This window comes from Phaethon aethereus (genome assembly GCF_964289735.1).
Source record: "Phaethon aethereus genome assembly, chromosome: 2".
Lineage (NCBI taxonomy): Eukaryota > Metazoa > Chordata > Aves > Phaethontiformes > Phaethontidae > Phaethon > Phaethon aethereus.
The window spans coordinates 169,183,574-169,327,197 of NC_138582.1; the positions used below are offsets into that span (position 1 = coordinate 169,183,574).

At 46.3% G+C, this 143,624-nt stretch overlaps 1 protein-coding gene across 1 annotated transcript; it reads left to right on the forward strand.

Moving 5' to 3' along the window:
• The first annotated feature begins 7,626 nt into the window (after positions 1 to 7,626).
• WNT9A (Wnt family member 9A) lies at positions 7,627 to 65,336 on the forward strand. The gene is made up of 4 exons (XM_082014935.1): positions 7,627 to 8,041; positions 46,215 to 46,474; positions 50,550 to 50,812; positions 64,196 to 65,336. The coding sequence occupies exons 1-4, from the start codon at positions 7,947 to 7,949 to the stop codon at positions 64,667 to 64,669; spliced, it is 1,092 nt and encodes a 363-aa protein (XP_081871061.1). The 5' UTR covers positions 7,627 to 7,946; the 3' UTR covers positions 64,670 to 65,336.
• The last annotated feature ends 78,288 nt before the right edge of the window (positions 65,337 to 143,624 follow it).

Here is a 143,624-nt window from a genome sequence, read left to right on the forward strand (position 1 = left end):
CCTCACTCTCTACATTTTTTTTCCTTTTTCTCCTTTCCCTTTCTTCGCACATTATCATAACTCTCCTCTCCCCTCTCAGGGCCTGTGTATGTCCTTCAGTTAAGTGGTTTAATATATGTTCAAGGTCTAAGACCCGTGACTTGGGCGTATCCCTGGTCATTGCCATCAGTCCCTAAAATACAGAGGCAAGGTGGGTGACCTTAAAGATAGAGGAATAGGTTACCCCAAGGCACCTGTCACCCTAAGGATGAGGTAAACAAGAGGTCCTACAGGAGCAGAGCTAATGAGGTCTCCTATAGATCTGCAGATGGCATCCTGACATCTACCCTCGCAGTAACCCTTTCATCACCTTCAGCTCCCCTAATGCCTACCCCCACACATGCACAACCTCAATTTCTCAATTTCCCAATTTACCTCCTCCAGTTGCTCCCCTACCACCTCCAGTATCTCCCCAGTCCAGCTATGAGCAGCACGGCTGGGGGCTGCTTCAGGGCTGGCACCACGTTAGTGGTGTTGATCAGTTCAAAGGAGCTGCTGAGCTCACACAGGGGCCTCTCCCTCTACCGTGCACCAGTTCAGGTCTCTCTCTTCTGTCTGATTTTTCTAAGGAAGCAAACTGTTACCAAAAGCCCTCAAATAATGGCAAATCACTGTGTTTTACAGTACGGGCTCAGGCAGAATGTGAAAAGGGACTCTGCTTCCTTGGCACTATTCCTTCAGACCTAAAAAATACCTCCTGCAGCTCTGTCTAACAAAAACACGTTCATTCCTAGCATGCCTGATTGTCATAAAGACAATAAGGACCTTATTTTGCCCTGGGACTAATTGCATTAAAAATCATTCTGGCCCAGATTATAAAGTCCCCAATTCTCTACAAAATCACCAGGAGAAAGGTGTCCGTGTAAAGGACAACCTGTCTGGGTTTAGTCAGGGGGGTTATTTTGACAATACTCATGTACTTAAGAAGAAAAACCTTTGCAAGTGCAGGAGAGACATGCAAGGGAGCAGGAGGTAAAATATCTAATTTTAGGTCATTTTAAAATAATTTTGCCAGCTCTTGGGAGCATCGGTGAAAAAAGATGTCCTTTGCTGCCAGAGGGAAATGATTGGACCTTAAGAGAAGCATTTACTGAGCTTTCCATGAGTGGGACATTTTATAATTTCGATTTTTTAAAGATGGAGAGCAATTAAGAAGTAAAAAGTTTGAAAACATTTTGTTTCACACACACACATACAATAACAGCAAGCCCTGAGTGTTGGGGGACCCCTGATGGTGCTTTCCTGTGGTTCAAGCCCATCACAACTATTTGGGGGAGTCCCACTGAGTCACCCTCCGCTCTCCACCTCTCTGCAAGGCCCCGTCACCTGAAGGGCAGCATCCCTGCCTGCCCCTGGGCGTGACCTGCTCCTGGGTTCGTTTCATTGATGGATGCATCGTTCTTCACCACCATGGGGACTCTGTAGTCCAGGGGTCCAGACCCCCCACCTAAATGGGAGACATATCTGCTGCTGCAGCCTGTTGATCTTGGGTTGGACTGCCCTAATTTGGATCTGCAAGCCTACGCAGATGTTGGGTTATCACTGTCATTGCACATCACTCCAAAGACCAGGGGCAACTGTAACAGGGCAGCAGCAGCTCCTGTGGGTCAAGGTTTGCACAGTGTGCCTTGCGACGGAGGAGTCCTTGCAAAGGACGCAAAGGGTAGAGCAGCGGCAAGCGTCTCCACCTGCGTAGGATGCTTGTATGCCTCTTGGGGGACGTCTGTGCAGCCACCTTGAGCTTACTTGATTCAAATAGGTGATGAACTGGGTCCTGCCTTCAGCTTAACTTGCAAGCAACAGCCTCTTAAATTAGAGGGAAAGATGTGAGTGCTCCTAAAGATCACCCCTTGCTCTTCTTGCATGAGATACAATTCTTGGAGGGGCCTTAGGAAAGCTGAAAAGTTTCCTTTCTCCTTTCTCTTGGTGGCATAACAGGAGAGCAGAGTGCCTACTGATCACTCTTAAAAAAAAAGAAAATAAAGGAGCTGCTCCTTGCTCCTGCAGGAATGGGGGCTGGACTAGATGACCTCCTGAGGCCCCTTGTAAACATATTTTATGAGATTGCCAGATTATACCGAGAGCTGGCAACGCTCAGAAAGGATCTGCGTGAGCCTGTTACCGTGGGCCAGGAGTAAGGTGCTTGCTAATGCTTAATAAGATTTAGCTGCTGTGTAACAGATGCCTATTGGGACTCGTTGCTTAAGTCTCTCTCGAAGTATTTTAATATGGGTCCTGTAATCAGTTAAGAGAGGGGATCTTTGATGGGAGTGAGGTTTAGGGAAACCTATGGCTTGTTGAGATTTGGTGCAAGGGGCCCTGCGAGGGGTCAGTCCCGCGGCAGCTTGGTGCCCTGGCCTGATTCTGATTCTGTGCTCATCAGTTTGCCTCATTTTGGGGTAGACTTATAGAAAAATGAGTAAAGAACTCAACGTGTGTAGCCCAATGAGCTATGGCTCCAAGTCCGGCAGGGTCCCCATAGATCTCAGAGGACAAAGCTGGTGGCCCCCCATCTCCTGCAACTGGGGGACGCCCAGCCTTACCATGTCCCTGCATCCAGCTCTGCCCTGGATGGAAAGTAGGGTGGGGGGCTCCACAACGGAAGACTGCTTGTGGACCATCATGGCATGGCAGGCTCTCATTTGCTTTTTGCCTTCAATAACGCTGAAGTAATGGATGCAGCTGGCTTCAGTGCCTTTGCTTCACCTGGAAAGTGTGGAGACACAGGGCGGGAGGGGGCACGGGGGTGATCAGGACCGTACTGCTCCTTCACTGCAGTGATTTGTGCTATCCGGAGCCCTGGGGAAGCAGGGATGCTCTCAGCCTGGCTCTCAGCAGCCTGGCTGAAATCAACAGGCACATTTTGACCACATCTCTACCCCTCAAAACCATTGGTCCTGGCTGGAGGGCTGAGTGCTGATGTGAGGGAGGGAAGGGATGGAAGTAGAACACAACAGCACGTTGCCTGAAGCTCAGAGCTGTCCCTGGGGTGACTCCAACTGCAGTCAAGCCTGATGGAAAAGAAGCAAGGATCTGGCTTTGAGCCCGCGTGTGATCACTCGGAGCGAGGAAACACCCTGGAAGTCCACATGACAGCAAAAAAAAGCACAACTGGAAATGGAGGCGGTGGCAGCAGAGGGGACTTGCATGGTGTGATCCCTGAGACGGTGGAAGAAACGACATCCCGTGGGCAGCCGGCTTTCCCGGGTCTTGTCTGTTATTTCAGACTGCATCCGGAGGGCAGATAAATGCCAGGCCCACTTCTAATTAAGGAAACTGAGGAAGGGAAATGTGGGTGGCTCATCTTGGAGGCGATTTGTTGGGAGGAAACGCAGCTGAAGGCGTCTCAGCTATCCCGGGCTCAGCCTCGATACCCAGCCCAGACCGAGCCTGGTGAGGTCCCCACCTCTTGCTGTCTCGCTCGAGTTACTCCGATCTGGGAGCCAGTGCCAAGTATCTGGTGGGGAACCCATGCAGGACTGGCAGCGAGGGATGAACGAGATGACCTCATGGGTATTTTCCTTCCCTCTCGCACTCCTATGACTCAACCGCCCCGCTGAGCTGGAGTCGCTGCCCCGGAGAGGTTGGGTTCCTGCAGCAGGACCTCGGTGAGCTGGTCAAAGTCCTGGCCCCTCTAACGGAGCCTGGCTCTGTGCTGCGGAGAAAAGCACCTGGAGCAAAGCCACAGAGAAGGAAGGGGAACCCTGAGCAAAAGAGGCACTTTATTTCCTGCAAAAGCCGTAACAGGGGTGGTGGTGAGGGCTCCTCTGGGGCCACGCAGGCAGGCTGAGCCCTGGGCACCGCTCAAGAGCTGAGTCATGGAGAAGGAAAACTTGAAGTCACCCTCCAGATCCCTCTGTAGTCTTAACATGCCTGGGAAGAGCCTGAGCGGCCGCAGCAGCCTTGTGCTCTCTGAGGATGTCCCGTTGGCTATGATCGCTGGCTGTCACGGGTTGGTGTCACCCGTGGGACTGGCAGGCAGGGCTTGCCCCAGCAGCGGGTGCAGGATGCTGGGACCCTTTGCAGGATGCCAGGTCCTTTGCTGAGATCCTCACAGGTCGCTCCCCCCACTGCCTGGCACACAGGAACATGGCACAGAAGCACAACAGTGGGTTTGGGGTTGGGGGCAGGATGCAGGTTTTCCGCTGATGCCAAAGCAGAGGCAGGTCCGGTGACAACAGCTCTGGGGCTCCTTGCCCAGCATTAGCATTGCACCCTGGCATCTTCTTTCGATCCTAAAGAAGACGGTATGGCGCTGGCAGCATCACCGTTCCCTGGCGTGGTTGTGGCCCTTTGAAATCATTGCTTGAAACGCCGAACTCCTTGGCTGCTTGGCTGCCTCACCCTGGCTATGGCGTGTCCCCTTCCTCCTGGGTATGAAGCACCCTGCTGAAAAACACCCACTTAAAAAAAGCAAGCAGACGCCAGCACGTCCGCGCTGCCCACGCCAGCACAGCACTGCGCCGATGTGGCACTGCCCTCTGCTGTCGGTGGCTATGGGGACACGCGCCAAGGCGAGTAGAAACACCCAGCTTTTGTGTCACCCTGGGGACTGCTGAACGAGCTGGAAAGCCGCAGAGCTGCCCCCGGAGGATGCTGTGCCCGGGGCTGGTGCATGGTTCCCCGGGCACGACCAGCAGCATCCGCAGCCAGCAAAGCCCTGGAGGAGTCAGCACCCGCTTGGGCTTCCCTTTTCCCCCGGCTGAAAGCAGAAGTGGTGACTATTTTTGGTGCTGTCTCACTTTGGAAAGAGCGGCTCACGCCCCAGAGCATCACCCTCGCTACGGCACCTTGCTCTGGGCAGAGGAAATGAGTAAGGGCGAGGGTCGTGCTGCCTTTCCGTGACCCAGCCCCGGCTGCGTGCCCCAGACCTCTGCCTCGGCACTGCCTGGCGTAACCGGAGTTTCCTTCCACGTGCTGGGCACACCAGCTTCTAGGGGATGTGCCTGAAGAATGACTCTTAAGCTGTCTTTTCCAGCAGAGAAACACTCAGGCAAAGCCTCCCGGTGATATATATATATAAAACGTTGCTTGTCCTTCCATCCACCCACAGCCCTTTATTGTCTTTTCTCAAGCTGGAAGAGCTCTGGTGGGACGATGAGGACACCCAACACGACCCCAGAGCTGGTCTCCATCTCCCAAACTCTCCTCGATGAAACGCCTCTAGATGGGGCTTTAATGCAATATTGCTGCCGGCCTCTGCCGGGCTGCGATCGCCCGCGGAGCCCGGGGGCTGCTCACCTTCCCACGGCCGCGGGGGCACACGGGGCCGTGGCACAGTGCTGCTTCACCCCAACCATCGGGATAAGGGAACCGAGATATTCGCAGACCCTGGTGAATCACACGGATTTGAGGAAGCCGTTTGCTGAATTGGATTTGACGCCGTCCCCCGCCCCCCAGCGCGTTTCAGCCCCCACCCCAAGGGGTGCTGAGCTGCGGTGGGACCCCCAAACCCCACGCGAATGCGGAAAGCTTTGCATTTAGCGTTTTCCACAGGTCTGTTTTGCAAAGGTTCGGTCAGGGACCGGGCTGGGCTGTTTTACACGTTAAAAATTAATGCAGCTTTCCTCTCTGCACCCCCCCCCCCCGCTTTTATTCCGAAAAGAACCCGAATAGTTTGTGCAGCGCTAGGAAGGCTGGAAATGCCCAAGTACGTGGCCAGTTGTGAGAAGGGCTTCACTGAGCTCCCAGCGTCGCTCCAAGGGCTATTCCAGGACAAAAGGGTCATCCCCATTAAGCCACCCCCGCGCAGCCCCTGAACCGGTCTGTCCTCAGTCCGTTGGGGCCGGGAGCACGGACAGGCCCACCACCGCTACCCGAGGGTCTCGCTGTCTCGTCACGCACCCAGCTGTCACCCGCTGGCACGGCTCTGCCGAGCCGAACATCTCAAACCCCTGGGGATGGCGGCTTTGGAGACGAGAGTCCGGTGCCAAGTACCCACGTGTCCTCCTGTCCCCGCGGGGACACGGGCGGTTCAGCAGCGTGACACACGCACACGCGCTCAGGAGGGAAACCTTTTTGTTCGTGGGGGGCAGCGGGTGCAGAAATTACCTTGAGGATGACGACAAGAGTGACGTCCAGCGACCTGGAACAACGCTGCCAGCAAGCACCGTCCGAAGGGCTGACATTTAGGGCATTAACTACTCCCCATCCGGAGTGCTGGTCGTCCTGCCCGTGCACTGGGGTCTCTGCGCTCCCCCCCACCGCCCCAGCGATCACCGGGGTGCATCGCTCTTGCGCAGAGCTGGGAGTGTGTGCACGGGAGTGTGCCACGCCTGTGCCTTTCCGCGTCCAGCCTTTGCACAACTGACCAACTCTTGCGTGCCGGATCCGCCCTTGCCCGCCTCGCCTCTGCGTGGCTGTCTGGCCTTTAAAAGACCGACCGGCACGTCTCGCCCTCGGACAACTGTCCGGTCCTTGCACAACTACTTAGTTCCTGCATGATGGATCATCGTCACCCTCAGCGCTCGCACGCCTAGTCGTTGCACACCCGGCCCTCGCGTGATCCCACACGGCCGATCAGCCCTTGCACGTCCAACCCTTGCATGCCCAGCACTGGCACTGCAACCCAGCCCTGCCGCAGCTGCCCAGCCCTTGCACGCCTGGCCCTTGCACGGCTGCCTAGCCATAGCATGTCCAGCCCCTGCACACCCACCCCTAGCTCAGTGGCCCATCCTTGGCACACTTGCATGGCTGCCCCGTGTTGGCACATCCAGCTCTTGCACACTCAAGCCCTGTACGAGTGCCTGGCCCTAGCACAGCTGCCCAGACCTTGCACATCTGGCGCTTGCACAGCTGCCCATCTCCTGGCACATCCAGCCCTTGCACGAGTGCCCTGCATTAGCACTCCCAGACCTTGCACACACAATCCTTGCACGACCGCTTAGCCCTTGCACAGCTGTCCAGATGTGGAAAATCCACACCTTGCACAACTGCCCGATCCTTGCACAGCTGCCCAGCCCTGCCACATTCAGCCCTGGCACGTCTCTCCTGCCCTGGCATGTCCAGCCCTTGCATGCCCAGCACTAGCACTGCCACCCCTTGCACGTCTGGCCCTTGCACAACTGTCCCTCCCTGCAACATCCATCCAGCCCTCGCGTGACTGCCCAGCCCTTGCAGTGCTGCCCAGATGTGGCACATCGAGCCCTTGCACAACTGCTCAACCCTTGCACAGCTGCCCATCTCTGGCACATCCAGGCCTTGCACACTCAGTCCTTGCACAACTGCCCGACTCTTGCACAGCTGCCCATCTCTGGCACATCCAGCCCTTGCACACCAAGTCCTTGCACACCTGCCAGACCCTTGCAGAGCTGCCCCTCCCTGGCACACCCAGACCTTGCACACCGAGCCTTGCACATCCACACCTTGCACAACTGCCCGACCCTTGCACAGCAGCCCATCTCTGGCACATCCAGCCCTTGCACACTCAGTCCTTGCACAACTGCCCGACCCTTGCACAGCAGCCCATCTCTGGCACATCCAGCCCTTGCACACTCAGTCCTTGCACAACTGCCCGACCCTTGCACAGCAGCCCATCCATGGCACACCCAGCCCTTGCACACCCAGCCCCTTCCTGCCCGGCCGTGCCACACACCCAGTCCTTGCACACCCCTCCCCTGCACACCCCCCCCTCCCCGTCCCGCCCCGCCGCTCCGCTCCTCCCTCCTCCCCCCGCGCCGCTCCTCGCGCCCTCCCTCCACCAGCGCCCGCCTCCCGGGGGCGTGTCCACAGCGCGTCCCGCCCCGCCCCTCGCCGCAGCCCCGCCCCTCCCGCCGGTCCCGCCCCGGCCCCGCCCCGCCGCCGGCCGGGCGCTCGCCGCCGGCCGGGCTATAAGAGGCGGCGCGGGCGGCGGGGCCGCAGCGGGCGCGGCGGGGGAACGAGATGAGCAGCGCCGGCGCCGCTGCAAGATGCTGGATGGACACGTCCTGCTGGGATGGCTCTCCTCCTGCGCGCTCCTAGGGCTGCTCGCCTGCGCCCCGCGGCCCTCCGCCGCCTACTTCGGGTAGGTGCCCCCGCGCCCCCGCTCCTCCTCTTTAACTTTTACTTTAGCTGCGGGTTTTTGGTTGGGTTTTTTTGTTTGTTTGTATTTTTTTTGCAAAAGTGGTTTTGCGCCTTGTCCGTGTCCCGTCTGAGGTGGGGGATGCTGCCCGGTGGCCTCCGTCACCCGCTGGGTGCGGACATCCCAGCCGCCGCAGGAGAAGGGTACGGGGAGGGGCAGCCCCGTACCCGCCTCTCTCTCCCTTCCCATCCCGCCGGGACACCCTAATCCCCCCGGCCTGCCGCGGCCGGGCTCTACGGGAGCTGCAGGTCGCAGCCTGCGGGGGCTGCCGGTGCTTTTCCTGGGGGTCGCAGGCAGAAGCTGGTGAGGGCGAGTGAGCGTTTCGTTCCGCCCTTCCCCGGCGGGCTGGGCGGCGGTGGCCCGCACGGAGGGGACCCGCAGTGGGGTGGCCGGGGAGCTCAGCGCCAGGTGCGTGCCGTAACCCCCCACCAGCATGAGGCCAGCCCCGAAGAAAAACTTTTTTCCCCCCAACTTGAGCCCATGCTTCAGGCACCGGCTGCTGGCAAGTGGCTCCCAACTTCACCCCGGCGCCGTTGTTACTCGGTTTTTGTGGGGCTTTTTTTTGGGGGGGGGTATACATGCTACCGTCCCCAGACTGGGACGGTGCAGCCGAGGGTCCCCTCCGGGCTGGGCGCGGAGGGGTGCGGGGCGGCCGCATCCCGCGGGGCTCACCTGTGCGCGGTGCGGGGGCGCGGCCGGCAGGGGGCGCTACCGGCCCGGGCCGCGCCGCGCAGGTGGATCCCGCTCCCTCCCACCGCCCCCCCGGGCCCCCTTATCTCCCTCTTTTTTGGGGCGGGAGGGGCTGAGTTGGAGGAGCCAAATAAATACGCTCGCCCCCTCTCTTTAACTCCTCCGTAACCGCAGCCGCGTTGCGAAGCTTCAGCCCGCAGCAAAGGGTCTGCTGGCTCTTCCTCTGCGCAAGCCCCCCTTTACTTTTGGGGTGTCAGTGTCTTATCGCCCTTTGTCTGTCTCTCTTTTTTTAAAATATTTTTCCCAAAATGCGGTTTGGTTTGCGAGGGGAGTGGGATGCGAGCACCTGGTTAAGAGGTTTCAGCGCGAGTTTATTCAAGAGTGATGGGTCTTGCTTCTTTTTGGGATGTTGTGTTGTGGCCGCTGGTAGGAGCCACTGGACCAGCCCTGGAGAATGTTTTAGCAGTCTTGAGGTTCCCCCCCTCTTTCCAGTAAAACAGATCCTGGTGTTGAGGCTTGTCCATTGCTTGTGGTCTGGCAAAGTTTTCCAAACAGTGCTACTTACATCTTCTGTTTCCAACTCAAGAACCAGTTAACTTCCTGCTGCTGGGGCTGGTTTGTTGACGAAAGAGCCTGTCCTGTGTGTGCAGGTTTTGAGGAAAAGCCCTCTTTCTCCCCCAGCAGCACACAGAGGGCTGTACCGAGCCCGTTAGCTCGTGCGTCTGCCGAAGACCACCGGCACTGTACAGTTGTTCTGTGCCGCAGGGACTGACAGGGCTTGTAAGGAGCTTGGCTGTAACTCTCCCCGTAATCCGTGCGGTGCTGGTATCCGCCGTAGTGTGGCAGGTAACTCATTCCAGTCGCTTGCTTCTGGGATTTCTCTTCTGGCCTCGTGTGGCTGGTGTAGATTTTAACTTAAGAACGACCACGTTGAGCCAAGGGAAGTGTGCTGCTAGGTCTGTCCCGACCGCTTTGGCTTATTCTCTCTGTCTCGCTACAGCTGCTGTTTCTGATTTGAGACTCCCTCTCTGGCAATAAGGAGGGGTGAGGAGATGCTGCCAGATGTGCACCCAGCCAGATGTGTGCTCCAAGCGCTCTGGGGCTGCTGCGGTGCGCAGTGAAGTTTGCTTATGCAAAGCATCCTGCTCTCCGGTTAGAGCCGCAGCGAAGGAGCAGCATCTGCTGCTAATCTCCTCTTTGTTCTTCCAAGAGGCCTAAAGCGGAGATTGCACTTGCTGAGCTGCTGGGGACATGGGGGAATAATCAGTGCTGAGGTCTGGGGTCCCCTCTAATCCCCAGCGATATGTGATCTAACAAGTGCGTGTGGAAGAGCTGAGCCCTTCTTGCTGTGGGCTTCTGTATGTTGATAAGCAAAGAAAGTCTTGCCTGGTACAAGCTGTATGTTCCTGCAGAGCCCTCAGTGCCTCTGCAAGGGCCTTGTGGAGGCTGGTATTAGCCCTTCTTGCTATGCCTAGAAAAGTAGCCACATGCCTGGAGGAACTGCTCCGGGTGAGGAAGCCTATCCATTTATTCTAATCTTTCCTAAAAACCTAGAGACATCAGCCCTCATCACCTGTGGGGCTGAGCTGAAATGCTGAAATGGGCTTAGCTAATGCCAGCACCCTTTCTAGGCAGGGGAAGGGACACTCCTTCCAGGTCCAAGGCATCAAAGCCACCATGACACCTTTTGGTGGCCTGCTAGACCCTCTGCACCCCCAAACGTCCCCACCGGAGGAGGTGGTGAGGTGCAGAGCGCAGTGGGCGGCTGTGTTAAATGGATGTCATGCTGAAGCTGCAGCTTTGCCCCATCCTGCAGGCTGGTGGGGGATAGGGACAGCTGTGGATGATCCCTTCCCCCTGCTCCCCCCCTCCCCAATGTCTTATTTCAGGGAAAGAATTCGGTGTCTCCAAATGTGTGGCCTCGTGGGGAATTAGTGCATGGGGACAGAAATCGGGCATGGTTACATGATAATAAGATTGTGTCAGCATGTAGTTATGTCCATGTCTGCCGCGCAGGGGCAGCTAGCGAGCGGGAGGGGATGCTGGGCTGGGAAGGCCATGGCTGGAGGCTGCTGCTCCGCTCTATGCCTGGCTCTGGTGTCTTAGAGGGACGCATAAGCAGCCAGAAAGGATGAATGCCCTCTGGAAGTAGAGCTTGGTGTAGGTGCGAGATAAGCGTTGGTGCAGATGGGGCCCTTGCTGCTGTCCTGCTCCGTCCCCAGCTGCCTGGTTAGGACATGCGCCGAAGGTAATGGTCCACTGTCTGGGGCGAGGGGAGGGACAGGCTTGTCCCTTGCCAAGGGTTACGCTGGCAGCCTCAATGCTGCTCCCGGGGTGTCGCTCGCCTGGAGCCAGGAGAGGAGGTGCCAGCTTGACCTGGAGCAGGTACACAGCGAAGGCAGGACCTGAAGCGATGCCGCTGTGCAGCAGCGAGCAGAGCTGAGCCCCTGCAGGCACTTGCTCGGGAGGGGTTTGTTAGCCCTAATAACTGAGGCAGCTGAAAAGGGGCTGGCTTCAGGCTTGTGGTGATGCTACAGCTCCTAAGCCTTGTCTGATATCAGACTTCTTGATGTTGGAGAGGAGAAAGCATGCCTGCACCACTGAGCAGGACCCGGTGGCTTGCAGCAGGTTTAGAGCTGCCCGTCAGGATGCCTGAGGATGAAGGCTGCATTTTAGAGTAGGACTGTGTTTAGGAGGTGGTTACTGGCTGAGCCCATACCAGAGGGGGGAGCATTGCCTTGAGATAAGCGTCAGCTGAGCCCGGCTCGGTGAGATGTGCTGGCTGTTGTAAGGCTGAGCCTGCTTTGAAGTTCAGCCATCCCCTCTGCAGCTGGGCTGTCTGGAAACTAATTTGCACTGTATTACAACTGGCTGATGGGGGTAGCTTGGAGCAGCCCCAGGCTGCCGCGATCCCTGAGAAAGCATTGCATTTCACTTCCCTCTCTGCTGTTCTTGTCCTTTATGAGCTCTGGGTGTGGATACCTCCCCTCCATCCCTTTCCCCTCTCAGAAGTGGCTATGGGGTGGTGGAAATGCCGTAGCGGCATCTGGGAATCGAGATGGGTCTCACACTACTGGGCTTTGGAAGTGGCAGATGGTGGGATGAGCCGCGCTGGGGTGACGGGCTGGTCGATCCCAGTCCTGCTGTGCCCTGGTGCTAGCGGGAAGGCAAACTGGCTCGTAGGTGCCCGCTGCTTTCCTGAGCTGCCTGGTCCGTGGCTCCAGGGTTGCAGCCTGTGCTGGCCACAAAGCAAATGCCCTCCTTTTCTTTCTGGGCATTCTGACTTAGTTTGCCTGGGTTTTGATGCACTCCCTCTTTTCTTGCTGGAAGAAGTGTTGGTTTCTGCAGCTTGGGGCTTGCTCTGCTGTCTTCCAGCAGGAGCAGAGCAGCTCTGCCCTGCTGCAAACACTTGTCAGGACAGCAGTGAAGTTACAAGAGGCTTATGCTTACATAGTGTTTGTATTGACAGATTGCAATGTTCGTCAACGTAACTGATCTGTACGCTGCATGCAGGCAACAGGAACCCTTAAATGCCTGTGTGGGGGAGAGGGAGGGAGGGGAAGCATAGCTTGCCCTAATTTACCAACACATCGCTAGTGAGAGCAGGTTCCTTACTGCACGGCAGGGTTTTTGGTGTGGGAAGTGCCATATATTTTTGTTCCCGTTGGCAGGTGCAGAATAGGTACCCAGCTAAGCTTTAGGTGCTGCTGGGGTAGAAATATTATGTGCCCTGCAATTCAGGCTGTGGTTCTGCTAAAATTACTTGGAAAAGATCTCAACGTTGGACTTAAAGGGGTGTTTAGGGGTTGCGAGCACCCTGGTGGGGCTGGGAGCATGAGTTTCTGAACTGTCACTACAAGTGTGTGGCATCAGCTTGAATGTCATCTCCAGTCAAAGGAAGCCTGCTGGCGCTGGCAGGCTCTGCTGCCTGTTTTTTCCAGCCTGTGGGATACGTTAGGTGCTAACGTAGCTGTTGCGTATCAAGAATTTCGGTACCTGTCACTTGATGGTAGTGTGGGGCCACACACTCACGTTTGCAGCTTCGGTCGAAGGCGTGTGAACTTCCCGGGAAGCTGTTGCGTAGCCAGGCCACAGCGTGTTGGCTTTCCAGACGCGCCGGTCGTCTCTGGCGTGTGTGAGATGGAGCAGCTGGTGCTCAGCGCAACCCAAAAAAACAAAACCTGGCGGCGGGTGGCGAGGGAGGAATGCGGCACGCAGGCAAACACAGCTGGAGCGTAAGGAGGCAGCTCCTGGGGCTGGGAGGGTGGCTTTGCCATCCCACCCTGTGGTCTGTTTTTTCTAGATGGTGGTGCTGGGTTTGAAGGTGCTGGGTTTCTGGTTTTCCTTGGAATTGGAAGGGTGTGCCCGGCTGTTCTTTTTTCCCCGCTCCTGTTGAGCTGGGTGAATTGTCACGTAGACGCTGATCGGTCTGAGTCCTGACTGGCTGCCCTCCCAAAGTTGGCCTCTCTGGGTCAATTCAAAGCAGTGTTTAACCTCCTTTCCCTTGCGAAGGGGAATCCCCTGCCCAGAAGAAGCATTTGCTTTGTAGATGCTTGAAGGCAACATTGGATTTGATGAAGGGCCTTAAGGGTGGTGACAAACCCAGGAGCATTTGGAAAAGAACTGTGCATGCAGCTAAGGTCCACCAGCCCAGCATCTTCAGCCCTGGGGTCCCAGATCTGTCCCAAATCAGTCTGGGAAGTACCTGAAAGCTCCTTCCACCTGCAGTGTACTTGGAAGATGGAGCAAAACTTCATTCAGACAGGAATTAGTAGGTCTTGGACTCATGTATGGGACTGGCTGTGTTGCTTTGAGACTTGGGAAGCACTACCTCGTGCCTCAGTTTCCCCTACTTGGAAAGGCATTGGGGCCACTTCTCTCTGAACTCAACTTATTAATGGGAAGCCTGGTGTGCCTGTGATACTTTTTTTTGGCAGGGGTCACCAGTACTACAGATGACTCCTTAGGGGGAGAAGATGGCTTATTAGGAGATTAAGTGTATACTTGGCACAGCAGGAGGCCCGTGACTTTCTTTAGTGTGACTGGTGATGCAGAATGAGAGACCAGGAATCTATAGGACTCTGGTCTCCTGGTGAAAGGCCTGGTCAATGATTAACTTGTGTTCTGGAAGCTGCTAACAACAATAAAAGGGAGACCAGCCCCACAACTGCAACACAAAAAGCCCATGAGTGTTTAATAATTAAAGGCCTTGTGCTTTATCGCAGGGTAATGAGAATTGCCTTAAGGCTTATTGAGTGGTAGGTAATTGAATTGGGTTGTGGGATTGGGAAGGGGGAGGGTTAGATGGAAGGTCTGGAAGACTGCACGGAGAAGTCAATGTGATGCTCCGTAGTTTGAATCTTTCTGACCAGACTGGGTTTTGTCAGTCTTTGCTGCTTTCTTCATTTTTTTTGTCTGCTTAATCCACTGTGCTTGCAGACTTGGTGTAATGGCTTCCTGGAGAAGATGTTCCTGTCCCAGGGATGCTCCATTCCTTAATCTAGGGAGATGCTGACAGTGTTTTTATTCCTGGTGTTTTCATCAGTGAAATATTGGTGTTTAAAGGCTCCTTGAGATATTTTTGGAAGAACCAAGTTAGAAGACAATGCTGAAGTAAGCTCTCTGTATTCACAGAGAAATGTGAGGAGCCAGAGAAGGTACTGAACCAGTGAGCATCACCAGTGCCTCCACTGCATGAGGTGGTTTCTACTTGCAGAGCTGACTAGAGCTGCACAGGTGTGGTGGGAAAGCTCAGCTCAGAATAGCTGAAGGCCAGACGTGCCTGCTCTGTTTCTCTCATGTCCCTGTGCATAGCTGCTTTCTAAGAGGGACTTCGTTTGGAATGGGGTTTTGAAGCTTTGTTTAGAGACCAGGGAGTTGCTCCATTGGAATATCCCTGTGGGGCAGGTGGTCTTGAACATGGTCAGCCACCAGAGGCGTAAGGACTTCTGCTGCCAGAAGCCCCATACAGATTCTCTGCTCTAGTTTCATAGAGCAATGTGGCACCTTCAGGGCTTGGGCTTTTTGGTCACTCAAGTTCTGTAGAATAGAAATGGGTCAACTCTTATCCTAATGTTTGCTGTCTGAGGCATTTGAGAGGAGAAGGCTCAATGCATTCAAACGGTCTTGGTCTGGTGTATGTGAAGTCTGCCTCTGCCTAACTGTGCAGCTACAGCTACCTGCTGGAGAAAGCACTCTTGGGTGGGGTGGCGCTTGCTTAATTCATACTAAAAGCCAATGTTAGACACAAACTTCGTTACCCCAAGTTCCCTGACTGTTCAGGTAGCAACCTGCCAGCTTCCCAGTGCTTCCCTGAGGGTGTGGGTTGAAGCTGTCCAAGAAGTCTCATGTACCTGGCTTTCCAGACTGCAAACCATGCTGAGCTTCTGGCTTCCTCCATAATGAAGCAGCCTTTCTCTCTGCAGCCAAAAAAGCTCTAGAGGCTTGTGGCATGTTAATGCAATTGGTTTCTCAATCTGAGCAGCCCTCAAGCAGAGGTCCTGTTGCTTGCACTGTTAAATGCTGATGTGGGGCTCCTGCTCCTCCTGCGGAATGTGGCTGCTGGTCCTGGACCAGCACACGGTCTGGCTGCAGGCAGGAGAGGTAGGATATGTTTTCCTGCCTTACTTGACCCAGAGCTGGGGAGCCAACTCAACTTGAGTAGGAGCTAGAAATTATAATGATGCTGGGTGGAAAGGGTTAACCCTTTAGAAGCTGTTTTTATGTCTAGTCTAAAATTTTTCCTCTTCCCCTGTTTTCAACTGTGCTTTTTAAGGTTCCCTCAGATTGTGGCTGTAAGTGCTAATGAGTCTTATCTCTTCAGATACTTTCATAAAATACACTTACGAAGTTTATCAGCTCGGTAAGCTTTACATTTTATTGTAATGAGTGTTTGCACTGTGCTAAGTGGAACAGGGAGTATTTTGACTACATGGATAAACATAGCAGTTACAGGATTTGGTTTAGCTGATAGAAAAATCTGTTCTGACTTTTTTCCCTTAGCTGTTGCAGAGAACTATTTCAAATGGATCAAGCGGCTCCTGTGTGTGCGCTATGTGGTCTTCCAGTCTGCTTGTGACCTTAAATCATTCTTCTATAAGGTGTGGGGAGTATTTTGTTAATTCAGTTGCTGAAGGATTTTTTTGGGGGAGGGGGGTTAAACTCAAACTCTTCCTTTGAAAAGAACACAGAGCAAAACAGCTCATCTATACAGCTGCTGTAGAACATGCAAACTCAACAGTATCTGACATTAATGCTGAGTCTGTGCTGGCTTGGAAGGTAGCATGGAGTGTGCAGTTCGTGTTGATGGCATGTCAGGCTGTATGAGAGTTGGCATGAATCTTATGAGCAGATTCATTTGGCCTAGCTCATTAAAACAGCATTAATTGGATAGCCAGATGCTTGTGCAGTTTGGGAAACAACCAGCTTGCTCTGATTTCTGCATTTGCTGTGCACTTGATGGACAAGTTTCACAATTGTAGCAGAAGTTTCCTTTCTTGGAAAAACTGCTCTGAGTCTTCCAGAGGCTGAAGTAGCATAACTGGCCATTTACTGTGCATAGTAGGAGGTAGCTGCTTGTGGTGTGGAGCAACATGGGATTTCCCCTAGATGTGAATGAAGTACTAAGATGCCCATAGGAATATCTGAGCTTAGCTTAAAAACCCTGTCAAATGGCCATGTCTAGCTAAGGCAGTACTGGGAGGAATGGGCAGAGGTTTAGCCAGAGCCTTGGGGTCTGCCTTTGGGAAACCTCTCTGAAACCAAGCTGTAGAGCAGGTTCCCAAAGCAAGTAGGATCAAGCAACTGTTGCTTTCAAGGCCAAGTCTTTGTGGAAGAGGTCAGCTGATGAGAAGTAATCCAAGAGATGATGGAAGCTAATAATTTTTTCCTCCATCTTTAGGGGCCAGCAAAATTAACAATTTCATATGAGATACACAAGGGTGTCTTGAGTCTGACCCCTGGGTGATGCCTTCATGTGTAACATGCAGGTAGGTGAGACAGGCTGCCAAGATGAATTACTTTGAACAGAAGCCATGGCTTGACACTGGGTTTCCAGCTTCTGTATCTTAAGCACCTCCTAAAGCCTTCTGAAAAGGAATTGGTCATGACTCTGCTCCAAAAGCATCAGTGCTGCGAGATGAACATTTACTGAGGTGGGCTCACCCATGTCTTCAAGAATATCTGCTCTAACTTCCAAAGTAAGCTATTACTCTTCAAATTCTACCTTCAGAAAGTGCTTTATGTTCCCTGCTGTCATCCATCAGCTGTATGTGATGGCTTCCCCAGCTCTGCACGTGGGAGTGTGCTGTGTGCTGCCGCAGCACGTGCAGGAGCGTGCTGGTGCTCGCTGACCCCTCCGTAGGCTTGGCTGGAGGGGCTGCAGGGTCACCAAGTGCTCATGTGAGAGGAGCGCCCATCCGCTGAGCTCTGGCGTGTGCAGCCTGGCAGGTTGCGCTCATGACTTGCTCTGATCTTTGTAGACTTCCCCACCTGATTGCTTAAAAGAAGCTGCCCAGGGGCATTGCTATGCCCGGGTCCTTGTGGTTTGCCTACAGCTAATTCCTGGTGTAGTTCTTGCTGTGTGGAGCCCTGCTAAGGTGGCTGCATTGGCTGACTCTCACTATTATGGTGAGCTCAGACCTCAAATATCCTCAATGTAAGGTAATCACAGAATCACTAGGTTGGAAAGGACCTTCAAGATCATCAAGTCCAACCATTAATCCAGCACTACCATGTCCCCTAAACCATGTCCTGAAGCGCCACATCCACATGTTTTTTGAACACTTCCAGAGATGGCGACTCCACCACCTCCCTGGGCAGCCTGTTCCAATGCCTGACCACTCTCTCAGTGAAGAAATTTTAGTCTTCTCTGTGTTGATTTTTTTTAAGATTGGTGATCTCATGCTTGGTATGGCAACAAAAAGCCAGGCAGCCCTGGGGGGGCATAACTGCACTTCTGTTGGAGTTTGCAGCTGAAGACTGTCTGTGAAGCTGGTTCTGCATGTTGCAGAGGACATCTCGTGGGGCTTTCCAGCTCCACCTTTTAGGATTACTGTTGTCAACTTCAGAGAGAAAGGTGTTTACTAAGGTGAAGTATTCGATCTCCCAGGTGCTGAGATAGTGTTCCTTGGCTGTGCCTGAAGCTGAGCTTATAGGGGCTTCATTTTACCCTGGTGACCAACACAATGCTTCACTCTGAATCGGTGCTAAAACCTCAGTAGCTGACTGCTGGTAGGGTGTGTGTGTTTGGGGACCTATCCTGCTTGGTCTTAACACTGAAGCTCCTGCCACTGCCTTCAGGAAGGTTAGATGCCTTGTTGGCAGGAGGTCTGCCAGCTTGTTTCCCAGGTGGCTTGCTTCTCCCAAATCTTGCTTTGACTTCAGTGTCTCCTGATTCCCATGGAAAACCAGTCAGTCCTGTCTCTTGTGACTGCAGAGCCTCTTCTAAGGCAGTGCCTTTTGGCATTGGGGAGTGTGGGTGGGGGCACATCAGGCAAAGCACTGCAAAATACTCAGGCAAGCAAAGAAAATGTGCTTCCACTTGAGTTCAGCATGGGAAGGCCACTGTGTATTTTGGTGTTCCTCAGTTTCTTTACATCCTTCTGCTCTCTAGCCTCAAGCACAAGTATCCCAACCCACCTAGGTCTGAGGAGGCCTGGGTACCTCCTTCGGTAGTCTCAAAAGAGACTTCTAGTATCCCCCCCTCAGGTATGGAAGCATCTGTACCCCACTGCCCTGGGGCATGTCACAGCACTACATGCCCATGCCTCTTGCAGCAGCACTGCTTGTAGAGCTGAGCTTCTCCGTTGTATAGAACCAGCTTTGGTCTTGCTCAGGTGTGAGTTACAATGTGAATGAATGAGTTGTGACATGTGCTATAACATCAAAGTGTCTGGGAGCCCGATTCAGCTTGGGATGGGTTATTCACCTGGGAGCCAGGGTGGCTGGTGGGACTGGGTACCTGGGAGTGATTGCACTGGGGATGAGAATCCAGCTTGGGCAAATCCTTTTGGGCTGGCTCCAGTGGTGTTGGCTTACAGGGACCTCTCCCAGTGCAATCAATGAGTCTGCTGGACCTTGCCCAGCTCAGGGACATGGAGTTCAGCCTACAGCTCTGCTGCAAGCCCTGCTGTGCTACAGCTCTCCTGCCCATCTCCTCTGACAAGAAACCCTATCCTGGAGCCCAAACCCCTCTGGGGACAGTTCACAAGAACTGATACTTTACTGTAAAGAACTGACTTGTTTTCCTTAATCTTGACAAAATTCTTTTCTAGCCCTAATCCTCTTCCAGCGTAAGGTGAGATCTTGAAATATCTGGCAAACTTGTAGCATGGCTCTCTTTCTGTGACTGTGAGCCTCTCTGTAATCAAAGGTGAGGGGGGGTAGGGATGTTTGCAGCCCCTGCCAAAGATAAATCTCCTGCTGGGAGCTAGCAGGGAGCTATTTCCCAGTCTGTGGTTAGCAAGTTGATCTGACAGGCCAGAGGTGAAACAGCCACTTGAGATGAATTACAGGGTCTAACCAAAGATCCAACACTTCCTCTGGCTCATTAGCACAGCTGTGTTGCATCCCTGGTGACTATTTCTATCTTCTGGCTTGTCCCATGTTGACTCTGGAAATCCAGAGGCTTAGCATGAGTTTGAAGAGAGGACTGAATCTGAAGAGCTGCTCTTGAGAGACTGAACTGGACTAAGCAAGGCTTTGAGCAGTCCCTGTGGTCAGTGTTACAAGTCATAATCTCCATCCTGATTTTTGGAGCTGATGCCAATGTGTTTATAGGCAGAGACCTGTCTCTGTAAGGTGCAGGACAGATATTGGGCCAAAGAGATGGCATTTGGAGGGGAGTGGGACCAGGCATAAACCTGCATTTTTCTCCTGGGCTTGCAGAGACATCAACAGCCATGCAGAAACAAATCTCACTTGATGCAGTGGAGATGCCTTAAAACTAAGTGCAGTTTGTCTCTGGGGAAGCTCGTGGTCCCAGTCTTCCCCAGTGCACAGACTGGATTCTCTGTGGGCTGTCCCAGAGGCTGCCTTGCAGGAGGTACCAGGGTAAGAGAAGGGCATCCTCCCGCAGCACTGCATCCCTTGAGGCACTTGCTTGGGCTGCCGCAAGGCTCATGGAAAATCTGAGAGCTGGAGCTGGTACTGGGCAGGGGGGGAGGTGAGCTTGAAGGCTTGGCCTTTTCCGAGTCAGAGTTTGGGACTGCAGCAGGCTCTGCCCCTGTTACGTGGTGACACTGGCCGTACTTTCACTGTGTCCCGTAGCAGCCGGCTGGCGTTGGATGCTCTCCCTTCCACACCATGCTGTAGGCAGAGGTGGGTGGTCACTCCACCTGCTCCCAGGGGCTGACTGCTCCAGCATGGAGTGTGGTACGAGGCTGGTGAGCTGCTCTCAGGGATGCTGTGGTTCTGCTGTTGTGCAGATCAGCAGCACAGGGCCAGAGACAGGAGCTGTTGGGTAGCCTTGCCCAAACAGATGCTCTTGCATGGGGCTATTTACTCTGTTACCAGAGCTCTTTGGAGCCCTCCTTTCAAGTGCTTCCAGTTGAAGTGGCTCTAGAGCTGGTGTCTGATCTGTCTGGATGTGTTCAGAGGCCAGGAGTCAGTCTTACCATGTTGCTCCATGGGGATGAAGGGAGCAGATTGCCAGGCATCCCTTTGGCATTGGGCATGTTCATTAAGCTCAGAGCACTTCAGCTTGTAAAACAGCTGTTTTCAGGGGGGTAGAGCTGTGACCTGTGTTGAGGACTTGGTGCACATCCTTTGGCTTTTCTCGGTACCCTCAAGGGCTGTTAGATTATAAACCAGGTCTGAAAGCATCTTCTGTAGGTGCCTGATGAAGCAAGATCCCTCTGGGATTGGAGTTACTGCGCCTGCTGCAGCAGTAAAGGGGGTTCAAAGACAAACGTATGGGCAGATGTACTGATGGCTTAGCGATCTCTGGAATGCAAGTGAGCAGGAAACCCCTAGCTTCATCCTGCAAGATCTGACTGCAAAACAAGCTTCACTTTAGGGGTGCGGTGGTGCACCTTTCCCAGAGCCTTGCTGGGAGATGCATGGCTGGATTTTCAGTGCGGCTGCTGCCCTTGCGTAAAGCACCAGCCACGCATTGCTCTCGCTGCTGTCAGCTGCCCAAGTGCCTCTGTTTATGTATCTAAAACTTGAAGGCTGGAGAAGGAAGAAACCTGACCAGTGCAATGGAAACCTTCAGTTCCCCGCGGTCCCAGGAGGAGAAGAGTAGCTTCAGGCTGGAGCTAGGAATGAACTTCATTTGTACACTGCCTCGCCTCTCCAGGAGGATCAGCCAGGAAAAATATCAACAGTTCCATTAAAAAGTCTGCTGGTTTGCTACAGTAGTGGAATAAACATACCTGTAGGCATAACGGCCTGAACCGCACAGGAAACATTAACTAGAATGAACACACGCAGACTTGCTCCCTCTCCCCCAGTATATCTACCAGATAAAAAACACTGTGCCTCCATGGTAATGTGTAAATCAAACAGCAGCTGGAGGGATTATTCTTAGCTGAGGAACTGGCTTGGATCAGAGGGGCTTGGTGCGTTCCTAGAAAGGCAAAACCTGTGCCGTGCCTGCTCTGTGCTGCTGCTTGGTGCAGTAGAAATTGGGGCAGGATGGGGCTCGGGGTGGTGGGTTGCCCTCTCTTGGATTTCTGTTACTCATTCTTAGTGACCCTTTCTCTATTTCTGTGGGAACTGTGTGCAGCTGAACTGGTTTTGCTCTAAACAGTTGAGGCCAGTTGAAAAGCTGGGGTGGAAACCAGTAGGAAGTGGGTAGCACCCTGGGAGCTTGCAGAAGAGTGGGGTGGGTGTAATAGCATGAAAAGGGGAAACCAACCACTGCCACCATTACTGCGTGGTGGAGATGGTCCCCTCAGTTGCTGCTGAGCCCCCAGTACCTCTCTGGGACTGGGGAGTGCAGACCTGCAAACTTGCATTACATATTTCGGTGAGGGGATGTGAGCTCCAAGCATGGCTTGAATGCGAGCTGCTGCCAGCACTTGTTGGACCAGCAACCTGGTCCCTGAGTTGCCCGTAAAAACAGCTTCCCTCTTGGCCATACCCAGCACATATGGTATGTACAGAAAATACATGTGGAAAATGACTTTGGTTGCAACCAGATGGCACCTGTCAAGCACAAGTAGACATTTCTATTAGTGTTCTTATTTGAGTGTCTTGGACCACTCCCAGTCTCTGCATAGCAAGACAGCCCTGCTGTAGCTGTTCTCCCAGAGCAGCCCCAGAGGCAGATTGATGTGATTATTTCATGTTAGAGACAGTCCCTGTGCTCCCCAGGCCTTGTCCCCACAGCCACTTAGCACAACTAATCTGAACTGACTTTTAAAGTGGATTAGTTCAATTACTTTTAACTAGCCCTGGTGGAAACACTCTCCTTGGGGATTAAAGATCCTTAATTCACTTTAACATACTTGATTTCAATGCAAATCAGGCTAAACTGAATTAAGGGCACTTTAGAGCCTTGTGCGGAGGCAGTCCTTCAAAACTGGTGTGGTTTAACCACCCCACTTTGCATTCCTGTGCTCAATTCACTCCAGTTAGCATTGCTGAAGTGTCCCCTTACAGATGACTAACATAGGCAGCCTCGCAGATATAAAGCTGCAAACACTTTGCCTAGGCTAATGTGTGAACTGGCTCCTGTGTCTGCTTAAAATCACCCAGTTGAGGTGTTTTAGAGGCGTTTGCTCTCCTTTGCTTTCCGCTTTTTTTTCCCTCTTCCACATCTTGCTTTTTCAGTTCTTCAAACTTCAAAACTCTTTGCTTTTTCACTTAAAAATGCAGGGCAGCAAGTCACACCAGTTTTTCTCTGCTGTCCTTAGCTCACTGGATGAAATGGGAGTACTTCAACTGTGCACTTGTCCTCTTAGCTCAGTGATTTAACTCTCCAGTTGAAGACAAGCTGTGGTTGTGAGAGAGTGGCTTCTGTTTCCCTGAGGCTTGAGTGAGAAATAGTCATTATGCCTGTGATGCCCTGGGCAAGTGGGTGGGATAATTCTTGCCTTGGGGAGAGTTGGGCAGGACAGGGGTTTTCTTCAGTGTGTTAAGTGTCAGATGATGCGTGTGGTGGGGAGAAGAGGGGAATCCTCATGGCACTGAGTGAGGGGAAGAGCCCTGAGCAGGGGAGGAAAACTATCACACCATAACTTTTTCCTTCATACAGACCTTAAATGTTTTGGCTCTGCTTTGTGAAAGGGAGAGGAGGTAGCACTGACCCTCTCTGCAGATGAGGTTCTCAATCCCATTGCCTGTATCCTTGCGGTCCATTAACCAATTTAGTACCATCCTGACACTGACCCCTTGGGTTTTACATGAGGTCCCTGTTTTGCTGCTCTGGGCCCAAATTTAATCCATGCTGAGTGGCTGCCAGCAGCCTGGGGAGGGGATGGCTATTTGCCACCTTTCACAGGGCTGGTGGCTGAGGAAAGGAAGGGTTAAATCCACTGACTGAAGCGAGTGCAGACATTGCTCTTGGTACTGCTGCTTCAGCCTGCCAGAACGACGGTTTATTTTGCCAATAGCCCTGTGTAATGTCACTCTCCCCTCCTTGCATCTCCCCCTGCTTATGATATTTCGGCTCCTCTACTTAGTTTAGCATCACTTATGAAAGAGGTGAGCAGTTTGGGTGGTCACGGGAGCAGCTGGTGGCTATATGAGCCTTTTCTTTTTGGGGGCAGAACAAACTTTTAGTTTCTTCGGCTTGGGTTTTTCATGGCTCTCCAAGTGCCCCGGTGCCCCGCAGGCTGCGGAGGAGGGAACAGGCATCGCGCACGAGCGGGACGTGGATGCCGCTGCCCTGCCGTGCCGGTGCTGTGAGACCTCTCTGCTGCGATGCTGCGGCTCTGAAATCCCCCAAGGACCCACTGTGCTGCCGTGCAAAGCCTGCGTCTCGTGCCTGGGGATGGTGGAGGAGAGGCACGCCCGGAGCTGCCAGCGGTCCCTTTCTAACCTGGTGTTGGGAGGTGTTATGGGTCTGTTGGGTTTTATTTCAGGGAGGAGAGGTGGAAGGACACAGCAGCCTACCGTGGCTGGCTTATAAAATGGGTCTGGAAAGACCCTTATTTGCAAGTGTCTGAACAATCCCTGGTAGATGTTTTCCCATACTGACTTTTGAAATGCTTAATGGAAGATGCCCTGCTGTGAGACTGGTGGCTTTCACCAGGGCTTCACTTCCTAGTGATAAAGGTTTTTCTCTAACAGGTGGTAGAAATTTATCTGGCTGAACCATAAGCTGATTTCATTTTATTTTCTTACCACCAAGGAACTCCTTCCCTCTCTGTAGCAGCTTGTGCATGGTGGCTGAAGAACATCATCATATTGCTCTTCAGTCTCTGGTCTTCTTCAGGCTTGGTCATAAGGTGGACCCAAATAATGACAACATGGATGTTTGCTGATGTAGTCATGCATTAAATTTGGTTTCTCTGGTTAAATCTTCTGGAGAAGTAATGTAAATCAGTGGCCAGGTCCTGGGAGGGTTTTTTTTCTTATTCTTTCTCCAAGAATACCCTCAAAGGAATACTCAAAGTATTCTTCAACAGTATGGGGGGGGGAAACAATTCTATAAAGTTCTTATATCCTTAGGTTTTTAATTCTCAGTGAGTCAAAGGGCTTGGCTTTGGTGGCAAGACCTAAGGGTCTTAGAGCCACAAGGTGTTGGTGTTTCCTTCTTTAAGATGTGAGGCCATTAACCTCAGCTCTAGCATCTTTTAGGATTTTCTGGGGGCTATTGCCCAGGCTATATCCCCAGGCAGCCCTGAAAGCAGTATTCTCCTGGACCTGAGGGCTGTGGTGCAAGTTGACAAATGGAGAAGAAGGCTGGGTGAGATGCACTGCGGATTCCCTGCCTAGTTGCAGGTTGTGCAGAGGCTTGGGATTGTTTTTTTCCAAAAGTTTTTCCAAAAGAGAAAACAATGTATAAAGAATTGGTTTGACTCCATTTAAGTGGTGGTTAAAGGCAATGTGAAGTATACAGCTAACACTACTCCCCAGCAAGGGTGTGCAGCAGGAAACACATCTAAAGCTGTTACTTGGTTGAATGTGGCCACATTTAGGTTAACTGTTACAGCTTCCAATAAATGGTGACCAAGAATAAGAATGGATATCCATGGCATAATGTGTAACGTTGGCCAGCAGGACAAGGGATATGACTGTCCCCCTGTACTCGGCACCGATGAGGCCACACCTCAAATACTGTGTTCAGTTTTGGGCCCCTCACTACAAGAAAGACCTTGAGGTGCTAGAATGTGCCCAAGGAAGGGCAATGAAGCTGGTGAAGGGTCTAGAGCACAAGTCTGATGAGGAGCAGCTGAGGAAACTGGGGTGGTTTAGTCTGAAGAAAAGGAGTCTCAGAGGAGACCTTATCGCTCTCTACAAGTACCTGAAAGGAGGTTGTAGTGAGGTGGGGGTTGGTCTCTTCTTGCAAGGAACAAGCAAAGAGACAAGAGCAAACAGCCTCAAGTGTGCCAGGGAGGTTTAGATTGGATATCAGGACAAACTTCTTCACCCAATGGGTTGTCAGGCATTGGAAGAGGCTGTGCAGAGAAGTGGTTGAGTCACCATCCCTGGGGGTATTTAACAGATTTGTAGATGTGGCACTTCGGGATGTGATTTAGTGGTGGACTTGGCAGTGCTAGGTTAAGGGTTGGAGTCAATGATCTGAAAGGTCCTTTTTCAACCTGAGTGAGTCTATGAGTCTGTATCAATGGAGCACACATCACTTCTTGTGTTAGCAGCCAACTTGTAGCTTCACTCCTGAGAACACCAAGGTCTTGCTGGAAGATGTTTCACCTAGGTGCACATTTTTACTTGGGGATGATACTGTCTTTCAACCTCATGATTTATGAAGAAGTATTGTTAATACATCACAGAATCATTAAGGTTGGCAAAGACCTTTAAGATCGAGTCCAACCATCCACCCAACACCACCATGCCCACTAAACCATGTCCTGAAGTGCCATGTCCACATGTTTTAAATGGTGACTCCACCACCTCCCTGGGCAGCCTGTTCCAATTTCCCCTAACACCCAATCTAAACCTCCCCTGGTGCAACTTGAGGCAGTTTCCTCTTGTCCTATTGCTTGTTACTTGGGAGAAGAGACCAACCCCCACGTCACCACAACCCCCTTTCAGGTAGTTGTAGAGAGTGATGAGGTCTCCCCTCAGCCTCCTCTTCTCCAGATTGAACAACCCCAGTTCCCTCAGCTAGTCATAAGACTTGTGCTCCAGACCCCTCACCAGCTTTGAGTTGCTGGAGCGTGTCCAGAGAAGGGCAATGCCCTTGTCGTGAGGGACCCAACACTGAACACAGGATTCGAGGTGCAGCCTCACCAGTGCCGAGTACAGGGGCACGATCACTTCCCTACTCCTGCTGGCCACACTATTGCTGATACAGGCCAGGACGCTGTTGGCCTTCTTGGCCACCTGGCCACACTGCTGGCTCATGTTCAGCCGGCTGTCAACCAGCACCCCCAGGTCCTTCTCTGCTGGGCAGCTCTCCAGCCACTCCTCCCCAAGCCTGTAGCGTTGCCTGGGGTTGCTGCATCCTGCCAAACTGTGCCATCTGCAAAACCTCCTCCTCTCCTAGGGATGCCTGGACAAGCCTGGGGGGACCTTTCTGGTATAGGTCTTTGAAGGCCTCTATGTTGAGGCTGTGCTTGTACAAAGTAGGCTTTTCAGTAGAAGGCAACAAATAAGGCTGCAGGTGCTGGGAGAAGAGGTACCCCAATAGAAAAGAGGCCAGCTCCCCTGAGGACATGCCATCCCTCTGTGCAACAGCTTGGAGCTGGGGATCTGTATTAGCCAATTAGTCTCCTGCCTCTGCCTCAGGGGTGTCACCCTTACTCAAAGCTTGTGACCAAAAGACCTCAGACTTCAGTGATTGAAGGCAGCTGGCATTTGATTGGGTTTGTAACCGTCCTCTAAAGCAGGGAGGCTAATGAGCTGCCATTGAAGTGGGAACTGCCCACATCAAAGAGCAACCCAGTGTGGCTTTCCTTCCTGTGGGGCTCCTCAGTGTGGTGGCAGGGAGCTCCAGGGCTACTCCTGTAAGGAGTCAGGAGTGCTGGAAACCAAAATGCAAGACCTGCATAGACCTACGAGCTGCAGTTTTGGACCCAAATGAAATAATTCTGCTTGAGATGTGGCGGCTTCTGTTATGCATTGCTATGACCATTGGACAGAATAGTAAAGGAGCTGCTGGAGCTGGCCCTTAAAATGGGTTTTCAGTAGGTGGAAGAAATCTGGCAACACCTGAACTTGGGTTCTCCTTCCTGTGAGCCTGTAGGCTGAGGAATACTGGCCTGTGATATTCATGGGGTCTGTGGGATTTCCTTGCTTTTTTTAGGCTGTGTACGTTCACCCCTTCTTTTTATTCCTGCAACTTGTCCATAGGGTTGGAAAGTACCTGCTGTTGAAGGTACCCAACTTCCATCTACACACTTGAAGTAAACAATGTCAAAACGGGGAGTAATGGATCAAGTGAGTTATTGGTGCAAGGGTTTTATGGCTTTTTGTGTTTTCAGGTTCGTAAGTACAAACATCAAGCTGAATGCTTGTTGTAGTCAAGTGGTGACTGGGAGGAGGGCTGTGTGGAGGAGCTGAACAGAATTAAATTTAGAGTAGTATCTAGGCTGCTACCATGTCCTGTCTCTGGCTCCGAGGACTGGTTTACAGGGTACCCAAAGGATAGATTTCTTTGCAGACTAAGCTCTTGTCCAGTTAGATGGTGATGCCACCCCTGTACTTACAAATGTACCTATAACAGAAAGATGGTGTTCTCTTAAAATCACTGAAAACTCTTAAAATCAATAAAAATCTCTGTAGGATTTTTATACATCCTGCTTAATGGGTTCAGACTGGAACATTTCTTGATCTTTTGCTGCCTTGTTTTCAGCAGCCTCTGGACACCCTGTGGGCTGTTGCATTTAGATGCCAGTATAACTTGGTAAGGATTTGTCCTTTTTAATGGTTTCTTTCTCACCTCACTTCTTAAAGCTGCTCTAATTCCATATTGCCCTAATTGTGATATGCAAATTTTAAAAGGAAAATCGCAGCCAATGTATTTTAAGATTCTTATGGGCAAGCAGCCCCCTGCTTAATGTGATAAATTTGGACAGCTTTTCTCACTAAGGGAAATAAAAAAGCCTTCCCAATCAAGAAAATTATGTAAGCAAATCCGATGAGTGTGCTCTAAAATTAAACCTCCCTTGCAAGCTCTGGGGCCTTCACCGTGAAACCAATGAAGATTATTTTGGGGAGGCTGTAAAGCCTTGTCAGGGGAGTGTCCAGTGGTGTCCTGAAATTCTCTCCTCCTGTTGATCCACTTCCCCAGTTGCTGGGATCAAATGTGTAGGAACATAAAACTGTCAGGGATCACCCCTGCCCAGGACCAGCTCCCCATCATCCTCCATGAGCCACAATAGGAATTGAGCCCAAAACTTCACAGGAGCATCGACTAACTTGTCCCCTGCCCTCATGCAACTCCTGTCACAGTTCACAGAATCATTAAGGCTGGAAAAGACCTTTAAGATCATCAAGTCCAACCATCAACCCAACACCACCCTGCCCACTAAACCATGTCCTGAAGTGTCACATCCACAGGTTTTTTGAACACCTTCAGGGATGGTGACTCCACCACCTCCCTGGGCAGCATCCTACTCCAAGGCATGACTCTCTAGCTCAGTTGTAGCTTGATGTAGCTTTGCTGTGGTGACGCAAAACAATGTCTCACCTGTAACCAGCGACGTCTGGTGTGATCTTCCAAACCCTGGAGTTTGCAGGCTGTGCTATGTGCACTCTGCAAACAATAATTATTCTAGGATGAGGGTGACAAACTGAGTTAGGCTTTTACTTGTTTTCTTGTCATAAGCCCTTTTACTTTTTACTTGTTTTCTTGTCATAAGGTCTTCCTCACTCCACATGCATTGTGAGGAATGCTCTTTTCTTGCTGCTGTGTCTTCATCCTTCCTCCTGTTTTATTAGCTAAACTCTTTTCCACTTTGCAGTCATGCAAAGCATGTTTTTCTGTGGTAGATGGCCAAAGCTGCTTTGGAGACCTATGTTCCCATGCTGCAAGCTGTGTTTGGAAAAGGTCAGTGTATCCTCCAGGGATCTGAGTGTCTTCATGAGGCTTACCCATGGGGACACTGGTGCCAAACTCCCTTCCAGTTTGGGGTGGGAAAAGGGACGACCCTTGTCTCTGCATGTGGTTGCTAGCACAGTATCTCCAGCCCCAGGGGGAGTTAATTGACCGCCTTCTCATCATTCGTGCTGAGGTGACTTTGGGCAGTTGATAGACTGGGGTGCTTTTACGGGGTTTGTGGTGCTTCTGCCTGAAGCCGTATATAAATACGTGGAAAGTCTTAGCAAGGAGCACCTCTCACATTATGCTCTTAGTTCTTGTTATGCTCAGTAGATCTGTCAACTCAGCTGCACAAGGTATTTCATTCTGGGGAAAACTTCTTCTAATCTTGTTTTACTTTTATTTGCAGACTGATGACAGGTTTCTAGCAAACATACAAAGCATTTCTTAGCGTTGCTATCCTTTTCCCGTTGCCTGAGTCGCTTGCTCTCTTTCTTGGCCCTTGATCCTCCTGAGCTCTCGCAGCTAGGAGACACTGAAATCACAAATGTGCAAAATACAAGGTGGATAAACATCTTAATCTCGCAGATACTTCAGTCTAAATGTTTTCTGAGGCCTTCCTTCAAGAAGGATTAGCCAGTAACGGCGTCTGAAAGGTCGTAGCCTTTCTTCGACCTGCTTTGCTGCTCAAGATGCTAAACGTGTGTGAAAGCTTCAGCAAAAGGCCTGAGATGCCATCGCTGTTCTCTAAGGCTCCCGGGAGCATCTGTGTGTCCTCTTGGGCTTTGGACATTCATCTTGGAGCTCTGCCTGCCTGTATTAGCCATTGTGATAGCGTTGCCTCGAGCGCCCAAATGTGACATCTATCAACTGGCATTTTGGCTGCTCTAAGTGTAAGATTTTTCCAGTGTAGGTTTATATCTGTTTTTTTCTCTCAAGTGTGTGCATATTACTGTTATGATTTATTTTCAGGCTGTAACTTTGGTTTTATCACTTGAAATACTTTGGAAACTTGCAGGGCTTTTTTAATTAGTTGCAAGCCCGCTTTAACTTGGAGGAAAATTCCAGTGTGAAGAATGCTTTTGATTAACAAAAAAATTATGTTATAGAGCTCTGGTAGAAATGTTTCCTCTTATCTTTGTGTTATTTGGGTCTTACTTTTCTCCCTGAAGCTGCTGTTTGCTTTGATAAAGTTGACTTCGCTTCTTGACAGCTCCAGAATAGATCAGAGTTTGTTATTGAAACGTCAGGACTATCAACATGGATATCCTTCAGCAGAAAGCTGGGTGGGAAATCATGAGCCTAGGAAACTTGTCCTGAGTACTTGCTTAAACTCTCTGACACAGGGTGGAAGAAATGAATATAAATAGTTTTTGATGATAAGTTAGAGCAATAGTTGTGTGCTAGGATGAATTATTCTTGCTCCCTTCTGTCCCGAGACTGGCTAGTTAGCCTGTAACAACAAAAAAAGTGAGTGTCTCCTGGTTGTTCCTTTACTATAAAATAAAATGTCTTTCCCTGATTTTAGTTTCAGTATTGCTTGAGCTGCGTATGGAAGTTATATGCTGTTGGGGCACTTTCAACCACTGCTATTTTGGGGCTGGAGAGGGGTAAACTTAGAGGGATTCCTTTCTTCACCACTGAGAAAACAAACGTCACTCTAGGGATCATGGTGAAGAGAAAGCTGGCAACGTAAGTGAGATCCTGCCACTCTTGTTCCTGTGGTTCAGCCTGCAGAATTGCAAGTGTAACCCATGCTCACGGGGTTTCAAGGAAGTGAGGTGTGAGACTTGTGGGTTAGCATCCCTTGGGGATGGAGGTCAGGGGATGCTGGATGCCTCTGTAACCTCAGGGCGGGCTGGAGGGAGCTGGGGAGGTCGGTGGAAAGCTTGGCAGAAGGTACATGCTCTTGCAGGGATGACATGAAGGATGCGGGTGGGACAGTTTTCTTGACCTGGGGCCAACTGGAAAGTCTCAAGCACAGATGAAGAAAGGGGAAGGGGAATGTGATACCGTCTACCAGGGAAGGACGTAAAACCTAAGAGAAGGACGTAGCCAAGTTTTGTTGCAGCGCTATAGGGTTTCAGCTGCTTCAGCAATGCTGTTTTGCAGTGATTTGCTTCAAGTGCTGGGGATTCCAGTTCAGGTTTGTAGGAGAGGCTGAGGAGTTACCTCATCTCGGTGTATGTACCCGTTTAAGTTTAAACTTCCTTGAATCTCCTAATTATTTCCCTTCAGCTTCTGTTCATACCCTTTCTTTCAAATGTGCTTTGCTGCAGGATTCAAAGGAAAATAACTCACGCTAAACTGGAGTGCAAGCGGGGTACAGTTGGTGGTTCAGCCAGCTTTTAACTTCTTTTGCCCGGACTTCTGCCTTCCGCATATTATTTAGCGTTGAGTGGACAGCTCAACAACAAATGAGCTCAACAACTCTGGTCCTGCTTCTCCTGTACAGTGAGAAAACCTGTTGGGGAGACTTATTCATAGGCAAGTTGTTTCATTTCTTGGAACTTAAGTCTGTATTCTTGCTGCAGCACCACTACTCACAGTTGTTGAGATTTCACTGTATAGCTGAGCACCTTTGTGACACTTGGAAATGAAGTTAGGTTCTGCTGACTTTTATTTTTTTAAGGTTTTTAGCCCATAGGGTCTAATTCTGACAGATTCAGTGTAGTTGTGCCCTGTGTCATCCTGGGGATGATGACTACGTCTCCAGACCCACTGAAAGAGGTGGGATGTGGGAATTGTAAAACAAGCCCACGTACATTTTGAAGACAGATGGAAACTCCATTTCAGGCTGGAGCTGCTCTGGTTGTGAGTAGCTTTAATGAGCATCTGTTGATGGAGTAGTCCGGGAAGGGGGTTGTCAGTGTTCTTTATTACTGGTCATGTTAGGATATGAAGGGCTAAGCTGAAAAGGAAGATAAAGGTTGTTCATGAAGACCTACAGCAATGCTTATGGAATATGCCCAATGTGCTTTTTAATTTTTCTTTTCCTGTTTGTAGTATTTCCATATCAGACAAATTCCACATCAAGCATTGTTGGAAATACCTTTATTTGATTATACGTGCCACAGGGTTTTCCTGAGGTATATAACCCCCCAGGTATAAGCTGGAGTCCGTGGAATTTGCTTGTCCCTTGTAGTGTTGAACATCGTTTCTGGCAAATTGATGTGAAAACTGAGCATAACCACTGAAGTGCATCTGCAAGTGAATCCAGCAGCAGTGTGATTTAATGCCAACACCTACAGCATCTGGAGATACTTTTTAGTACATGATTACTGCTCATTTAAGGCTTCACAGTTTAATTTGGGAAGCTCCAGAGGTGAGCTCTATGCATAACCCGAATCATCGCCTTTGTGCATGCACACGGCAATGGAATTTTGTTTCCTGATTGCATGCAAGTTTTGTTCTGCAAAATCCTTGCCTCTTTCAGTGAATGGGCAACTACTAAATATTCCTCTTTACCATTCTCATTAACCGCATGGCCCCAAGGCTCATTTAGAACATGTTATCCATGTTCTATACTCAACGGAAAAGACATTTGGTTCCTCATGGGTGTTTTTAAGATTCTGCCTGAGATACAGAGCTCAAAGAGAAAGCTATCAAGAGTCCACTTATCTACAGCATCCCTTCTGATGCTGAAAGTCAGCTTTCTTTTTATTACGTCTGAGTGGTTAGAATTATTATAGGTCATCCCATGTTTAGTTGTCATCCCTAGGGAAACACAAAGACTCAGTACCTGGAAAATGGGGCATGCTAATGACTTGTGAGTGACTGTAAAAGCTGTGTGACTGAATTTGCTCTGTATCGTGGTGCTGCTAGAATAGACTTTAATTCCCCAACATGATATTCATTAAGTCATAGCTTGCGCTTGCCATGGTCCCCTGTCTCCTTTCCATCTAGTTGTCCTGAGGGAGTGAAGACAAGATGGAAATCTGGAAGAGACTATCTTGTGCAGTGCTCCTTTGCAGAATGTGATCATGTAACCTTTTTAGATAGAATTGATCTTCTAATGCATACACAATTATGCTGATGTTTCCTGGCCTCTGCAAGTCACTTGTATATAAAAATTTTGTTCTTTTTACTACTTCCCCTTCTAGTTCTCAAAGGAGTTCACAAGGAATAATTTAGATACAAAACTTTCAAATCTCTTGTTCATCTTTCACAGATGGACTCCAAAGCATTCTGAATTCTAGAGGAACTTAGGGATATAGATCATAATTATTTCAAATGAGATGTCAGGTAAATGCCTTCACGAATCTGGGGAAAAACTGATGATCCAGCCCTTGACTGGGAGATGGATCATGCATTCTTAGAACACACAAACAACTTATTCTGTAAGACAGCATCAACTTGCGTCATTCTTGTAGAGTTAAGTGTAGAAAATGCACTAACTGGTTTTTGTTCTTCCCTGTTGGTTTTTCCCAAACATGTAGATTAATGGGACATCTCTCAGTTGGAGCTTCTGACCTCGCTATAGTTTCTTAGTCAGCTGAAACCTTACGCTTTTCATTCAGCTGTAACTTGATAATCTTTCTAAAGGAAAAGATTCAAATCCTGCACTGTAGTTTTGTTGAAGAGAGCGGACCCAATCTAAGGAATAAAACTATTAAGACAAAGGGAAATGGGAAGTGTGTTCGGTTTTCCTCAAGTTCTTTGGCACTGTGTGCTGTATTAGATAACATGGCCACTCTCTTCCCCTTCAGTCCTTGGAAATGGCCATTATGACGTATTGAAATGGCATATTCAATGTTACATGGTAGCATTTTTATAGATACCTTACTGCTGTTCAGGAGGTGAAGGTAGGGCATCGTGGTAGTGTGCACCCACAGAGCTCACGGCTTGTCTCCACGGCATTTTTGGGTAACCAATGATTTAAGGATTGTCTTTCTGATCTGCTTGTTTTGCTAGCTGTTGGGGGGTGGCTTAGGAAATGGGAACTTGCACAAATTGGTTGACGGTGTTTTGGATGATGTTTGCGTGCTGGGATAACTCTAAGCCTGTGGATCCTCTTCCTGTGAGACCATTTTTCCTCAAGATGCCTTCTAGCATGTTTCCTTGCACTTTTTGCTTAAAATTGAAAATCTTCTTCCCTCTAGATGTCTGCAGGCGCTGGGAAAGAGTGGTATAGAGGTTGGCATGGGAATAACATTGTGTAACTCTGCATTTGTTGGGACTTCCTTGTTAAGCATGAGCAACTTGCAAATCAAATGGATTCCTCACCTGGTTTGGTACTTCTGAGGTCATATTTTCAGGCAGTGGTTGTAATTTGAAGCCTGCTCTGAGCTTCTTGGAATTGAGCTGAAATAGTCCCAGCTTCATGAAGCGTATGTCTCATGGAGTTGGGAAACAGTTCTCTGCTAAATGACTGTGGACACAGCTGTGGCATCCCACAATGCTGCATCTTTATGTCCAGTCCTAAAGTGAGGCTCTATCCCCCCAAAAGTAACTTGAAATCTGTCAAAATGCGGTGAAGAACAGCTTTCACATTCGGTGCAGATTGGGCTGGCAAGGTGCAGCGTGACATAATACGTCTTTGCCCTCTAATCTTTTACCCCTTCCAACATCCAGGCACACAAGAGCCGATTCAATTCTTAATCTGAGTGTAACGAAACCACCTCGTGGTTTCTGTATTTGAGTTGATCTAAATTGGGATGGCAGGAGTTCTTGAATCCAACAGCTTTAGGCTATTTTAGGTGGTGAAAATCTGCCATTGGCACTATGGAAGTCTTTTATAAGTAACAAGCTAATTATGTAAAATGCACACTGTCCACTTGTTAAGATCTTCTTAGTTTCATAATCTAATCAGAATTTGCCATGTATAATACTTGGCTTGTTGTCCTCCCCCCTGCCTTTTTAATGCAACTTAGTTGGATGGATGGATGATCAATACAGGAAGGAAATGCTTTCCTTAATGCTGGTTGGTTGTGTTGCACATACCTTTTAAATACAATGCATAAAGGATTTTTCTTTTAATTACTGGGTGTAAATGCATTGCTTTAAAGATTGGTGACATGCAGTCCTGCCTGCTCAGTAGCACTCATAGAATAAAGCTTTGGGTCTCCCTGGGCTGTAGTATTTTGGTTAATAAAAGATGTATGTGCTTAAGTCACCAAGTGTTCTGAGGGTATTCACCTGAAGTGTTGGCAAAAGTAGGTCTGGCTGAGGTGCTTGCCAATGTTCTGTAGTCCAGTCACCTTCAAAAGGTAAGTGAGGGTCCTGCCAGTAGCACAGGTCTGTTAAAGACCTCTTGGCTATCAATATTAACTTATTCATCAACTGTGATTAGCTACTGCTATAGCATCTGCCTCCCTTCCACAAAACTGTGCATGGATTCAGTCATTTGAGGAAGGGTTGCACCATCCCTATAATGGTGTGGGACCTGGACCTTTCTTGATGGTGGTGAATGGACATGGGGAGATTGATGGTTGATGTTCATGTTGTTTGTTCTTTCCCTCTTCCTCTTGCTGGGACAAATTGTGGTGTGAAGGAGCGGTGTTTTGGGGTGCTGGGGAGATCAAGGAAAAGAGAGCAATGTTGTTCAGTGGATGGTGGTGGGGGAAAGACCGTGCAGTGCCCTTACGTTTGGAGCAGAAGACAGTAAGCCTTGCAGTGTTGGCTGGCTTCACGGGAACCTGTTCTAGGATACATCAGTGAGAACATTGTCTCCCGCACTGGTGGTTTATCCCTACCCGATGAGTTTGAAACCTTGGCCAGAGCTAGTTTGCTTAGCTGGAGATCTGACCGTTGAAGTTTCTTCTGAGGCTTGTAAAACCTCAGGACTGCAAAGCTTCTTCAGAAAGACATTCACGGGATGACCTTTATGCAAGAGCCTTTGAGTATCCTCCTGTTGAGTTTTGTAAGGAACCAGCCTCTATGTTCACTGTTCATTCCCATAGTCTCTGTTGGGGCTCAGAACAGGGATAGACTTCTGCCATCCCATCACCATGATGTCTCTCATGCATCCTGCTCTCTCCAGTGCCCAGAAAGCTTGTTTTTTCACCTGTTTAGTTTTTAAACCTGCCACAAGGATAATATGACATTAGAGTGGAAAAGCTATCGCTGCTGTGCAGGGGAGGAATTGCAGAGCTGTAAACTGCTCCCAAAATAGATCAGATGATGTGTCAAACCGCCCAACCATCTAAATACTCCACAAGCTGACCTCCGTGCGATATAAAATAGGGGCTGGGTAAAATGTTTTGAGGGGAGGGGTAGGTGAAATCCCTCTTCTGCCTGAATCCACATGCTTTTTTCTGGAAGTTGTCATTTGTCCAGAAGTTGATTAGGAGCCAGTCCCCGCTCACAGTTGGGACCTCCAGGTCCTGAATATAAAAGCTGGGCCTGGGGAAGGAGGAGGAAGCTCATTCTCCACAATTTTTTTTCTGTCCCAGTGAACAACTCGAGGAGCTCTTTGCATTCGCTCTGTTTCCCTCCAAGGTTCGACCCCCCGCCCCAGCTTCTGAGATTTGTCTTGTCTGGAGCGTTAACCTTTATTTTCCGTTCCGCCGCTGCGCTGTGTGAGCGTGTTTGCGCACAGGGATATCTGCAGGCAGCGCTGGCTACGAGGAGTTTCTTCCCTGGCTGCCGGTCTCTGTGGTCTGGGCAAGGGCCGCTACGGAGCTGCAGCATCTGCCGGGAACAGAGCGGGCAGTGTTCGGGAGGGACACGGCTCGTCCGCCAGCCGGGACCGGGAGGGGGAGAGGAACACGCCAAGTCCTGCCGTGCGATGTGCGCCGTGGAGCTCTGAAGCCTTTATCTCCCGAATTCAACAGAAGGGGCTGGCTGAGGTGTTAGGGAGACAAATGGGCGATTCATTACCGAGTCAGATGCGTTCCCTGGCAGGGGTGGGTGGGAGAGACTGACACTAACACATGGCTGGCCGCGCCGGCGCCGTGCGAGGCATGCCCACGTCCCCGTGGGTGGGAGGCTTGCTGGGGACGTGGCAGGATCGCTGCTGGGACCGCGGAGGTGGGGTGGCCGAAAGCGAGCGCGGAAGCGATAGCCTCTCCGAGGAAAGAGCGGGGTGCCCTGGATGTACGAGTCCATCAACATGGTGTCGCAGTCGTGTGCTTGACGCTGTTGGGTTGGTTCTTGCTGTCGTCCAAAGGGTTGGAGAGTGCAGGTGGGTTAAGTGCCGCAGCCAACGCAAGGTCCTGCAGCGAGTCTTACAGGCACCTGTCTTGGCGCTGAGAACGTAACTGCCGTGTGGGGTCAAACCAAAGGCTGCTTCTTCAGTTGGGCGCGGACATCTGGGGAAGCCGAGGAGAAATGGGACAAGCGATGTGTGTCCTGCTCGCTCCTGGTACCTCCGTCGTGTAGAGGCTTCCCGAGCCAGAGGCTGCCTTCAAACCCTCATGTTTCACCACCCAGCCGGGTGAACCTCCCTTTCCTGAATTTTTCTAATCCCTTTTGGAATCTGTTCATAGTTTGGGGCTTCACAACATCTGGTGGCAATGAGCCTTGCAGCTTAATGATGCACTGTTCTGGAAAAAAGCTCCATTTTTGGAGTGTTTAGCTTTTATTTTTTTTAATGCTGTGACTGGCCTGACTCAAAAGGTCTGATCCCTGCGCTGCCCTGAGCAAAGTGCTCCCTGCGGAGCCCCCAGCCTTGGGCAGACCTGCAGGACTTAGGCTTCATGTCAGTAGCTTGAGCTGGAGGGAGCCAGAAGGATGGACGGGAGGTGTTTTGGGAGCTGGAACTGCCCTTGTGAAGGAATGCCCTTACCCCATGAGTGATGCTGTCCAATGCCGCCTTTGTAAACCTGCTGGAATAAACACAAAGCAGCAGCAGTGCAAAAAGCACAACAAACAAACACCTATTTGGGTTTTTTTGGTCCTCTCTGTTTAGATTTTAAACGCTAAATATCTTTTGCTACGTGCAGCTCTCCCCAGACAAGGGAAGCTACTGAGAAAGACCATGAACTTGGGTTTTCTTTGCTTGGAACAGAAAACCAAAACTATTGCTGCAGGTTTATAGCACAGATGACTTTGTATCTTTTAGGAGTTTAGGAGTTCAGGCTTCATGGTAGGAGCAGATGTAACAGTCGGCAAGAAAATCATGCCATTGAGCACCTGACCCATTTCCTTTGGTCTGCTGTCTTTAAAATCCACTATAAATTCTTTTCCTGTGTTCCTTTGTGTGATCCATTATATCTGTGGTCTTCTCCTGGTCCTCAATCCCACCAAAAACTATTGAAAAGCAAGGTGGGGGGGATGGTTATGTACATCTTTTCTAAGTGTCACTTAGAAATGCCCCTTGTTGTTTACGTCACGGAGAGCTGCTAGGCCCAATTCTAGATTAAAATGAACTACTCTAATCCCATGCCAGGGATGGAGCCGAGCTGTTTTTTTTAACTGCAGCAGGGATCTGAGATCCTGGGTTGGCAGGAATTTCAGCAGTGTAAAAAAACCACAAACAAACAACCCCCCCCCCCCGAAATCCCCCCCCAAAAAACTGAACAAAAAAACCCCTGCAACACACCCCCCAAAAAAAAAAGAAAACACCAACCAAAACAACTTCCCTCCAAAAAAACCCCCACAACAATCAAACAGAACCCCAACTTTGTGGTAGTTCTGTCTTCCTGCTGCAAGGGTGGCGTGTCTGGGTGTGCATGGGTGCATCTCTCACCAGTTCATCCTATCATGGAAAATACTCTGAAAACCTCTTTCCTCCCTCTACACCACATCGAGCTAAACTGGGTAAAACAAACCTTTAATTTTCTTCTCCGGGCTTATTTCTTCATCTTCTTTTCATCACATTGCCCCCCACTTAACTGCCTCCCTGTACCGAAACTCGCAGCTACCCGTTGCCTACGGTCTAGTGGGGCTCATGCCAAAAAAAACGTTGTTAAGCTAAAAAAAATTAAATAAAAATAAGCAGTGGCTGGGATAAGGAGCAGTGGTGGGTCGTGGGGTGGGGGTCCAGGAACTGCCCAGCTGGGGAGGGGTTGCTGGCGCGGGGGTGATTCCTGGCACAGGCTGCCAAGGGCAAAGCTAATGCCGTCTTAAATCGGGAGCGAAAGCCCCTGTTGCAGCCTGGCCCGTGCATTCCACTGGCACCACGGTTCACCGGCCGGTTTTAAGTTGGGTTGCAAATCCTTTGTAAATCTTGCTGACTGCCGTTTCATTCTTGAGAGGATGAGGGGGTGAGGAAACAACCTTCCCCTCCTCTTCTCCCTCCTCCCCGCCTCCTTTCTCCACCTCTGCTCACTTACGGACAAAATGGGTTGTTCCAGTGGAATTTGGTTGCTGGCAGCTCTTGGGGCCAAGCCACCTGGGACCTCCCAGCCAAGGGCAGCTGATAGCTATTGAGTAGTAAAAACTGGACACCCCCTCCTCAGAAATCCAGCCGTGTTTTCTAAAGCTGGTTTGGTGCTGGGGACCGTTCAGCACAAGCCACGGGAATTGCAATGGAGCGTTGCAAATGCCTGTACGGCTGGTCCTGATATTTGCCTTCTCCTTGTATTGTTGCCATGCTGGTGAATCTTAATGCTGCAGCTGAGGCTCTTGCCTAAAATAAAAATGTCTTTTGCTCTGATGGACTGGAAACTTCCTGAATAAGGTTTGTTGTGAGGGTGGAAAGGAGGAGAGGTAGTTCAGCCTCGTGGTTCAGGCACACCAGCAAGGGCTGAAGGACCTAAGTTTGATTCCTTCCTCTGCTGTGGGGTTTCTCTGTGACTGCTCGTGTCCTCGTTCCAGAAGGGAAGGCAATGCTTCCTTACTTCAGTGGAGTGCTATTAGCTGTAACTCATCACCTGTGCAGGTCTTCTGCCTTGCATGAGTGGGAAACGCTGCAGCAGCTTGAAGTATTGGCTTGCGGGGCTTCTGATTGCCACAGCGCAAAATAGCTATTCCTCATGGTACCTTGGTCCCATAAGGTCCTATGCAGGAATGTACCGTGAGGAGAACATCTCCAGCCCTCCACATCTGAACTAAGTCACATATTCCCTCTTCATTCACCAAAATATTTTTTCTTCGGTTTCTAAATTTTGCCCTCATATGCTATGTGCCAGACTTTTTTGGTAACTTGCGCAGGAGAAGTTGAGGGCATGTTTTGGCAGGAAATTGCATGGAAGCTTAGTTATACATGCAACAACCATCCTGTACCTGGGAGGCAACCATCTGTGTCTTGCCCCATTCACAGAAAAATCCCTTCTGAGCTGACGTTACAACTCTTTTGTAAAGGTGGTGGGGTCCAGCTCTCTTAACATGGGACAGCTGGCCTGGGGAGATTTCATTTGCCTGGACCACTGTGCTCAGCAGCCTGGGAGAAGTCCTCTGATTTCTGTGTGAACTTCAGCTAAGGCTAAAATGGGAAATGTGGGCATAAATTATCTCTGTGGTAACACCTGGGCTTGAAAAGAGCTTCATGATTTGGAAGCATTCAGGAAAGTGGTGCTGGAAAAGGAAGAGCTGGAGATTTGCACCAGATTTGTCACTACTTTTTGCTGGTTGCTGGAAATGACTCTTGATAGGATGCTAAGAGTCTAGCAGGTATGTACAGCAGGATCCTTGCATGTGCAGTCCTGCATCTCCTTGCCCAAGGTGCTCAGAGAAGAGGCCCCAGAGGAAACCACTGCATAAATCTATTCAGGCAGAGGAGTGACTGAAGACAAGCTTGAATGACTGAAGCCTACAAGAATATGCACTTCTGTCTCCTTAAAAAAAAAAAATCTGCTTAAGCATGCTTCATCAGGAGTCTGATCGATACTGATGCTTCTTTCCCTGGTAAATGGGAACTACTGGGTTGGAAATTCCCCCATGCCATAGCTTTTCTCCTCTCTATCCTCCTAATTCCCACCACTCAGAAGCAGATCCAAGGACTTGAAGGCATTTCCCTCTGAAACACATGCTCTCTGTTGGAGCATGAGCATAGGGTATGGCTTGTTTCCACCTGCATGCAGTGAGATTGCAAGGTCCTATTGCTCCTACCATGTGTTGGTGGAAGTGTGTAACGTTGTAGTGGTTTCTGTGGTAGGGGCTGTTACTTGTTTCTTTGCAATTAGAAGGTGCAACTGAGATTTGGGCGCTATTGACTGAGGAAGACCACATCTGAGGGGTTGCCACCTAAAGAAAAGCTCTGTGTGTGTGTACAATGCTGTTGAGAGGAAAATAAGGATCAAAATAGCGATTGGGACATAATCGTGACGAGAATAACTGCATTTGTTACTTGAATTTCCAAATGTTGTTGTGCTTTGTTTGATGGTCTCCACCAGCAAGACATTGTTTATGGAGAGCAAAAAAGAGGTGAGCATAAAGCAGAGAGTTGGTTGGGAATGACCTTGAAGGAAAAGAACTAGCATGTGCCTAAGGGGCAGTGGTCTGTGGATGATGACAAGGGGAGGAAGCCTTGCGAAGTGCCAGGATAGACAGAGTTTTAACAAAGCTGGTTTTGATTTCTAGCTGGAGTGTAGGGGGTCTAGATCTGTCCTGTAAAGCCCTGGATGGTCTACATTTTCTCAGCCTGGAAGAGGCACTTTTCCTCCTGTCACCTTCTTTGACCCTCACAATGTCACAGTACCATGCCAGAGAGATTGATGGAAAACTTATACCAAGGAAAGGTTGAGCTAGAAGTGAATAACTCTAATGGAGCAATCTTCATGAAAGGACTTAACACTTGCTGAGATGGCAGGATATTGTGGAAGCCAAGAAATCCTTGCTGAGGTTTAGAGAATACCTTGCATCATTTTTTTGTATGGACTTAAGGGGATGTGGGATATTTTTCCATTAGCCAAAGTAGGAAACATTTGGCTCTGTAGCTCAGAGAATGGTAGGGGATTTTGAAAATAGCACGTGTGGCTTTGGATTTTATGGTCTAAGTGAGGCAGCAATAGACATGAGTGCCTGAATGCTGGGGTCAGCAATGCATCTTGGAGGAAAAAATACCTAGTTCTGACTTTGAGGGGTAGAAAGAAAATAGACAACTAATTTAGTAGCAAAGAGGAGAAAACCTCCTTTGATCCCAAATGATTTGGGAGTCCACTAATGCTTCTGGCAGCTCTGGGAAGAGCAGAACTGAGGTTGGTGAACACTTTTCAGACGGTTTCCTCCAAAGGACGTTGAGTTAGTGTGAGCACAATGGTGGCATTTGTACCTGTGAACACTTAAAAACCAAACAACATGGTGCGGAATGAGATAGTTTATTCTTGAATGGTCAACTCTCGCTCCAAATATCAAGTCGTCATCACTCACCATGGAATTCAGAGTTTTCTTGGACTTTGGCTTCTTATACTTCAAATAGCAATTAGCCTTTGTGGGATGGGGGATGACACCATGGTAAATCAATTTAGGAAAGCTTCTTCACAATGTGGGAGCGTGGTGGGAGAGGGAGGGCGACTGGAGGTTGTTGGATGCAAAAAATAATAATACAGGCCTGGTGTCTAGGATAACTCAGTGCAACTCCTTGAGTTGTGGAGTCATGAATTTAGGTATTGCAGTGAAGAAGGTTAGTGTTCAAGTTGCCAACTTTTCCAAAACTTTTAAAAATTATTAAAATGAAAGGAAAGAAGTGGTGGAAAGAGAAGAAAAAGGGTTGAAAGAGTAGCAATACTGCAGGAAAACATTCACGTAAAAATTAAAAATAGAATCAATTTGTTCGTTGTACAGATGTACCAAAGATAAATCTCCCAACAGAAGGAAGCGCCGGGATAGGAATGCAATATTTCAGCAGGCCTGTCATTTCAGGCAGGTATAACAGAGGCATTTCCTTGCAGGAAAGCAGCTTGCCTTGGCTCGCATCTCTGGCACTTGCAAAGGAAACGCTTGAGTGTGTCAAAAGCGAGAGTGCACTTACAGACCTATGCAGGTGCCTTACTTCTGCCTCATCCTCCTCAAATTCTCATCAGGAAAATCCACGTTAAACAAGGGAAGATACAGGCACACTGATGAAAATGAGCTGATGAGAGTCGTAAAAACTCTTGACTTCTGAGATGAGCTGAAGGCAGGACCCACCTGGAACTGCCTGTCTGGCAGCGCAGTAATTCCATGGTGCTACAGATAAAACTTGGCTACGCAGCTACCAGTGTGACTTGTGCAGTGGCCGGGGCTGTGTTTTGGTTCTCTCCCAAGCCTGGGTGATTGGAGTCTGAACTCCAGGAGAGCAAAGTGATTAGCAACATTTGACATGAAGTTCACAACCAAGGCAACTGGGTGCCACCAGCAGTGTATGTGCAAACCAGGTAGGTCTTGCTATTTACATCTGGCGGTAGTAAACCTTCTGGCGGCTTGGCTTCAAACTGGGGACAGATTGAACGGGAAGGAGAATAGCCCAAATGATGTTGCGAAGGTTCCTCTCAGCTAGGTGGGCATGGCACTGGGCAACCAGGTACTTCCTGAGGTCTGGATGGTGCGAGTGTGTCTCTCGGAGCAGAAGTCAGACAAGGTGCACAGAAGTTTAGGTCAAAGTCTGAAGCAGAAGCAGTTTCTTGACTTTGTAGATTCATATTGCTCTCAGAGGCCGGAGATAATTTCCGGAGAGTTAAAGCTTACTGGGTTGGGTGCAATGAGCTGGTTGGTCTCTCTTCGGGTTCCAAGTGGGCAAACACACCTTCAGCTCACACTCAGCCCCCTCGATCCAAAATAACACAATTGCACAGAGTGCTGGCTGGCAGTTTAATCGTAACAGTTGTGGAACGGGTGTGTATAAAATAAAAACACCCCCTCTTCCCAAAAACTTTCCTTGGAAGGAACAGCTCGGTCTTTGTGAGGAGCTGAGAAAGCATCCGACTGACACCGTTGCCTTACAGGACCTCACTCAGCCTTAGGTTGCATAAAAGGGCTTTATAGGATTATAAAGGTTCCATGCAGCGGCAGCTCCACGGCAGCGTTTCAGGTGGGGGCACCGGCTCTCCCTGGCTCCGCCTCTGCTTGTTCATTATTGATGCCACGTTCTGGAAAGTGCCACCTCACCCCTCTTCCCGGGGCCGCGGCATCGGTCCCCCCCGCTGATGTGGGCACGCATCCAGCGCCGGGGGGGAACCGCGTGCGCTGCCTTCGCCCGTGGAAGTCTTCACCTGGAAGAGCTTCGTTGCTTTCTGGACAGGAAAAGTGCCTTCCCCTAAATTTACTCCTTGTCTTGTTCTGGAGATGCTCTCCTAACTCACTGGCTTCGCCCCGATTCAGGCTGGCATGAAATCATCAATCGATCTGCAGAAATCTTGGTGGTAGGATCAGCTTCTGCATCGCTCCTCACTGTGATAGCCATCTGCTACATGATACTTGGAGCTTGTGTTTTCCAGAACACTTAGCTGAACAGTACCTGCTCAGTGGGAAAGGTAAATTAGGGAGGGGGAGCTGTAGAAAATGCTTTTATGCCTCCCTCCCTCTTCTTCGCCAGCTGAGGATATCTCTTGCGCCGACTGTGAAAGGTTGCAGGGGTGAACCTTCAGAGCAGAAGTATTGATGAAGGCCAGGAGTGAATGTCCTGGAGATTTTGTTACAAGTCTTTACTCCTGTGAAGCTCAGACCAAGCCACCTTTCTCACGGTGGAGCCTGCTCAGAGCTCTGGTTAACGAGGCACCGGGGCTGGGTGATGCCCCATCTCTTTGGCAGAGCAGTTGAGACCAAGTCCACAGTCTGCCCCAGCTGAGACAGAGGAAAAATGTAAGGGTTAACCTTTGTCAGTGCTTCAGATGGAGCTTTCTGTTTGGCCTTTTGGATGTTTTTATCATTTTGGGGGAGCAGGTTTTGGTGGGGGGGAAAGCATTTTTGGGAAATTTGCACTGGGTTATACTAGTTTTCCATGTTTCCCACAAATCACTCTGACTTTTCATGTTTATTGTTGCAGGGTTTTTTTGGAAATCCTAATAGTTTTGAAGGTAATGGAAGGAGAACATTTCCCTGCCCCTCTCTTTTCTCTTAAAAATCCAACCCCCAGACCCAGCCATTTTTTTTTTCCTCCCTCCTTTAGACATCTGATGTTAAATCACCTTGTGAAACCATCAGTAAGGATTGGATCTGTGCCAGATGCTGTGGCTCCAGTCAGGATTTTGTGCCCCTGGTGGAAGGAGGTTTGGGAGTTAAAACATCCTAGCTGTTTGCCCTTGGGGACCGCGCTCCTGGCGGGATGCGTCCCACCGATTAGAGAGAAATCCTCGTTAAAAAAAGAAACCACAAATCACTGCTGCTGCAGGACAGGCAGGGTTTTAAAGGGTTCCCAGGATCCATCTGTGTTCAGCGAAGGGGGTGAGTGTGTGCTCCCCTCCTGCGCCCATCGCCCCATCTCCCCCGGTGGTCCTGCAGCGATGGAGACGTCCCAGCCTCTGCCCCATCCCCACGCCCGCCTGTGCAGGACTGCACCGTCCCAGCACGTTTTCGATTCTAGCTTGAAACGATTCTTCCTTTTTGGCTGGGGAAACGTGTCTTCAGGTCCTTCGAAACCCTGCATAGTGATTCCCATTGACTGCGTGGACTGGCACCCGGCCGGAAAAGGGCAGAGCCAGGAGAGTGGGGTGCGGGCAGCCTGGCCAACAAACCGCTCATGAGCCCAGCAGATGTTTCTGCAGCCTCGCTGTTCCCCGGGGCCGATGCCAGCCTGGTCCTTTTCCAGCAGCTCGTCACTTGACACCGGGAACAGTACGCTGGCTCCTTTTGTTGCACATTGTACGAGTCAAGGACCTTGTGCCTGGAGAAGGCAGGGGAGGGGAGAAGGCAATGGGACAAGTTTCTTCAGGTCACTTTTTTTTAGGTTTTGAGCTTGTTCTGCCTTGTAAAAGCTTTTGGCAGTATTGCCTGGAAAGTGTATCCTGCTCTCAAGCCTCAGGCTGTGGCTTGCTAGGTTTTATGTCAGGATCTCTTCTGCTGAGGGGCAGGGTGGTTGTACGTGCTTTCTTGGTGTGTCTTTTGGTCTGGTGGGACGAATCACCCTCTATCCCTTCCCAAGCCAGTTCTGGCTCTGCTTGATGTGCTAAAATGATTTTTTTTTTTGTTTATGCACAGAGGAGTGACTGTAGTGCTCTTGTATTTTTGCTAGTTTCCCAAGTTCATGCAGTTAGGTACCTTCAATTATTTCTTTCCTATTTCAGTTTTCAACGCAGTTCTGTGGTGGAGATTGCCAAGGTCTTATGTCCAAACAAGCTCTGTGAGAGCTAATGGAGACCATAAATCCAAATATTGCTTCTTAACCTTCTTCTCTTCTTCCTACCTTGCACACACACTGCAGTGAGCCTCCGTGTAAAATCACTCCTTGCCCAGACATCAGCAAGTCCACATGGGTGCTCAGCCAGGGAGAACCTGGTCCCACCATGGCCCTCACTTCTACCGTGGTCTGTATTTCTCTCCTCACTGCTGTGCCCCTCTGTTCCCCCGCAGGCTGACTGGGAACGAACCCCTGACCATCCTCCCTCTGACCTCAGAAATGGAGGAAGCTGCCGTCAAAGCCCACTACAAAGTCTGTGACCGCCTGAAGCTGGAGAAGAAGCAGCGCAGGATGTGCCGGCGGGACCCCGGCGTGGCCGAGACCCTGATGGAGGCAATCAGCATGAGCGCACTGGAGTGCCAGTACCAGTTTCGCTTCGAGCGCTGGAACTGCACCCTGGAGGGTCGCTACCGGGCCAGCTTGCTAAAGAGAGGTGAGCTGAGCGGTGGGTCTTAGTCAGGGATGCTCACACCCCCTGCACCCATTGGTGAAACCCTGTCCCAGGTCACCCAGAGAGGTGGTGGATGCCCCATCCCTGGGAACATCCCAGGTCAGGCTGGACGGGGCTCTGAGCAACCTGCTCTGGTTGAAGATGTCCCTGGTCACTGCAGGGGTGGGACTAGATGGGCTTGAAAGGTCCCTTCCCACCCAAACTATTCTGTGATTCTTCTATGATTGGCTTCCCTGGAATTTTGCAGAGTGGTCACTGGTGTGTCCTTGGCCAGTGCGCTGTGGGTCACCACCTCCCCAGAGGTCCAAGAAGAGCTTGTAGAGGTAAAGGCAAAGCTGGGCTCAGCTCATCCATGAAGGCACACAGCAAGCAAAGGATGTGCTGTATGGCAGTAATTTATGTGCTTGTACGAGTGAAGGAATCCCTGTCCACCTCCCACTGCTGGCCATGGCTGCTCTCCTTGGAGGCTGGAGATGTCTCCTGCATGTGTCTGCAGCCAGTAGCTACAGTCGCTCCTCGCTTCTGCTGAAAGTCGAGCTGTTGCTGGAGTGGAAGGTGTTGAAATTCCTGAAGCTGTTCCCTCTTTTTTTTAAATATATTTTCCTATTTATGTCAACCTTTTGGGAAAGAAATTGAGCAAATGTCTTGTTAAGGGAAATAAGGCAAAAAGGACTGTTTTGTGCTGTCCTGTTAGCGGGGGCAAGGGGAGCCCTATCATAGTGCAGGGCAAAACAGGCAAAATCTGTGTGTCCTGTTACCGTGCTACCCAGGGAAGAGCTCCCTGGATGTGACTGGTGAGTAATTCCCACACCCCTTCCCAAGCAGCTCAGGTGAGTAAAATCCAGTTCTTATTTCTGGGCTACAGCTAACAGTGCAGCAGGACCATTTTACAGATAGCTTGCATGGGTCTCGAAGGCTTTCGTGACTTCCAGAAAATCCCACACCTAGAAACCCAGGGTCTGATGTGCTCAAAGATAAGGGCAGAGGTTTGCAAAATGCCCTCCCTCGCTAATTAGTGAGAAGAAGTAATTCAGAAGTGCTAGGGCTTAACGAACGCGCTGTCACTGACTGCGGTGGAAACAAGGAAAGTCCTTATGAAACCCAAGAGGTCCAGCCAGAGCTGCAAGACGTTTAAAAATATCCCCGCATGCCGGAGGAGTCCCTGGGTTAGTGGCACCTTGGGGAAGCCAAGCACTTTCCCATGCTGACACCTGGAGGCCACAGCTTGTTCCTTCAGATGTGCCTGTCCCCGTGGGCAGCCCTTGGCAAGGGCTATCTCAAAGCAGCCTGAAGTTGAGCTGCCTTAAAACACCATCGAGAACCCCTAGCCCTTGTCAGGACCCCGCGTGATAAATGGTAGCTTTGAGGGTTGCAAGGCTCTGCTTGCTGTCTCATTCTCCCATGTTTTATGCCCCTGCAACATCTCTGCCCTCCACCGATGCTGTAAATCCTGCAGACGTTCTTCCCGCAGGATAACACACTGCCCTGTAAATCTTTCTCCTCCTCTCCGGGAGCTGCTGGTTCCTGGTTCAGCGTTGCGGCAAGCGATAGCCCAGGGCAAAGGGGCACATGTATCACTCGCTAAGACACAGCTATTCAAATACATCGGTGTGGGCTTGCTTCCTCTCCTCCAGGACCATTGCAGCCTCTTAAGGAGAGGGGGGGGTGGGAAAAAAAGGCAAAACCCCCCACATTTTGCTTAAGAAAAATTTCTTTCTCCGTTTTTACACTTGGTCACCAGAACAGCCTGGCTGCTGCTTTGCAGCTTGGGCTGATGCAGCCCATTTCTTAAAATAACGGGGGATTGTTTAAGGGACTTGTTATCCTCTTTGGATACTCGCGAACAATTTTGGAAATGGCTGAAACTGGATAGCCACGGACGGCGGGCTGTCGATGCACTGGGGGTTAGAATGCCTGCATTGATTTAAAGCTCATTATCTCGTTACAAAATATCTCGGTGCAATCAAATAGTGCATGGTGGAGATGGCTTTAAGTCTGGCCAGAGCCAAGAGTCTTGGACATGGACTTGCTCGGAAGTCACCTGAGCTGTCTGTGGGCTGGATGATACCCATGCTGATGGGCACCGGGAGTTTGTGAGGCTTTTGGTGATGGAGAATGGGAGGAGTTGAGCTGAAGCTGATGAGGAGATTGATGGACGGGGAGAACCTGGCAAATGAACCATTCTTTCTGGCTTTCTATCAAACCCAGTATGCATTGTGGTTTCACGGCACTGACTTTCTGCTGAGATTTCACAATTGCTCTGAATTCAGTGCCTCAAACCAGGAGGCCTTCAAGCTGGTTGTGGATCTGGACTATCTACTAAATTTAACCACGTCCGGGCTGTTTTCTGCTAACTGCAGTGTCTCAGACTCTCAGAGAAGAGTTTGCATGTCCCATTCCACTGAGGACCTTCTCTTAGCACACTGCTACCTTGCCACTTCATAGCACAAGTAATAGCAGTAGCAAGAGGCAAACTCTGTAACTCAGGAGCACAGAGGCTTGGGAGCATCTCTTTCTAGTAGTGGCATCCCTCTGACAGCTGTGTGAGCTGTCTGACCTAGGGTGTAACCTAGAAAAAGCTGAACTAGCCTACAAAAGATGAAAGCTTCTTAGAAGGCATTTTCTACACAGAGGATTTTGGTGGTCTGCATTCCCACGAGTTTTTTCTGTATGAATTAAGTAAAGAATTCTCCCACCACTCCCAAAGAGAGGTTTGCAATGCTGAGAGTGTTTCTGGAGTGCTGGAGAACATGGTCTAAGTTCAGGGAGAAAACAAAGAGGAAAAAAAAAAAGAAACAAATTTGGTTTCTCAACCCTGACCACTCTTCATGGTGTCTCTAGCAAGTGTGGAGTTGAGCCCTTTTTATTTTAACCTTTCTTCCAGTAAGGGAAAAGCTCCTGCTCTTCTTTTCCAGGTGAGCAGTAGAGCAGTCAGACAATTGTCACCACAACCTGGTTTGAATTGGCCCCCTTGGGAGGACCAAGCCTCAGTCTTCTGGACTGGATTTTCATCTATGTTCTGCCGAAGTTCATCATCGCGCACCTTGGAGTGCTTTGGGAAGGCAAGCTCTGAGGATGGGCCAGGGTAGCACCCCATGAGCTTGCTTGGACTACCATGAAACTCCCAAGGAACAGTTCCAAAAATGACCTGGCAGTGTCTCTGCATGTCCTTGGTTGACACACCAGCTTACAGATATATCCACTACTGTCACCATCCACTTGTGTTATTTTTGAGTGGGGGATTTCTTGAGTCAGATCCAAAGCTGTTCTGGAATTGCATCTCAAATATGCAGTTGTTTATGGCTTCCACAGCCAGAGAATGAGGAGCTATAAATACTGGCATGTTTGCTTTTTATTTCTGTCTTTTATCATTTGGATTGAAATCATGGGTGTCTCTGGGCCTCAGTTTACCTACTGGGAGGAGCGGATGCTGTTGCATCCCTGCAGGTGGGTGTGGAGGTGTAAAGGGCTGTGCATGAAAAGTTTCAGGTGTAAACTGTTTTTTGAGGCAATTGAGTGAGGTTCTCTGTGTGGTTGACAGGGTGGCTACTGTGTACTTCCCAGTCCTCAGGTGCCTTTAGTTAACAGTTTTGTTGGACTGGAGTAGGACCCAGTGCTTTTCTTTTTTTCAGGGGGAGAGGGAATAACAAGGAGCCTTCATGGTTTCTACCCCAACCACCAGCCTGGAAGTCTGTGCTAGGTTCCTGCTATTTGGTGGCCCCATGGTAGCAGTATTGCTGTACCATGATGACAGTACCTCCGTAGCCTGTCCAGCTCTTGCTCACCTCTTTGTGTTCAGTCAGAGACTGTCTGCAGAGTGACAGCCACAGAGCTGGCCAGATTTGATTTGCATTCTTGAATCTTGGCTCGTGTCACCTCTATCCATCATTCCTTGCTCTCCACTGTGCCCTCTCCATCACTGATGCGTGTAGAGCTCTGTGTGCTTTGACATTGCTCAAACTCTTCTCACAATGGGTTTTGCCTTGATTTCCTCATTTTTTCTTAACTTTTGCTCCAGCTGCAATTAAAGCCGCCACCTCCTCTCTTAAATCTCCAGGTTTTAAGGAGACTGCCTTCTTGTACGCTATCTCCTCTGCGGGGCTGACGCACGCCATGGCCAAGGCATGCAGCGCAGGGCGGATGGAGCGTTGCACCTGTGATGAGGCCCCCGACCTGGAGAACCGTGAGGCTTGGCAATGGGGTGGCTGTGGCGACAACCTGAAATACAGCAACAAGTTTGTCAAGGAGTTCCTGGGGAGGAAACCCAACAAAGACCTGCGAGCCAGGGTGGACTTCCACAATAACCTCGTGGGCATGAAGGTGTGTTGCAGACCGCTCGGAGTGGGGTTTCACACCATTGTGGGGTTTGTGGGGGCAATAAGGTGCTGCACTTGGGTGTGGGAACAGGAGTATTGGATGCAAAATGCATGGAGTGATCCTTTTGCTGGAGGAGGGAAGTTCCGTTTAATATCTTTTATCAATCCTCTGGATGAGGGAATCGAGTGTGTGCTTGGTAAGTTTGCAGATGACACCAAGTTGGGTGGGAGTGTTGATCTGCTGGAGGGCAGGAGGGCTCTGCAGAGGGATCTGGACAGGCTGGATCGATGGGCCAAGGTCAACTGTATGAGGTTCAACAAGGCCAAGTGCCGGGTCCTGCACTTGTGTCACCACAACCCCATGCAACACTACAGGCTTGGGGAGGAGTGGCTGGAGAGCTGCCCGGCGGAAAGGGACCTGGGGGTGCTGGTTGACAGCCGGCTGAACATGAGCCAGCAGTGTGCCCAGGTGGCCAAGAAGGCCAACAGCGTCCTGGCCTGTATCAGGAATAGTGTGGCCAGCAGGAGTGAAGTGATTGTGCCCCTGTACTCGGCACTGGTGAGGCCGCAGCTTGAATACTGTGTTCAGTCTCTCACTACAAGAAGGACGTTGAGGTGCTGGAGCGTGTCCAGAGAAGGGCAACAAAGCTGGTGAGGGGTCTGGAGCACAAGTCTGATGAGGAGCGGCTGAGGGAACTGGAGGTGTTCAGTCTGGAGAAGAGGAGGCTGAGGGGAGCCCTCATCGCTCTCTACAACTACCTGAAAGGGGGTTGTGGTGAGGTGGGGGTTGGTCTTTTCTCCCAAGTAACAAGGTATAGGCCAAGAGGAAATGGCCTCAAGTTGTGCCAGGGGAGATTTAGACTGGATATTAGGAAAAATGTCTTCACTGAAAAGGTTGTCAAGCATTGGAACAGGCTGCCTGGGGAAGTGGTTGAGTCACCATCCCTGGAAGTATTTAAAAGATGTGTAGAAGTGGTGCTTAGGGATGTGGTTTAGTAGTAGACTTGGCAGTGTTAGGTTAACGGTTGGACTTGATGATTTTAAAGGTCTTTTCCAACTTAAAATGATTCTATTCTATGATTCTGTAGGTCTCAGTTATGGGACTATGCCCTGGTTTTGTCACTGTGCTTCAAAAGTTGTGCAAAACCATTGGAGGGAAAACAAAGGGAAAGAAACAGGACTCTCCAGGTCGAGAAAACGTGAGGTGGGGACAAAGATTGCTGTCTTTCCACAGGGAGGGAGGAGAGGGTCTTACACCACAAAGGGATGGAAAGACGGGTTTGTCAGGTTCCCATGAGGTAGTGCGAGAAGGAAGGGGCTTATGCTGCTGCAAGACAGGTTGAGGGACTCTTTTCTTGCAGTAGTTCAGTAGAGCGTGGACAGTGTAGCATCTCTGTAGCCAGGCTTCTTCAAAACTGGCCTGACAAACACCTGATGGGAACCAAGGTGGAGATATTCCTGTCTGACCTCAGACTATTTTCTGTCAGACTTCCACTCTGCCTAGAGCTTCTGGGTTTGTAGCTGATGGTGCTTGGGTGTATAGTCCCTTTTTTCTTCCCCCCCCCCCACCCTCTCTGCTGGAGGACTTTGTGCTCTTTACCCCCATGTTCCTTCCATGAGGCTTTACTCTCCTGCCTGAGGGCCTCCCTGTGGGACTGAAGTAAAGGACAAAATGTCTGCAATTGCTGGCTCATCCCAGCACGAGAGGGGAAAGGAAGGGGCTTTCCACCTTCTCCCATAATCTGCTTGGCTGTACCTAGCCTGGAGTTACTTGAACACAAAAATCCGTCAGATTGGCCAGCACAGGTGCCTAGGATCAGTGTTTCATTGCGCCAACCTCGAAGGGGGACATACTGTAAGGCTATAAATAGCCTTCGAGCCTTGTTATTGTCCGTGTGATTGGATGGAGGGTTGGGGCTGGGATGGGGGACCTGGGTCTCCAGTTTCCCAGGCAAATGCAGCCCAGTCAGTTGTGCATTCTAGGAATCACCACCCCAGCTCAGTTGTTCCTGTGCGTATGCATAAAATGTCATTCCTCGCGACAGAGTTGGGGTATCGGAGAATGCCACCAGCGAGTGCTGGCCAGCAAAAAGTCTCCCCCTCTTTCCACCACCAGATGCTCCTAGACAGTGTTGAGATCAGGATTAGATATATCCTGGATTTAGCTGGTGTCTGGCTTTGGCTGACAGCTTTTCTGCCTCTGGATTAAAAGGCTCAGTGCCTCTGCAACTCTCTGGTGTGTGAAATTGGCTTTGTGGGGTGATGAAATTTGTTTTAATCCTTATGGTCGGTTGTTCCTGAGGGCTTGTCCCAACTCATTGGAGTTGGCTGTGTAGCAAATAGGACTGAAAATGGAGAAGGTGGTCCGTGGAGGCTCTGATTTCATGCTGGAGATTGCTGTAAGGTGTCCCAACTCTCCTCCCTTTTCAGAGTCATGTAATACAGTCTCATCAAAACAGGTAAGGCTTTAGGTGCCATTGATATGTTCTTATAACTCCATGAATATCTCGCCTCCTGCAGTGGGGCTAAAAAATTTGCCCAAGAGATTTGACCTAATTCTCAGTTCTCTCCACACCAGAAGCTCCAAGCAGGATGCCCACATGGCTGAGACCCAGTCTTGGATTTAGGTTAGGTGTCCTTACTTATCTTCTCTGCTCTACACTGTCTATGTGTCTTTGAGCTAAATGAACTTCAAGGATGAGCTGGAGGGAATGAATCTCCCCTTTCTGCCTGCCCTCTCTTGTCCTGATCCCACTGTGAGTTAGTCCCAGGAGAAGGGGAGATATGAGGGACTCTCTTGCATCCTCTTCCTCCACTTTACTTGGCATGGTCAGGTCCTGGTCATTGGCAGCGGTTTCTAAGCACTGGTGTAATTATCTGCAGCTAAACAGCTGAGTAACAGTTGTGACGGTTGTCCAGACGCTGAGAGCCCTCATGGCAATCCAAGTCAAAGACCTTTGCTGTAGGTCAGTGATCTGGTGTTCCTATTTTTGTCCACCCACGCCATGTCTGTTGAGTCGGTATTGCTGTCTGACAGCTTTCCTTGCCTATTTGCAGCAGCGGTTAACATTTCTCTGTTTATGCTCCTAGAATAATTGTGCCTTAGTCTGGTTGAAAGGCAAGCCAAGCAGCCCACCAGATTCACAACAGCACCGTGAAGCCAGGCAGACAGCAAGCGAAGTATGTATTGAGAAGGAAGCTTTTAGGAGGGTGGTAGTTCAAGATCAGCAGAACATACATCTATATTGGCAGGATGTGTGGACCTTAACCATTGGTACAATATGGTGTCATTAAGAAGATGATCAGAGATGTTCCGAAGCAGAGATGAGGACCCAGGATGGCTCTGTAATTGCAAGGTCAACTTGCAACCCTTGCTTGAGATTGCAAATATCAAAAATTATTTGAAGCCTGAGCATTGACCTTCTTGGTGTGGTGGTTGGATTGTCTCTGATATTACTTACACTTGGGTGTAGATTAATATCAGGTTCAATCTGTTTCTTTCCTCCTGGTCCCACTGCCAGTGGTGGAGGATGAGAGTTGCTTAGCAGGCAATATTAGGTTCCCTTGCTGAATTTATTGGTATTTTCCTTGATGAAGGCAGTGGGTTAAATATGAAACTTGGCACATTTCATCTACTTGTCTTTCTCCAAAGAAGTTGCCCATCATCTGCTGCCTGATAGGCTTTCCAAATATTGAGTAGCAAGAGATGCTAACCTAGTGGCTATGACAGTCTGAAACCACTTTGAACTAACCTAGTTTGGTTATTTGGGCAAGAATTCATATGTATTTGATGTGAATCAAAGGCAATATAGGAGGAGTGCAGATAGCCTTGATTTGTGCCAGTTTGGAACGGAACAATTTTGAATCGGAGTGCTCGTTATACAAATAAGATGCTCTTATGGCCTCTGATCTGTTAAATGTCCCTGTGAGTTTCAAAAATACGATTATGGCCGCTTTGAGCAGGAGCTGAGATGCAAACTGAATGCCTTTCCCCAGCTTATGCAGCAAGCCGATGGTGGAGCGGGAGACTGAAGCTGGTTCTCCTGAATTCCTGCTCGGCACCCGCTGTGTCATTCCTCTAACCAAACTATGGGTTTTATGTCTGTTGGTGAAGCCATACATGCATGAACTGAACACCTTTGCTGCATTACAGACTGCTTTGGACTGGGCTGGGAATGGACAAGGAGCCTTTCTTGTCCAGTGCTTTGTTTTGCTACGGGAGCTTGCTGCTGCCTTGGAGTACTTACAGTGTATGTATATGGAGGTGCACGTGTGTGTTCGCTGAGGGAATGGAGGAATATCTGTTGAAGATGTAGCACAAGCTTGGTCGTCTCTCACTGATTCTTAGCAACATATAATCCTTTTCATCTAATTACTCCCAACCATGACAAAATGTATAAATAGTCCCCTGACACCCAGCAAAAAAAAGGACCTGTGCTTAATTGTCTGATTTGGCAACAAATGCTGTACCCTTCTTGTCAACATGGCAGTTTCTCCATGGTGTCACACTAGCAACAGTCTGTGTACTTCTGCGAGGGTGACATTATCCTATCCCGCCTAGTTTTAGTGTCTCTTGGTAGACGTTCTCATTTAATTATTATTTTACTTCTGTTTTCTACAACCTTGATGGGCTGACTGTAACTTTGCCACCACCAATGAAATAATCACTGAACATGTTGTGCCCATGATGGCTCACAAAGTTATATGATATGACCTCAATCGCTAATGAAAGGGCGAGCTTGTCTAGTGTGAGGATGAGGTAATTAGACCAGGACTTCTCCAGCCTTCTCTTTATTGAAAAGTAGGAGCTCTGAATAGACCACTTATTAAAAAAGCAATTTCCCTTCCTTTGCCAAATCTACTCTCATTCAGCTATTCTTTCAGAGGGGTCTTGGGTGGAGAAGGGTGTGTGTTGGGGGGAGATGTGTGTATGTGTCAAGGGGATGGGGGGCAGTGGTGGTGAGAGGAGTCAACTGTATTAAACCTCGGTTGCCAGCAATGAAGTTTCATGGTTCCATTAAATGCAGCACGGGCAGCCTTGCTAAAGCGCTCTCCTCTATATCCTCCCCCTTTTTTTTCCCCCTTGTACACACAAGTGCAGCCCTCTTTTGTAAGCCATTAATGAAAACTCGGAATATTAGAGCACTCAATTAGTTCCACTGGGCTTGAGTAAGTGATGTTTTAATTAAATTTGCCCAGTTTCTCAGCAAAGTATCATTAAACATGACTTTCCAACTCCCTCTCTGGAGCGTTGCTAAGTTTCTTAATCCCAGGAGTGCTGACCTCTTCCAGAGGTATGTCTGGTCAAGCATGTCTTACAGATCCAAGGGGCACTATTAAAGGGGGCTGCTGTTACCCAAGAAAAAAAAAATTGTCATGTTCTCATTCCCTTTTCCCTTTATCCTTCCAGAAGGAGGGGCACAAACAAGCCTCTGCCTTCAGGACTCTGAAATCCAGGGTATAGCCAGTTTCCTTGAGAGCCAAAGAGCGTTTAGTGCAAAACTACAGGAGGGCAGAAATGGAGAAGAAAATTCCTCCCTGTCAAAAGATCTCTTCAGGCAATATCCCCCTGTGAAACTGGTTCTCTTCATGAGGCTTCCTTACTTGTTTTTGCACAGTATCAACCCAAACGTTTTGGTCTGTGCGGACTACATGCATATTTCTGAAGGATCCTTGTCAACTTTGTTGCTGTAGAGTTCAAGTCCAGACCCATCCTGAGACGTGTTATTGCCTGCATCTCTGAAACCATACGGGATGCTCTGGAGAGGATAAGTGGGAGGTGCATGGACTTTCCCTTGCTGTTGACTTGCTTGTTTTGGAAGTCCATGCGAAGAATGACTTTTCCCCTTGGGCTGTGCTGGCAGGGATCTATCTCAAGGGCTGAGCGTGCCTCCTGCGCTGGAGACGGACTCTCCATATCAGGAAGATGTTTGCCCAGCTATCATCTGTCTGAGGAACTTCACAAGCTATCACATAACATGTTATCAGAGCATACCACCCTCTTCATTTTTGTATCCCCATTTTACAGGGGGGAAACTGAGACCCAGAAAGATTAAGTGACTTACTAAAGGTCACACACAGGCGTAGCGAAGCAGAGACTTGCACCCTGGTTTCTTGTTGCAGAGACAGTGTTTACAAGCACTGCCCATCCCGTCTCATACGGTTCCTACTAGCAAACGTGATTCCAGTCCAACTCCAGAGTTTGTCAAACAGGAAAGCCTAAATGCTAATCCCTCTGTTTTTCTGCACCCTCAAGAAGTGTAATAATTGCTCTTTTAGATGAGACAAACCCACATGAGTTTACCCATACAGTTGATGCATGGAAAAAAAAGTCAAGATGCATCCTTTTAGTAGTTTCTTTAGGGGGGATGGATTTGTGGCATGAGATCTAGCCTCACACTTCTGCCGAGGTAAAAATCAAACCTAGCAAATAGCCACCTCTCTGAGACTAGTTCTAGATTTTGTATGTACAGATCAGTTTTCAGGGCCACCACTAGTATTAATATCTGTATTAATAATATATAATTCTTCCCCATAACTATACCTAGCTCCAGGTTATGACAGGTAGGAATACATAAGCATGCTCTCTGGATCTTCCTTTCCTTTCAGGCTAACGTTGGTGAAGCCAAAGTCTTTCTAAGGCCTGGAAATCAACACTAGAAAAAAATTGATTGCTGTATCCCATAAGTAATTGCCATTAGGTGTTTATGTAGAGCTTTCTTAGCATGTGAAACACATTAAAAATACTAAAGGGGGAAAAAATTACTTTTAAATGTCTCAATTTGAAGTAGGGTTATTTAAGTGTTTGTATTTTAATACATATTTCACTAAAATAATGACTATTTTTAGAGAAAGAAGGGTAGTGGAAAGGGAAAACTGTTCTGAAAAACCAGTTTGAGAACAGGTTCAGAAGAAAGGCTTTTAACAAGATAGGAAAAAAAGGAAGGTAAGTTAAAAAAAAAAAAAGGAAAAGAAAACTTGTAACAGTCTGTGAAACTTTCATAATTCAACCAATGGCGATGACCAGTGTCACTGGACAAGTCTTGTCTTCTAGTTGTTTGGGTCCTGTGAAGAAATGGAAGGGTACTGTGGCTACTGTCCAAACAAATGTTAATACTTGAGCTGAGAGAATAATTTAAATTGAAGGAGGATACGTATATAGAGGATGGAAGAGATTTGATTTGTATAGAAGCATCCCGAAGCCCTTTCTGAAGTAAGACTAAGCGAGGGCAGGCTTTTTCCTGGATGAGCTTAGCTCTAAGGGGGTTCATCTGCTCCCTCCTCTCCCCCAAACCATAGCGAATGGTTTGAAGCCTTGGAGCTGCAGACCAGCCATGACGACAGCGGAGCTATAACCGAGGAATTCCCACGGCGGAGCGTCCGCTTCAGACTGCTGCTGCCCAGACAAGAGTTGTCTGAAAAACCACTGCCAGAGCCCCGTGACCCAGCTGGGAATGAATGGGAATCTGTCCTCAGTGTTTCAGCTAAAACACTGAGAAATTGTGTGTTGCAGCATGTCTGAGACTGATCATTACGGGGGCACTTAGTCTGAGCTTCGTAGCAAACCATTGTTGTGAGGAAGGATTACATGTTGCATAGCAATGCTCTGCTGTGATCCCTTTTCCCTATGGCTCTCGTAAAGCCGTGTGGGCAGGCGGTCCTGCAGTGCTATCTAATTTCCTCTTAGCAGCGAGCACCAATAAAGACAACTCAGTCTTGCTCTATCATCATTGTTTTCCTCATTGTGCCTTTGTCAGTATTTGATATTCTCATGAAAAGATCAACAGGAGTTTGCGTTCCTAAGTCAAAAGAACTAATTTTCTCAAAGAGCTTTATTCTCCTTCCAAACTGCTCGACTACCAGACCAGGTGGTTGTTCGGAGGAGAGTGGGAGGACATAATTTCGATGTGGGATGCTGTCCCTGACACATTGGTTATCTTTGTTCAACTTTGCTTTTATGGTAGAAACTCTCTATGGCATGTAACACAGTAAGGATTCGAATGCACGCTAGTTTTGTTACTCCTGAGTTACGACAACTCTGCTGATGTGTGGTAGCGATGGTGTCTAGGCCACAGGGAGCATTAAATGCTTTGTCCTTTGGATTTAAGCTGGTACATTTTGCTTCGCATCTGTGACAGGATAGAAGCATCCATGTAGCCCCTTACCTTGGTGTAGACGGAATACAATTATTAAATAAGCAGTGATGCCATATGTGTTTGAGAGAGGCTCAAGTCTCTGGAGGATGGAGGCAGATCAGGCTCTGAACTCTGGTCTGCTACCTATGGCTCCTGAAATTATAAGCTTGTGCTAGTCTGTCTGCCTTGTATACTCTAGACTTTTTTTGGTAATAAAAGCTAAGTTATTCTATCCTGGAAGTCCCTTCCAGCTTTGGAAGCATGAGCCTAGACATTTGCCCATTTGTCCCAAGGCCCGGCCAGGAAAGGTTTCTCCAACACTGCTCCAAGCAACCTGCTGACTTGGATAAGTCTTACTCTGCTTCCTGGAGGAATGAGGTTGATTTAAGGGTCTCTGACAGGAGCCTGCAACAAGAGGAGGAAGGTCTTTGTGGAAGCTGGGGAACGAGACAGGAAACAGAAGGGCTTTGCCAAGATTCATTTTGGCTCGTGGGTGGTTAGGGGCCCGTAGGCAGCAGTTCTCCATCACACGTCGCCTCGAGTAGCTGCATCGTGACCGACAGCAGCAGGGGAGGCTGGCTGGGGAAGAAGTTTTTCTAGGGTTTTCATTATAGCTGCCTTGTAATATTCTTGAGCCCTTCCTGGTCCTTCAAGGAAAAAGTTTATGGGGTGGTTGGGATGCACCACACTTGCACAGTGGCCATATGAACATCCACATGCTGGATTTCATGAACTGTGCATTCATGAGAACAGGGACAATAGAAACCTTTTATGCTTTGGTCCACCAGTGCACGACGTTTAAGCTGTTCCAGCCACTGCTTAATAAGGAGCTGGAAGTGAGTCAGGAAAAAACCAGGCTGGGATTCATTAGGGGCTTTGTTTATCACTGTTTAAGCCCAGACAAGGAGAGTACGATTCATCTACCTAAATATACGCATTAGTAGCCTTTGAGAGAGACCTTTATGCTCCTGGAGGGACAGCTGGTGGTGAAGAGCAATGTTTTACAGAACCTCAGTTAATGCTAGGTGCTGATATTTAGACATGTGAGTTTGTCTCAGAGGGCGGGATACCGCTCACAGGTTAAGATACCTAAATTGAGGTGCCTCCATATGAGCTGGGTTCCGAGGCTCCTGGTAGTGAGTAGAGATGTGGTCAGCACAGTCGGTGGAGCCTGGACAGCTGTTCAGTGGAGCATGTGCATGTGTCTGCATCACTGCAGGATCCTTTGCCTGCTTTGGCTCCACTGAGTCAAGTGGAAGTTTAGAGGTGGTTCTCAAACATAGGCAATTAAACTCAAACGTCTGCCTCGGTGAGGTCAACCCTGGCTGGGTGGTGTGATTCAAGTGCCTGAGCCTACATGCCTGTTCCTGACTGAAGGTCTGCTGCTATCTGCTAGCTGCCAAGCCATCAGGATGTGGATTTCCAGCACGTGTTGTGCTATATCTACCAGCCCCACGTGGATGCCTTGGATATTCTGCACCTGCAATGTCAGCTCTCCTACTGAGCTCTGGAGAGGTGGCTCCTGACAGGAACAGCCCAGTGTCTGGGTTCCCTTCCTGCATTTCATGGCCGTGCCTTGTTCAACCAGCTCTAAATCCAGCCAAGCCTGTGCACAGGAGCATGTCTACCAGCTGAGGCAATTCCTGTTGGTTTCTTGCTTTCCTATCTCCTGTACGACGGTGGCTGTCTCCTTTTGCAGGTGGAGCAGATGCAAATGGGTTGAGGGAGGTGGGAGGGTTGAGAAAAACCTGAAGTGGTGAATGACTGCAGTGTGCAGCCCCTCTGCAAGTATCTCAGCAATTTTTCCCAGTTTGCTGATGGTCTGGGTGTGAAATCAGGTATAGGAGCTTTGTTTCACATGAACTCAGCTCTCGCTTCTGGATGACCAGTGAAATGTGACTTTACGTAAGGGACAGTATGGGCGAGGGTATTTTTTTTTTTTTCTTGGTGTTGAAACGTGTTCTGTACGCTCTTGTCTAACGTTGTGGGATTTCTTGCAGAGTTGGCTAGACACTTTGGCACGCAAAGCGTGACGGCCCCTAACCAAGCCGGCCCAGCTGAGCACTATAAGCAGTAACACATCTCTCTCTGTAACCCGTCACTTGTTTGAACGCTACTGTGTATTATTGGATTGCGTTTGAAAAGGTCTTGGCTGTCGCAGGAATGAAGTGTGACCGTTGGCCAGGCTTTGCTGAAGGCCGTATTATGCATAGTGTCTTTCTAAAAATGTCTCTGTAATATCAGGATTGGGCCAGACCCCAATTCTGAGTCCATGACCTATTGCACATTTGCACATGGTGCTCAGCAGGACTCGTGCAGCCAAATAATTAATAACCGGATGGTCAGGAAATGGACTGGAGCCAGTCCTCTGCTGTCATGAGGCCATAATGTGGGCAGATGCCATGATGGGCAGAGGGGGGAGATATATTTTTTGTTGTTTCTTTTTTAGATACCGGAGGTGCCCAAAGGAAGGCCACTACCTTGACAGGCGGCAGCTCTATGAAACAAACTCTGTTCTAACTTGCTATTTTAGGGGGTGGTTATCCCTTACCCATTTCCAGTCAAAATGTAACCTATTTTTGGGGAAGGGGCAGGGAGGGAGAGCTAGAACTATAAATACCTGTTTATAATCCGTGGACAAAATGCAGGTTATCTGTGACTGTTCAAATAAGGTGTCTGCTCTCATGTTGCCCACGGGGGAGTCCAGGCACAAATCTATCTCTGGAGAAGGTGAGGGAGAACATTCGGGTGCCATTTATAAGGAGAAGGCTATGCTTTTGTGCCGTGAAGTATCTTTATTGCAACCTGATTCGAAAAGGATGGAATTCTTTGTTTAGCACCAGTCAGGGTATGGGTACAGGGTCTTTTACAGCACCCGGGGAGCTGTTGCCACCTTTGACTCTCTCCAAGATGAACAACCATTGACTCTGCTTTTTTCTCTTCCCTTCCTGATACTGCTTCTCCTTCCCACGCTGCTTTTTCTGTTGTAAATAATTTTCTCATTCTTCTCTTTCCTTTCCCTCCATCCTGTACGTGAACGCTGTGGTTCCGCTGGCTCTGCTCTTCCTTCTGTATTTACACTGTGTGGTGGTCTGAAGAGAGCTATTCCCATGCAAGCTCTCCGCATGCAAGATCTGGATGTCTTTCTATGTGGAGACTGACTTTCTTTTGCTTTGGGAATAAATCAAACATATGCATTTGCCTTCTGTTATCATGAACAAGTTATTTCCCTCCTTTAGGGATCTGTGAGATGAGTCTTACTTCTCGTTACAATACCCGCTGCAAGTGTTTGAATTTTAAAATAAAAAAAAAAATTAAGTAATTAAGAAAGGATTTGAAACTAAACCTTGCCATTTATAGTTGTAGTCCAGAGGCATAAGCAGGCACAAAGTTTAACATGACAGTCCTGAGGTGGGGGGGACAGAATCCACTTCAGTTTCCAAGGCTTTACATGCCTTCTCTTTCTTTTACACCATGAGTTTGAAGACCTTGCTCATAAGTGCGCTGTTTTTTTTGTGGAGGAAATAAAATATACATTTCCATCCTAGTTGAAAACACCTTATAGGAGGTTCTGCCAATACCTTATAGAAGTTACACTAGTGTGGGACTTGAACCTTGCAGCTTGTTCCTCCCTGGATGGTGGCTTGTGTAGACAACATTTGGGTGCAGTAGCCCCTGAATGCCTTTGTGATGCTATTTCCCATTATCCCCTCACCAGAAGCCTGACGCAGCATTTAGCTCAGTGGCTTTCCCACCCCGGGTCAGGTTCTTTGTAAACACTTGTGGCCTTGCTTACTGTATGGCCTGGTCAAATCTCAGGACCTGCTCACCCCGAGGTGCTGCTGAAGCATCAAGGCAGTTGAGGTTCCTCATCCTGACGTGGGGCAGCTCCTGTTTGCTCATGATGGGGCAGGGGGTGTAGCCTTTAGTGCATGGAGCCTGTTCCTATGACTGGAACTGAAAATTTAAAGTCCCCATGTGTCCCTACAGAGTGACTGCCCCATGTCCTCTCTCTGGTTGAAAATTGAAGGCTGCTCCCCTACTCCTGCCTGCAGCCACCAGCTCCATCTGAGTCCCCAGGGGTTGCTGCCTGATGGGCTGAGGACTGAATCCACTGGGATGGGGTCTTCTCACTGTACCAACAACCCAGATTTCAGGTCTTTTTTCCCCTTGAAATCATCTGTGTGAGAATCCAGATTCCCCTTCCACAGCTGGTGGCACAGGCAGAGTAAATCCTGGGAGCTGCGTTAACGCACCTGGAATTACTGAACCCTTCACACAGAGGTCTGTGTTCCATTTCTTCACATCCTAATTTTTCAGAGAAAGGGAGGGCACAGAGGAGGCCAAGGCAGCCTTGGCCTTCACCCTGTGTGAAAACATGCTTCATTAAACATGTGTTTGGCCAGCAAGCAATGGCACTCTTTGTTTTTAAGAGCACATGCAGGCTGCTTCATTGCTAGCAGAAAAAAAATTGGCAGGTCCTTTTGAACATGCTACCATGCTCCCGAATAGGATCCTGAACACAGGTTGGAGAGGTGGAAGTTACCTGGATGTTTTTGGAGCTGCTGCTTTTGGTGATTCATGCTGTTGTTCTCGAGAGCTTATATATATAATTCAGCTACGGGAACGTTTTTCGTCAGTCACAAAGTGAACTGGGTGGGACGCTATGCCTAGTCGGTACTAGTGGAAAAAGCACAGCTTAACCATGTTTCCACCGAGCCTGTACTGCTGACTGGGAGCTATGAGAGTTTCAGGTGGTATCCTGCGTGTTGTGGTATGGAGAAGGTTCCTACTGTCCGTGCTCATGTTCTCCAGCATGTGCCAGCTCACCCATGTGTTCGTGTGTGTTACAGCAGTGCTCTCCCTCTTCTCTCCACTAAACCAACTCTTTCCACTTTTGCTACATCTTAGCTCCTTGTTCTTACTAAAATATATAAATAGGTGTTAAAATATGTATTGATCACAGTTTCAGACCTCTGCCTACGTAGAGGAGTGCCAGCACTGGATAGCCTTCGTACACTTTACTAGTAGCCAATAAAACCATGTTCTGGCAGGTAAACGTCGTATTTGTGGAAACTTCTGAAACAAGTATTTCCTGTAGTGTGTGTTTTCTGTCCTCTTCCAGTGGATAGTTTTTGTGTTGTCATCGACTTCATGTTCCAGGAGTGTCTTCTAGCAAATTATTTTTTTGCTCTGTGCCTTGATTTCTTCCCCCATAACTGATTTTCTTTTGGGGCCGTGTGTGTCTGCAGGTCATCAAGGCTGGAGTGGAGACAACCTGTAAATGCCACGGTGTATCTGGATCCTGTACTGTCCGAACATGCTGGAGGCAGCTCTCTCCATTCCATGAAATAGGGAAGCAGCTGAAGCAGAAGTACGAGACATCACTCAAAGTGGGAAGCACTACCAATGAGGCCACGGGGGAAGGAGACATCTCCCCACCCAAGAAGTCCATCACTGGTCACAGTGATCAAATCCCAAGGACTACGGATCTTGTCTACATTGACGATTCCCCGAGCTTCTGTATGATGAGTAGATACTCGCCTGGGACTTCGGGAAGGAAATGTTACAAAGACAAGAACTGTGACAGCATCTGCTGCGGGCGAGGGCACAATACGCAAAGCCGGGTGGTCACCCGTCCATGCCAGTGCCAGGTGCGTTGGTGCTGCTATGTGGAATGCAAGCAATGCACCCAGAGAGAAGAGGTTTATACCTGCAAAGACTGATGTGTCTTCTGCTTGGTGGCAACCCTCGGTGACGGGCGATGGCGATCTATGAGAACTACGTATGGAGACAAACAGGGTTTGATTGACCTTCTGGGATCTGAAAGCTATGTTGAGACATAAGCACTTTGTAGGGTACAGGTGACCCAGCTGTGTTGCTGTTTTGTTTTTTTGTTTTTGTTTTGTTTTCATGTAGACTGAATTTTAATGAGGTCCAACCATGTGGAAATAAGTGCCTGTCACACTGGGGTTAGACACCAGTTGACCTTCACCTTAGTCATCCATGCAGTTTGATGGTTCATTCATCCTTGGAACATCTTGATCATTTCACCAATTTTCCATGAACACCTGGACTAATATATTCTCTTTGGCATAAATAACCCACGCTACTTTATTCCTGAAGCTTACCCAACTGCTTAGAAAGCTAAGCAGATGAGAAAGAAAGATCTTTCTGCTTTGAACGGGATGGTACAGGAAGCGGTCAAATCATTTTTCCCCTTCTGAAACTGGAGAGAAGTGTGTCGGGTAAGGAGGAACAGCCCTGATGGTTCCTCCAGTGGAGTTTCTGCACATTGAGCAAACAAGGCTCTGACAAAGAGACCCACTGGAAGGGTAAGGTTTTTAACGACAGCTCCGTATCCGCATGCTTTGATCACCAAATACAGCTCCGAAAACGTTGGGTCCACCATGTTGCAGACAGAAATATATCCAAGAAAGAGGTTGGGAAGACAGTAGAAAACCAGATGTGCCTGTCCCCTTCAGTCCAATCACATGTTCTTTTTTAAAAACAATTTCTTCAAAGGCAGTTTCTTTAGCACTATCGCTGTCTTAATTTTTGTTTTTTTAAAAAAAAGCAACCACTAGATACTTTTGTTTTATTTTCACTTTGTGCGTGATTTATTTTTCTCTCCTCTTCCCACCTCTTGTTGATCAAATTCACCCTGTGGTAACTGCTTCAAAAATCTGAACTGGAACTTTTTAGTCTAATGCCAGCTGAATTTGGATGTGTTTTTCTGAGTAGGACAAAAGAAATTCGAGTGCATCTTGGAATGCAGCGCTGTCTTGCATTATATAGCAGCCATTTTGGACTGGATCAGACCTCTGGAGGAGTTGACTTTTCTTTTACTAGGTCATCATTCCATTTACTCTAAACCGTGGCAGTGGTACATGACACAAGCTGTATGTAAACCCTATGACCTTAAGATTTTTTTTTTTAACCACTAGATCAAGAACTGTATTTAAAAAATACAACAGCTAAATGGTAACCAACTGTTGGATTCAGAATAACTACTCGACGCAGAGGCAACCTATCAAGTGGTCAGAAAAACCAGAAATTGACTGCAGCCGTGGATCTGTGAAATAGATGACAACCTTCAGCATTTCTTTTTTCCTTTGAAGAGGATACTTACAATCCAGGATGTGATGTGGCAATATTCAGTCATGTAACGGCGGGTTGGAAGCAGCCAGCGAATGCCTCAACGAAGCTTTCTAAGGAAACACTGGAGAGCAGAGGGCATTTTATTTTATTTTTGGTAGCAATTTTTGATTGTCCAGTAGAAGCAATTTCCACCAATTTTATATAAGCCATTCCTCTGGTTCTCAGAAGAGGAAAGCTGGCTGGAGTTTTTTCGAGCAGTGGTAGATGTTAGCCAAGCAAAAAGAGCAGTTTTCCAAGATGGACCATTATTTTTCAAGGTGTTTTTTCTTTTCTTTTTTTTTTTTCCTTTTATTTTTATCTTTTTTTCCCCCAAATAGTAGCCACTAATATTTAAGCTGTTCATGTGCATCTACTGGTAGGAGAAAAGATTACTTTTTTTTTTCCTTTGGTAACAAATACCTGCAGTCCAGCTTGGCTCACTGGTGTCAAATCTTGAGGTGGGGGCATAGGGAGGGACAGGATATTACTCTTAATAGTGCTGTGGCCCTGCGAAGTGAAGTGTACTGTCTCCTTTTTGATGTTTGCTTATTTGCTGTACAATTCTGAAGGTTGGGGTAGCGCTGGAGAAGGAGGAATCCACACATGGTGTTTGTCCCTGCCACTGCGGCAAATGCGTGGTGGTTGTATTCAAGGCAGAAAGTTTGCAGGAAGGTCTCGCAGCTTCTGGGAGATGCACTGCTTTGAAAGTCACCCACGAGCAGTTTATCTAATGGTTTAAAAAATAAACTGACTAGAAACCTATTATTCAGTGTGCACATGTGTGTATATATATACACACACGCTGACACATAAATATATATATAAATATTGAACGAACATTTATTTATTGTAAAGCCCTTCAGAAGGACCTTCTTATGGTTTCAATGTGGTATTATGTTAAATTCTCTTTCTCCCTCTGTCTCTCTCTCTCTCTCTCTCACACGTATGTGCAAACTCACTGTTACGTTTCTGTGTGTGTGCTAGAATAGCTCTTCCCCTCCAAAGTACGGCTGGATCCAAACCTGCTCAAAACATGAGGGGTTTTGGATCTGAATTACTATTTCTGGCCCCATTCTTTAAAAAAAAAAAAAAAAAAATTATTCTTAATTGAAGAATGGGCCACAATTTATGTGCATTATTATTATTAATTATTATTATTATTATTGTTATATTTAAACCATGGGCCTCATTTTCCTTCTTTTCACTGGTGTCTCTGTCTCCGTTGACCTCGCTGGAGTAACTCCACATTGCACTGGTGTGAGAGGAGAATGAGTCCCTAGATGCAGAAGAGAGGGCAGTGCTGGCATCGGTATCGTTGCAGAGAAAATGCCTGGGCCGGATGGGGTGGGGTATCTTGGTGTGTTTGGCAGTAGAGGGGAGAGAGAGGTGGGTGGGTAATAAGGCAGACTGTCAAAGCTTGACTAGAAGAAAGAGTCAAAGAGTGAATGAACTACTGAGTGAAAGATCTCTTCTGTGTATTATAACTCACGCACTGAAGCCTGGATGCTTTCTGTAAGTATTTAAAAAAAAAAAAAAAGCAAAAAAACCCCACAAAAAACAAATTGTATTTATGTTAATGTGGATATATTACTTGCCTGTTATATATTGTAAATAGCAAGGTTTATTCTCCTGTGGTTAAAAAAAAATATAAATAACTAAATAGTAGCGAGGCACATGTGTTAAATGTATAGGCAGTGTATAAAATATACTAACACTCTGAAATCAGGAGAACTTGTCTTCTTGGCCTTTTGACCTAGGGTGGTAAAACATACGTGGGTTATTTTTCTTCTTGCCCCAACCGCGTTGTGTGTGTTTTTGTGGGGGGGTGTTTAGTTCCAGCTTTTTCTGATGTTTGCCTTATCATTGAAAAAGGAATGGAGGGGAAAAGTCTTGTTGTGGAAAAATCCAGTGGAGCTGGAGTAGATGAAATAAGTAGCATCTGGTAGAAAAGATGTCAGACCCTCTCAGGTGCTTGACCTGGGTTTTCTGGTGATAGAAGTGTGTTGGAATTGAATTAACCCATGGAGCTGGAGCTTCTGCTTGTGCTACTCCATACGCGAGTCCAGAAAACCCTACCTAAGAGAACCTGAAGTCCTCTGTAAAACATTGGCTGGTGTCCTGTAAAACCTTGTTCGTTCCAGCTGTATGAAATTGGGTTTTTCCAGAGAGGCTAATTCTACCACCACGCCATTGGATCTCCAGTGCAATTCAATGAAATTGCACCTTTTTGTAAACTACTACAAGAGTGGATTTGGGTCCCTGAATCTTTCACGGTGTCATTTCATATAAAAAGTGCAAAGAAACATTTTCCCTTTTTCTTACCCCCAGAGAAACAAGTTTTTGCAGCAGATGTAACTGGAGAAGGATGGATGGGTGTAGGGGAGGTCTCTGGTTGTTGATCCCCTTTCACACCCTGTCCCCCCAAAAGTGTCAAAGTGTTGGTTCTCCTAAGCTGATCCAGCAAGACTTGCGAGATCAGTTTTGGGGTGGGGGGGTGCAACCATTATTTATATAACTTTTTTATTAATTTTTTTTAAAGAGAAGTTAGCTGATGGAAGAATATTTTTATTGAATAGTGCATTTAGTTATGTCAGAAATATAAAAAATATATAATATTTTTGTAAACAAGGCAAACTGAAAATGTTTGCTGTTTTATATTAGAATTTTCTATTAAAAGAAATAAAAACCCACACAAATAATTGTTGCACCCGTCATCTGTTTTTTAACAAGCTTCTATTCTGTGTGACTGACTCATATATGCCGGATGTAGAGATATGCAAAACAAGTCCTAAACATTACATTCTCATTGTCTTCCAGCTCTCAAAAGACTCTGGTTGGTGAAACAGTGTTTAATCAAAGGGGCTTTTTTTTCTTTTTTTTTTTTTTTAATTCTTGACACTACAAATAAGTTATGAAGAACGAGTAGGTTGTAATTAAAATACAAAAATCTACCCCAAAACCTCAAGCTTGCCCTTTTTTAGTTGTGCATCCTGGTCTTGAGACAGTTCTAATTGGAGGAAAGCCAAAACCTTTTTACAATAACTAGATATTTGCCATTGATCTCAGTTGTCCTGGGAAGAATGATTCTTAAAAAGGTTTGGGCGGGGGGGGGGTGTGAAATCTGAGCATATGGGAAGGTTAGATGAAGAGGACCAAATTCCAGGCTTGATCTAACACGAGCAACTTTTATCTATTTGAATGGGGCAGTGTAAAACCAGGGCGCTGGGAACTTGGTCTGCTGCGGTTCACCTTGGGCAGCAGGGGATGACTTATGGACCATCTGTTTTCTAAAGAGCTTTTGGGATAGCTGGTTTGGAGACCTGAGCAGGGGTGAAATAATTGCTGAGGATTTTTTGTGGTTGGCCAGCTCTTACACATCTGCCTTCCTTCAGCCCAGGTCTTGAATTTCTTTGTTAATCGTTTTTCAGCTGCCCCGTTTTAGCCAACATATATTAGGTTAGTTTGGCTGTAGCAGGGTTGGATGAGAACCCAGATGAAGGGATAGATTTCTCAAGGGTACTTTCATGGAGTAGATGCTGCTTAAGGTAATTTTCTGGTGGATTACAACGCCTGTGAAAAATTCCTCAGTTGATGTTGCAGTAAAATTAGGTCTGTTCTGTGCTCGATAAAACAGGTGCAGCAAAGCTCTTCGTTCCTGGGTGATTCAGCTCTGTGCACATCTGTTGGGTTGAGTCTGGCTTCCATGGCCAGCTTGTCCCGGCTTTCGGTGTTCGGGATGCTAACTAGGTGATGACTTTTGGAGACCAGCGTTTTCCTGCAAGAGGAATAGTGCCTTTTATGACCATTACTGCTTGTGTAACTTGAAGGAGGCTCAGTATGGCAGCGGATCACGCCTGTAGAAATCTGGTCATTGCTAAAGCAGTCAAGCGTAGGGCCGTGGATATTACCATTGAATAACTTTTAGATCTATTTTTTGCTGATGAACATTGGATTTGACCAAGCTACATACATGTTCCAGGAAGCAGAATAATTCTGAACAAAATAAAGGGGGATCTCTAGTATTTGTGGGTGGGGAGGAAAAGCAAACGGATATTGCAAGCACAGTGTAGCTTTGGCATCATAGCAGGATCCTGGTAACTACATTTCTTCATGAGCAGGGAGCAAGTAGTGTTTAAGTTAAGACCATAAGTGATTCAGACACATAAATTTCAGCAGGCTATCAGGGGACATGTCTGAATAACACAGTTTTCTCAGTTGTTGCTGAATGTTTTCAGAAATGGGTAAAACCCTTCTCAGCAGCATTGGGCAAGGTGACCCAAAGGGACAGGAGATTCCTCCCTCACCCGGTTCTCTCTTTCATCACAAGGTTGCTCAGGAAAGCTGGGGGAGATGCTGACATGCTTGGCATAGTGGGGCGTTTGCAATGGGTCTGGAGTCATCCTCCGCTTAGGTAAGGAGCCTGCGGTCTACAATCAGTGTAGGCACCTCTAGAAGGTGTTTTGGCCATGTGGAGGTGCCATTTTCTCCCTGCTGACAATAGAAGGGGATAAAGACAAAGACTCCCAGGTAAATAGAGGTGGGGATGGATTCAGGAGTAATCAAGGTGTGTGTGGATAACCCTGCCAGCTCCTCTTGGGTATGGACCCATCTGAAACAGCGATCACCAAGATAGAAGAATGTCCCCTTGTTCCACCCCACCCCAGTCTCTAACAATGCCCTTTGAGGCCTGAATGTAAAGTCTAGGATTTGTTTTGCACACATGGGATGGCATTTCCTTTTAAAGGGAGGTGGGAATACTAACATGAAGGATTAGTATTTTTCTTTTTTTTTTTTCAATGTCTTATGGGAGCCTAAGTTATTTTTCTCTACCTCATATGTACAGCTTGTAGGTATAAATCTGATTCTGAGTGACTGTTGAGAATGTATTTAAGTTATTTAACATCTTTGTATAACAAAAAAAGCCAGAACAAATGAAACAATAAATGTATTTTAAATTATACTTGAAGCGTGCTCTTCTTTCTTCACATCTGTTGAAAAACGTCTAATTTCAGTGGTTGTAGGAGTCCCTGTGCCTCCCTCGGCACTACTCCTGACCTCTAGTCCTGGAGCCAGCCTGTCCTTCTGGCTACTGTAAGTCTTGAAAGATTGTAAAGCCTAGAAGGGTGGGCAAGTGTGTTGCCTAGATGAGTAGGATGGTGTATTTCCAACCTGAGGTCGCAGCATGCTTTGGGAGAGGTAAAATGATCCTCGTTAATTGGTTGGGTGGTGGAGATCCTCATCTATTTGGTCCCATTGCAGTTTTCCCCCCTTTGAAAGCCCCCAGGCTTTCATGGGAAGGGATGCTTACAACCTTCATAGAAGAAAATGTTCTCCTTTTCTCTCTGCAGTAGTTATGCCTGCTGAAAGCAGAATCAACAGCTCAGGAAACATGTCTCTTAACAACCCTTGACTTGGCAACAATTAACCCTTGCCAAGTGAACTCTGAGATCTGTCCATCTTAGATCCTTGAACTGTCCCTCTGATCACAGTCAACCTAGTGCCTCAGAAGTTTAAATGTAGTTGTCCTCGTAGTATGACTGTGAGCTGAAGAAATGCCTCTATGCCAATTTTCCATGATGATGGAGTGACCTGTCTACACCAAGGCCAAAAACCACAGCTTCCTGCTTTCCCACCCCCAGATCTTGTACTCTCCCAGTGAAACAGGTCACAAAGTACAATCTGATCCAGGGCTGTTACAGAGTGGTCTGGTTCAGGCCACTCGCTGAGCCAGTGTTTTGAGCAATACAATGTTAAACAAGCTCAGGAGGCTGATGGACTCCCATCAGCTTTCCATGAGATTGCATTAGTCATCATACTTTGCTGGAGGAGTCATGGTACCTTAGCAGACTATCACTGTCACAATGTGATTGCAAAGTTACTCCAATCAAGCTTCTGGCAGGAGCTCAAAATAGGGGCAATGTGACCAAATTTAGTCTGGCTGAATGACAACAATTAAAAAAATTGTCATTATCCCAGGCAACATAATGTCTTCCTTGATCAAACGTCTTTTTCTTCACAATGTCCCCCTGGAGAAAACAACCATCAGCCACCTGAGGTCCAACTGCTCAAGATGTTTAAAACAAACAAACAAGCAACTCAACCTAAGCAAGTGGTGGACTGTCAAGTAAGAGGCTATTTAGATTACTGGGCTACTGTCTGTTGAGGCAGGTAACCAGGCACAGGCATCCTTGTCCTGTCCCTCAGTGGTCAAGTAAATGGTTAACATAAAGCACCTGCATGGGGTGGGGTAAGAAAAGCAGATAACCAGGAACAGTAGTTCAGCTGGCAGGAGGTAACTTCCTACACTGCAATTACTTAATGGCTTTCCTTCATGTGTCCAGGTACTCCTTCTCAATGGTCTGGCACCCCGTCGAGGCAGCTGAGTGTGGTCCAGATGATTCAAACAAGCAGACAACCAACCCAAGTTGCTTGGCAGGCTGACTGGGCATGGGATAGAAAAACTGAGCTTGGAATGAGCTTTAGCCACAGCTGTCCTTACAGTGTACCCTTGATAGACTTCTGTATGTCCCAGGTTAGACTCTTGAACAAGGGCTAGTCTGTTCTTAATGGTGTGCTGGAGGACTTTGAAAACTCTGCCTTTAATCTCCAGAGTGTTTCACAAAGTTGGAGTTGGTTATCCATTTCTCTCCTTCCCACGCGTGCAAAATTCTTGCATTTATTTTACCTTCCAATCTCATTTTCCATTGTTGTGCAGCAGTTACATCCAGACCTTTAAGCAGCGCTTTTAGAGATGGCTTCTCAGCACTTTAGGCAGAATCAGCACTGTCCATCCTCAAAAGAGGTGATGGTATCTTTATCCAGTATCTTTATCCACTGTCATGCTGATCTTGGTATCCTATCACATTGTTGCACTCCTCAGAGCTTCCACCCAAGGAAATGTTTACTAAATCAGTGAGAACCCTGCACAACCAATGCACCTTCCACTCTTCTCCTTCTTGTGATGCGAATGGTCAGTACCAAGCTCTGAGGAACAAGGCAGATACTTTGGCTGATGTTTGGTCCAGGTGGGTTTAAGCAAGAAGAGTGGATGATGGGAGATGATGGGATTGGAGGTGGGGGAAGCATTGGAGCTACCTCGGGTCTACCTCCCGTCAAACCCTGCAGCATACCTCCCTGCCTTCTTCAGCTTCCCAACGGACCTTGCATTACACTTCCTGGCAGTTGGGTAATGAGAAATCACAGGCTTGAAACCTCACAGCCAGTCTCCGCCAGACCCTTAAAGAGCTGCTAATATGAGTCGTAAAGCCGCAGTAGCCTAGGATGTAACAGCGTTTTGACAGCTGTTCCCGCAGAGGAAGTGGGAGAAGCTAGAATGTGTATTGTAAGAATTTGGGATTTAAAAAAAAAAAAAAAAAAGGTATCAAATGAGAGACTTCACCTCCAGAAAAATATAAAGTCAGTTTCCTTCCCCCTTCTCTCCCATTGCTCTCCTTAGGGCCACTGCTAGGTCTTTGCAAGAAGGTGGTTTCAGCCTGCATCTGTGCATGTGCTGAGCAGCAGGGGAGCATGAGAACTAAGTAAAACCCAATAAACAATAGAGGTGCCTTTAGCTTAGGAAGAAATAAGGACTTGCCTGAACCTCTTACAGGCTTCTAGCTACACATCTGAGGGATGTGTTTCATGTAGAACTGTGTGTGTAAACCAGCTAGGAAACTAATGACTGAGCACAGACAAATGTAGAAGAACATGTGCATTTGTGAGAAAAAAAACCCAACAGAATGAGAAAGAGAGAGAAAAAATAATGAGGGGACAAATTTTATACAGAGCTCCTCTTAAATAGGCATGAAAGATGAAAATCTGACTGTTACTTGGACAAAAAAATTTTAAATCTAATTACCAAGAGATGAGATGGGAGATTCAAATTCCAGATACTGATTCATCTTTGTCATTAACATAGCTCAAGGTGTGTGGGTGCTTTTGAACATCTCATTGTTGAGGTCCTAACGGAGTTATTTAAGAGATAGAGGCTATGCCTGCTCTCTTCCAGTCTAAATAGAAGTACAGACACAGAGTCAGAGAGATGAAAGAGGGCTAGAAAGGAGATGTGACTTGCCCAAACTCATACCTTGGTCATTTTGAGAACTGGGCCTAGAACCAGCTAGTGGTAAGTGCCCTTGACACTATTTGAGATGTGGCGGTACCAACAGTGGCCAGGAAAGAAACACAAATCATGCTACATTTCAGTGTTCATACCCTGCCTTTCTGCGATGGGAAGCAGACAGGATAGCACAAGAGTAACACAAATCCATGTGTTTCCCTATGGATTTGCTTCAAGCCTGGCCCTTCAGGCTTGTACTAGAAGCTGTCTCCTTCACTTCTGCTGATTCCCAGTCTTGCACTGGGAGTCAAAGCTGGCTGGAGATGATGATAAACATATGAATCCCTTGTGCTCTGTTGACTACAATACTGGGGGGCTCTAGATAGGCTAACAAAGAATATAACTGCTGTCAGATGCAAAATGGAGCATTTCCCTCAGGACCTGGGATACAGAGGTATTGAGAGGAGATGCTGCCCCTTGCCTGGAAAAGCGGAGGAGCCATTTCACTTTCTACATCCTCTCCCGGGTCATCTCTGCTCCTACTTTCAAGAGGCGCAGTGTCAGTATAGGGAGTGGATTAGAATTTCTAACTACATCTCCACTAGTTAATTAAACACAGCTCTCATACTGATGCCACCTGGTATAAACCAGCCCACATCCAACCTATTAAACACTCTTGCCATCCAGAACAAGTGGCTGTATGCAAGATGACTCCTGGGAAAGGCCCTTGGCCCATGCTAACTCTTGAATCATGCCTAGGAATTGCTTGGGAGTGTGCTTTTACCTGAGCCAAAAGCACACTGGGGATTTTCTAATATTTTAACAATATATTTGACCAAGTTCCAGTGCGCAGGATGTTCCTTGCTACTCTTTAAATGTTCTAAAATAGATGCAGAAATTCAAATTCTCTACAAATAGTTCTTACACATTAAGCCCAGAGTATTTATCGGTCAGTTCTCTCATTCTGCTAGTGAGGAAACCATTTGTCAGGGATGGTTGGCCAGGACTAAAGCAAGAAACAAGTCCACCACAGCTGCTCCAGCACATCAGCCTCCAGGTACCCCTGATGTGATTTCTGTGGTGGTGGGTAACTATAACTAGACCTCACAAAACTCATCACTTTTTGGATAAGACATGGCCAGACCTTGAAAAAGACTGTATACCAAAAGATAACCAAAGTAGGGGTAATTCATTTGTGTGCTTACCACTGTTTGTAGGCCCTGCATAGCCACCTTCTGCTTCAATCAACGTGCTCAAGGACTGAACAGCCACAGCTTCCTTTAATTATTTAACCAAGGTACCTATATAAGGAATGTAGATAGTACAACCTTCACCTATAGTTAATGGAGAGGTAATCACACCTAGGGAGTAACAGAGAAGGTAAGTGGGGCCCTCTCATAGGTCTCTTTCTCTGTTGACTGTTCATGCCTTGGGTTATCTGTATATGTGTGTACATGTGTTAGTGGACATATATTTATATTCACATGCCCTATAAATTTAATGGCTGGCAGCATTCACTGCAAGAACACCAAACCAAGGGACTGATATAAAACCTTCTGGAGTAAATAGAAAGACCCCGATGGGCTCTGATCAGAGTGAAATCCCACATACACATAACTGATATTTGAATATCAGTTATGAAGACTACAATTCAAGTCCAGAGCCTGTGTTTCAGTCCATTCTCCACCTCTCCTTTGATGAACTACCCATACAAAATCTCTGATAGTAGCTCTGGTTTGCTAAGTTCACCCTGGCCAATAGCTCCTGCCTTAAAGAGCTTGATATTGCATCAAGTAAGGCAAAGAGGAAAGAGTTTCAGAGTTCTGAAAGGTGCCTGGGGACCTTCCCCCCATCTCTAGGTTATGCTATCCCTGTCTTCCAACACCTCCAGCTCCCGCTGACTTTAATGAGAATTTAAACTTAGCATCAGAATGACACTTCTGTCCTGGCTATGCTTTCATTTATGGCCTTCTCAGGTTCCCCAGGCAGTGTTATTTTCCAAGGTGCTAATTGCAAGGGCACTCATCATAAATTATCACTCATTTCTCCCCCTCACTTGCATGAAAGAATCCCTCAAGGGATTATATTTGTTAAAGCAGGACCCGGCTCGCTGTGAGCAGTATCCCAGGAGAACTGGGCAGCCTGCTGGGAGGGCTGAGGGAATAAAAAGAAAACAAAGGAGTCTGGGCAGTGAGGTGAAAGCTGGAGGTACCTCCAGCCCTAGGGAATCCCCCAGCATCTGCTGGGAATGTCTATCAGCTAACCCTACTTGATGATTCAGACAAAAGGACAGATGACTCTGCGTGTCTGAGATTTCGCTGTTTTTTGTAAGGATTAAAGATGAAAAAATGGGGTTAGTTACTTCTAACAAGGTAGGAGTATTTCTTAATTTCTCAATTAAGCTGTGTCCAATACTTCAATTTAAAATGAAGGGGGGGAAAAAAAGCGTAAAGAAGGTATTTGAGGCATTTGTGGGTGTCCTTTACGCGGTTTGGTGTCTTGGTTAATTTTACAGACTGGCAAAATATCCCAAGCATCAAGGCTGGTCTGCTATCGTGTTTTCCACAAGCAACCTCTCTCTTGTTCTTCTCTTTATTGTCTTCCGAGGGAAGGAAATCTCAACGAAAACCAAGTTTTCCTGTCCCCGGGTGCAAATGACCTCGCTTATGCCTGTTAGCCTTTCTTTATTCCTTGTGACAGGTCACTGGGATACGTACCCAGCTCAGAAGCACGGGCTGGCTGTACGAGGACACGGCGAGGAGGGGGTATATTTATAACTGATTTTTTTTTTTTTTTTCCCTGTATTGCATTGGCTATTAATTTTGAATTTGCCCTCTTTCAAAAACTTACTTCTGCCAACTGACATTTGGAAAAACCATAAAGAAACCATTCTTAGCTTTTTTGGATGCTCTGGGCAGCCCATCTCAAAGCCCTGGGTTGATTGTGTCCTTGCCCAGACTATGCTTGGTTGACTCTTCCATGGTTCCCTCTCTCTGCTGGGCTGGCTAATCTGTTACTACAGCTATAATGGCACTGAAATGTTATTAGTCATCTGCCATCAAGAGAAATTACTTTACAGACAGTCAAATAATTTGTTTCCTAATTTCCAGGTCACAGCAAAGTGTGCATGGGGACTGCATACGGATCATAAAAGCACACGTAACGGACCTAGCATGAAGATGCTTGTCCTAAATTGCTTTTCCTTCATGAGTCACCACATTAGAGGTGGTGGAAATCTTCGATCAAGCAATCCTATGCACTCCAGTGAGTATCCCATGCTGTTGATTCCATCAAGGATAGTTGGTGGTATCTCTGAGTGTAATGGAAATGATTGTAAATACCAGATAAAAGAAGGGTGGCAAAACTCTGTTTTGTGCAGATCTGGTTGGTTCCATGCAGGGAAGTCAGCTGTTGTTTTGTTGTGTCAGTAAATTGCACTGTGAGTTGCAAGTGCTGCAGCAGAGTGATCTGCAGTGTGAGGGATTTGCTGTGGAGAAGCTGGTGGTACCAAGCAAGCTTTGTGTTACCTGACGGAGAGAAGGTTTCCACTTTCAGTCATTGCTTGAAGATAAAAAAGCTGGGAGAAAAAGGCACTCGTGAAGTTTTCTGAAGCTTCAGCAAGGTTTGGTGACAGAAAATGAGCTGGAATGAGTTATTTCATGAGTAATAAACAGGCCACCTGCACTAGTGACTGCAGCTGATCGGATAATGTTTTGTTTTGTTTCTTTTTCATCTGTGCAAAAAGCAGATTTTTAATTGGAAAAAGGATAACTTTTAAAATTAGAAAATGCAGTTGTGATGCCTCATGAAAATCAAAGTTCAATTGTTTCTATTCCCACTCTCCCCCATAGACCGGCCTCCTGGTCACACCAGGCTCCCGTGGTGCACAGCACGTCCCCACCACGGGCTCTGTGGGAGCCGAATTGGCCGGGGAGCTTGGTCTGCACCTCGGAGCAGGGACAGGAGACATTTGAGCTATAACTCTTAGAAGCTAGTGTGGGGGGACAAAAATAAGTATTTTCAGTGCATGGAAGTACAAAGAAAGGAATAGCAGGGAGGGAATTTGATGAAAATATTTGATGAAAAAATTTGATGAAAATAGCAATATTTTCCATGGAAGTCAGAGCATATTTGAATGGAATTGAAACCAAAATTCTCCACTGAAAGCAAGTATTTATGGGACTGTTTTACCCATGGCTATCTGCAGATAAGAGGATCCTCAGGGAAGATCATCAGTATAATACTGAAGTCTCCTGATTCCATCTCTTGGGTCCTGTTGCCAAGGCCAACCTTACCTGCACCACCGCAATTTTACATCTCGCTCACCTGGTATCACTTGACATGTGGGATGAGCTAGGGCGCGCTCAGAAAGTTACGGTTGTTTACATGTGTATCCATGTTTGAGTTTTGTTTTGGGGTTCTTTATTGTTGAATCAGACAGAAATCGAGAGCCCATTCTATCAGGTTATACTCACTTAAAATGCAAAACAAACAGCTCTGTGGAAGCCTTATAATTTAAGTATTCAAGGCTTATAGAACTGAAGATATGTTCCATACTTTAAGAATTATTTATTTTTAAATAGATATTTAATTGGCTTAAAAGGTGTCATTTTTTTTCCCTGTTCTTTTCTTCCCAAATAAGCATTTTGGAACGTGTTTACTTTTCTCAGGGCTCTCAGTTCACTATTTAAAGGTATCTGTCTGGTACATTCATTGTGGGAATCACTAGTGGAAGGAAACAAATGCTGTGATATACAGTTAGTCCTAATCACTTTGAGGGGAAAAAACCACCGCCCTTGTGAAAAGCATAAAACCTGAATAGGTAACAGAAAGCAAACTTTTTCTTAAATGCTCCCCCCAAAATGTTCTGTCAAGCCTGTCTCCAAGCTGTAATTCAACTGGAGTTTATGGGAATTATTATGACCACTGTCAAAGTTGTTTTGGAATTAATGACCAATTACTGACTTCACCTTAGTTATTTCCACACATATTGGCTGGTTCTGGAGTTAGGGGAGAGAGCATGGCTCTAGTACTGCATTTTTTGGGTCGGAAATGCCCTCTATGCTGTCCTCTGCACCAGGAGAGAGCCAAATGCAGTTTTCATGTTGCGTCTGCGGTGCCTTGCTGCCGCGCGCACCGACACCTCTCCCTTCCCAAAGGGATCTGCCCGAGTGGGTGGAGGATGCTGAGCCACAGCGAACTGCCCGGTAGGTCCTGATGGGTGGAGGGTAGATGGAGACCAACAAAGCAGCTGTCCCAATATGGCTTTAGCTTATTCTATAAACCGCCCGAGTATATATTAAGTGGGATTCCAGTGGGATGCAGCCTTTTTGGAAGCGTCGGCAGCGTGGGTTTGCAGTGTCCGGACCCGGCATTAGCCCTCTATACCTTCTATAATTCCTACAAAGGCTTCAATTCCAACACCCTGATATTTCTCAGACCCATGATCTCAGCTCCTGGCACACGTAAGCCAGTTGTAAGCCTGTTACTTGTAAGCTCGGGGAAGATCCCCAAACGATACACGCAGCACTCCCAAGAGTATTTTCAGCAATTATATATACCAGTATTTGTAGTCAGCTTTATGTTAAAAGTCAAAGTATTACACGTTTGGGTCTGTAGCATCCTAACTGGCTATGAGGCAGTCCCAGGACTTCTTGGCAGTTTATGTTTTTTCATAATTGTCGAAGCTTAGGAATTAGATATTTAATATTTAGGAAGAAAAATTGAGACTTTTTTTGTAATTCTTTTTTCTCTCTATTTTCTCAGGAAATATGTTCTGTTCTAGGTTTTGAAACACCAGATTTCCAGCATTTAAAAAGAGCTGAAATTAATTCCTGCATTTGAGGGAGGGATGCTCTGCATTTGGTCTGGAGCTACTGGGATTTTCTTTGCTTTCTTCTCCCTTCCTTCTCAGTTTATTTATTTCTCTCTCTTTCTCTTTTTTTGTTCTCTTTTTCTTTCCTTCTCTCAGGAGGTAACATAGCAAAAAGCCAAATGATACAATGACGTTACTGTTCTGAATGTTGTAGCTGGAAAAATTTGTGATAGGGCTTGGCCTGAGCTACATTTTAGACCAGGAGGTGAGCAAATCCTGGAGATGTCTTGATCAAGATTTATTATCTGGCTCATTCAAAGGGTCAAGTCTTTGAAGTGTCCTGGACTAATATAGTGCTACCTGGGGATGTCTATATCAGTATCTTATCTTTTTACAACTCCTTATCATTATGGTAATGCCAAATATACTGATGGAGCCGAAGGTATCCTCACCAGCATGAGGTAGCGGTGCAAATTCCACTCCTTCATGTAAGAAGGAAAGCAGGACAGGTGGGATGCTTCAGGTCATCTCAGAGGACGTGAGATGCCTATGCCTGGGCAACTGAGTTCAGCCTTGGACCTCCTAAATACCAAGCTAGAAAGTATCAGTGCTCTAACCACCCTCGGAGAAGACTCTTGACCGTCTTTCGTGACCGTTGACAGTAGAGTGAGGCAGCCCCGGGGCACCGACCGCAGACAGCTGTCAGCTGTGCCCGGCTGCCTGCCCCACGCTCCCTTTGCTTTCTCCCGAAGCGCCTTCTTCCCCGCTGGGATTTCCCCACCACACCACGCTGGCCACGTGTGCCTGCATGAGGCCGGGTTTACCCACCTATGCAATGAAGGGCTGTTCCCACCTCACGAGAGGAGCTGAGCCAAGGCCACGCACAACGGGGGCCGCTCGTGCAAAATGGCAGCGGCAGAGACCGAATCCCGGTCCCCTTAGAGCCCGGCCCATCGCCCGCAGCGATAGCCTGAAGGCCGCCTTTGCCACCAGGTGGAGCTGGGAGAGAGCTCCTTGGAACGGGCCAGCTGACAACACGCTAGGACGATTGCACAATCTTTGTGGCTAACCAAGAAGAGGAATTTTTGTTTGGTTGTTTCCCGCCTCCCCCTCCCAGCCCAGGAAATTCATGTCTGTCTTACAGAGAAATTTCCCCCCAAAAATCAAAGAAGGGGGAATTGGGTGCGGTTTCGTTGTCAAAGAATGAATTCCTGCTGAGATGTAAATCTGGCCGTTGCAACTAGATCTTGGCATGGCTGATTGATTGTTGGCTGGGAGGAACAGCTAATGCTGTTGTTGCTCTTTATCTTCTGCACAAATACACAGTCGGCTCCTCGCTCCAGCCTGCAGTCACCTTGCAGATGGGGACTGCCCACCCAGGCTTGCTGGGGACAAGGCTGGGTCCAAGCTAGTCTCATGGAGCTTCTACTCGCATCCCTCGGTAGCTGCTTGACTGACGGCTGCAGCACTGCTGACCACTTCTGTTATTTCAGCCCTGAGCCAACGTGTGTGGAAATGCTCTGCTGACGCATTTCTGCCATCTAGAAGAGGCTCTTAACCACAGTAGACACTGAGACAAATTCTCCCACTTAACAGCTTCTAGGAGCCACTTCAAGTACCCTGCTGTGCCTCCCTTTTCTCTAGGCTGTGTATTTTGCCCTCTACCCGCCCTGCCACCCACTAGTGTCCAGTCTGATGGTCACACACAGGCCCAATTTACATGAATAAAATCAGATGTGGCCATTCTCTGTTGGCCTCGTTCACTGTTTTGAGCTGCTGCTTTGTGACTTTCACCCTGGTGTTGAGGACTCTTAATGAGACTTAAAATTAATATGCTTTATGAGCAGCAGAGATCTATTGCACAAGGTGTTCCAGGTCTCCACAGATGAAGTCAGCTCATATCTGTCTGCCTCAGCAACATGCTGGAGAGGTCAGATGGTAATGGACTGTGAGCTGAAAGCTATTTGGACAGGTGAACATAATGCTATATTTGTGCTAATACCTCCTGCCTCTGAACAGGGCTCATCCCATGAGAGTCACATCTGCTGTAACATGACTATTTGGGGCCCAGAAAGGACCCAATTCAACTGCAGCAGGTCAGACCATGGGTCCATGGCTTGTATGTGCTGTTAGGGGTTCATTGGATGGATGAGGGCAAGCAGCTCAGCAGGTCAGGCTACTGTTTAGAGCAAGGATCGTGGTGCTGTGGTCAAGACCATTCATGGTCAGGAGCTGGAGGAACCGAGGATGAAACCAAACTAGGGTTCAGGGCAAGAGGATGGCTCTCATGTTAAACTAAACCCGAGAAAATAAGGGAAGGTGATAATAAAGGGGAAGGCAAAGAAAAAGTGTGGTCCTGGGACAGACCAAAGGTCAGAAAATATATTAGACGAGGTCAGGACCAGGAAAAGGAGCAAGCATGGCTATGGCAAGGTCAGGTATTGGAGACCATTCATAAGAGCCACTCTTCTCTTATCCATGTTGTGCCCAGGCAAACCTCCATTGCTGCCCAGGTAAAGCGGTGGCAAGTCTATCACCTGGTGGAGAAGCGACGCACAGGCAGTTGCGTGGGTCTGGTCCACACAGGTCCTGGATAATTTGGTGCCCTGTTCTCAGAGGAGACCCCCACCCTGACCAAATGCCATTTGTCTGGCACACAGGGTCCCACAGCCCGTGTGCTACTCATCTGCTGCTCTTCTTGTTACTCTGGGCTCAACATAAAACAACAGTGTAGGTGACTTCTTGCCTGGACTGGTTCCTGTGTTATCTTTGCTCCAGGAGCAGGCAAAGCCTCCACTCTTGTAACACGTGGAATAAGACAAGTCATTTGATGGCTTGTTTTTATTTTTTTAAACTGGACTGACCCTGAGATATTTTGACTTTACCTCATACTAGACAGTTACCCTCCCTGTTTTTTTTTAATTATTATTATTTTTATTCCAGCGGGACTTACTTTCCTTTTGTTATATTTTTTATTGCTGTTGAACTTCAGTACTCAGTTCACAGGCTCTCCTTTGCTTCCTTCCAGCTCACAGATGCTCTTAGTGCAAAGAGATGGAAAAGAAAACCTCTAACGTGGAGCTGGGCTCCAGGAAATGGCTGTTGGGGCTTCCCTGGTCTTCGTCTCTGGGCTGCTGACTACCAGTTTTCCCGTTTCACGCCTTATGGTCATGTCTTGTGGCCACAGCCAAGGGTCCAAATTTTGCAGCAATAAGAATCCTCAACTTTGATTTCAATTAAATTGCATTTGGGGGAATCTCTGCTCTGATTGCATATCAAGATGGTACTTCCTTCACCAAAACCAGCCAGCAGATTTCCTGTGAGCTGGCAGACAGGCTCCGCTTCACGTTTGCGGCGCAGTGCAATGGCCTGACCCCCCATTTTTTGCCGCTCGCGCATCAAGCAGGGCTGATCACCTTCACCTATACCCAGTGCTGGCAGGACCTGGTGTGATTGCTCCCGGAGCAGAGGCTGTGCTGCAAGGCAGAAGCTGATCGCTCAGAGGAGCCTCTCCAGATGCAACCTTCTCACCCTGCAGTCTGGTCCCCGGCCCCTTCCCACGAACACGTTTCCTCCATCTGCCGATGCCCAAGTCCAGGGTGGATGCACTGTAAGGAGAAGTGAGAGATCTCTTCTCACCACCATCTGCACTTCCCTATCATGGGTACAAACGACCCTCACGGGTGAGCTGACGCTGGGCAGAGGAGAGAAACCTCTTCTCCCAGGGTGTTCACCCGCTCAGTTCTATTCACACCCAACCGGTGTGTTTCTAGCCTGTGTTTTTTGTTTCACCCAGCTGCGCCATTCCTTCCTCAGGCTGGTTTATTTCTTTTCCATATGCTCGGCATCCTTCACAGGGCTGCTGGAAAGGCTTTGCAAGCTAGCATGGAGGTAGCATAGGTAATAAAATACACGTTACCGAATGCTATGCAAACAAGTGAGGTCACTGTGTTTAGTAAATCTGTTTTTCCCCCGACTGAGGATAAACCCTTGTTCTCTCAGAATGCTGGAAAGTCTAATGCTTTCTTTTTTTTCCTCTCCTCCTCGTTTATTAATTTTTAATTCCCTCTGTTGGTTGCCCTTGTGAGTATCCCACCTATTTATCGAATGCTTATTACTGTTGTTAGGTAACGGGCAGAGATTGACATCTTGGTGAGCAGTCTCCCAGCCCACAATACTGCCTTTTTCTCAGACCCAGCAAAGAAGCTGAGGACCACTAATACCAGCTTTATTTTCCTTGGCACTTTCCAGAGCTGGAGCCACCCAGTCTTTCCTCACGGAGTGCTTCTCAATCAATACTAAATGGCTGACAGTGCCAGCAGCTTCCCTCTGCAAACAATTATTAATCAATGCTGGGGGCTTTGGGGGTGAAAGGTGTGCAATAAGCCTTTGAGATGGGAGGGAATGGGGGGCTGCGCGGATTGGGTTTTGGCAGAGGGGATACGTGTTTATGTCAGGTATGTGCTCACAGGATCTCGAGAGCAGAGGGATGAGCCCTGCCCCGTGGTGGCACTCAGGATCTAAGGTTGTTCGTGCCAGTGTTGAATGGGAGAGATTCATTCTGCTTTTTGGTTTTTTTTGTGTGTGTGTTGTTTGTTTGTTGGTTTTTTTCTTTTGGTTTTGTTTTGTTGGGTTTTTTTCTTCTTTTTTCCCCCCTTCTCCAATATTTAACAATCCACATCAAGCCCAGACTCAATTTTAAGTTCTGGAGTAGCTCAAGTTGTGTATTGACACTTTCTTTAATTTAAGGAACATTTAGGTTCTTAGCTGGATAAACTTATTTAGAAAACAAAGGGTACAAGAGTTAAAATTCTGAGAAAATAAAAAGAATTGGCTCTGCCTAAGCACTCTTTGAATTTAGCCATAGGTCCTATACTGCTCCTGAATGCACTAAAATATTTAAATTCCTTCAATTTAAAAGGAATCTTTCAACTGCACTATAATAATTTTCTGTGAAATGCATCTGCTGGGAAAGGAATAGTTGGGCAGTTTAAGTTCTTGGAGAGCAGAAACAAAAAGCACTTTTTCTGATCTTGATATTGCAAAGACCTGTCTGAAAACCAATGGGAAATTTTCTGAAGGAATGTTTTCCTATTGGAAAAAGCCAATTTGATAAAACTGAAATGGTTTGCAACTTCATTAAAACTTTCATTAAAAAAAAGTTTTGCTTTTTAGTTTCAGAATGTGTGTTCATTTCTGTTTTATAATTTAGATGCTGTAGCATATTCGTTGTATAGAAGCAACAAACCTTGAACTCAGTCAAGAAATTTGTCTTTATTGACATGAACATTTTTATCAACTGCAAGTGTTTTTTTCTCTCAGAATTGTGTTTAGTAGAAATTTTGAAAATATTTTGCTTTCCTTTGGATCCAGACTGGAAAGATATTTGAAAGCATGGGATTTACCACAGAATGGAAAATTCGATTCCTCTCCAGCTACGGTGCTTGCAGGTAACAGGCGCTTCATGGTGCTTTTTAAAAAGGATACAGGCACAGATTGTGGGATAGACTTTCCAGGAACGTGGTAGAACCCCCTGTTGCTTGAGGAATGCTAAAGCTGATTTGACAAAGCCCTGGAGAATATGTTGTTGAGGGCAATTTTGTATTGGCAGGCAAGTGAACGGGTTGAGTTAAGACATTCTTTATGCTTCCATGAAGGGAGGACAAAATGTTTATTTTGGTTTCAGGGTTTAATAGGTTTGGAGATATTTCAAGCTACTGGAGGCTTCAAAATTAAAGTATTCAGCCCAGAGACGTCTCCATTTTTTTTTTTTTTTTCAGGAGTACCAAGAGCAATCTGGGCAGTAACAAAACTATGGTTATATACACAAAACCTTTCTCATGTTACACTTGGGACACAAAGCACTTTTCCACCTGAAGAACAGGCTTTTAGAGGGGAACGTTTTCTCCCCTCCACAACTGCACTATTGAATCTCCTTCAATCTTCAGTCAAAGTGACATGGTAAAAGTTTATTAATTTGAGGAATCTTATTTCTCTCTGATTATTAATTCATCAGTTGTTTTCTGCAGTAGGGATCATGTCTCATGGCTTCCTCTTCTTCGTTTCCGTTGGCTGTTGACATTTCCCTGGGGCTTTGCAAGCAGCGTGTTTTCTTCAGAATGTGAAGACTTTCTTGCCTTTCAGTTTTCCAACTGCATGTCAGGAAGCCAAAATCCTTGGAAATGTCGACTCAAAGGGGAAACAGGTGATGTGAGCTCGCCATGAGTAAGGCTGTAGGGTGGCTGCAGAAGTATGGTGTTCCAAGAGCTTTATATATAAATGCCCATCTGCTGGAGCGTGAAATGACCCTGCTGGTCTATTTTTTTTTCTTTTTTATTTTTTTTCTTTTCTCTCCACCCTCCCCCCACTTCTTTTCTGCCTCTTTTAATTGTGTGTGTCCTTTTCACTGCCCAGTGCGTTGTGTGTTTTGGATGAGGAGGCACCTCCTGCTCTCTCATGTGACAGGATTCAAGGACGGGTCCACCAAGAGCATTAGGAGAGCAGATAAAACCTCGGGAAATCTCTGAATCCAAGTGTGAGTCATCAGAAGGGTTGATTTGAAAGGACAGCTGTACTAACATTGACTAAGATGCCTATTAAAAATATTGGCAGTCAAAGAAGGATCACTCAGTATTTGATCATCCATTTTGGAAATTAGCAAAACAATCCACAGAGATTCTGAATAATATTTTCATGTCAAGATAAGGACTTTTCATTTGTGGGTGGTTTTTTGCATTTTACGATTTCCTCCTAATTTTCCTCAGGAAATTGTAGAAACACAAAATACTCCTCCTTTGGCGGGATTGATATTTGAAACAAAACCAGAAGCCTAGGGTATGTGTTGTAAGCCTAATTATGATTTTCCCCCACGATCCATTATTCTTTTTATTAGCCTGTGACAAACTGCCTGAGGGTTCTGGGAAATGAGCAGTTAACTCCGCGTCCTCTGGCGCTCAGTTTGTGGGTGGTTTAGTGCCTGGCTAATGTGCGGGGCTTTTGGGGAAGTTGTAGCCTTTCTGGGAAAATCCTCAGTGAAGAAGACCTCTTTCCCATGGTATCTAACAGGCACTGCAAGATACGCTCCATTTCCAAAAAAACCACAAGGCTTTTGCCTGTACATGGTGGTCCTAGGCCTGCAAGTATTTTACGCATCAGTAATGGCTTGCTAAGTCCAGTAAGGTCCATTCGTTCAGATCATTATTGCAGCTAAGGTGAGGGACAATGTTGAACCTCAAGCCCTTGAAAACAGGAGGAACTGGCTCTTCTGCGTTCATCCCAGGATGGGATGAGCCTGGTCCCTCCCATGCCCAAAGGGTAGAAATGTAGGGCAGAGTGTTAGGATGACTTTGGTGAGGAAGGACCCTCAGCCAGGTGCCTGGGACCAAGGTGAGCTTCAGGCAAAGGATTTTCCTTGGATTTCCTTCCAGGGTATCCCAGCCTTCAGCCTTTGTCAGCTGATCCTTTCTACTTTTGCCCTTACCACATCGCCCTTGCCAGTTAGGGTGCAGCAACGTAGGGTCTTTGCTGCGTGTCTGCTCGCTCCAGAGATGTGAGGGTGTCGGGACTGGATTCACCATGGAGACCTCTTGCCACCTATAGATGTAGCATATCTATATTGGCCCACATTTCCCCACATATCTGCTGGTTCAGGGCTTGTTGGATATAAGGGTTGCCTTTGATGTTTATTTGAATACAAATGATTTTTTTTTGATGAGAACAAAATAATTTTTAATGAGGAAATCATCTTTGAAGTGATAAAAAGTGTGTTTCCTTTTTTTTTTTTTTGGCCAGAGCAGAGAGGGGCAAAACACCTTTTGCTTTTGTAAAGACCTAGTCCCAACATTTCTTTAACTGAACAAATTAAAAAGAGTGTGTATTTTTCCTATGACTGTATAACCCATCCTTTTCATTGAAATAAGCAAACACACAAAAGTTTAAGGTGGTACTTAGGTATGTCATTTTATCACAGCTAGATTTGCTTATGCTTTGTCAATGATACTATCGTAGCTCAGCTTTCTGATGTAAAAATACAATTTTTTGTATCTTAAAATATTTTAAAATATAAAAAAAAAAAAGGGATGGACTATCCCACAAAAATGGATGGAACTCTGCTCCGTGTACAGAAAACTCACCAGAAACAGGACCACAGGCACAACCTTTCTTCCAGCTCTGTGCCATCAAGACCTGGCCTGCAGGTTTGTATGAGCCTGTGTATAAATGAAAGCAGAGTGAATATAAATAATATGAGCAGGAAACCATTTTTCTTTCAAGTACCATGAATGTGCTACATTTTTGTGAGCTTTCGTCTATTTTTTTACTTTGCATCAAGGCAAAGCTGAGCTCCCTGCGTGCTTGTTACCAAACAAGAGACACATGCAGGCCCATGTCAGAACATCCAAAGACCTGGTACAATTAAGAGTGCACAAAGATATATTGAAATCCGAATTTAGACATCTCATGTTGAAGGCAAGGTACAGCCCCACACGTGACAGCTGCTGGAGGGAGGGTGACAGTCTGGTGGTGCTCATGCCATGACAGTTAAGCCTTTGCTTTTTGCTCCATCTTCCCAGGTTATCTTCCAAACAGGTCCTCAATGACTGTATGTGGTTGTAACTTAATGGTCCTGGTGGTGTCCTCCCTGTTTCAGAGGAGAGGAGCAAGGCACAGGAGAGATCCGCACCCTTTCATTGTCCTTGCCTGTGCTAATACTTAAGGAAAGTCACTCTTTCTCCAGAGATGCTTTACGTTGCTCTGGCTCAAGCCAGGTTTTCAAAACCTCTCTCCATCCATCCATGCAAAAATCATTCTGCTTTTCCAACCTTTGAGGAAAATGGGAAGAGCTGAATGACTGGTGAAGGAAACCATCAAAAGAGAACCGGTATTTCATTCTTCCCCAAGATACATGCTCTCACCAGAAGTCATCCTCACCCTTGCCACTGTGGTACTAGGTGACATTCAGATCTGTGCTGCTCCCCAACGAAAATGCGTTTTCCCATAGCGCTCGTGTTGACAATCTGCCAGCAAAGGTTATTAGATATCATCCATAAAGCCTGTGGCCCATCGACCTGTTCTGAGGGAATCAAGTGAAAGCCTATCCCCTCCCCAGCCGGAGCCCACCCAGTGAGAAGCAGGCCGGTGGGTTGACTTAAACTCAGATTATTCTGTCCTGAAAACTACACTTTTAATGGATTAAACATCTCTTTTTTTTTTTTTTTTTTTGTGGTTGCCTTCTTAAGAAAGAGAATCATTACAAGAAGAAAATGTTGAACTGGTGTGTATTTTCATCTTTTGATTCAGAGTAATTTTTCTTTCCTCCCTCCTCCCTGCCTTCCTCCTCTTCTGCTTTTCTCCATATAGAGAAGTAAATTTTGTCTCCGTGATATTTCTTTGGCTGAACATGATTCAGCACCGCTGGCACTCTAAATCAAGGTAATCAAAATAATCGTGTTCTTTTAATCCATCCACTGGTCCCAACCCTGTGTACTTCATATATATTTTTTTCCTAACGTTTGGCTCTGACATCACTGAAATACTTCAGCAAAATATCAGGACTAATGTCAGGAATAAACCAGCATTGTTAGTACCTCCTTTCATCCGAAGCCAAACACCTGCAGCTCTCCACATGCCTCAAAGAAGACCTTGCTGCCTAGAAATGCCCAAACAGGACTCCTTCTCCAATGCTGTGCTGCTGCAAGAAGCGGATTCATTAAGGGAAAAAATCTCAAGTCACAGATTCCAGAAGAATTGCAAAGAGGAAAAAATAAAACCCACAAAAAAAAAAAAAAAAAAAAAAGGGGAGGGCCAAATCCTCAGCTGATACCAATTAGGAGAGCTCTGTTGATGTCAAAAGCTATCCTGATTTACTCCAGCTGAAGATTTGGCCTGGGATCTTCAACCTGAGGCTCCTGGTGGCTACACAAGGATGTGGCGTCAGCGCTGCTTTTTCTCATGAAGACCTGAAAACAGGCTCCTGGGTTTGTTTTCACCATGTCCACTGAGTTCTGGTGATTTGCACCAAGGTCTGCTCAGCAGAAAGCAATGAGCTCGCTCTCCCTCTGCCAGCCCACCCAGGCTGCTACGCGTTGCTTCCACGGGTGGGGATGGCGGCGGCGCAATGGATTTTCCCCTTGAGAGGCTGATAAGAAATATGGGAACTGCACCAGGAGGGTGGGTAATATCTGACATCCGAGACTTTGGTGAGGCCCAAGCAAAATTTGCTTGTGCTCTAAATCTGCTGTTTGCTGTCTGAGTAGCTTTCTCCTCGCGCTTCCACGGCTCTGCACCAGCTAGACCTACCAAAGCAGAAATTTTCATCTCAAGCAAAATATTTAATACCATACTCATGCACTGAGTTGTTTGAAGGACTAAAGTGGTATTGCTACGTGGTGCCAGACTGGATTGTATGAGGAGACTACCTGGAACTTAGTGCAAGACTCTGCACCATGTTCTACTGCTCAAAATGCTCCCTAGCTTTGGAGCTTCTTATGTGGAAAAAGAACCTGCTGACCTCCATATGACCACTACAAGTGGTTACCACTGCTAAGAATGGAGGCTTTGGTGCCTAAATCTTGATATCTAGGAAATTATATATACAGATGCACCTAAAAATACATGCAGCTTTTTAAAATTGTTGTGCCTGCTCTTCCTGCATATGTGTACCTCGAGAGTATGAGGTCTGGGAATCAGCGTGAACAGTTAAATTTTACATCCAGTCTCTGTGTGCTGATACCAGGGAGACTACATCAATTCCTTGTTTGAAATGTTGGCTTTGGGAAATCACTAAAAGTTCCTGGGAATTAACAAGCTTGGAGTTTCAAGGAATCTCACTAAGAGGCTATGACTAACAGAAAAAAACAAAGGCCAAAACCGGCTTTCCAGCTAACCATTTATTTTCCCAGAGAAGTCCCTTATTAATTTTTATGGTGCATAAATACCAGAAAACCAGACACCATTAATTAGTGACTGGTTTTGGTCTTCATATTCAACTCAGTTCAATCCAAGCCAAACTGGGATTTTTTTTCTTCTTTTTTTTAAGGTTTAGCAAAAAGTACACATGTGGATAGATTGATTTTGTTGTTTCTTTAATTTTCCTGGCCAAGTCTGGTCCCAACTTAAATTAGTGCAAATTTTCTTATTCCAATCTCTGGGACCCTCTCTCACAAGACGCTATTCTTCACATCTACCCTGTGTATTCTGTGGGTAGCTGACACATGACATAGTGCTTTATCAATACATACAGAGTCTTTAAAAGTGAAGTCCATTTGCCTTAGATTTTGACCCAACATCTGTTGTCTCAACTGTTCTTCCACTGACATCAATGGGCACGTTTCGGTGGCAGGCAAGAGTCCTTTAGTGAAGTTCCTTGCTGAGATAGACACAATGCTGGATGTCCCTCTCAGCCAGCTCTTCTACTCCAAAAGTAGGAGAAGAAAGGCAGGAGACAACAGATCCCCAGCAGATCCCTGCCCCATATCTGCACAGAGGGCTCCGGCAGCAGTAAGCATTCTGGCTGCCAGAGTGGCATCGACAACAGATTCCCCCTCTGATATAGGGGTCCTTGGACTTGACTTTCATCCCTCATACATCACAGTGGCTCTTAGCCAGAGGACAGATTTGGATGGGCCCCTCTGTTATGAGCCAGGTTTATCATGGGAAACAGAGTTTCTCTTGACCTTGGTCACCTGGTGTTTGAAGAAGGCTTGCCTGACAGACATGGTGACTATCAAGGACTAATCTGCAATTTCTCTCTTTGCTGTCAGTTGCTGACAGGTTTCTTCCTCATGTGGAGTTTGTTTTAAGGCTTATATGGTAGGCGCATCTTTCAAAAAAAAAGCACATAAATGAACCAAGAATCTGATCCGTGAAATTCTTGAACCTGAGAGGATTTGAGTGTAATGAGTTATTGGCCATTGGGACTGGTAAAGGATGATATTTCTCCGAGTACTGCATTTGCCAGTAAATCAAACAGAAGTCTAACTTTTAATTTCTTTGTATATTGAAAGTATGCCTTAGGTATTGCGTTAACCCTTTTGTTGTCAGGCTGTATTGCAGCACTGTCTGTAGAACTGGACCGCAGCTAGTTGGAGAGCACAGCAGCAGTAGAAATCTAGGGCTTCCAGAAGCCCAAAGGAGATGTAGAAAGGTCATTCAGTGAGATCTCAGTGCCTAACCCCGTTCAGTCCCAAGAAAAAATGTCATGCCTAAATATGTAAGCCCGGTTTGGTTTGAAAGCCTTGGAGATTGGACCTACTGGAAGCATCACACACCAGGCGTATGGCTGTAGAGTACACCCTCAACCTAACCCAACAACTCATGCTTCTGTCTCCACAAGTCTTGATTTTGTGTCTGTGTCTTATTGCAGGTCCAGCATTTCTGTTCCAAATCCCACAAAGTCAGGAAAAGAAATCCACCTTACAAGCTGTTTTGCTGTATACTCTACTGTCAGGTTTGGTGATAATTTAGATTAGTTACACCTAATACTGGTTTTAGATGTAAAAATCATAAAAATCTCTCCATTCATCTGGAAGAGATTTGCTTCATTTATGGAGAGGGTATTGATGGTTTGTGACTGGTTCCAGCTGAGAGAAGAACCCATTACGCTAGTTGTGGTGCATATGGTCATTAATGACTGACTAGCCAATTTACAAATTTACCTCCGAAATAATAAATTCCTCCTTTTTTTGATGACATGAGTGACCTCCTTGGGAGAGCCTCTCTACCTCTATTAGCTAGAGGAGTGTGTATGGGTAGCTTGAAGAGATGGGTAAGGCTAGGGCTGAAAGTTGCAAAGACCTCTTCACCCACAAAAAGGAGGAAATGGGAGGCAGGTAGGGCGGCACATTTTCTGTTTCACCTTGCTGTGGTATCTTTGATTTCCAAGTCTCAGCGTCCTGCCTCGTTCTCAGTCCCAGATGTTGTGCAGTAAAACCATCAGCCAATGTTGATCAATCCATCCAGGTAGGTTTGGTTGGTTGTTTGTTTTTTCCACCGCGCTCTGCTTAATACAATAGTTATTAAACAGGGGAGCCAATTCCAGAAGCCAATGTAAATCAGAGCACAGAAGCGCAGTGAACTGAAAGTGTTTTGCCTACAGGCACTGCCAACTCTTTTGAATGAGAAGACAACGTGAAAATTGGAGATCTGTGTGTTTAGACCACAGAGCTGGGAAAATGGAGTTGACTGAATGTATGTTGGTGAGAAATGGTGTGAAAATTACATGTCTTCCAGACTCAAGCACAGCTGTAGAGCACCCAAGGGTATGCACTGCTCTGGGTTTCTGCTATTCTTGGCTCTCTTAGTACCTCTTAAGTGGCAGATGACATCTTGAGAGTCTCCATACGTGACATGATCCGTGTGCTCTGTAAAAACTCCATGCAGGATTAACGTGCTGTGTGCTTAGGAGAAAATCTTGAGGTCTTGGAGAGACTGAAACTCGGTGTCATTCAGGGGAATTCACTCACAGAAGTTGCCCGAGTGGAGCACACAGGAATTTTAGAGCCTTGGGAATGGCTTGTGCGTGTACAGCTTGACCTTGTGTACATAGTACGTGTGATATTATACACAGCAGATGAGCAGATTGCGCAAGGAATGTTGTACGCACTTTTAGTGGGTTGGTTATTACAGGGGATAAGAGGGGTAAATGGTCTCCCTGGGACCAGCCTGCCTTGCTTTTCTGTTACACGCCAGTGATGAATAGTACGTGTGTGGGCACGGAGATCTCTAAAGAGGCTGGTTTATAGCCCGGCGACTTTACCAGTAATACCGCACTCTTTTTTCGACGTTTGCCTGAAATCTCTGTTGACATTACAGTTTAACTGAAGGCAGATTGGCTTGTGGCTTAGGACATCTAGGTGCAAGTCCTGAGTGACTTTCTAGACAAGCCACTTTAACCTCCCCATGCCTCAGCTTTCCTCTCACAAGTGAAATGTTTTGGATTTTAAAGAAAACTTTCTTTTACCCTCCTAAATAGCTTTTCCCTCTAGATTTTATATTTTAAATAGAAAATTTCTAAAAGATCTCCACAACCCCCCCCCCCAAGGTTCCAGTTCCTGTTGGAAAACATTTTTTGTGGAAAACACAACTTTTCCCATAAAGTGTTCTAAACTCTACCAAAGGAAAGCGCAATATAAGATGTATTATTCTTGTGGTGCTTTTGGGGTCAGGATGCATACATTGGTCACGTAGCCTTACCCAGTGTGCTCTCCTGGAATGGGAGTGCTGGTGGGAGAGAAACCCTCAAGGACACAGTGTTGGGTTTTTTTGGTTTATTTGTTTTTTAAACATTTCTAACCTCTTCTTAAATGCAGGCTTCTGCTCCTTTTTTCAACTGTTTCCAAAGGAAGGAATCCCAAATCCATTCCTCAAGACTTTTTTTTTTCTATGTGGAAGTACCACACACAGCTCTTATTACCCTCCTTTACCTCTTCCCTTCCTCACTCTTCATCCTCTCCCCCGGATCCCTCCCAAACACTTGGGTTTGGCTCATTCCTGAAGCCAGTTTGGTTTTCCTTCAAGAAGCCTTTCCGCAGCTCTTGTTGCAAACCACACATTAGCAAGGCAATGAGCTTCTCCAACCCCCTTTGCTCCTTGTTAGCTGTTGTGAATCCAGGAAAAAAATAATAATCTGTCCTCAAGAATAACAAACATGCTTTCCCTGTCTGCAGACCTAGGTGAAAAAGTAGGTGTTCGGATCCTGAGCCAGAAGTTCATCAGGTCAGCATCCCTGAAGTCGGTGGCGTGCCGGTGATTTGCAAGGAGCTGTGCAACTGAGTGCGTCAGCGCTGAACTCTTTTACTTGCCCTTTGGTCGATTCGCTGTCTGGTTTGGAGCAGAACCCATGACCTGGATGGGAACGTTTAGTTTAAAAAGGAACCTGGAGTCTAATTGTCCTTTGGGTTTGGCTATGCTGTAAGCAAAGTCCTGATGTGTGTCTTGCAGAAAGGAAGCAAAGCCAAAGCCAGTCAGGGTTGATTTGCTTTGGTTTATTTTGTTTAATTTGCATAAATGTAAACCAAGAGAAAAATGATTTAAAAGTGGGGTGTCTGAGCAGAGAAGCAAGAATGTGATCAAGGAACATGAACAGAGGGTAACTGTACAGCAGCTGGTGGTGATTGTTCAGTCTGTGCTTGTACCCAACTCCCAGATCTCAAGCCAGGACCGCTGTTTTCTGACTTGCCATCAGACTCGAAGGGGAGCCAGGACTCTAAGCAAGATACGAGGAGCTTTCTTGAGAATGCAGTAATGAAATCTAATTATTAGTTAGATGCCTGGGTTTAGAGATGGGTAGGTATCAGTGCATTAATCTGCAGAGAAGCAGACTGGAAGGCATGCAAAATGTGTGGGATCTGACTTTGGCTTTGAAAAGAATTCTATAATTTAAAAAACACGGTAAACTTTACCAAGAAGCTAATCCCCCTCCTTACCCTCTCTCCTCCAGATTGCTCAAATAACATGAATCATTCCACCCTGTACATGTCAGAAAAGGGCATTTTAATCATAAAGCATTAATTTTCCTTTGTTTTTCTGGAACAAAATTTTATCAAAATCAATTTATTCCCATGTGATGTTTCCATCTCTTGTTTTCCTGAAAAAAAATATTCCAGAGTAAAACCTCTCAGAGGCTCAATAGCTATCTGGATCCTAACAATTTTTTTGCATTGCTCCTTGCTTTGTCACTACTGCTGGTTATAAAACACTGATAAAACCAACCAAACCATGGTCAGATAGTGTTGTAGTGCCCCACTCTGCACCACTGGAAAAGACAAGACTGTGCTGAAGACATCACTGGCTCAAGCTCAGGTTCTTTTTTTGGAACACACCAAAATCTTGAGGTGTTCTTCAGGTCACAGCTATCAATGCTGGCTTTCGAATACAGGTATTTTCAAGTGCTGACCCTCCCTTCTTCTTTCTTTTTCCTTTTGTGGTTGATGTTTTATTGTTTACTCAGGGTTGCCTGCTTCTCTTTCCTCTGCCAAAATTCCTCTTCTTCCCACTTCATTGTGTGCATGCATAGCAGTACCTTGAAGTGAGACTTATATTGTCTGATGACATTATGGCTCAGACACATATGGTCTCATGAAATCAGGCTCTAACATCCATAAAATGTACAAAGAGTGAAATATTTCAGCAGGGAGATTATGGGGTCAGAGCTGGCTTGGCCTAGGGCTGCAGTAGACACTGTCATCTTTTGAGGTGGACTGGTTGTCCCTGCTTGCAAGATAACAGGGACAGAGGGAGAGCTTTACCTGTCTTACAGCATTATCAGTCACCCCACAGGGAAAAATAGTTTTGGTCACCCCACACTTTGTCCAGAGATGAGTGAGGGGTTGTGAGAGCCCTTGTGAAGCCCCATTGCTCCCTCTGTGTTGTGGGACTCTCCCATCCCACCACACAACCGTATTGCTCTCCAGCATGTGTCCAGATCCTCCCTAGCTCTGGTGCGGATAGCTGTTGCCCTGACCCCACCACTTGGGTGATAAATGCTCGATAACAGTCATGAGCAAATAACTTTTGGGAGGGCATGCTGAGTGGTGTGAAGCCAAGGAGAGGAGATGAAATTATAATTTCAATAAATCACTCCGGAACCCATGTGCTCTTTGGAAATTTCTGTACATCCCCAGAAAAATCCACCCAATTCTATTTTGGTTCCTTTTTATGTCCCGTCTCTTTACCTCCCTTGCAATGACCTCTGTTTCCTTTGGAGTGAATGCATTTTGCACAATGACTGATACTTTCTCTTCTGCCCATCCTCTCTTAATTTTTCAGCATGCCCTGGAATGCAGGATTAGATGTGAAGTGGCATTAGGAGCCATAAAGGTCAATATCCTGCCTTCTGAAGTCACTTTTAGGCTCACAGGCTTTGTTAATGAAAGAACCCCATACCCCTCCCTTGCTCCCCGCTCCTCCTCCCAAAAAAAGTATTTAGGAAACAGGTCAGGGTCTTCTCTTGTCAAGGGTGAGAGAGGGGGAGGGAAATAATAATGATAAATAAATTAAATAAAGACCAAGCCCTGTCCTGTCTTACATAGGAGTCAGGAGCCGTTTTGCATTTGAGACACCCAGCAATTACTAGTTAATCCATTCAGCAAATGCAAGATGGTGCATAAATCAGTTCTTCCCAGCCCAGGGTTTTTGTGTGGGGAATGTTTGCTGACTGAATTAAGGGACAAGCAAATAAAATACCCTACTTGTTTCCCTCAAGGCAGCAGAGTAGCTGGACAAAGCCTCTGGCTCCTTGGGCTGTAGCCTTGAGATGGAAGCTGCTGAGCCTCTGGACGTCTGGGAAGGCTGGAGGAGTAACGGTGCTTTTGGGGAAAATTCCTGTCTGCACCTTGGCCCTGCATTGGCCCCCTCCGTGTTGCGGGAAACTAATCCTCTGCCATTTCGGCTGTCCTAGGCCACGGTTCAAAGCAGGCTTAAGCAGAAGGCAGGCAGAGAGCAAGGAGATCGCATTGTGAAAGAGGAGGATGTCACACCGTTGAAGCCACCTTGCATGGTAGTTGATTCTGGAGGGTCCTGGACTGCCAAAGATAGGTGTTGTCATGGGGAGGTGAATCTAAGCTGCTGAGCTTCATTTCCCTGTTCTCTGGGGGTCCTGGGAAGGCTAAGGCTCTCCCGGGCACCTAGGAGGGCTGTGTGGTCCCGTGCTTCCCTGCTGCTGACGCAGCTCATTGCACCCAAGGGTGGACTGGCTCCTTAGCCTTGCTCTGCTTACGTATCCTCCCCTCTGTAAAGCAGCCCTCTTGCAGGACTGAAGGCTACGGTTGCACGTGCCCTTTGGAAAGCGGCATCCTTTGTACCCTTGTCTGAGCCACACGTTAGAATCAAGCAGGTTGGATGTGGAGTTAACATGCTGACCTGAACCATAGGAAATACAGGTCCCAGTTCATCTTTTTCCTTAAAATCCATAACTGTCAAATAGATGCTTTCAGTGTGTTTTTGCATCCTACCTGTAAAATCAAAAAATTATATATTTCTTTGTCTAAGGAGCTGGTCAGCTGAACCTTGCAGGAAGCCAAAGAGGCCAGAAGGTAGAAAGGAGAGCTGGCTATGGAATAAAAATTCTTCTTCATGATAAGTCTCAGAAACTGGTCACTGACTCTGCTTGTCTCATCCAGTCTCTTTTCCCAAGCACCAACCTACAGCTAACTTCTTGGGAAGCTTTTTCAGGATGATGGGAAGTTTTACCCTGAACCTGACAGACTCTAAGGCAGTATCTGCCTGGAAACCAAAGAGGGGTTTTTTGCAGCAAAATTACATTTTCCCATTAAAAACAAATAATCTGATCAAGCAGCCCTTTGAAACCAAGAAGTGCCCCGCCAGCAAATTCCCAAACAAACAACCCTATCTGACTGGCAAACAGGAGAAAGCAGTTACGTGTTGTCTACCTGTCTTGCTAATTGCCACTGAGTTTGAGCAGGACTGACATGCTCTTGTGGGAAGCTCTGATTCTGCCAGGTCATAAAATTTTAAGGGGAAAATCTCCAATAAATGATAATTTCTCCAATGCTTAATAATATCTCAGCCTGTTCTGGTTATTTCATGGGTAATTTCATAAAATAAGAACAATCCTTACTCCTGATCTGGACTAGATAGCCCTCATGCCTGTTTGGTTATTTGAATTCCTATAATATTCTCAGAAAAATGTGTCTAAGTGATCCACATCTATCTGAATATGCCCAGTAAAGTGTGAGAATGAGTATTTGTAAGTGTTTGGAAAAACCTTAAATTGATATTTAAGGCTTTTTGCATTTTTTTTTTTGGTTGATTACAGTGTTTTGACACAGAGAATATTCCCTGAGATAATCAGTAACCTCAGCGTTGATTTCTAGAACAGTGTAATTGATAGATAAATCAGTAGATAGATAAATCAGTATACTTAAAAGTGCCTGTGATGTTAGCACCATGGCCCACAGACTCCCATCTATCACTGCCCTGGGTTTTTGTAGAATTTGTACATACATTTCTCCTTGAGAAATGGTGCACAGTAACACTTAGTTACACAAGTTCTGCCCCAGCAGACACCAGGACAGTTAGTTTTACACTGAAGTTGGAGTTGGAATATCTGAGGGGGTTTTTTTTCATTTTTAGGTTTTCACAATCCTCATCAGGAATCTACTGGACGCTCCACTCTGGGTGTTAAAAACAACTTAGTACCCAGCTCAGCAACTTCAGTAAGCTGCAGCGATCTGGTGGGAGTGGCAGCATTTCTCCTACCCAGCCACGGGAAGTGCCATAAAAAGTAGGGAGAGTTTGAAATGAAAATCCGTGATTGATGGTGCTCACGAGGGCCATATACCTAGAATTACTCCAGTGTTCATAAACTTAGGACATTCCACTCAACAGCTCAGAGGAAAGGTGTCCCTTTGACACCTTGGCTGTCCTCCAGCTTAAACTCCAGAAAGACCTCACACAGGGCCACAAAGAAGCCAAATGAACATGAAATAACCTGAGCCTGAGGCCATGGCATGTCAAGACCCAAAGGAATGACGGAATAGTTATTAGTCTGGGAGAATTACTTGTTTCCATTAATGTTGTGTACAGTGTACATTTGTGAGTTAGATGCTATTTATAATGTGAGATTATAGTCCTGTATTGATGGCTTGAAGACCTTAAACCCTCTGATCAGCCACAGGACTAACAGACCATAACAACAGCAGAGGACCCCTCCTCCATCCTCCCTCACTGTGGCTGATTCAGTCCTGCTGCGGGCACACCTGAACTGCAGGCAAAAAATCATGATATTTTTCTTATCTTTTTCCTGCCGTCGCCTGTCTACTTGGATTCCTTGGCAAGGGCACTGGTAAAATCCTATCAAGGTTACTAACTGGGCTAACTAAAAGGTTACTACTTATCTATAGGGAGCAGAAGTTTCCCCAATATAGTTTGTCCATCTAGGTCCTGGATTTGATGTAAAACCTGGTGTAGGTTATTGACTGGTTTTTTCCTTGGGAATTTACTAGCTCATTTGATAGGGGATACTGAAAACACATTCAAATAGTTTCAGCAGTGATGGACCAAGGTGAGTCCTGTAAAAGAAGACAGAAGACACCATATTTTGTCTTTGTAGCAGATTTTGCAGTGTTTGTTTTTGTTCTTTGTGGGACTTTTTTTTCTGAACATGGTTCATGCATTGTTAGGGGACATTTTTGAATCTGCAGTTGATGCCCGTAAAACTGCAACATATAGGAATTATATAGGAGTGTAAAGAAGATGAAAGGGTATATTGAATGTGTTAGGGAGTTACCAGTACTGGGAGATCTCAGGAAAGGATGACTTTGTGCCCCACATCCTGCTGATGATGGACACACTTTGTCTGGGATGATTTTAGGCATGGAATGTCTGTATTTGAAGAGAAAGGGTACAGAAAGGTCTTGAATGGAGATGGAAAGGAGGGTCAAAATGAAATGTTCAAGAATGTGAGCAGAGATGGCCCATCAGGCACAGCTTCTATCAAGGGTGTCTTCGGCTTCTACATTCTCCAGATCAGCTCTGAACTCCATATCTCTCTGCTATTACTGCAGTTCCCAAATGCAGCTGAGCACATCAGCTCACAGAGCACAAAGCAATCAAACGAAGTAATTTGTGGTGCGCTCTGATCACTGGTGAAACTTACCACGGGCCTTGCAGTGCCGTTGTGGGTAATGGAACGAGTGAGGTGAAACCTTTGCTTTCATCCCAATTGGTCCTACTCTTCCCATAAAACATGGAATTTAAGAACCGACTCTGAAGAACCAGCTCTGAGTCTAGTCTTAGCCTTTCTTTTGGATTTGTCATTTTGCTCCTTTGTTATATTTTTGCTCCAGCCCACCGGACAAGCAGAAAGGATCACCTTTCGGTTCTTTTGCACAGCTCCAGAGGACTGGCTTCTACCTTGGATAAATTGGCTTGATCACACATGCAGTGTCAGTCAACTGAGGGCCCAGCTGGGGATTCAAGGGCCAGATCTGGCCACCAGTACAATTCCCTCTCAACTGCTGCATTTGCTTTGGAGAGATGGCTGTGAAGGCAATGCATGGAGTCTGGCAGCTAAATATGTCCTGTCATTTGTCTGGATAATAACTGGCCAGAAAATAAAGGTCAGCATTTGCTGTTATCCCGTCTGTAGGGCTTCTGAGAAAGGGTCCCAATATTGACATCCAGCCCCTACCACCTAAGAAGTTGGATCCACTTGCCTTGTGGAAAATATAATGTAAAACACGCCTCTCTCATTTCTTCTGGATGGCTAGTTTGAGAGTAATCTGTTTTGGCTGCGGTGGTCAAAGGCTCTAGCGTGCTAGTGGTGACTGACGTGAAATGAATTTGTGGTCTCGGCCCATTCTCAGTACACTCAGGGGCTGTGTCATCCTTAGCAGATGACACTGTCAGGATATTCAGCAGAGAAACCAAGCCCTGTTTTGTGTACAGCATTAATTGACGGTCTTTGCAAAGGAAGATGTAGCGGTTGGGAAGTGGGAAGAGGTATGATGCTCTGACCCTGATTAAGTGTGGGTTTGTGGATAAAGCCATCTCCATTTCTGAACCTCTAGGAAAACCAAAGCAATCCAAATAAAACAAAGCAAAGAGAAGCCATGGGGGAAGTCACTGCTTTAAAAATTAAAATAATCTCTGTAAGAGAAATTTGTAGAATGCAGAATGTACCATCAGAGTCTGAAAATGCTTCCCAAAATAAGACAGAACCAGCTGAAACTGAATTTCTGCTGGTCTGTCAGTCCTCAGCTCAACCTGTGTGCTATATCCATGGATGCCCACAGCCACTCAGTACTTAAGTCTTAGGTGAAGCTCCGTAAAGTCAATGAGCAGTTCTCCAGACACATCAAAGGCCTTGGAAGTAGAAAGGCATCTATGGCCTAGGCTCCCCAGGCAGGAAAAGCTCCTTTGGTGTGTGCTTCATAAGGCTCTAATGAGGACTTGAGATTCAACACAAAGAATGGAAAAAGATGTTTATTGTCTTGTGTTGTCTTTTTTATACATACATCAATGCCTAAGTACCTTTCCTTTCCTCTTTGCCCATCCCCACTTACAAATCAACCCAGACATGTGACAGTTTTGTCACAAATTTGATCATTAACTGGAGCAAGTGGGGCCATCTGATTTTGAAAAAAAATGCTCCAAAATGCTTATGTCACCTAGGAGCTGAATGCTGATCTGGTGCAAGTGTAAGAGTCATGGGCTGAATTAAACATCAGCACTGGGAGGATGGAGTGGGGAGCTACCTGCCTGGAAGTCATGCCAAGAGATGGACAGCAGCTCCCGATTCCTTCCTTGACTCTTCCGCTGACCTTCCACCCTAAGGATGGGCTTGCTGTAGAGGTGGAATGCAGCTGTTCAAGCCTGATTTTGGTTCTCAGCCCAGCCAGGAGTGAGTCTTTTGTCATCAGCAAGATTTGCCCTAGATTTACTCCCAAAACAGCTGAGATTAGATTTTAGCTCTTTAGTTCTTTAGATGGGTGGTGTAGTTAACAGCTGATGTGCTCAGGCCACTCCCAGACTGTTGTTGGTTATTAGGGCGATCACAAGACTAACATGACCTATCTGTATCGCACACATCTTGGAGGGCTTTGTACTCCTCAACCTTGTAAAGGCAGAAGCTGGGAACATCTTTTCTTTGGCGCAGATTTTCCCATGGGTTGTTCCAATGGTGAAATTAGAAGAAGTAAATGTTAGTAATGTTCCCTCTCACCCATTTGATAATTTGGTTTATAATGAAGCTGAAGGTTTAAGTGCACTGGGGAGATTTTTATCCTCTCAAACTGGCAGTACATCCTTCTAAGTCAGTTGTCTTGCCTCAGTTTCCCCAACATTAAAAAAAAAAAAAAAGTGCTGTCGTCCTTGTTTTCTAATGCTGTCCATGGTCTTAAAGGCCTTTGCTTTATTGTGCTTAGCAGCTTGCAAGGTGTTTCAGAGTGCACGAAGTGCTTTAGCACCTCAGCAGGATGCCAGCTTTCCACACTTCGTGCTGACAAACAACTAAGAAGTTGAGCAAAAGTACTGAAATCAGCAATTTAACTGACTTCTGTCCCATCTTCTCAGATTTCAGGAATTATTTGCCTGCTGTTTAACACTTTTATAATAAGCCAGCTCCACTGGGTGTCAAAAGCTTCCTGCCAGTGGTTTCCAGTGGAAGGGAAGGAGAAGAGTTTGACTAGGAAGATCAAAATCAAACCTGGGACTCGGTTCGTAACAGAATGATATCTATTTTGAGAATTTGATTTCTAGTTTTAATTAAGGAAATCTTTGGATCATCAGACAGCCCTGTGGCTTTGCTGCAAGTACAGGAGGCTTTTGATTCATGGGTTGGAGACCTGACCTCCTCCTCTGTGGCATGGTGGTGGGTTGGGGATTCTTTCAGAGAGAAGTCATCTGTACATCCCAGGGGAACCGGTTTTATGGGCTGGGTCTGACCACCAAGTGTTGACTGTGGGGGAGAAGGGTTTCTGGGATGGTTTTGGGAGGGGGATGTTGACAAGCCCATTGTGGCTTGGGTGGGGAGAGGCAAGTGATTTGCCAGAGCTTTAGTAGAAGGGGTAGTTGATAAGGATCCTTTGTGCAGTTAAATACCAGCCGGGCTTTGCCTCGGGGGAGGAGGCATCCCACTCGGGAGAGCACCCGGTGGCATCAGTGATGTCGTATGACAGTACACACAAATCATCTGCTGCTGGTATGAATGGTCCTGCAAGCCCTGACAGCAAGCTGCTGCTGTCTTTGGAAACGGCCTTACTCCTGCCTCTGGGACGCAGATGACACAGCTCCTGCTCCCCCGCCGCCCTGTACCCTTACGCTGCGGAGGGCAGGGACGAGCCGCTGCCACGTGGGGCCGGGCTAAGTGACAAGCGGAGCGGCTGAGGGTATGACGGGAGGGTAATAACGTGTGGATGCAGTGCCCGCGGAGGGAAGCTGGAGACCTGCAGCGGTGCTGCTGTGCCAGCTGTGGCCGGGGCAGCCAGCTGTTGCTCCGCTCAGGAACGCACCCTCCTTTCCTTCCAGATGTTCCTGCTCACCGGCACGGACAAACCCGGCCCTCACCCTCCAAACGGATCGATATTCCCTGACTCCAATACTCAGTTCCCAGGGCCCCTTTGCCAGGATGGCAATTGGAAAATTAGCTGGGTGGATGTTTTGTTTAATAATTAATATACATAAGTATAATAATATGATCAGATCTCCAATAATGAGCTCAGATTTTTTCCCCCTTATTCTTGCTTTCCAGGGAATGCTGGCAGGTTTGGCTCTGTGCATCATACCACAAAAATCTCACTCCTCCAGAAGAGGGCTAATACATGAAGGAGCCTTCTACCAGGCTGATGTATCACACATGCTTTATATATCAGCCTGGATTTCTTTAGTCCAGACAAAAGGATAAAAGACGGAGGGAGGGGCAGGACTTTGGGGAGCTCTGATTCTTGCCGACGTGGAGAGCAGGGCAGCGTAGCATGGCTAGAAAGGCTCAGACATAGCCAAATGTAAGAAATAGTACTTATGAGCTGTGCTTAGTAATTGTTTCTGAAGCTTGTAGAGCAGGTGGTGTCGCTTTCAGCTGACATTTGTACAACTAAACCGCATACAGTGCAGGCAGGAGCAGGAAATACGAATTACGGACAAAGGGTTGGTGAATGCAGGACCAGGAAATATGTGTTGTGTGGTCCAGGTTGCCTTTCTATAGATTTATGTCATACTATCTAAAGGAAGCTGAGTCGGGTATTAATCCCAAGGTTGAAATGCTGCTGGGGATGAGAGTAAAATTAAACGTCTTCAGCTAAATTATTCTTCCAAAGGACACTATTATAGGCTCTGCCAGAGGTGTCCACCTTACAATAGGTGAACATCAGAGATCTTACCATCTTTCTCCAGCTCTGAGGGTGTCCTACAGTCACACTCCCAACTTGGAGAAGTTACCTATGAAGGGGCATCAGTGGTATATATTTAACAGCAATAGAAAGAAGGATATCTGGAGGAGTTACCCAATAGCAGCAATTTAAAATTTACTGCAAGTCCCAAATATTTGAGGTTTTTTTCCACCAGGTTTTCTATGCTTACTAAATGCTTGTTAAGAAACTCCACGGTGCCTTGTCTTTGAATTTTGACTAGGAATTATTAACACCCACTCAGTAGGGTTTCACAGTAGGTTTTCACCAAGCCCTGGATTTTAAGCCAATTTAATATATTCAGGAGAGTCTAGAAAGGAACAGACGTACAGCCTGCTGTCAGCTAACGTCGTGGAAAGTGGAGACTATCCTATTGACACACATGTCCATCTCCCATAGTTGTCCTCCAGTGAGGAAAGTCTTTTGCCTGGCTTCTCAGAAAACCAAAGAAACAGTGTTTTATGGTGAGGTATGGTCTAAGGATGAAAGACTCGGCAATGCACAGGGTTGCCCCCAAGCTAGCCATGATGTGACAATGTCAGCAGGGTTTGGAACAAGACACTTTATTCAATCAATGTGGTTGATTAGTAGTGTCCCTCCTAGCCACAAAGTGGCCAGTAGGCTTTTAGACTGGAGTCAATACCTTTGCATAGCTTTGCACAGCAAAGGGCTGGATGCACTAGCTGAACCCTGTGTTAGCTCAGGCCTCTCTGGATTGTTCTTCCCTGGTGGCTGTAAGGACTCCCACCTCCAAAAATGCCACCAGAATCAGTCATAATAATGCCTCAAAGGTGGAAAGCCTGAGCTAAGTCATGGCCAGCCTTCAGGGGGGACCTGTCCTGCCATATGCTGAACAATACTGAAGGACACCCTGCAGAAGGTCACAGGGCTCCTATGGGGGTTGTATTGTGGCCTTTGATCTCAGAATCTATTAATTCCCTGGCCTTGAAAGGAATCGTGTTCTTCCATGTCAAATGGCCACATTCCCCCTTGTTGGGCCACCCTTGATCTAGACAGTCTAAGAGGGGACACCTCATATCTGGAAAAATCCTGCAGATCCCTCAACCTTTGGGCTGTAGGAACTGCTGCTGGCTTCTGCTGCAGAACTGCCTCCTCCTCACCCATCCCTTCACACAACATCCATCTATCTATCTATCTATCTATCTATCTATCTATCTATCTATCTATCTATCTATCTATCACATGTGCCAGCTTTTACTGGGGAGACAAGGCTCACTGGAGCCCAAATGAGACTTGCGAAGTCCAAGAAGACAAAGTCAGACTTGTGTTAGTGGTGCGGAAAGAGGGGTAGGAGGTCCTGTTCTACTTCATCCCCACCAGCCCAACACAGATTTTACTGTTCCTTGATGATATATTTTCACTGCAGGAATAGCTGGAGAGCTCAGTGCACATTTTTGTTCGCTCTGCCACTGCCTGGGTTGGCAGGAGATGTTGCTAAGCAGTCATTGTGAGTGTTTGTATACACTCGGCACCAGGTTACGGTAAAGATTTGGGAAAGACCCACCCTGTAGGTGACAGTCTCACCACCACGAGGTGACTCCCTGAGCAGTTTTCCATGGGTGCGAAGTTGTCACTCTTTGCAAACACTAGTCTGAATTTTTTTAAACAGTGCCAAATTTTCTGTTGTTCTTACAGCCTACCGTATAGTGGAAAGCTGATATGATATTCAGCAGGGACAGTAGCAGCCCTGCTTGGAGTAAAAGAGGGAAGGAGCTGCCCTATTGAGTGCTACATCATCACACAAATGCATTTACGGCATCACCCAGGGACAGGGAGTGTGCATGGAGTAACTTTATCCCTACCATTCATTTGGAAATTGGGAGTGGATGCAAACATAGCACCTCTCCCGTGTGCTTTCAGGAGGGGAGAAACCAAGCACCCCCCTCTCTTCCAAATCTGACTCAACTGTTGCTTTGCAGGGTTGTCTCACCAGATCATGAAAATCATAATACTGCTGCCTTTAGAGGCTTACTGAGGTCAGAACTGGGAGATCTCGGGATGGGAAGGGATTCTTAAAACAGAGACTCCTGGACCCACGACAGGACTGAGTGTGAGAGTGGTTCAAGGGAAGTCTTAACCAGCGGGAGGCCAGAACAACAGCCCTGGTGCTGTATCCTGATCTCGCTTCAGTGGATTTACAGCTGGTTCCTTTCCTGGAATGAAAAGATTAGAATCGCTGGAGCTGCGTGTGCGTCTTCCAGCGAGGAGAACTAGGTATGCAGCAGCTGTAAAAATAAAAAGCCCTCTCAGGCCGTTGTAGTAAAAAGGTTTGGAAACTGTTGAAAGTGGGGTGGGGTGGGAAAATCCTCAAATTTCCTTTTTTTTTTTTTGTGTGTGTGTGTGTATTCTGAATTTCAGCATGTCAGTTTTGAACTTTATTTGAAAGAAAAGAGAGACATTTACATGAGGTTGGGGGAGAGACTTAAGACAAAAAAGTAAGTTTGAAATCTCAAAAAAATTCCCTTTGGTTTTGTCTAGTTTGTCCCTTTACTGCCTTTCCCAAGAGCACTGATGATATTGGAGGGCCCGGCTGCAAGTAAGCAAGGATACAAAACCTGACGAGAAGAACTTCAGAGCAACTTGACAAGACCAGACTCTGTGCTTAGTTACACAGTTAGTTCAGCTTATAGTCATGTTTTGGGGCTTTTAGGAATAAAGAAGGGAGCATGCAGGTCTATACCTGCAGGTGACCAGAGATTTGCCTGTGACACTGATTTCCACTGAAGTAACAATTACTGAAGGAAACAGAGCAGAAGAGAAGATAAATAAGAAAAATAGTGGCTTAATCAAGTCTAGCAAGAGATTATATTAAGAACTGGAAAAGTGAATCTCATCTGTTTCTTCTGATAAAACTTTGTGTAAAACGGATTGAACAGAATAGCAAATGGCCGTTCTGCTGTTCAATGCATGTTGCTGCAAAAATTCTTATTCCCTTCACTAACACAGAGATCTCGTGAAAGCTGAAGTTTAACACCATGCTTGGGTGAAATTGAGTGGGAAAACTCTCTTTTGCTCTCTCTTTGCTCTGACCTCACCTGGAGTGTGGAACCTGTGCAGAGAAGATTTCATCTCGCAGGGATGGCATTGGAGAGAGATGATGGCACTTTGGAGCTAGGAGACCCATTTTTCTTTCCCTCCTACTTGGGTCTGGACAACTGGTAACCCAGCACCACCACAGACCTCCCTCCTAGTCCTGAACTGGCTGCAGATTCCCTGCTCTGGCACTGTCATAGGCAGGAAAAGGAGAAGCACTATCTGGGGAGGTTCACAGCCATGGTGCAGAGAGTGTTAGCTCCAGAGGATGGGATGATGCCTCAATAGCACTTGCAAGCAATGTAGGTTTGACCAGGATAACCACACCAATACGTTCTTGATGGTGTCAGTCATTAGCAGGGGTGGCTGATTTGTCTGGTGGAAGAAGTCTTGATGTTTCTGGATGTGAGTGCCCTCCACCTAACTGCAAATGTTTAATTCTCAGCTGCTGAGTTCTCTCAACTCATCCTCTCTTAGGAGGAGAGCAAATGGCCTCAAGTTGCGCCAGTGGAGGTTTAGGTTGGATTTTAGGAGAAATGTCTTTACTGAGAGAGTGGTCAAACATTGGAACAAGCTGCCCAGGGAGGTGGTGGAGTCACCATCAATGGAGTTGCTTAAAAAGCTTGTAAACGTGGCACTTCGGGACATGGTTTAGTGGGCATGGGGGTATTAGGTTGATGGTTAGACTTGATGATTCTTTTCCAACCTTAATGATTCTATGATTCTATGATTCTATCTGTCTCTGATACCAAACCTTGGTTGGAAGTACAGGGAAAATAGGGTGGACTGAAAATGGCTGCTTCCCAGAGACCATTGTATTATGCAAATGCACCTCCTGCCTATCAGTAAGTTAAATCTGTTAATGTCTTTACTCACTGAACTGATATTGTTAATTGCAAATTTACTGGCTCATTTCTTCTAATTTTGGGACCTTTGGTCTTCGCTTACCTTATGTTTGCTTCTAGGCATGCCCCTTAGTTCAGGTGGCCATGGTCTGTCCTTCCAGAAAAGTGCTCTTTGGTTCTGAGCCTTGCGGAGCTCCACACAGGCAGGAGAGCATCACACCATGTTACAAATTTGGTTCCTCTCATCTTTGTTCTATTTGTTTTCTTGACATGGAGATGGCTATCCTGGCTCAGACTACAGATCCAGAAGCTGTTCTGACTCTCAAGCAGTGGCAAGTGCCATCTGCTACAGAATAAGCACAAAAACATCCTAATCAACAATTATAGAAAGCTGCCCTTGGAAAGTTTCTTCCTGACATGTGTTAGCAAGAAATCAGTTTATTCTGAGAGTTTCCATGCCCTCCCAAAAGTACATGTTAAAATTCCTTATTAATCTTCTTACAGGGTCATTATTGATCAACATATATTTTAAGTACCTAAAGATAACACTAGGATTTGTAGAATTATTTGTTGTGTAAAGATTTTTTTCCCCTCTTAATAACTTTTCACAGCTCCTCACAGAATTTGTTGAGCAACCCCTGAGATTAGAGGCTGTTTTGGCCTTGGTCCTAGAAAACAAGCCAAGTATGATAAATAAAATAAAACATCTGGAGGTCTAGCCATCAGAATATCATCAGATATCCACTGTTTCTGAGGGAATGTTATGTATGAAAGGTAATAATCTGAAGTATTGGGCTTTTCATAAAACATAACTCTCTGAAAGAATGTAGAATGAGACAAAAACTAATGTTGATCTGAGTTGATTGTCTAGAAAATTTACTATGGAAAATCATGAGGTCTGTAATGAATAGTTGGATCGCTTTAACAAGCATCTGTGCCAATAAAATCTAAACATATATTTAAAAAACAAAGATAACAGAAGTCAATCTTGCTAAGCAGAGATGCAAGGAACAATGCGAAGGATAAACACTGTTGAAAGGGGAAAAAAGGCAAATAAGGTTCTAATTAGTGGGAGGGACTGAACAGATTACACAAAGAAGATAAAAGCAAGGCAACCTAATTGGAAACACAGCAATGTAGCGTCAAACAATCCAAAGTATGTTATCTAGTACAAATGGGTTTTCAGCTCTTTCCACAAGCAAATGGTGAATAAAAAGGTTGATGCTCTTGAGGTTAGGAGACGGGAAGCAGAAAGAAGAAAAAATATTAGTCACGACTAAAATGCCCACTTTCCAAATTGAGTAACAAGCACATGCAACCCTTCCCCTGTGGTGAAGACTGAAATTTAACTCTCAGCCCTCATGGAAATACATGAGCACAGACTGATGTTAAATGTTCAAGGAATTGATCAAAGACCTGTTGTTTCCTCATGTCTTCCAGTGCTGGTGGAAATAGAAACCTAAGTTCACCCTGACCACTGCTACCATGTCATCCCTCTGTGGTGGCCCATGTAGAAAGAGTATTTCTCTGAATTTGGTAGACGCACTGAAGATAGTAACTGTAGATTTTGTAGTATAGAAGCAGGAAGCATCGGTGGGTCCTGTCAGTCTCTACCCAGAAAATGGTGTCATGTTTCTTACAGGGTTAAAATGGTTGGAAAAAGACCTTATGTTCAATTAGGCACAACGTATATGAACAGATACCTAATCAAGGGCTTTGATGCTCCTTTTGGGAGTCAATTCTAAATCCAGATTCTGAGGAAGGATGGATGACTAAAGGAGCAGGAAATCTCTCTCCTGAGTTCATGGTGCCTTTGTCTATCTTACGTGCTGCAGCTGGGGGCTGGACTATGACCATTTGTTCTCCATGTGCAAGCATCCTTACTGAAAAAAACACAGCACCCCTCAGTGCTGTGTGGAATTGCCACTCTTGGTGTCCTTGTTGTCAGCCTCAGAATTAAATGCACAAGAAAACTGGTCCATTTCCCCCCGAACTCTTGGTTAAAGACAAGGGAAAAGATTAGATCCAGGAAAACATTCTGTGGTTAATAACCTACTGACTGCCTTTTATCTCTTTCCGTCTCCATGGGTTATGATTTTCTTGCACTGATGCCCCAACTTTGACTCTCAACACATTGAGGGTGCACACTTGTTGGTGAGAGATTGGTTATATGGAGTTCAGCTGTCCCTGCTGGTGAGCTGCCCTAGTTGGGTGCCCCAGTGGCACCGCAGCCGTTTCTGTTCTTTGAAGTGACATGCACAGCTTTTGCAAGTTGCTTTGTAAATGGAAGATCGCGTTTGCAAATGGCTTTCTGCAAGCATTGGCTTGGATGCCAGGCACTGCTCGGCAGAGAACGCGAGGGTGCCTGGCCGCAGTTGTATAGATTTGGCTGCTCCCTTTCCAACCAGCAGATGACCAGGCGGTGCCAACCCATCTAGAATTTAAAACACAGGCATATTTGTGGTCTTTTCTACTTCTTATTTTGTAGGGCTTTGCTCAGCAGTGTTTAGAACATGCTGGCCTCATAGATTTCTGGCAGAAGATTGTAGTGCTGCGATCCCTTCTATGAACAAAGCGTCTGTCTGTCTGTCTTTCTATCTATTCATCTGTCAATTTATCTCTACTCTAAGCAAGCTCAGTTATGCCTTGGAGTGGGAAATCTGCCTTTCCTTTTCAGAGATCAGCATGCAAAGATCCATCCCCTCTTTCAGAAGCAGCTGCCCTGGTTTTCCAGATTTTGCTGTTTATTTTAGTAAACTAGACCACGGGACTATCTTTGCTGTGAGTCCCCTTCAACCTGCTGCTGTAGACAGCCTATTTTCCTTCAGGATAGAAGCTGCTTTGCATTTTTGATTTTTAAAAAAGGAGAATATATTAAAAAATTCAAATATGGTCTTTTCCTCTGCTGTTCCTAGCAAAAATGTCATGAATGCTTTTTGCTCCTTCCCCTCTTTCCTTTTTTTTTTCCTAAATCTTGATGAGTGAAGACGACACTTCTAGCCCTCCCTAGTGACTAGTGTTTTTAAGGGTCAGTGTTTAATTAAATCTTGCCAGCATTGTTCACAGCACCTTTGGTGTTGTAAAGAGATCACGCACCTCTATTAATTGTGCAAGTGAAGTTTCACAGCCCTGTGAGCCCGATGGCACTAAGCGACCTGACCACTCAAGCACTGACCAAGAAAGCAACAAGCCAATGGTGAAATACCTCTCTAAATAAGGACAGGAAAGATGGCTACAGAAAATGAATGCTGTCTCGTCTTACCATGTGGTAAACTTTTGAGGTCATTGCTGGTAGCCAAATATAAAAAGTAGGTCTGCTATATGTTCTTTTGATAAATTTTAAGCAGGGGACCATGCTGTGGTTGAGGTTTGCATCTCAGATATGGAGTGATAGAGTAGAAGAAAAATTTGGCACAGCAGCCAAAGGTCAGGAATGGCAGTGCAGACACAAGTGGAAAGTTTTGAGGCAGGACAAAGGTTATGATGTTAGCAATGAGACAAAACAGCCGCAGTAGCAAGGCTCAAATGCAGTGATTGGAGTGATTCATCCATGCACAGTTGTTCCTCTCAGGAACCGGGATGGGATTTCAACCCTTGGGGTTCAGTCTAGCCAAGCTGAGCTTTGCTGGATTACTGATGGGAGCTTTCTCGGTTTGTCAGGCTCCCTGCCAAAGCACCACATGTGTGAGCCTCAGTCTCCTGTGCTGATGGTCTCCCTTTCCTACATTTCCAAGACAACCTTTTCCCTGAAAGCCATACCATATCACAGGCAAATCTAGGTCAGAGGAGTCTGCAGGTCACCTTGTCCAACCTCTTGCTCAAAGCAGGGTCAGAGATGAGGACAACCTCACTGTGGGTGAGATGAGCTCTCACCTTAAGCTCAGCTCTTGGGAAAGGGCAATGAACCTTCTTTAGCAACTGACATGAAGGACAGCCTTTCATGAATCAAGCAGGATGGGACTTTGCTTTTCATCCCTAACGCTGTGACAAATGATGATGTCAATCTGGCAGCATTCCCGTTCTGGCCAGCAGACCCTTTCAGCCACAGAAAAAGCCACTGATTTCAAAATGACCCAAAGTTACTAAGAACAGACCTTGTTTGTCTGGTTTCAGGGTTTCATCTGAATTGGGTATCTTTCCACATCTACAGAGAATGAAATAAAAAGATGCACCTCTGCAAGCAAAATGAAAGATCTGGAGCTAAACTAGAGTTAAAGAACAAAGAGTTAGCACTGATGACAACACTGCTTAAGTCTGGCTGCTAAAAGAAGTATTTTCAAGGTCTCCACTGCCACTGCATTATTTTTTATAGCTTGTACCCTTTCATTACACCGTCTGAAGTGTGGCAATGCTAATATCCTCATTCTGAAAGTGGAAACTGGAGGTGGTATAAAGCAAAGAGTAGGGTTCATTTCAGTCAATATTAGCAATACAAAATTTGCTATCTTGTTGAAGTTGGTAATTTCTGCTTTTTCTGGAGTAGTTGAAACTAGATATGCATATTTAGAGGACAAATTAACTGATTTCACAGGAACCTGTCTTAGATGAATCCTTGTAAGTCTTTGTCGGATGACCATTCTGATGATTAGAAATGAAATGAAAGAGGGATGATGAAACTGTGAGCTAAATACTTCATTTCAGAACATTGCTTCTGATTTGAAAGACCTGTTTTGTTTGGAATTCCTTTTTCAATAATAAAAAAATAATGCATTCAGTAATAACTACATAAAACTCCAGATTAGTTTATTAGTTTGTTAGTCCTTGGACACTCTAGATTCTGATCTTAACCCCATTTTCTGTTAAAAAACTTAGAAGTCTGCAATTTCTTTCCACTGCTCTTGATCACAGCCTTCTCACTGGGGAAGATGAGACTGTAGAACTGTTTACCAGGCTTAGTGTGATGGGTGCCCTTAGTGACTCCTGCTCAGTGATTTTTCTAACTTCTGTAACTCAGCTTGGTGTCCTGACATGGTTGTACCAGTTCTACAAAGCTGCCACATCTTCAGGATGACTTTGCAGACAGCTCCTCTAGGGATTTGTCTAAAGCTGGAATATCAGCTGTTTTCCATCTGATCTAGCTTTTTTATTATTCTTATTATTTTTTCTTTCCTCTGCTTTTGTTTAGATCCAGAAAAATCAATAAATATCCCAGCAAAAAGCATTCCTGGAAGGTTAGGGTGCATGGAGCCACATTAGCCATTAAAAGTGTCTGCAGGGCACAGTTCCCAGTCAGTAGACGTGGGGGTGGGATTTCTCTCATTTTAATATCAGATGTCTGCAAATTATTTAAGTCTGCGCTAGTCACTCAATTCTCCCTTTATAGCGAAGGCAGCCTCCAGACACCCATTCACTCCCTGGCCTCCAGGTTCAATTTCATTAAAGGCCTCTACCATCCTGTTTAAAAGAAAAAAGCAAAACAAACAAACAAACCAACCAACCACCCCCTTCCAATGGGTCCTCCGTTGTATCAGGACAGGTAGAATTTGAAGACTGCCAGACAGTGCTGCCTCTGAGTATCTCAGGGGTTTTGTAAGTCTATTTTACTTCCAGCTGCTCTCTCCCCTTGTAGGTTTTTCTCACCAGAGACTCTCTTAACCCCAATCCATTGCAGCTGACTTAAACCTCTGCAAGTCAAATAAAGAGCAGCTAAATTTTCAGCAAAGTAGGGTCAGTTCCGGTTTCATTCAAAATGTAAAGCCAGGTGCTTTAAATGTACTTTGCAAGAGAGGGTTAAGTTACAATAATAAACTTACTTGCACTGGCACTAGCTCGTGTAGAAGGAGAAAAAGAAAAATTATGCTCATCCAATTCTATACAGCTTGGCAGGCGATGGGAAAAGCAGAGCAGGGTTTCTAGGAAAGCGCAAGGAAAGTCACTGCTTAGAAAGCTGATCTGGTGAATTTTGCTTTTTTAATTTTTTTTTTCCTGGATTCTCACAAAACCACACAGGGCAGGAGGGATTTACTGCAGTGTCTGCCACAGTGCACGGTAATGAACGCTGGTTCAAAAAGAAGCTTTTTACAGATGATGTTATATGTGCTGAGCATTTCTGTGACCCTGTTTAATTAGATGAGAAAGAAAGTCTTGAAGTGCAAAGAGTACCAAACATATTTTTCTAAAGCTTCAGCCATGTAGAAAGCCAGACTGCAGTTCATGCATATCGCTGTCAATACTGGTAGTTAAACATATATTTAAGTTACGATCTTAAAATGAGAGTCAAGCCTCTACATATCCCTTGTAGAGTTAGTCAGTTGGACAGGAACAGCTCTGCTCTGATTTGGAGGCGTGAGACCCATCTCACTCCCCTTTGCCTCTCAGGTTCTTCTCTTCCTGCAATGTACCTGGACCTTCTCCAGGTGCGCGTTGCTCCTGGTTCTCCAGAAGCACTCATCCAGTTCTCTGCTCCTGATTGTCAAAGGATTTGGGTGCACACTAGTAAAGAGGACTTGGATCCTGGTAGGGTTTTGCTGCACTTCCCTCAGCGTTGGCTGATGACTTTTTCTCTTGTACAGGCATCTACAACCTGTGGTCCTACTATATCTAAAGGAAAACTAAGCATATGCATCTATTTTTTTCTTCATGTTCTGTTAAACCACTGCTTACATTGCTTTCTCGCATTATTTTCAATTATATTTTACATTATTTAATATATAAAAACCTACTAAATTAGTTAAGATTAAATGATATAGATTAAAAAGCCTGCAGTCTTCTCAGACATATTTGTCAGTGACATAACTGTATAATCTACTTCAAAGACCTCTAAGAACAAAGTTCAGGGTATATTCTTGTCATTCAAAAAAGGTGGTTCAGCTCACCATGTGTTTTGCTTTCGGAATGGTGAATGGATGGGAAATCTGTGGCAAACCGTAGGTCTGAGCAGCCATCAGTCTGAACAGTCCAGGAGATACTCTAATGTAGATAAAAAAAAAGAAAAAAAGAAGAAAGGTTGTATTGGGCAGAGGTTAGGGAAGAAGAAAAGAGCACATCTTGACTTCTGCAACCAAAAGAACATGACTATACATAACTGTACTCCCTCTGCTGAGAAGCTTATGTTTTAAGCACTTGTCTAACAGAAGTTAGACTTGTCTAAGGAGCTGTACTGACAGCAGCAGAAAAAGGCTCCCAGATCTGTCTGAAGGGACTTTGTAGTGTTTTCACAAAGAAGAGAGACATCTCTTTTGTTTTGATACATGGGAGGAGGCAGAAACGGGAAACTATTCTGTTGCAGAAGTTTCACAGATTTGAAGATGATTATTTGGCCAAAACACCACTTCACCAGCCAGGTTTTCCTGGGGAGTGTGAGCAGAGGCTTGCGAACAGTTTTGTAAGGTGTCATGCTGTCGGCTGTACTGTGGTAACCTGACCACAAGTCCACTGTAATGCAAAGCACTAATTTGCTTAAGCCATCTTCGGAGTCCATTTACATGGATCTCAGTACACCGGAGAAAAGGTGCACATTTCCTTAAAAATAGATGTCTTGTGCCATTTAAGGCTCTTGGAAGGAGCCTAAGACATCCACACAGGGCTGGTGGATACCGGGCAGGTCCTGCAGAAGACTCATGGTTCTCCACATGCTGGAGATCAGCTGGAATACCCTAGAGCATCTCAGATGTCATTGGAGACCTATGTTAGGCGAATGAATAATGGCCCTTAATCACCATGGCCAGCTTGGAGGGGGGCGGGAATCACTCTCCATTTAAAAAGACTGAAAACTTTCAAATTGCTCCAACGTACATTTATGAGGGTCTGACCATGCCCTCAATCCGACTGCTATCTCAGCTGGAAAGATGAAGCAGTAATCATAGTATTTGCTTACTTGCATAGTCCACATAATGCAGAAAAAACAGCTAAGACCACATGGGTACAACTAGAATGGGGAAATCGAAAGCTTGTATGTGCTTTTGTCCCAGTCTTTAGCTGGAGAGTTTTTTATGCACCTCTCACTCTGAAAGACAAGTAATTATGAGGAAATCTCATGCTTCTGTTAAAAAGAAAATAAAGTAATAATCTTCAGAAGTGCAGAAGAAACCTTAAAAAGTCAAAATGGAAAAATTGCCAGTACAAGAAGGCAAATAAAAAGAGCCTACATTTATTTTTGTAAAAGTCTGATGAAGTTTAAGTCGATAATATGACTGGGATGGGAGGGGGGAAGGCCAAGAGAGGGCTGACTCATTTTTTTTGAATGTTTGGGGTTAGCACCAGTGTGTTTGGCAAATTCTTATGTGTACTTAATATGTGTGAAGGAAATTATAATTGGTCCATAGATGATTTGTTAACTAAAAATAGGGCTAAAGCTGTAAAAATATTTGTAACATAAAATTTCACCAACTCTTCATCATTCTTTAGTGCTTTTCTCAAAACACATTGCTAACTATAGGGTCTCTAAACACCTCTCCATGGTAATTTATTTGAGGGCTGATGGCAAAGCTGAAGATGCATTTCAGCACATTGGGTGAGATCTGCAAAGGCAGTTAAACCAGATGAGGACCTACCAAGCTAGTGGAGCAGCTCCTTCTCAATCACAACATTGAATTGCCTCACTGACTTCAATGCCTTTACCCTCCCAGCACCCCTTGTTGGGTTAGAAACTCACTTTGGTCGGGTATTGGTAAGTGAAGGAGCAGCAGCTGAGGTTTGTTTGCCTGGCTGGCTGAGCAGTCTGTCCTTGGTGGTTGAAAATGTCCCCAAAGCAAGCAACTCATCCCAGGATTTGCTAATCAACATATTACCTTTCAGCCCTAATTTTGCATGTTGTCTCCATATTTTGAACATCTTCCTGCCCATGAGATTGTCTTGGCCACTTCTTCTGAGACAATAGCAAAAAATCTCCTAGGACACCTGTTTTCCATGCACCCCAAACAGGAGTGTTCCCAGATGTCCTTGGCAAACTTGCCATGCGAGAGGAACCCCAGGTGAGTTACCACTGTGTGCTCCCACTCATTACATGGCATGTCACCTCATTTTCTTGGGTACATACAGGGAAAGTCTCAGGCTGAACCTGTAACTGACTGAAAGTCCAGTTGAGGTTGGTGGAAATAATCCTCTCTTGACCTTCATGGGCTTTGGCTGGTGTCCAGACTCATGATGTTCACACCTCCTTAATGCAACCTCTGGCACTTGAGTCATGTAAAGCTGGGTCAGGGAAAATGTCAGGTAATGCAGTGTAAGCAGCCACCCTGGAGGAGATGAGCTGGTCAGCTTTTCCCAGCTCTGCTACGGTTGAGTGCAGAGTTTATGAAGTGCTCCTTCTCCGAGTGCATCCAAACTGAGCAGCAGCTTTTGCTGTGCCTGCGACCGGAGACCACAGAACATGAGCTGCCACCCACACCTCGCCCTTGACCTCAGCCTTGCTCTACTCTCTCCTCTCCACAAGCTCTGCCCCCTCCCAGTCACCCCCCTCTTCTTCCCTTCTCCAGCCCCATGACAGCACCGTGACTGGCTCCAAAAATCTGTCAGCTGGAGTTCCTACTCCCTGAAATTATAGGCGATGGTTTGTGAAATGGTGGAGGCCTGCTCAGTGTTATCTGCCTGTCACTCCTCATTTGCCCTTTATTAATAGGTGGATGAACTTGGACAAATCCCACAAATTCCTCTGCTTTCCTCTTTTGCCTTCCCATATCATCTCTCTTCTGCTGCTCTGCACTGTTCATCTCCCAACCCACCCTTTTCCCTCCCTCCCAGGGCAGGGAAAGTCAAAAAGAAAGAGCAAAACCGATGTCCTTTCCCCAGGCTGCTAACCAGTCTTACAAGCTTAAGCCTTGTTCACAGCGTGCAACTAGAAATGAGAAAGTATATGTTTGCACACATGTGTGCAAATGCATGTGCATGTGTGTGAAATCACTGCTTTCGCATCAAGGTTTGCATCTTGTTGCAGAGGCGGTGGAGAGCTTGGGAAAAAATCCATCTGGGAATGGGAGCAAATTGCAGGTTTTCAGTTAATTTAATTTTTTAGTTCAGTCTCCACCGCAGCTCTGTGCGTTCAGTGATGTATTTTTTCCCTTAGGGAGCAGAATTCTGCTGCTCACAGGCACTAGATTGAATCACAGGTCACATCTCTGCTTGGTGTGAAATCAACGGTCACATGGGTCCATATGAGCTAACAAGCTAACTCTCACTTATTTGGGTCATTATATGTCTGTTCCCTCCTCTTATTACCAGGGGAAGCCTAGCGTGGTCTCCTTTGAATAGACCCAGGTGACTGATGGCAAAAAACGGGTGCATAATTTGGAGAAGTTGGGATCATAGTTGAACCACAAGCTAGTTGCCCTGTGGAGGGTTTATCACAGCAGTGCTGGGGCGGGATGGGAAGCCAGTATCTGGCAGTGCTGGCGTCATTGCTTTCCTGAAGTCAGATATCACAGTAAGCAGCAAAGTCTGTCTTAGGTGGATCCAGTAGATAGATTGATAAGACCCTCAGGTTAGATTCATGCTTATAGTCTGGCATAGGAACAAGTTGTAAAGGTACAGCTTCTGCATATCCTGATAAACACTCTTACCCTTCAAAACTGCTTGCCTGCATGGAAACAGGCTCCTGGAAATGTTTCCTTTCCATGCTAACTCCTAAACACCACCCAACAGTTACTTCCAAGTTTGCTACTTCATCTGGGTTAATGTGGCCAGTATTAACAAATGAGTGGCATGAACGACCAAGTCCTAGCATCCAGAGACAGTTCTGTAACTCTTTCTTTTGCTGCTAGTGGAAGTCTGAGATGCTAGTAAGCAAAGGTAAAGCTTTGTGTAACTGATAGCTCCCTCAGTTAAAGTTGTGACTTTTTAATATTCACTGCTAATTGAACAGACTTAGAGATACAGGCTTTAGACAAAGTGGACAGGTTATTAGATAAAAGAGGTCATCAGGGGCTTTCTCAGAGTAGGGTCTTATGCTTGGCCCATTTTTTCAAGAAGCAACATCACCATGAGCTACCCTCTCTGCATTTTACTTACAAAAAATAAGGTTTTGTGTTTTCTTTAGGAAAGAAACATCACCCAGCCATCAGCATCACCATCAGCATCATTGGAGGCAGAACCTCAATGATCTGTGCTCCTCTCTATAATTGCTAGGCAAAGCTGGACTTCTTTTGACATATCCCTGTGATTAGAGCTAAAAAGACAAGTTTCAATGGAGGTGACGAGAGTAGTTGCTCACTTTTCCTGCCGGAGGAGATTTGTCTCCCATTCTGACAGCTGGATTCACCTACATCTTGTCTATCAGGACTCTCCTGGGTTGTTGGGTTGGTGGTGGAGTCAGGTCAACTTTAAAATAAATATTGCACTTGCTCTCTGGAAATGGCCCCTGGAGGGAGACCCTGATGTCTCTAGTTGTAGACCACTGTGAATGAATGGTTCCCACCATAAGACCCTTGGATGGGTCTTAGGAGACAAGCTACTGTCAGCTGTGCTAGTGGAATGCAGAAGGCATGCCTTTCTCTGGAAATGAAACACACAGCAAACACCCTGGATATTTTTTTCTATTTCTTTCCAACTTTGTGAGTGTGCGAGTGCCGGATTTGTGCCAATTCAGGTCACTGCACACAGCACAGCAGAAAAAACAAAACAAAAACCCTGAGGAACTCAGTGCAGTGGAGCGGTCCAGGCTTCAGTAGCTGCAGCAGCAGGTGGGCAATGTTAACTGGGCTTGGCCGCCTTCAGCTGTTTTGAACATTTGCTGGTAGAAGGAGATGATCAGAGGTCATGTCTGTGTTACAAGGGAGCACTGTTTCCGGTTTGGGATATTAGTCATTAATTAAGAGCAGGTGTTGGTTGTCTAGACAACTATGTGGGCTAGCCAGAAAAAAAAAGTGGGTTTTCAGGTGATTATTGGCAAAAAAGTTGAGAATTAACCATTTAATAACCTTCATTTTACTTTGTAATATTTAACCATGGAATATCACTTTTTTTCCCAGTGAATCAATGAATAATTTTATAAAACCAGAGCTTTATGTTCAGGATTCACCCTGATTCTCCATCATGAAATACAGATCAGACCAGTACCTGCTAGGATTTCACTCCATTTAAGCTTTCAAACAGAAAAAATACATGTTAGACTGATCTTGTCTGCCTAGTTATGAGTTCTTCTGGTAAGGAAATGGCTGGCATTGGTGGGTTTAGAATGAGGCCAGTGAACCTATGCTCACTTTCCCGTACAGGGTTGCACAAAGGTATCATTAACAACCACAGGAGGTTAAGAGATAAGCAACACCTAATCCCATTCTTCTTGGATATTGCTTCATGTATCTCTTTAAATCTTCATCCTCTTGGAGCTCTAACACCTTGTAAGTCCTCACACCTTCTCAGCTGTGATGTGTGTCTTTGTGTAAAGATGTGTGAAAGCATGGTTTTATCTGGATAAATATGTACATATGTACATATGTGCATGTATACCCATATTTTGCCTTGCGTTTTTCTAAGCTAGATACTATTCAAGAGGAAGAGACTACACGGCCTGCTGCTTCGGCCATCATATGCTAATTTCTATTTTCCTGCATTTTCCTTTGTTGAATTTGTTGGCTCATGTGGTACTTGAAGACAGATTTGTTTGGGATCTGTAAGATGCACTTTCCAATAGCTTACATTAATGACAGTGCTCTGGATTAATCTCATCTTAAATTCAGTTTCCCCTTAGTGGTATTTGCATGCTGTCTTAATATCTTCCTTAAATGGCTTCGTAAGGGACGTACAAATCCATTGACATGAAAGGTGGTTTTTAAGTGTAGTACTTGGTTCTGGCTTCCTGCAGTCTTGACTCACACAGAGCTCCCATCCCATCAAGCGATATCATCCCTTTCCATACATTGAGGAAGGGGGAAATTCAGACCATGGAGTTTGTCCGGCTCAGCCTGTGAGAGATTGTTGTATTTTTGGCATGAATCTGAGCTGACTGGATGCGTGTGATGGAGGGCATCAGAAAATCTATTTGATACTCATTGTTGAATTTATAAGGGATTAATAACTTGTCTGGGTAGAAATCAAATCTTACACCATGTTTGGGAAGCACTTGCTGAGCCTGAAATGGACTGTTTAATGACCCTGTTTTGGATTTGGGTCTTCTAATCTTAGATGTTTGAAAGACAGATGTCTCAGTCTAGCCTGTGCACGGCAGGTTGCCTTTATACTACCTCACTAGGAGACACTTCTCACTGTACAATACACATAAGACCTACTAGCAAAGACCAAAAGCTACAATAAAAACACACTTTTGAGAGCAGGAGAGAGCACCAGCATCCTGTGACTCTACTAGATCCATGCTGGGCTCTCCATGGAAGGAAGTGAGGCTTCTGACTCAGGGGCTTTCTCAATGGACATTGTCATTAGTTTGGGCATCCTGGCAGACGGTCTCAGAGCTCTGGAAACCTTTGCGTACTGATCTCTGCGAAGGGGGAGAGCACCTTTGAGCTACATCACCCAGTGCTTGCCCTGGGCTCAGGCTCTACAGCTATGGCAGCTGTAGGAGACATGATGCTGGCGAAAATTGGTATCTGAGCTGGGCAGGTATGGCTGTCCCTCAGTCATTTTCCTATTTCTTTTTTCTACTACACCATATGTTAACACCATTTAAGTGTATATTGTTTTCCCTGTATATTTAGACATGGAAGCTGCTAAAACAAACAAATAAATAGTTTTCTTAATCATGAACAACAAATAGTTCTTTTGCAATAAATGTGAAGTTTTCTTCTGTAATTAAGGATCACACTTGACTTTCACGTGTTTTTTTCCAGAATGACTTAAGTATATGCTTAACATGCAGCACATTTTCAGATTCTTTGCTGAACAAAGGCTTTGATCTCAATTATTTTCTTGCTTCCCCCTCATAATTTCTCATCCCTTTTCTCATCTGCTACTTCTGATCTAAGCTTGCCTTGTATAAATAAATCCTAAGTTGATGTCATTTGTCTGTGGCACGGGACATGTTTATGTTGAGTCAGGTTTGCTGTTTTGTTAGCGTGGAAGGCAACCTGAATGGTCCAGGTGCAAAAGCCCGAAGCTTAGGGGCTTGAAACGAACATGTCAAATCCTTACATTAATTAACTGTACTTCTTAACTGTTCTCCTTCTTTTTTGTCCCCCCCCACCCTGCTCCTTTGTTAAATGAAAACATTATCTTGATTCATGCAGTATAGATTTGCTTTTGGTCTGACACGGACTGAAGTGGGTTTTGCTTGGCAAAGCAAGGTATTGCAAAGTTTGCTGAAAACGGTGTGTGATCTTTACGCCATTTTTTCTTCTCTTTTGTTTCTTGCCCTCACAGGTGAAATCAACATAGATCTATAAATGAGGTGTGTCTAATTTAAACTACTGACTACTTACTTTATCGGTGACAAATTTGCTGTAACTATTTCCTGAAGATATTTGTTTTCTTTTCCCCACTTATGCTGAGACCTGGGACGTTATTTTTCTATAGAAAGGCCATTTAAAAAGTCCACTTCCAGCTGAAACAGCTCTAGTCTTTGCTAAAATATATATTTTTCGAAACGAATTCTACAGAAAAAACTAATAAAAATAACCCCTGAAAAGTACAGCTCCTTGATCAGAACTTGGTTGTTTGGGGTTCATTAACAGCTTTGCCACAAATTTCCTCTGTAACTTGGGCATGTTATGGTACGTTTTTACCTTATTTATGAATTGGTGGGAAATAAGAAAAACATTCCTTTTGTCTTATCTCGCCACACTGGCCATTCTGCATAGCAGATTTAGTATTCACTTTATAATAACTGTCTGAAATCGAGTGTCACTTAAGGGTCCCTTTACAATGCCAAAATAGTGTACACATTTATATATATACATACACGTATGTAAGAAAAAGAATCAAGCCTTTAATCTCTTGATGCCTTGATCTGTAATGACCATGATAATACTTGCTTTGTCTCTAAGCTCTTTGATGCAGGGTGGTTTCTAGCTCCATCGCTTTTGGAGTCCCTTGCTGAGTGAGGACCTTGTTCTTTGTTGGACCTGCTACAACATTCATTAGTTCCTAAAACACAGCATATGTCTAAACTCTAACTGGTATTACAAAGCCCTGTACTTGCCTGTAAGGTAGGGCTAGAATAACTCCTGGCCCATTTGGTGTCCAAAAATGAATGGGTCCTTCTTAGAAACTGGCTATTCAGTGTCACATATTAGTGACACAGTTTGGGCTTTTGCCCCTGGCTGATTTTCTGAAAGCTGCTCAAGCCCTGATCTGAGAACAGAACAATCACTTGCCTTTTTGACTTCTCTGTGACACTCATATTTCACAACATTCAACCTTTTTGCATATGTGAACCTACGGAAAATCTCCAAAGCCGGAGCATACCCTAAGCAGAAAATTTAACTCTGTTAACTTGAATCCTTTGTGCATGTGAACCAAAAAGAAAGACACATTTTATTTTCTACAGAGTTTACGTGCATGTTTGGGAAAGAGGGAGAAGGATCCCCAGTAGATAAATGAAGGGCTCATTCTTAGTGGGTGTCACTACAAATCATCTTTACAAAATAATAGTAAAAAAAATAATAATAATAAAAAGTTCCGAACTCATCTCTCTTGTAAATTAGACTAACAGGGTAGGATCAATATCTTCTCACTTTATATCTCTATGGACCAGACTGCTTCAGCTGAGCTACTCTCTCGCCTCTCCCAAATCATACTTCAGGCTTCATCAGTTCCCCTCCGGCTCTCAAATCCCTGCTGCCACCAAATCCCGAGGGTATTCGCATGAAGTGCCTTGGTGCAAGTCCATCTTCCCAGAGCAGGCTCTGAGACTCCATAAGCAATTCCCACAGGAGCCAGGCTGCTGGTAAAAACCCTGCTAAAGCATAAGAGAAGTGTCATTGGAGGAGGAGATATGATGGAGAGCAAATATCTGACCCAAGGGTGGCCAGATCTGTTCAACAGTATGACGGTGCTGATTGCTTTGAAGGCAGCAATGATGTGGGTGGGTCGCTCAGGGAGGACCTGATCTCTTGTGAGGTTCCTGGTGCCTTCCACGTTCAGCGAGGCAGGTGGGAACAGCTTGGTGCAATGATGGAGCCATTGCTAACAGCCCCTCTGTGTGAATTTTGGACACTCAGAATTTGGTGACTTAATTTCTGCACTGATGTACAGTTCCTGAGATGTTTTTTTTGCAGTGACCAAGAACCCGCCCTCTTCAGAGTGGTTTGAGACTATCAATCAGCCCCAAAGAATCTCAAATGGTTTCTAAACCAGGTTACTTGAACTGGTGTCACACGAATTTTCTGCTATTTTGCATCCCTATAACCCAGCCCCATTTAACTGTAAGGGGTAGGTCCACCAACCGTCTTGCAGTCGTCCTCTGTGGCATTGTGCTCCGAAGATCTGTGCAGGCACCCTGATCTTGGGGTATACTCTAAGCCTAATTACAGATATTCATACAAGGGAAGACAGTGATTGTACAGTAGGGAGCACAGTGACTGGTTCCTTGGAATTAACTTGGTGCTAATGACAACAGCGACAGGACTTGATGCGGCTGAAGTGAATGTGAATTGGCTAATCAAAGACAGAAAAATCACAAGTTTACTTTCAAAGCTTTTCCTGTATTTTTCCCCTTCACCTAAATATCACGAAATAATAATGAAAATATATCAAAACAAAGAAAAGCAGCTAAGTAGAAATTATATTTTTGCTTCCTATATTTCTTGCTGATGAAATTAGGATGGCATTTAGGGAGAGAAGGGAAGGAAGGAGAGAATTTTTTCTGAGTTTTCACCAACTTACTTAAACTAAATTTTCTTGAAGTAGTTGGGACCATGTGACCCAGCTGAAAGTTACTGTGGCGAGGAAGATGCTAAACATAACTTTGGTATGCAGGTGATTGATAGAGATTTGGCCTGTGGAGATGGATAAATCCCAGTAGCCTAATGCAAAACCCAGATAATTATATACTAAAGCATACCTTAAAACTATTTGGCCACAGACAAATTCATATCTCCATGGCTTAGTGACACAAGGGAAAACAGTCTTGTCCGTCCCCGATTTCTACCTCCTTGTGATTTACCTTCCTCGCTGGGATGTTATCAAGGCATCTCTAACTCCTCCCAGATTTCTGCCGTTGGCGGTCCCTTTTCTTCTGGCTCTTAACAGCTTTTTCTGGGAGCGTCCCAGCAGGACCGTCTCTGTGCTGTAAGCTGATCCAGCCGTCAGGCAGGAGGCTTTAGCCTGCCTGAAGAATTTGGAGGAAGGGTTTCTAAACTTCTCGAGCATAAGCCGTGCGAGCATATGGCCATAAATCCTGTAAGCCGGGGCACTTAGCGGTGATACAATAGCACGTGATGGCTCCTCCGGGTGATGCTGCCGTAACATCAGGTGGATGCAGCGGGGAGAGGCTGGAGCCTCGGGGTTGGCTCTACAGGCTTTGCCGTCTCAGGCAATGTGGCAAGTGTCCACGTACACACAGACAGCTCCAGCATGCAGCAGTGCCTCTGGGCAACTGCTTATTGACCCCCCCGACACAGAGACATAGCACTCCGCATCCTCTGCTGGGGGAATTTTTGGGAGAGGGGAGGCCTGATGTCCTCGTCGCACTGCTGAGAGCATCTCCCTTGCCTCTCCCTCTTATTCCCTGGCTGAGGGTGAAGAGCGTCTGTTCAGCCGCCTCGTTCCTTCCCTGCTCCCCAGAAGCACAGCTCATATTGAGGCTCTGTTTTTTGTGCTGGGTGCCGTGAGCGTCAGTGCCCCGAAATGCCAGCCCTTGTGCCAACAACAAGGTATTATAAAGGATTTTGCTGATTGTCTTCTTTCTGATTACGAGCTGATGGCGGCGTTTCCTACTGGGGCTTACCAAGTAGCATCACCCCCTTCCTCCCCTCTCGTATGGCCGGCGAGTAAGAGGCTAATCCTTTATATTAACCAGCCCATTAACTATTGTGCCTGTAAAAACACCCAGCCTGCCACAATTACTTCTGGCTCTGTTCCCTTCTGCCCATCAACTTGATCGAAGATAATGTGTAATGAGATAGCGCAGTGCTGCGCGCTGTTGACACTAGGAAGAAAGATCCCAGGGCTGAAGTGCCACTCAGGTTACAGATGAGCTGGAAAATCCACCCACTCACGAGAGTGGTGACAGCTTTGTATACAAACTCTTGCTGCCCGCGATACCGAGATTGCAGAGGCTGAAAGTCTCCAAGTGCTTGACAGACAGGACTTTGATGAGAGCCAACAGGGAGAGGGGCTGGGTGGACGTTGCTGGAGGTCAGCTGGGTCATCTCTTTTTAAACCTTGATGCTGTAGCATAAGTGGAGTAAGTTATTGGCTTAAGATAAATCAGACGAGGGTATCTGCTTTCCATACAGCTCATCCTTTTTGTGGGTCAGCACAAAGGGCAGATCGATTTGCTGAACGCACAGCTACGTCGTTGTGGCCGTAGGTTGCTCTTGCATACTTGTGCACGTCAGGCTGCCGTTGGACAAATTCCTGCAAACCATGACGGAGATGCCTGGCAGCCTGCTGCAGTAGCTACGGCGTTGAAACCAAGGCATCGGGAAGAGTCACACCCAGGAGCCCTGCCTTGTCCTCTTGGTTCTGACTTGGGCATTACATACACCCCTGCTTTGTCTCATATCAGCAGTTTAATAAATGCTTCAAGGCAGGACTTAAATATTGACTTTTTTTTTCACTTTGTCCCGAAGAAGTGTTTTGGTTTGGTTTTCATGGGAAAAGGCTAAAGTGTCAGCTTCCAACCTGGGGGTGGCTCAGCCCGAAGCAGAACGTTTCAGTTTTATCAGCTGGCACAAAGAGGTCTGTTTCAAATCATTTTTGACAGCATATTAAGCTGCATTTCTATCTCAGCTTGAAATTGGCCTGCCCATCGGACCATTCCCCTTCCCTAGGAAGTAACATGCTTTTCTCCATCTGAAAACCAGGTAAAACAGTTGAGTGGGTGAATCACTGGGGCATGACCTTGGTTTAGAGGACGAAAAGAGGGACTAGGATTTTCAGAATATAGTACCAACAAAAGAGCAGTTTGATTTTCACTTGATCTGAAAATAGTCTTTGCAGCCAGGTTTGATAAACTGAAACGTAATGTTGGAGAAATCCTTCAGTTCACTTACCTCTAACACTTATCTACTGGCTGGCATAGCAAGACTTCATTATTGGCTGGGACTTTCTATGAAAGTGTAGCAATAATATAAAATAAAATAAAAAAAGTCTTCTGAAGTACTCTGGGCTGAGCTTGCTTTCTTAGGAGGGATGCAATATGCTGGGACTAGATGCACTTCTTAGGTGAGGAACTCACAGAGAAAGATTATCCATAGTTGGATAGAAGAAGTTCATCAAAACTGTCTTTATATATTTTCATGCATAGCCCTTCATAGCTGATGTTGCATTAAGGCAGCTCCTCTTAGTAAGACAGAGAATGGAGTAACAAAAAATTGTTTGTCACTGGGTTTCTGGGCACACTGCACCAACCGTGAAGGGTCATTTCCGTGATTTGGGCATTGCCATTCCTTTTTGGGGTCCCCAAAATCTTTGAGACATCTTTCTTAATGCAGCAATTCTCTCAAACTCAAAGTATTCTGAAATTAAATGAAATTCTGCAAAGTAGTAGTCATAATACCAGCATGGGTTATGTTAATGGATTCATGATGAATTAATAGCCATAATAATTGTTAGGCTGAGGCAGGATTGAAAGTAGGGTTCAGCAGGGAAAAGTGAGTTTATGATGTCATGAATGTCACTTGACCTCAGAGGGTCATCCTGCCAGAATGTCCTATTTCCAGGGTCCATTTAGGAAGAAAGCAAAACTCAGAGCACATTTTGAAAAGAACAACTCATCACTTACATGTCCTGGTCAATAATTTCTTACTCAACAAAAGCAGGTTCAAATATCTGAGACTAAGGAGTCTAAACCAAATTCTGCCCTCTACGCCTAAACAAGGTGAATACCCAACAGATTTCAGGTGATATCTTTTCTGCACATCTTTGTTCACAGTGGCAGGCACGTTCTCGATGAAAATCCTCAGAGGCATCTGCAAACAGGGCAGCAAAAGCATTGAGAATCCCTAATAACGCAACAGAGGCAAGCAACTCGCTGGATAAAAAAAGAACATCTAGGAAAAATAAAATTATATAACCTCTCTGTTTATTTTGTGCACTATTGGAGGCCTCTAGGAAATGACACTGGGTTACCATCTGTGCAGTTATCACACCCAGATTTCACTTAAAGAGTATGGGAGTGTTGTGACTCTAGATGCGGGAGATGGGGGTAGAATTGGTGTCAGGATATAAGCTTCTCCAAAGTTCAGAAATGGCTTTGTATAATGTATATCTCCATCGATAAGTAAGTTAAATCCTTTTTTTAAATTATGCATATACAAATGAAAGGGACTGAGTAGATGTACGATTACCAACAACAAGACGTCCCTGTTTAGCTGCCTCTAACGTTATGTCAAGAGCAGAAGCAGCGTTTTCTTGCTCCTGCCCCATCACCCGTGAATAGCTAATGGTTCATGGTACGATGCCAAACACTTCTTTCCAGCAGTTTGGATGCAAACCAACTGCTCAAGTGAAGTATACTTTAGAACCCAAGCACAAACTTGCTGGTCCTGTTTCACCCTCAAAGAAGGGCTTGCCTACCAAGGAACTTGTCTGTTATTTCTCTTTTTGATTTTGTTTTTTCCCTCAGCTCAGTGTGTCCCATCTAATAAAAAAATAATGCCTCTCCTTGCAATCTTTGCCAATTGCATGGCTGCAGCAAGGTTATCTTTCCACAAAAGGGCACAGGTGTTGCAACGCTCCGTGATGAAACATTTGGAAGTTGGTCAGCAGACATTGCAAGTGAGATGCATACAGCTGATTTCAGCACCTTCCCTCCCTCTATAATGGGTGGTGAGGAGAATTAAGCTACTAGAATGAACTTCCCAAAGCCAGAATTGTGGGTGATGAGTTATCTACCCTTATCAGGTGGAAAGAATAAAGGGAGGGATGCTGGGAGGTCATTGGTGGTGTTTTAGGGCTATAACTAATGAAAAAGGTCATGAAACATTTTCCTGCTCTGAGTGGCTTTCTGGGAGATTTCTGTGAAGGGCATTTGTATTTCATTTTAGACACCAGAGACCACTAACCACTGGATCGTACAGCTAGCCTCCCCTTTGCTGCCCCTTCTTCAAGCCCCATGAACTCCTCGATGCCACATTAGCAGGAGGGAAGGTACACGTTCACTCCCGGACTACAGCTTAACCTTTAGGATGCTTTTCTAGCTTGTGCAGGTGTTAGTCCACAAGTTTGACATTAGTCATAGAAGCTTGTTGATCACTACAGTGGTCTTGGAAAATGGCTTGATCCGAGTAAGTTGGCCCTGTCTGGAGAGGTGCCTTTGGGGAGATGCTGCTATGTCTCTTTTATTGCCTTAAGGAGGAAAATAGGTGCTGCGGAGTCTGTTAATATTCGCTGTTATCACTTGCAATTTATAATTCAGTGAACTAAGGACACTGGGCAGTACACGCATAGGTATTAACATCAATTCAGCTTCAGAGACCTCGGTGTGCGAGGTTAGGAGAAAGAAGTGTGTGTGTGTGCGTGTGTGATGGGGGAGTGGATTTGGAAAAATGAAATAACACAGAAAGCAGCAACATTGCATTACAAGCCCTTCAGCCTGGAGTCTCCGGAAACATGGAAACTTTTGCTTTTTAGCTGCTGGAATTTTACTTTATCGTTGTTCATTTCTATTCCTTTAATAAGGAATCCTGAGTTGAACTCCTTGCATGCTTACTGCACCCTGCCTTTGGCTGGCTTGCCCAGGTTTTCCCTTGCAAACTCTGGAGTGAATCGTTCAATCCCCCGGACCGGAGTTAGAGAAACTCTGGAGCAGCTCATGCACTCAGCGGCGAGGCTGCGCTGCTACGCCGCGGTGGCTGGGACAGCTTACGCGCGTTCCTGGACGCAGCGAGCTATCCATTTCACCGGCTGGCTCCAGCCGCGTGCTCCCTGCATTCCTTTGGTCGCAGGGGCGTAGGAAACGATCTTACCGCTCAACTTATATAATGAAATGCCCTGGCAAAGCCAGCCATGATTTTGTCATTAAACTTCGATGCCTCCTCTCTCAGCCGTCCCCTCCTCCCCTTCCCTGCCTTGGGACTACGTTTATAAAACCAGCAGAGTCTACCACAGAAATCATTAATCCAGTGAGGTAAGGAGGTCTGTATGCGTACGTGGTTGACGTGGGCTTTCATCAGCGTGTTCGCATGGCTTTTCTAGCGTGGGCTTCCCCCTCAAGGGCTTGGGACTGGGTGGGGGCGGACACAGACGAGGACCCAGCCAGATGAAAATTAGGACTTGGTGGTTCCATTAACCACTGGCTCCGAGCGAAGACAGAAAGCTGGGGGAAGGCATTAAGGTGAGGAAGAAATTTCCACCACAGTGTGATGTTGGTTTTGTGATTCGATACAATCAACGTGTGGTTTTTTCCTTCTTTTTTTTCTATCTTGGAAGAAAATGGACGTGGTCACCCTACAATGGAGAGCGAGAGCACTCTGCTGATTCGAGGGCAAACTGCGATGAAGCTCCACCGTGCCAAAGCAAGGGAAAGCAGCAGATTAGAGACTTACAGCATGACCGCAGCTGAGCACAGGATTGCTCAAAAAAAGTGTCCCACTTGTACAATAGAGCCAACAAAACTATGGGCCTAGGAACAGGAAAGCTTCCTTTTTTTCTAAAGCCAAGGAGCTGGTGGTGGATACCTATAGAAAAGCTATGGAGGAGCTGTTGCTTGAGACATTACTTTAATTGTCCATACTTAGTCCAGAGTACCTAGAGTTTTATGGCAGTTTAAACCATCTGGAACATCACCTCATGGTACGGTGGCTTTACAGAACAATCAGGTTTACTTTTCTACCAGTGTATTCACTTGTGGCTAGAAGCTTTCTGAAGACATTGTTTCTGTGTTGAAAATAGGATTTTTTTTTTTTTTTCCCCACGAATAAAACTTTCAGAAAAAAAAAAGTGTTTGTTAGCAGGCTGCATTTTGCAAACATATGTGTGTCTGTACATATGCAAATGTAGCATTTTGTAAGATGGCAACATTCTGTCTTAATCTTCTTAATGTTGTCAGAAAAGAGTATTACCAATTTTTGCATCATCATGATTTTTCAGTTTGGAGATTTTTTTATATGCTGTAATAGTAATTATAATTTTTAAGCAATTATAATAGGTTATGTCTATTTCATACATGTGAATGTTTTTGATTTTAATCAAAATTGTTGTGTCCTCTTCCCCCCAAAAGTAATTTTCAGATGATTTTCATATTGTTGACAGTGATTTTCTTTTTTCATATTTTGAACTATTTCAGAAAAGAAAAGTTCATATTTTTATGTGGACCTAGAAACATCTCAGATGCAGATGAGATATAACCACTCTTCTGCTTATGGTGACCATCAAAACCTCATTAGCAGTTGTGTGGGAATTAGACCACATGATCTAAGAATGTGCACTTTTTCCACATGTGCCCAATAAAAGCCTAATATGAATTCTCCTGATACCAAACCTATGAGCTATGAGATCTTTCTAATTCTCAGCAGCATGAAGTTGTAGAGTTAACGGTCAGCAATTTCTCCATTCTACAGAAAAAAGTGTGCAATAGGAGGTAAGCTTTTACTTAATGCTACAACATTACCCAGAGCTGTAGGATCTACAGAGTAAGGTCATAGGGTATGGAGAAGGAGCATAGTCACACAAGGTTGTGGCATATGGAAATCCTGGTCTAGCAAGATGATCACCTAAACATGGCTTTCTGTCTGGGTGAATATCTTCTGCAATAGTGTCATGAAGACATCTCCCAGTAAGGACTCAGGGTCAATGAGAGATTGTGAGAGTAAAGGACCTAAAAAACTAAATTCCACTTGACCATGTCTGAATACTGTTTTGTGCCTTCTGGGACATGCCATGCTGTGGAAAAAAGACTCAGTGTCTGATGACTCTGGAACACTGTGTTGTGTATCTTAAGGAAGAGAGATTACCATGGATGTCAGGAGTATGGCATTGCCACAGGAGATATGTCTGGTGGACATAGCTGAATGGTAGACAGGGCATAAAGAATATGGTGGGCAGGGAACAAAGGATGAAGATGCTTGAAGGGAGGTGAAGATTGTTTATAATGTAGATGTGCATGTCTGAGCAAGACACACAGAACTCTTTTATAATGAACAGAACGAGTCAACACAACAGGTAGCATCTACAGTGCAATTTATCCCTAAAAATAGATCAGATGAGCCATGTTCTGAAAGTACCTTTTTCTCTCCAAGATCATTAAAACAGTTGAGGGAAACCAATTCAGATGGAAATGTAAACACTGAAAGGGAAGGGAAGCAAGCTCTTATTTCTCATATTTCTCCCGGAAAAAAACAGAAACATAATTGAGCAGCAGATAGACACAGGAATGAGTAATGCATAATAAATCAGAGCAGAAGTGAGATTTTGGGAGAGGTGGAAAGATAAGGGAGATAAGAAATCAGGACACCAGAACAGAGACGTTGATAGTCCTCTAGCTAGAACAGAACTGAAATAGCCATGTGTATTCCAGCTTCAGCAATTGCTGATATGTAATTTTAGCCAAAATGCAATTTTAGCTGAAATGCTGAAGATTCAGAGAGCTTTTTACAGTGCTGATAAAGACTAAAGAGGGCAGGGAATTTGGGGTTTGAGTCTGTCATGCATTTGAAAACATCTCACTGCTCTGATTCAGGTCAATACCTATAACTTCTCTGATGGGAGGTTGAACTCAATCTCCTTAAAGTTGTTCATAGAGCAGGTAGACATCCCTTATGATCTTCTGTGACACTGCAGAAAATAAACCCTTTATCTTGGCCAATGGTTGCAGGAAATCAGCTCTTAATACCATCTCTGATAAGCGATGGTTACTCATTTCACTGAGAATTTCTGTCTGAGACAAAAATGCAGCGTTTTTACAAGCAAATAAAATCCCATCCAACATCTTCTATTGCTACTTATGGTCCACTACTACTCATGAGAAGAGACTTTGTCCATGAAAGCTTCAATAAAAAGTGACAATATGGGTCAGATTAGTGACTGTTATAAACTGAAATCTCCAGAGAGGTGCTGATTCACTCAAACCTGAGGATATATCCTTCTATTTTCCACTTGGAAAATTAGACAAACAACTATGTACGTGAAGGCCCAGCCCTGTCTGGAAATGCCATCTGGTAGAGGTAGAGTGGTGCACATGGCCATAGTTCAGTGGGTAATCGCAACCACACAGTGATTACCGCAGGGAAAAAGGTGGCCTTCCCTTTGCAAGGATCTTCTGTTGAGTTTTGAAACTGCTGCTCTGTTGCGTGTCTCGAGAGGAAAACGTCTGTAAAAGAAAACATTCATGTGTACGTCTGTTTGTCAGTCTCTTCAGGTAAACAAGGATCTCCCAATTTTTCATCTGCAGCACATTTCCAAGTAATTTAACAGCAGTCAAGCCTGTTTGTGGAAACTGTGCTTGTTTTTCTATTACTTCTCCCCAGAAGCACTCACAAATCCTGATTTCCCAAACTGCCGCGGCCGTGATCCTGGATTGCAGCATTGCTAAGCCTCCCATTCGTATCAGCACCTGACTGGGAGCCCAGGCAGCCAGGAAGCTTTCCTCCAGCTGCAGATCTGAGCACACAAAGGGTACGGGCTCAGCAGTGACAGGGTCCTCCTAGCATCCCCTTTCCTACCCCCTGACCACCATTGGTACCGGATTTGCCTCTTTTCCTAACAGCACTGTACAGGGTTGCACCGTCCTGCGGTGAGCTATCCCATAAACAACAACAAAATGAGCTTATGACTTTAAGCTTCCAAATGAAATAAGAAGCTAATTTGCCCCATCGCAGTGCTTGCCATCTGCAAGAATTAGTCCCAGGGGGAAATGAATAGAGCCATTATTCCTACTGTGCTCTTGGCTGTCTAATTCCTACAGTGGTGAAACAGTAGACAGCGAGAGGAAAAACATAATACTTGTGTGACCAACCTGCCATTGGCTAAACGAGGTTGTGTGCATCTTGTTCATGAAATGAAGAGTCAGGCAGACAGCTTAAGGGGTGACAGACTTCAACGTCCAAAATGCTTCTTAGGCACCAAGTAATTAAAGCACTCTGTGGAACGGATAACAGAGCTAGAAGGCAAGTTAAAGGTTCATTTATTGATGTCTGAGGCTTGTGAATGACTGCTGCAAACCATGGAAAATATCGGCCGCTGACTGCAATTATATTTACGCTCCCTCAGAAAATCTCTCGCTCCCTTTCTCTGTCTCCTGTGTTCTTTTGTTAGAGATGATGTTAAAAGTAAAGCATGACGGCCTGTTAACCCTCGCTGGTCAATCTGAGGAGAGTTGCTCTTGCCAGGGGAGGCTGGATTCTCCCCTGGTGGAAACTGGCCTGATTCCCGTTTTATACTACGTGAGGATGTGGCCTCTAATTTTTCAACTGAGCCGAGCCCAAGCCATGAAGTAAAAGGTTCATAAAGTAAGATTTTCCAGTCTTAAGTAAACGTTACTTTATCTGAGAGGAATGAACAAGAATGAGCACAAGCACAAGAAGCAGGAGAGCAATGTGTGAGACTCCTCTCCAGGGTGGAAAATGGTCCCAGGAAGAAAACGGATGTTCTTTCTGAGCACAACCGAGCACATGCTCCCTCCTGGAAAGGTAAAAGTCCAAGGGAGCATCTAGGATCTCAGCTGAAATCAAAGCTTGTTAGCCAAACAAATAGAAATGCCTTTATCTCTTCTTTGTAAGTCGAGGCGTGAGGCACAGAGTAACTCATTACATGCGTTAAAGAGCTGCCCAATACCGTACAAGAAATCGCAGTTCAGGGACTTCACTCCCAAACCACTTGGTTTTCTTTGTCCCATTTACTTTGATGTTTTTCAGACTTTGCCAATGAAGAAATAACTGACTCTACTCCTGACAGCACCTTCCTGATTTGGATTAGGTGCAGCAGTTCTGCACTCAAAACAGAGAATCATTGAGCCTAGAGGGAAAAAAAAATGTGTCGCGGGACTGTCACCCTTTCAGCTGAGAGAACGGCTGCTGCAGTATGAGTACAAGAGTCAAAATTGAGGGTTGGATAAGTGATTCTGCAAGATAAGCAGCTTTTCTTGTGCAGCCCAGCACCACTGAGTGCAGGCGCTGGTCCCTGCCAGCTTTTTGCTGCTGACACGGCTTTCATCATTTATGACTTTTTTTCTGTCTAGAGGCACCCTCTTGCTGTTCAAAGACAATAACATCTCCATTGATGCTGCTGACCTGTCCTACTGCTTCTGTTTGTCCCTATCCTTCTCTATTCCATTTGGCTTTATACTTTATTCTGTGCTATAACTGTATTTGTACTTCTCTCCTCCCTTCTCATCACCCTAAATCAAAACCTTTCAGCATCATGTGTTTACCATAATCTTTCTTTCCCAAAAAAGGGTATCATGCCCTTGGTATTTGCTGTGATGTTGGTCTTTTTTTCTTTTAATTTCAAAAAAAAAGCACTGGGAGTATCAAATCATCTCAGCCACCTTGAGGATCTGAGCAAGAAGATGGAACAGAGACTACGTGTCCTTAAGGAAATTGCTGCACCCCAACATGTCTCATTTCATTCACCTCCCTTTCTCCTAGTTTGTCTACTTGCATTGTCTTTAGAAGCTCCTCTTTCTGAAGACTTTGTTTTATTAGGGGTTCTTTTTTTGCCAAGTGGGGCCTCATTGTACACAAGACTTCTCAATCTTTCTGTAACACAAATTGCAATACACCTGAGGGACTGCAGAAGACAGGAAAGAGTATGTCTGAACGAGGGCACGCCAGCTACCAAGCCCGTGATGGCTTTCTGGTGGAGGAAGCAGACAGGTTGAGTATTAGTATGTCCTGAATCTACACTGGAGTTTGAATAGCATTTTGAGACTGAACACCTTAGACTCTGAACTAAAGAGGAGCCCAGAATTTGCACTGAGGATGTGGAATAGGAGCACCAGGCAGGAAATTAGCAACCTTCGCTGTGTTTTACAGAGCTGTAGCACATTTTGACACTTTCTTTCTAACTTGTGGTGAGAAAGAGGATTTCAATCACAGTGGAAACGGACCTGCCGTGTTATGGCTCCTCAGAAAAAGGCCTTGTAGGGTAGGGTCCAAATCACCTACTTACCCAAATCTTTTCCTGCTCTGAAGATGAGTAGAAGAAGTACCTTCGATGCAGAAAAGGCTTCCCAGGCATGGTAGGCAAGTTCAATAGGCTTTGCAAGCTCAACAGCTGCTCTCACATCACTTGGATCTTAGTGTCCAAGAGGCGAGGTGGTGGTGTTCTGCATGAACGGTCTGGTAGGCGAGAGAGCAGATTTAACATCTCCTCCAAGATCAGCAAGTCTAACAGCTTTAGCTCCTAAAAAAGGAAGCCTTAGCCAAATTAATTGCTTATCACATTGGGAGCCGGTAAGGCGTGTTTGGGGGTGCAAGTGTGTCTTGGACGTCTGGAGAAAGAAAAAGTATTGTGTTACTGACTGAAGAAAAGCACTTTGCAGCCAACGTGCACAGTTTGAGCTCGTTGCCATGGTGTTCTTTCAGGAGTGGGAGTAGATAGGAACTTGCTGTGGGATTTGCAAGTGCTGAAGCCCTGAGGTCTCTTTCTCCATCTACCCCACAAACTCGTCCAGCTATTAATTGTACAGGAAAAGCTTACCAGAATCACTAATGGTGAGCCAATAGTTTACTGGGAAGGGACCAAGACAAAGCATGAATTTTATAAAAGGCAACACCAGTTGTATTGATTCCGTGCTTGCAGGCGAAACCACATGGATGTGCATATGCACACGCAGTGGAAAAAAGGCGGTTGGATTGCTCTGAGCTGCCATTACATTAACAAGATGGCTACCCGCAAACCTGTGACCCAAAGTCATATGTTCCTATTGGGAATATCATAACACAGAACATTACGTCAGCTCCACACAGTTCTCTAAGAACGGCACTGCCTTTCCGCTCAGTGCTATATATTCCTCCCTTTCGTCTCCTGGAGAATTACCAGAACTGCTAGTTCTAGGCATAGAAATCGGCCTCCAGATCCTAAATCCAGCTAACACATCCCACAGAACACTTGTGTTCAGATGGGCGGACAACATCACAGGTCAAGGAAGTCTGTCTTGCATTGCCTCCTCTGTGCCAACCTGGCGTGGTGACGGTGACCTTCTCAGGTCCCTGAACCTAGTCCAGGGACCTGAGAAGTTCACCGTCACCACAATAATGAGACAAAAAGGAGGTTGAGGCAAATGAAAGCTAGGCGTGGAGAAAGCTTCCTGCAAGACACAAGTTCATTAAAATAGCAGAAATGTCCCCAGAGATGTGATGTATTGCTTGTGTTATTTAAAAATAGACTGGTCACAGCATGCAGAATCATAAAGTTGGTGGTGTCAGAGAACGGGAACCTTGTACCAGTCCTTTGGAGAGATGAGTTCCATATTGAAGAAGGCCTTACCCTGATCTGTACAGTGTTCCCAAGGTGGCTGGTGCAGGTGCATCCAGACCATGCGTGTCTCAGGATCAGTCTCTTGGGCTACATTGCTGCTGAGTGACAGCATATTTTTCTTGTCTCAGACCTCTTTTTGACAAGCTACTGCCAAATGCTTACTTATGACCCAGCAACCACAGTCAGACGTGACAAAAATGTGTGATAAAATGCTTTGTTGAGTCAGGACCTATACCTTCTTAAATCAACATTCACATGCTGTTTGCAGTTGCCATTAGGTCTAGAAGCAGATATTGTGAGCCCCTCTCTATAACTGAAGCTTTTGACAACACCCTGACTACTTCCACTGAAGACTGAAGCCAGGGGACAGTGGAAAAGATGTCCACTTCCACACCTCAGGAGAAAGTTTTCCTTTCTATGGTAGATGTCTGTATCCCATGCATGAAGAATGGAGTATATTCAGACCCCCTGTTAAGGTGTCTAAAACGGATGAAGATGCCTCAGATGGTATTTCATTGTGTGACAGAGATGAATAATACAGACCACCCACTCTCAGGGCTCCTGGATGCTGCCCCTGGGTCTATGGAATAAAGTAACCATGACAAAAGAATTAGGCTCCATGAGTAGGTGGTCAAAAGACAGTCCCATCTTCTCTCCGTTCACTGGGAAAGGAGCCAGCATCTGGTATCCCTGACTGCTGGGTAGTTTGGGTTCTCATCGCAATTTTCATTAGCACATTAGGAGCCTGGGTCTCTGAAGGGCACCACAGTGAGCTGAAAGAGTATTGCCCTTGGGGGAAGCTTCTCTGCCACCTCTAAGTTTCTCTCTCAGACTGATGAGGGTGGTGAAGCTTGTCAGCCAGCACAGATAGCAAATCAGCCATTAGACACCCCGTGATTAGGGCCCCTCTCATTATTTTAATTTTGGTTTTGCAGTGAGACAGGCTGGCAGCCTTGCGCTGTGCTTGGCACTGCAGTATAGTTTAATAATCACCTAATAAAACTTTTCATCTGGCTTCCTACATGCCCTCCCTTTCCCAGATCTCTGCCCTTCCCTGCTCTCTCTATCAAGGATATAGGATCTGGCATAACACACATCACTGCTGTAACAACTTTCTCGCTTGCTGCTGCAGGTATTCAGGTATTTGCAGATACCGTAATAATTTCACTCTCTTTAATCCATCTGCAGCCAACGCTGCCATTTGTAGTCTGTCTCCATGAACTTCCCCCCATTCTGTGGGGTTCCGAGTTGTCTACAAAGTTGAAGGAGAATCTGGGTCTAGATTTTATGTTTGTTTGGTCTCCAGCATTATGGAGCAGTTCAGTACGGGTAGCCCTTATACTGAGATGGCTTGAGCTGTCTTCATAATCGTGACTGTTCCTGGTGGTGATGCTCCAATGTAACCTTGAATTTCACAGTTTGGATTCTTCCAAGGAAGGCACGAAAATAAGATTTCAGGCAACAGATGTTAAAGACTGCCTAGCAAAATAAAACACCCTCCTCCAATAGGATTCTGGATCCTTTTTGCATACATTTTTCATCTAGTAGGGTTCTGATTGAAATTAGTGTAGATTCTGACCTTGGGCAAAAATCACAGATTTGTAGCCTGGAATGAAGATCAACAGCAGCGTGGGCTGACCCAAGTCAGGGTGACTGCAGTCATGTCTTCTACAAACTGTAGGTTCCTTTCTCTTTCTTGCACTATGTCAAGCAGCAGCCTAAGGATAAGGTGAAAAATTAACAATTTTTAACACAGGTGGAAATTGAACTATAAATGTGCTGTAACTGTCAGTTCTTTACAAAAACTGAGCAGCAGGAGACAAGACTACTTGTTTATCTTGTATCAGGTGCTACCCTTTGGGCCAAATAGAGGAAATGGAAATCATAACCCTTCTGACAGCAGCAAAGCCTCCTTAGGAAAAAGCCATTTATGGAGGGCGCGGAGAGGGTGAGGTACAGGCACGGACAGAACGGAGCCTGCAGGAGCAGCAGAGACCTGGCTGAGAAGACCGGTGAGCACAGGAGTGCAGGTCTCCAGTGTGACAAACTCCCTGGGGTGCCAAAGGGGACTGTATGAACGGGTTTGCGATCCAGGATGCTGCTGGCACTTGCTGGACTAAAAGCCAGCCTGTGCACAGGAAATCATCAGGCAAGTGGGACCAGAAAGGGCAGGTGGAGACACTTGATTACAACACTTTTCATTTTAAATTTCACCCAGACTGAGTCTGGGGCCAGAAGAGGCCCCAGCAACACTCCGAGGGCTGGAACAGCTCTGCTGGGAGGACAGGCTGGGAGAGCTGGGGGGGCTCAGCCTGGAGCAGAGAAGGCTCCGGGGAGACCTTCCTGCAGCTGCCGGGGCTGAGAGGGGCTGAGGAGAAAGGTGGGGACAGGGTTTTTAGCAGGGACTGTAGTGACAGGACAAGGGGTAACAGTTTTGAACTAAAAGAGGGGAGATTTACACTAGATAGAAGGAAGAAATCTTTTACAATGAGGGTGGTGAAACCCTGTCCCAGGTTGCCCAGAGAGGTGGTGGATGCCCCATCCCTGGGAACACCCCAGGTCAGGTTGGACGGGGCTCTGAGAAACCTGCTGTGGTTGAAGATGTCCCTGCTCACTGCAGGGGGTTGGACTAGATGGGCCTTACAGGTCCCATCTGACACAAACCATTCTGTGATTCTATGAATTTTCCGTGCTTAAACCAAAAATGAGTCATTAATTCTTTTTCATGTTCTGAGCTGTTGGGATGGAGAGTCCTTTTGGTGACTTTGGAGACAATGGGTAGCACAGAACGGGGATGAATGGGACTGAATCCTTTATGGACAGTGCTGGTTCAAAATGTTAATCAACCCACAGCCTGATGCCACTGCTTGAGAATATGTTAAAACTAACTTCAGGTCTCCTAGCGCTGAACAAAAACTGCTGCAGCTTACTATCTCCCAAAAATAAACTTACTGAATTCATTTAAACACTTTTCCACATTTTACTCATCCTGAAGTGGATGTATTCACTGGATTATATGGATCATATCCTAAGAAGAACTTTTTTCCTGTTGAATCTAAGAAGAGCAGAAGTTACAAGCTCAGGCAGCTTTCTACACTGTAGACATCTATATTTATGCGAAATGAATCCCATCGAAAATAGTTCAAATCCTGAAACACCTGTGTGGATGTTGCGAGAAATGTGTAGTTTGAATTCAGCAATCGAGTTTGATAACATTACTCACACGCTGAAAGCAGAGCAAGAGTTCAAGGGTTCTGCTGGCCAGGGAACTCTCTTGATGTATCTCCTCCCTGGCAAAGTGAAGTCAGTAAAACGGTATGTTAGTTTTTGGCTGGGATAATTTTCATCCTAGTAGCTGGTACAGTACTGTGTTTTGGATTTAGGATGAGAATCATGTTGATAACACATCAGAGCAGGTACATCTTGAAGTGTCTGTGGATGTGGTTACGTCTGTGCCAGGGTTGGAGTAGCCGCAGCGCGTGTTGTTTTGATATCATATCCAGTGACCTTCTCTTGCCCTTGAGGGTACTGAATAGTGTTGAACAGGGCTCGGTAGGCACGGGCCAGGCCCCAGCACACGGCAGTGATTTGTGTCTCTCCAGAATTGCCAGGGTGACAACATAAATTTTTCCAAATATTTTACTATTTTTTCAGAATTCAGCACTTGTTCAGGGGTGAAGTTCCAAAACACTGGAGGTGCCCACTGTCCTGGGTACTTGCCCATGCTACCCCACACCCCCTGTCACTCATAACTCTCCAGCCTCGGGGCAGATCTCTGGGTGGTGTTCTTAAAAAGTTGTTTAACCTTAAAGAAGACCTGAAACACTTTTAGGAGACATAGCAATAGGAACATGTTGTTTTGAACATCCCAAAGATATTAAAAATTCTCAAGAGCTATTGTAACTAGCCTGCAGCAGAAGGGGAAGATGAAGGACAAGGGGGAAAGTGTTTCCCTTGTCTCCCCCATAGATCGACTCTCTGAGGAGAAAAGGTAAAGAGTGTAATTATTGATAGTTTCTGAGAGTTGGTTACCGAAGCATAGAGATGACGGCAATGCTGAGTACAAGTACCAGATTAGTCTCATGACCAGTACTTTTATTATATGATAAGACAGTGTTGCACAGTATAGCAAAATGATAACTTTAATCCAGGCCCCAGAGGTGACAAATAGCACAACGGGGAACATATACAGCAACCATCTCTGGAAGTGTTCAAAAAATTTGTGGATGTGGCGCTTCAGAACATGGTTTAGGGGACATGGTGGCGTTGGGTTAATGGTTGGACTTGATGATCTTGAAGGCCCTTTGCAACGTTAGTGATTCTGTGATTCTGTGTGAAGTAAGGTGTTACATAACACAACTCTGAGAACAAGCACAACAATTCTGAGAGCAAGTAAATCATTATTGTGACCCCCAGCTATTAAACTAGTACAATGAATTGTTATAACAAATTTGTTTTAACACGCGGTGGTCAGATCTGTTGTTATTTCAACACTTTGAGCCCCACATTGGGCACCAGAAAAGGACTGCTGTGGCTTAACCCAGCAGGCAGCTAAGCACCACACAGCTGTTCACTGACTCCTCCATTGCAGAAAGCGGAGAGAATTGGAAAAAAAGGTAAAACTCGTGAGTTGAGCTAAAGACAATTTAGTAGGACAGAAAAAGAGGAGGAAATAATAATAATGATAAAACAAGTGATGAACAATACAATTTCTCACCCTCCGCTGACCGATGACTAGCCAGTCCCCGAGCAGTGACTGCTGCCCCCAGCCAACTGTGCCCAGTTTTATTCTTCAGCATGATGTCATAGGGTATGGAACATCAGCAGAAAAAGCCTTGACTGTGTGTCAGCACTGCTCAGCAATAACGAAAACATCCCTGTATTATCAACAGTTTTCAGCACAAATCCAAAACGTAGCACCATACTAGCTAGTATGAAGAAAGTGAACTCTATCCCATCCAAAACCAGCACAGGTGGACACTGTGTGTAGCATTTTATTTATTAAAGGCATTGTTGAATGGTGGAAAGTAAGTTAAAAATAACTTTAACCAGATTGTTTGGGGGGAATATTCTCAGTGTTGTCCAAAGCGTAGCAAGTCTTCAACGGACAGGCAGTCAGAAGGACATGGATTTGACCCATTTTTCAGAAGAACAACTCCAGCTGTGTCCAGCTCTGGAATAATCTTTGACTGAAAAAGACGATTGTTGCCAATTGTTGGAATAGCTCCATTTTTGATGGACAGTGGGGTTTCACTAAGAGGAATCTTACTGAACCTCTGCCCTGGGCTAACCTTGCTTGGTTTGTGAAATCGGAGAGGATCCCAGACCTAGGTGGCCCAGCATGTGTTCAAGTGCACTTGAGGAATGCCAGCAGGCAGATAAGCTGGGTAAATGTCTAATAAGGCAAAGTTTCCTGCTCTGTTATTGTTAAAAACATATCTATAGGATCCTTTTTTTAAGAGGTCATTTTGATTTGTTTCCCATGTGCTTTTTTGAAAG

Coding starts and splice junctions, on each gene's coding strand:
- WNT9A (XM_082014935.1), top strand. CDS start 7,947: ATGCTGGATGGACACGTCCTGCTGGGATGGCTCTCCTCCTGCGCGCTC. Junction 8,042..46,214: donor CCCTCCGCCGCCTACTTCGG/GTAGGTGCCCCC, acceptor GTTCCCCCGCAG/GCTGACTGGGAACGAACCCC. Junction 50,813..64,195: donor ATAACCTCGTGGGCATGAAG/GTGTGTTGCAGA, acceptor GTGTGTCTGCAG/GTCATCAAGGCTGGAGTGGA.